Genomic DNA, 144,179 nt, shown 5'->3' on the forward strand with positions numbered 1-144,179 from the left:
GGCAGACCAAGATGTAAGATCCTGGCATGCCACCTCCTGCGGAGTCTGTGTGATCTCTCACATAGGCTGTGGCACAAGCTTCAAGGCAGAGTGCCTGCAGAGAAGGTGTGTGTGCTGTGCTTCCTGCATTGGAGCCCTTACACCTTTGGCATTACCTGTTTATGTTCTAAGGAACACAGTCTGGTTTCTTCTGGAAGGGAAGATAGTATGTTTACGTTTCCAGAGTCTACTGATGAGCCATTGCCATATGCAGGAGTATATAATGCTAATGGAGGAAGACGGGGTAACATTCAAGGGGAAAAGATTTCCAGGTTTAATCTGGCACTTAGTAAATAAAGAAAAAAGGCAAACTCAATTAAGCAATTAAAACAGATTCAGCAAAGATGGGATAAAGATAGAAGAGAGAGATAAATGCCTGTAATGTCTTGAGATTGGTTTTGGGGAAGGTTTGAGAAGGAGTTAGAAATATGGAGGAGAAGAAAAGAAGCTCTTCTGCATAAATGGTAGAAATATAAAAAGACAGTAGACTGTGACTGTTAACCACAACCGCTTGCTCTTAGCTCAAAATTCCATGGACTCATAACCTAAATAAATATTTATATTGAAACTAATGCCAAGCCATGTCAAGCATGACTCACACCTGGGACATCTGTCTGATGAAATTGTACTCTCATGTATCTGATATAATTATTCTAATAATCTGTATCACATGAAAAAATAATACATGCTGTTAAGCAACTTTTTTCTGTATAACGGATGAGTCTCATGCCTAGTAAAGACACATTCAGATGCAATTCCTTTGAGTCTTGGGACTGTTTTTCATTTGCTGACTCCTTACCCACCTATTCCTGAGACCCTGTCCTGTCTGAGCTGGTCCGTTGCAAGACCCTATGAAACTGATGTCACAGATGGTTGGCAGCTGCTATGCAGGTTCTGGGAACTGAACATACGTCCTCTGCAAGAGCAGCAAGTGCTCTGAACTGCTCATCATCCATCTCCACTCCCTTGTTTTTTTGAGGTAGAGTCTTATTATGTAGCCCAAATTGGCTTAGACCTCCAAATGCTGGGATTACAAGTTCGTACCACCACGCACAGCTTATTAGGACACTACTGAAAATGATCAGCTAGAAAGATTTGGTGGCACATTTTTTTAAAATTTATTTATTTATTATGTATACAATATTCTGTCTGTGTGTATGTCTGCAGGCCAGAAGAGGGCACCAGACCTAATTACAGATGGTTGTGAGCCACCATGTGGTTGCCGGGAATTGAACTCAGGACCTTTGGAAGAGCAGGCAATGCTCTTAACCACTGAGCCATCTCTCCAGCCCTTGGTGGCACAATTAAATGATCAAGTTTAAACCTGCACATCTAGTTAGTTTTGTTGACTATAAACATATTTACCATTTCATCTGTATGAATTCTAATTATAAGGACACCCACTGTTTTTTATTTTGTTCAAGAGTCAAACAAAATTTGAGTAGTCAAAATATATTTCAACATAAATACATATGTATATTTGTAAACAAACAATGAAACAGCACCAGGGACATGTATAAAATTTCATCAGTTTTTATGCAAGCTGCTTAAGTAATAAGTCACACTTGATCTATTTTCAATGCACATGACTGAAGAAACTATCCCAACTGTTCATCAGATACCCCGTGGGCTTTTCCTTAGTTATTTCAATACTGTCTACATTTTGAATATCAACTTGAGTTGCAGATTAAGATGAAACACTTCACAGAGAGTTGAAGAAGTGATGTACTCTGTCCTCAAATTGGCATTATGTTTCCTCGGACTCAGGCCGCCTTCGACAAACTATCTTCCATCCCCAGGAGTTAAGCTCTATCAAGATGGCTCATCAGCTAAATCACGCTGGTCAAAATACCTAGTAATAAAAGGAATTCAGTGTATGCATTCATATCAAGTATAGCACTACCTGTAGCAGTAAAAGCTCACAACTCAATAAAGAGATTAAACTAGAGCCTTCTACCCGATGGGAAAACAGCTTACACCATAAAAAAATGGGGTGAGGGGGGATGCAGAGTTCTTCAGCAAAGCTGCCTGGGTTTGGATGCTATCTACCATACTACGCCTGTGATGTTCAGGAAGGGGGAAAGTTACTTTTCATCTTTCTGCCAGTTTCTTCATCTCTAAATCAATGGTGTGGGTTAAATGAGTACCTATTATGAAACACTAAGAAAAAAGCGTGATATAAAGTATTCAGTAAGATTAAATATATTAAACAGCATATTAATAGATCAAGAAACTAGATGAGCTGGGCAGCAGTGGTAGATGCCTTTAATCCCAGCACTTGGGAAGCAGAAGCAGGGGGATGTCTCAGTTTGATGCCAGTCTGTTCTACAGAGTAAATTCTAGGATAGCAGGGACTAGCTAAACAGAGAAAACTTGTCTCAAAAAAACAAAAACAAAAACAAAACAACAAAAAACCCCTAGAAGTTCAGTTCAGTTCAGTATATGTGTATTCTCTAAACCTATCTTGTCTGTGGAAGGGAATGGCATCTGGGTATTTAGTTAAGCATATTTATGAAGCTTTAGAAAGGTGCTAGCAAAAATAGGACAAAGCAAACAAACAATAATAACAAACCACCGATCAATGAGCAAAAACATGTCCAGAAAGAGACCTAAAATCAATGTGTGCCTTTTGTTTAGATTTAGAATATATTTTCAAATAAATTCAGGTGAAACCCTGATACAAGGTATTCAATCAAACAAGGAATGGAGAAGCAGCTTAGCTGGTAGACCCTCGCCTGTCATACAAGGCACTGGGTTATTTCCCCAGTACTGATAAAGGGCTGGAGAGATGGCTCAGCAGTTAAGAGAACAGGAGCTGCTCTTCCAGAGGTCCCGAGTCCAATTCCCAGCAACCACATGGTGGCTCACAACCATGTTTAGTGGGGTCTGATGCCCTCTTCTAGCATAAAGGTTATATGCAGATAGAACACTTGCATACAATAAATAAATAAATCTTAAAAAGAAGATATCTATCTTAAAAAAAAGAAAATGAAATTAAACATACTAGATAAAAATATACAGCAACTGAAAATGAATGTTCTACCTTACATAGATAACAAACAGGAAATCAAATTTCCTAATTTACCTGCTAACTAAGCAGATCAGTAAATTCAAAGCAGGAACTCTTTCGTCATCTTTACTGCCCTGAAAAACAGAAAAAGTACAGTTTTTCCCTCAAATATTTCCTTAATAAATTTCCTTTTAAGATGAAAATGTAAAAATTTTATTAGGTGATAGCCATCACCAAATGGAATAAACTGTCAGGATGCTGGTGTTTGACTCACGCCTTGGACAGCAGAGACTGAGAGGCAGAAGCAGGTGGAGCTGTGAATTCAAGGCCAGCCTTGTCCCCAAAAGGGACAGACAGAAGAAAACTGAATTTACATATTCCCTGAAAACATTTTTTTTTTTAAAGGTAAGGTTGCACTGTATATCCCTAGCTGGCCTGGAACTCCTTATGTAGACTGGACTGCCTATTTAGACAGGGATCTGTCTGTTTGTACTCCTTTCTTACTCTCTCTTAAATTCATGCCCTCTTCTCTTCACACACACACACACACACACACACACACACACACACACACAAGCTGCTTAGTCCATATACTGTTACCTATGCACACAATTTCGGGGCTGGCCAATTGGTGTTGGATAATTAATTTGGGGGCCTCCAGGTATCTGCATTCCTTAGTTACTAACAAGAGGCCCCTTATTTTACTCTGAGGCTTAGGTTCCATGTAGCCCAGTGGGGCCTAAAATTCCTATGTAGTCTCCAGGCTGTCATTGATCCTCCTTCCTCCATCTCCCCAGTGCTGACAAGCTTGGGTTATCACACATGAAATACACAGTGCTATGGCTAGAACCATGTGCACGCTAGATGAACACTGTAATCAACACGCTATAGCCCCAACTACAATTTCGTATTTTATTTTACCAGTTTTTCTAGACACGGTTTCTCTGTGTAATAGTCCTAGAACTCACTTTGTATACCAGGCTGGCCTTGAACTCACAGAGATTCTCCTGCCTCTGCATCTTGATTGCTGGAATTAAAGGCATGTGCTACCACCATGCAGCTTTATTTTATTTAATTATGTTTCTATTTAGTGTGTGTGTATTTCCCAGTATATCAAACTCAGGTCATCAGCCCAAGATCATTATTTAAAGAAAGATGCTGTTCAGAAAGATTAATAATTAATGATGGGGCAGTGGTGGCGCACGCTTTTAGTCCCAGCACTTAGGAAGCTGAGGCAGGCGATCTTTTGTATTTGAGGTCAGCCTGGTCTACAGAATGAGTTCTAGAATAGCCAGGGCTACACGGAGAGACCCTGTTTCAGGTTAAAAAAAAAAAACAAAACGCTGTTTCCGAGGGTTCTAGGTCTATGGGCACCACAGCAGGGGCTGTTATATACACTCTCGTTAGGTGATCCTCCCCACTACAGCACGATGCAGCTGGGAGGTAGAATAGATGGGGCCTCTGAGCTTTCAAAACTGAACTAAAATAAAATAGATTTCTTTTCAGGCTGGGAGAATGCTTGCCCAGCATACTCAGGTCCCTGGGTTGGACTCCCCCGTACTTAGTAAACACCGGCTTCAGGTATTTTGCTACAGCAGTACAAAACAGACTAAGAGGAGGATAGAAGTCACGAGCATCAGAGCCGAAGTTCTGGGACTCGGTCATTTTAGATCTTGTCTGTGTATCTTCCTTTACTGGGGGGATAAATCTTCACTGTACTTTTTTCCCATATTCTTCTTTTTTTTTTTTTTTGGAAACATGTCTTACTATGTAGTCGTGGTTGGCCTGAAGCTCACTTGTAGACTAGGCTGGCTTTACAGAGATCCACCTGCCTCTGCCTTCTGAGTGCTAGGATTAAAGGTGTGTGCCATCATGCTTGCTCCTCTCTCCCTTTTTTTTGAGAGGGTCTTTTGTATAGCCCAGGCTGGACTTTTTTTGAGAGGGTCTTTTGTATAGCCCAGGCTGGACTTAAACTGCATTACTCCCTTTTCTACCTCCTAGGTGACAGGATTACAGTCTTGCCCACCATATTTGGCTTTACATTATTTAATTTAGTATATTTGAGACTTATTTTTGTGGCCACTTTATTCTCACCTAATAACATATCCCACATTTTTTTTTTAAATTTTTCGAGACAGGGTTTCTCTGTAGCTTTGGAGTCTGTCCAGGAACTAGCTCTTGTAGACCAGGCTGGCTTTCAACTCACAGAGATCTGCCCGCCTCTGCATCCCGAGTGCTGGGATTAAAGGCGTGCACCACCACTGCCTGGCTAATCCCACATTTTTCTACTTTACATATCACTGGAATCTTCTCTCCCACCATGTACACAGTAGACAATTAGAATCTGAAATGCACACTCTAACTCACCACAAGGAGCCGAACTTCAGAGCATCTTCTTGCAAGCTGTCGAATCAGTGAATGAGCCTCAGGCAATAAAGGCTTTTCAAGACAAGCCAGCAAAGCATAAAGCCATCTTCCCTAAGTAAAAATTTAAGAAGTAATAAATAGACAAATAATGAAGCACCTATTTAATCTGCTTTTCTAAATGCCAATGCTGTTACCTGCTTTCAAGCTATGAACAAATCAGGGACAAATAAATCAGATGACAGTTCTTCTGTCGTGTAGCCACAGACCTGGACCATTCGCTCCCTTAAGATAGCACCCAGTTCCCAACATCTCATTTCTGACATTTACACTACAGTTTAGGTCCCTCCCCACCTTTTTCTGTGGATACAGAGTCTCATTGTGTAGCCATGGCTGGCCTGAAAATCACAGAAATCTACTTGATTCTGCCTCATGAATGCTGGGATTAAAGGGGTTCTTATATCATGCCTTGTTCTGAGGCTATCAATTATAAGCAAAAACCTTTTTTGTTTTTTGAGACAAAGTTTCATTATGTATCTCTGGCTGGTCTCCAGCTTGCCTCTGCCTCTATAATGCTATGATTAAAGGTGTGTATCACCACATTGGGGTGCAAGCAAAATGCTTAACTTCTAGATTTTGTGGGCCTGTAGTGCTAATCACTTGAGAGGTTAGGACAGGAGGATTGCAAGTTCAAGGCCAGCCTGACCAACAGAAAGAGACTTTGTTTCAAAATGAATCAGTAAAATGAGGGCCGAGGGTCCAGTGCATTGTAAAGCACTTGCCAAGGATGCATAAAGCTGAGGCTCAATCTGCAGTACTACTTAAGACAAAATCTTAATTCAGATGTATATAGTCAGTCAATGCTCTTAAGCTCTGAGCCACCTCTCCAGCCCCCATTTTGTATTTTTGAGATAAGGTCTTATTCTGTAGCCTAGGCTGACCTACAGCTCACTGTGGAGCTGAGGCTGCTCTCAAACTCTTCCATCTGCCTCCCAAGCTACAATTCAGACATAGGTGCCATTGCAATCCCAGTCCCTATGGCTTTCATAATGAGGAAAATAAGGAGCTTATTTATCAACAAGATTTGGATTTGATATTGTAGAATCAATACATATACATACACACACATATGTAAGTATAAATACCCCAATCACACATCATATAAGTAAAAATAATTTTGCCTGCATAGTGAAAAGAAAAAAGGTGCAATACTACCAATTCTGGAGTAAAATCTCTTTCTCCAAACCAATTACTCAGATATTCCAAGACACTAGTGACTGTTGCCTAAAAAAATAAAATTAAATTAAATTAAAAAGAGCGGTGGGGGCAGGGCAGGCAGAGACATGAGCGGTAAAACACTGGCGAGCTCGGCGTGGGCGTCATTACCTGTAGCTGAAAAGCCGCTGGAAGGTTAAAATGGCTTTGCTCTTTAGGCTCCCAAAGAAAACCCTCAGTAACGGGTAAGACTCATGCTAGCACTGGTCTTTTGTTTTGTTTGAGACAGGGTCTCGCTATGTGGCCCTGACGGGCCTGGATTCACAGCGCAGAGCAGGACGGCCTCATACTTGTGGCCATCCTGCTGCCTCTGCCTTCCAAGTGTGAGCACAGCCTGACTTAGTCTTTTAAAGAGAAACAGTCTTACAGTCTCCAGTATTAACTCAGGCTTTACATTTAGTTTGAAACTAATGAAAAATTTCAAATATGCCTACAAAAAGAGCCTTTAGTTTACTTACCAATTCAAACGAAGTTGAAAACCAACTCTAAAGAGAAGCAAACTTAGCTAGAGAAGGCTGTTTTAAAATCACACAGATGAAATCATCAATGCGCGGAGAATATTTTCTTACTTAATTGGGTACTTAAAAAAAAAAAACCAAACAACCCAGCTATGGCTACCATCTTCTTTCCTTTCTGAGACAGGGTTTCTCTCAGTAGTCTTGGCTGTCCTGGAACTCGTTCTGTAGACTAGGATGGCCTTGAAGTCAGAGATCCGCCCTGAGTGCTGAGGTTAAAGGCATGCTTCACTTGCTTTAAAGCTGGCAATAAAAATCTCCTCTCCTAAAGGACTAATGAATGAACTTCTATCTGTTTTTCCCCTTCGGTCTAATAAATTAGCTATTTTAGCCAATAAATTATCTATTTTAACCTTCACGAACCGTGCTGAGACAGGTCCTTTAAAACTAGAACTGTGTCTTGGCCTCAAGTACTGAATTTCAGATGTAGACTTAACACGCATAATTAAATGTACACAAATGAACACGTTAGTACCATATCAGGAACACAAGAGCTATCTGTCACGGGATCCTTTTACTTATTAACATTATTTTCTCACATAGAAATATAATCGGAATCACTGCAGGGCCTAGGACTGTAAATGCTGAGTAATGGATTCAAACCCTTTCATATCACGGCAAGCAAAGGACTGAATGTGCTGTTTGATGATGCTCACCTGGTTCATCCTGCTTACAATACTAAGCAAGGGAGGAAAACCAATCTGAAAGAGAAAAGGAGACTGGGGTTTACTAAATGACAGCACAAGTCGGGCTTCATTTACTTCTGGTCAAACTGGAAAATTTCTTGCCTAAGAAAGGATAGAAAATTCCAAGGGCTGGGGATGTAGTTCTGTGATAGAGTACTTGGTTCGTGTGTGTTGGATGCTAGGCGTAAGTCTCAGTTATGTGAGGGAAAAGAAAAATAAAGAGAGAGACAGAAAGACGAAGGAAAAGTGGCCGGAGAAATGGCTCAGCGTGGGGGGTGTTTGCTGCCCTTGCAGAGGACCAAGTTCAGTTCCCAGCACACACATCAGGTGGCTCACAACCAGTTCCTGGGATCAGATGCCCCTGGCTACCCTCTGTAGGCACCAGGCACACATGCGCACACACACACACACACACACACACACGCACACACGTGCACGCCCACACACACACACACACACACACACACACACACACACACAATTTTACAAGTGAAAAAGAAGAGCTGGAGAGACGGCTCAGAGGCTAAGAGCACGAGCTGTCAGTGGACCCGGGTTTGGTTCTCAGCACTGTAGCTCTAGTTCTAGGAGATCCTTTCTCCTCCTCTGGATTCCTGGGACACCAGGAGGCAGGCAAACACTCGTGTACATGAAATTAAAAGAATCTTAAGAAAACAAGCCATTTTGGTTATTTTACCCTTTAAAAAAGAAAGAAGCCTGGAGGCTAAGGAGATGGCTCAGTTGGTGAAGTGCTTGCCATGTAAGAACGAGCAACTGAGCTTGATTCCAGAACCCGTGTGGCACACAGGTTCTGGTGGTGCACGCCTGCACTCCCAGTGCTGAGGAAACAGAGACAGGTGGATCCCTGGGCTCACTAGCCCATCAGTCTAGATGAAGCGGCAAGCCCTATGCTAGTGAAATTCAGGATGGATAGCGTCTGAAGAAGAGCTGAGGTTGGCCTCTGGCATACACACGCACCTTCACATACATGTGTAACCACACATACACAAACAGAAGAAAATTTCTTCACTATGGACACATTCTGAGCATATAGTTTTCAAAAAAATTAATTTTTCTTTTTTTAAATTTTTTTGAGTCTGGGTCTCACTATGTAGCCCTGCCTTTGGATTGCTGGGATTAAGGGCATGCATCCCCTGCCTGGCTGCTTCTTTGTTTTGAAGACAGTGTCACATTAGTGAGACTAAATTTATCTCAAATGCCAGAGATGTGCCTGGTTCTGTCTCCTGAATGCTGGGACTAAAGACATGCATCACCATACCTGGCTTTTAATTAATTTTTGGTTTGTTTTTTTTGAAACAGGTTCTCTCTATGCAGCCCAAGCTGATCTTAAACTCACCGTATAAACTAGCTGGACTCAGAGATCTTCCTGCCTCAGTCTCAGAGGTACTGAGTGCTAAGATCACAAAAAGCACCAAAATGTATGGCTACAAGCAAGCAAACCACCAACGCACATAAAAAATAGAAAGAACCATTAAAAAAACAAAAAACAAGCTAACTAAATATATATTATATATGTAGTAATGCAGATGTATACAGTGGGTCTAAAAATTAAAAATGGGCTGGGCGGTGGTGGCACACACCTTTAATCCCAGTACTTGGGAGGCACAGGCAGGCAGATCTCTGTGAGTTCGAGGCCTGCCTGGTCTATAGAGTGAGTTCCAGCAAGCCATACAGAGAGTCCCTGTCTTTTATTTTTCTTGTGTTTATGAAGGTGGGCAAACATGTGTTGACTTTCTCCTTCCACCATGTGGGTTCTGGGGACTGAACTCAAGTTGTCAGGCTTGGTGGAAAGTGCTTTCCCCTGGAGCCGTCTGCTGGTCCTTACAATGGGTTTTATGGGAACGTCTTCAAATCTAGAGGCAGGTCAATTATGAAGAACAAGGAGTTAGACACAAAATTTATGACTGTAGCCATGTACATAGTTTAGGGGGTGTGTCATCATGATTATGAGGTCGAGGCCATCCTGGCTACACAGTGACTTCCAAGTCAGCCCTGGGCAAGACTCTATCTCGATATCCTCCACAAAGTTATGAAAAATTTAAAAATACTCTCAATATTTCATCTGTAAAATAAGTTTTTTAAAATATTTATTATGTATACAACATTCTGTCTTTGTGTATGCCTGCAGGCCAGAAGAGGGCACCAGACCCCATTATAGATGGTTGTGAGCCACCATGTGGTTGCTGGGAATTGAACTCAGGACCTTTGGAAGAGGAGGCAATGCTCTTAACCTCTGAGCCATCTCTCCAGCCCTGTAAAATAAGTTTATCAATAACTACGTATTTAGCCCATGCCCAATCATTCAAAACAAAACAAACAAAACCAAAGCAACTATGAGAAGTTCTAGGGTGTGCATTTTTTGAGTGCCTCTTTCTCTACTACCCTTTGTGCTTTGAATTCAGATTAAAATGTCCTTTATTAATTCCTAACTCTGCTTCAAAAAACCAAACCAAACCAAACGAAACCAACTTGCAAACCCTGAATCCAAGGCAGACAGAACAGCATGAATGCATAATCCTAGCTTACTCAAAAACTAAGGCGGGAGGAAGGTAATGTCAAGGCCAGCCCAGCAATGAGACCCTGTCCCAAAATAAAACAAAAACCCCTTCCACCTTCCATAACAGAATCTTTTAACTCACAAAATCATTATATAACTAACACACGAGAGAATACGAGCCCAGTAAATTAGAAAGTGGGCTGATCCTTTCTAAGCCAATGACCTAAGTGGGAGGTTGGTAAGTATTTTCTACACAGAATCAGACAGTATTTCGTCTTCGCCAGTCACATAGCGTTTTAGTCACACTCGGCTTTGTTTGTAACAACCTGTGAAGAGAGCGAGCCACTCTCAGGTCATGAGGCGCACACAAACAGGCTGTGGTAACTCCAGCCTACTAATCAATGTCTGCATTCCTGTCCCTGCTTCTGTTCACCTAGGTCATCACCTACTTGGACATAATCAATCCCAGGGCTTTCATTTGTAGATGGTCCAAGAGCCCCTTCAGCACATAACCTTTCACCCAGACAAAATTTTTTCCAGCCTTCTTCATCTTCAGATTTTGGCTGAAAGAAAAAAAAATTACTCATTTCTATATATTTATTTTTATACTGAACATCATAAAAAGAAGCGAGGCTAAAGATGTCACTGAAAGGAACTTCAAATACAAGGAATAAACAAATAAAAATTTTGGCTTATTTAAAAAAAAAAAAAAAAGGAAACTGAGGGTTCCCTATATCTCGATTACCCCAACTCAAAGACATGGTGCTAGCTATGGACATAACTGTGTACACTCTCCGGACCCGCTGGAACTCACTGCGACAACTGTAGGCGGTGACTGCCATTGGAGATGTGACCAGGTACTACTGTATTGTATGCTGCAATAGTGGACTCTAACTTGACATCCTCTTTTCCAAAAACCCAAACCAATTCTATCATTCCTCCATGTGTGTACATGTCAGAGAGCACCTTGCAATTCTATCACTCCTCCATGCGTGTACATGTCAGAGAGCACCTTGCAATTCTATCATTCATCCATGCGTGCACATGTCAGAGAGCACCTTGAAAGAGTCAGTCCTCTCTTTTCTCTATGTGGGTTCTGAAGATTAAACACCGGGTCATTAATTGCCCTCACAAACTGAGCCATCTCACTGGTCCCTGCCTGGGCTATTTATAAGGGGGGATTTGGATCATAAAGAATACATTTTCGGGGCTGGGGAGATGGCTCAGAAGTTAAGAGCACTAGCTGCTCTTCCAGAGGTCTTTAAAGAGGAGAATATGGATTATTCCACAAAGGCAAATACTGGACAACCCTAAGCTGAGAAACTCACACACCATTGTCACGTTGCTGTCCAGCTGCTGAGATTGCCAGTGACGTCTGTGCTTGTTCACACTCTACAGAAAGGAAAGTCAATCATCTTCAGAGAATGAAAAGCTAAAAAGAAACCAGTTTTTCTACAAAATTTCAACTACCCTAAAATTAAAAAAAAAAATACATAAATGCCAAATATATTCTGATGATTAGAATAATTTGGTAAGTAATTCACAAATACTTGAGTATTTATAATTATTTCAATTACAGTCTAAGGACAGAAATACATCTGAGGAGGTTTAATTTGATTGAAGGGGACACTTGCCTGTCGAACAGTTGAGAAGTGGACCACTTGCTGCTGCTGCCACTGAAGTGTTGGAGAATAACCTTCTGGGGCAGGCTGGCATCCTGAAAGCTGGAAATAGTTCACAGATGTTAGTCTGTTTCAGTGCTGTAACTAGAACCTATGCCTATGCAGAGTAAGATCAAAATCAAGATGAAGAGTAAATACGTTTTAGTGAATGATAAGATTATTTAAGGGAATAAAGGTACATTTTATCAGAGCAGAAAGGCAGGTAGTTCACTTAACATTTATGAACCAGTTAATAAAAGAGATCTTTTGGAGCTGGAGAGATAGCTCAAAGGTTAAGAGCATTGACTGTTCTTCCAAAGGTTCCAGGTTCAATTCCCAGTACCCATATTACAGCTGACAACTGTGTGCAGCTCCAGTTCCAGGGGATCTGATGCCTTCATACAGACACACAAGCAGGCAAAACACCAATGCGTATTAATAAAAATAATGAAATCATTTTTTTAAAAAAGAGATATCCTTTGTCATTTTACTTAGAAAAGTATGGGTTGATATTGGAGGTGAGGTTCTTATGAAATATGAAGGATATGAATCTAAAGGATTATAACTTAATTTTATTTTTCTATAATAGTGAGGAGAAACAAAAAAGAGAGAATAGAGAATGGTCAAAATGTATCCTAAAACTCAAAGAAAGTTGACTTGAAAAGATCTACATTTTTTAAAAACTTTTTTTGTGTGTGGGGGGTTAAGGGTGGGCATGGTGATGGCATCACAACCCCGGGATTTCTCAAACGACGTGGTTAAACACCCTACCTGCCTAACCTTACTCTTTGTTTCCCAAGACAGCACACAGATAACAAAGGATCAGGCATCATCTTCTAATAAAACAGTGCGGTAAATTTGAATAAAGCTAAGTTTACATGAAATCATGTGTCATCAAGTAAAAATTTGTGAAGCTATATAAAACCTTATAGTGCCTGAATTAAAGCATCCACATTATAAACATTAAAGGAATTACCTCAAACACAAAAAATTTATCAAAAATCTTCCAAAAACACCCAAAAACTTGACCTCAGCAACTGCCTACCTCCCCCCTCCATTTTTCCAAGATAAGGTTTCCCTCTGTGGCCTTGGTTGTCCTGGAAATCTCTATGTAGACTGGGCTAACCTTGAACTTCACAGAGGTCTGCCAGCCTGTCTCCCTTGTGCTGAGAGATTTTTAACTAACAAGTTTAATTTATTTTGTGTGCATGTTTTGTCTGCATGCATGTCTGTGTACTATGTGCAGGCCTGGTACCTGAAGGGGCGAAACAAGAGCATCAGATCCCCTGGAACTAGAGCTTAGAGATAGTAGTGAGTAGTCACGTGGGTGCTGGGAATTGAACCTGCATCCTCTGGAAGAACATCCAAGGCTTTTAACCACTGTGCCATCTTTACAGTCCTACAGTCATTTTATTAATAGAGTGTTGTTTATTTTTTTTAATTCACTGACCAGATGGTGTAATTATTTGGTTATTTTCTGTGTCCATTAGGAGACTGTTACTGTACAGGCATAGGGGACTTCCCTCATTCTTTCTTTCTGAGATGAGGGTCTTGTATACTCCAGGCTAGCCTGAAACCCTCTAACAGAAAATTACCTAGACCTCCCAATACTCTTGTCTCTACCTTCAAGTGCTAGAATTACAAGTGTTTACCAACAGGCCTGCTCTGTAAACACCTTTTCTCTATTATCTTCTTCTGTGTTCTTAGCATCCTGCGCAACCTAATTGCTTAATAAAAAGTGTGCAGGATAAACATGAATAAAGACCAGAGTCTGCACGGAAAGGATAGAAAGATGCTACGACATTTGTGTTTCTATTTTGAGAAAATACCAGGTCAAATGGAGAATGTGCACCAAGCACCAGTTTGATAATAACTAGAAAGGTATACCCAGGAAAAATTCCTTCATATTTTACTTATAAAGGTCAGCATTAGTAAGCAATTGAAGTATTTTTTCGGGGTGTGTGTATGTAATCTTTTAAATGACACACACATATTTACACTTTCAGAGGGGTCTCATAATGCAAGCTGGCATCCAAATTAAAATTTGTTAGCCTGCAAGTGGTTTCTAAGTTTGCAAGGAGCAATCTAACCTTACCCTACGCTCCGTAACAAATATTCTTTTTTTTTTTTTTTTTTTTGGTTTTTCGAGACAGGGTTTCTCTGTGGCTTTGGAGCCTGTCCTGGAACTAGCTCTTGTAGACCAGGCTGGTCTCGAACTCAGAGAGATCCGCCTGCCTCTGCCTCCCGAGTGCTGGGATTAAAGGCGTGAGCCACCACCGCCCGGCTCTTTTTTTTTTTCTTTTCTTTTTTTCTTCTTTTTTTGGTTTTGCGAGACAGGGTTTCTTTGTGAAGCCTTAACTGTCCTGGAACTAGCTCTGCATACCAGGCTAGCCTCGAACTCCCAAATGCTGGGATTAAAGATGTGCACCACCACTGTCAGGCCATAACTGATTTTCTTGATAAGACAGAAAAGCTTCAGTCCTTTGTTTGTGTGTGGTTAGCAGAGTCCCAGTTGGTTAGTAAAACTCACAGAAATATTCACACTTTGCTTCCTCTTCAACTTCTTTGGATCAATTTGGGCTACCACAACATCTGGACACTGAGCCGCTTCGATCCTACAAGCAGTACATGTGTGAAACTTATTATTGCGCTTTGCTCGTGTCTCGTGTGTAGTGCAATAGAGGCATGTTACTTCATTATGAAATCGCAAATAAAATTCAAACTCCCAATGAAAGAACAAAACGCCCGACACTGCCTAGATTAAAAGCAAAGATATTTAAGAGCACACCTTTTAACGTGCAATCAAGTTCAAGGCATATTTGCCCACGGTAGGTTGTATATACAGGGATCTTAAACTTCCCAGACCGCCCGAGAGACAGGAACCCAAACAGAGGAGGGACTCTGCGCACACTGCTGGTCAAGCGCGACACCAGGTCTATGCCCACTCGCGCAGGGCAACATCACTCACTGCACCCTTCGCAGGTATTCCTGCGGCGTCCTGGGGGGCACCGAGGGATCGAAACCTTCCGTCAAGTCACAGGGCTCCACAGGTAACAACCGTGGCATCAACTCTTCCACCGCAGACTCGGCCTGAACCCACGCCATGGTAGTCAAACCCGCCAAGCCCTACGGCGCTTGCGCTCAGGCGATGCCCGGCGCTGGAGCTCCGGCTACCTCCGGGGGCGCGGACGGGCCTAGGGGGGCGGAGCCGCGCAAATCTGCTGCTTGCATCAAGTTTATGGCTCCGGCGGTGAAATTTCACCGTGCGCGTATAGTTCCTAACGGAAGTGGTTCCCAATGAATTTCTAGGTCTTTTTTTTTTTTTTTTTTTTTTTTAAACCTAATTCCATTTTCTCTTCTGAAGCTTGGGTAGGGAGCTGGGACCGAGGATGAACTTTTATAGCATTGAATAGTGTCTAAATTAATGCTGTACTGATAATTTTTAGAGTTCTAAAGAATTCAACCACTGGTTGAAGCACATTACAATCCTTTGACAAGGGTGGTGCCTTTCCGGCTTTGCGGGGGAAGAAATTGACACAAAGTGAAAGGAGAGCTTAATTTTTTATTTTATTTTATTTTTTTTTACTTTTTCGGAGAGCACCTTAGTGGTGTGCAGCTCATGCTATTCTCGAACCTATTAAGTAGCTCAAGTTGTCCTACAATCTGTAGTGATTCTCCGGCCTCAGCTTCCTCAGTCCTGGGATTATACGCATGAGCCAAATATCCCACGTGGATAATTTTTCGGGTTTTGAGATTGTGCTTCTTCAAAAGAGTGCCCAGAAGGGTCTACAATTTGCAATGTAAATTGAGCTGGCCTGTCTTTTTACCTTGACTCAGGCACAAGCCGCCACCACCACCTTAGAGAGACACTTATAAAGTGTAAACCGACGTTTGTGGTTTTGCATGTGTGTGGATGTGTGCATGTGATAGCAGGTGCGGAGGGTAGAGTATAACTTTGTGGAGTAGGTTCTCCCCTTCCACCTCTGAGTTCTGGGGCAAGCGAGTTTACTGGCTGAGCCATTTCCTGGATTCTTAACACACTGACGAAAATTAAAAATTAGAAGGAAAAAAAAAACCCGCATAAGTTTTTTTCTATATATTAGAAAGCTGAAAAACAATTACTCAAAGAGTAGACACGAAAGGTCCCTCTGGCGGTTAACAGGAAATATTTTCTCCCGTAACTATATCCCAGTCGTACATTTACTTTTTCCTTATTTATTTATTTTCAGTTTTTCTACACAGGATTTACCTCTAGCAGCTTTGGGGCCAGTCCTGGAACTCGCTCTTATAGACCAGGCTGGCCTCGAACTCACAGAGATCCGCCTGCCTCTGCCTCCCTCTGATGGGATTAAAGGCGTGCGCCACCACCGCCCGGCTCTCAGTCGCGTATTTTAACCTTAATATGAATCCCGACTCCCAAGCTCTGCAGCTTCGCAGCGGTGCCTTTCCGCCACGTCCCACTCCTTAGTACCCGGGTTACAGCCTTTCCGCCGCTCGCCCCGCCCCTTCCTGAACTATCCCCGCCCTCTGCCTGGGCTATCAGGGACGTCTTCGCTCGCCCCACCCTCTTTATTACCTCCTTCCGTCTCTTCCGCCACTCATCCCACCCATTACCACCTGAGCTCCCCGCCCCTTCCGGGACTGTCCCCGCCCCTTGCCTCCTCTCGCCCCACCCCTCCGCTGCCCGCCCCTCCTCGCCTCCTCCCCTTTGACGTGGCAGAGGCGGCACCAGCCATGTTGTCCAGGCCGAGCCCGTCCTGGAGGCCGGGGGCGGGGCGGTGCCGCCCCTGATTGCGGTGCCACGGCTGCTCCCGGGCGGGCGGCGGAGACTGACTTTGCAAGGCGGTGGCTGCGACCGGCTCGGAGCTCGTCAAAGGTTCGGTGGTAAGGACGGGCGTCTCTGCCACCTCTGCTCCGCCCGGGCTGGGAGGCGGGCAGCCGGCCGGGGTCTTAGGACGGTGTTGGCTCTGTGCTCGTTGTCCCTAAGCCTAAGGGCGAGGCGCGCCGGAGGCTGTGTGGCCCAGCTCTGACCCGAGAGCACTGAGCCTGTCACTGCGACCGAGCGCCCTCATCTCCATCTCCAGGACTCCTAGTTCAGGTGGAAGCTGGGAGCGGGGTGCAGAAGGGTGGTCCGAGCAGCTGGCCCTGCACCCACCCGCACCCCCTGGATGACACGCTTTCCCATCCCTGCCCAGGGCTCCTGGGCCGTGGGCCCTCCGGGCTCGTTTCTTGACTTCATCAGGAGTGCCCTAGACTTTGAACCCAGGTGACTACATCACCCGTCATTCGGCCTTGGGCCTTGGAAAGGTTAAGGAGAAAAGAACGGGGGAAAGCTGATGCCTTGGGCCCGTTCCTAATGCTCGCTTTTCGGAGCGGAGCAGTACCGTGCACTCGGGCATCCATTCTGTCGGTGGAGCTTTACTGTTTGTGGAAAAGGAAGAGTAAGAGTCACAGTAAATGCATAGGTAGACGAGAGGGATGTTGGATTCATCTTCTTACCTCACCTTCTGTCCGGTCCTGTCTTAACACACTTCCACCCTAAGCCGCGGGCAGCTAGGTATATTCGCTTAAAGAAATTTAAATATAAATGCATATTAAATCTCTTCTTTCCAGGATCTTCAAAAGTCCACACGGTTAATTGTTTCTTAGATCTATAGTATTATTGCTCAAATTTCTCATCTAACTGATGTGAAAAATTGAAGGCCAGGGAAGTTTATTGCCCAAGAGCATAACATTTGTTACTCGGTTCATTCCATTGAAAATTTTACAACTGGCCTGGGAAGATAGCTCACAAGTTAAGAGCAACCAGTGGTTGCTCTTTCAGAGGACCTGTGCAGACTCAGACACGCACCTACACACACCCACACATACACACCCACACCCACACACCCACACATACACACAGCGGCTCACTACTGTCTTACAACCATCTGTAACTCCATTTGTAGGGCATCCACTGCTCTCTCCTGGCCTTCACAGGCACTGCACACACATGATATACAGACGCACATGCAGGCAAAACATCTATACAAAAAAAAATGAAATAAAATAAATACATTTGTAAAATATTTTATAATTGAAATGTAGAGAGGAACAATGGTAACTAACTAAGGAGCTTAAATTTATTTGCAATTTGTGTGTTTTTCAATTAGGAATGCATAAGGAGGTTAAAATTGGAATAGAGAAAAACAATACTAGGGGAAGCCTTTCAGGATACTATAGGAAAATATTTTCTGTGCTACATTAAAGTGACATGATGCTTTTGTTCTACCAGGAGAAATTATTAAAATAGTTTTCCGTGCTATAAATCTTTGGGAAAATGTGACATTTCTTTAGGATGGTCTTTTGTATCTTTTTTAAAAAGATGAGTTCGTTAAATCTGCATTCTAGGGCCGGGCAGTGGTGGCGCACGCCTTTAATCCCAGCACTTGGGAGGCAGAGGCAGACGGATCTCTGAGTTCGAGGCCAGCCTGGTCTACAAGAGCTAGATCCAGGACAGGCTCTAGAAACTACAGGGAAACCCTGTCTCGAAAAACCAAAAAAAAAAAAAAAACCTGCATTCTAATGATATTTCAGGGTGTGTGTGTGTGTGTGTGTGTGTGTATATAACAGGGTCTCACTCTGGCAGCCTGGAACTGACAGGAGATCCACCTGCCTCTGCCTCCCAAGTGCTAGGATTAAAGTTGTGTGCCAATATACCTGGCTGGATTTATGTTAGGTAATATAAAATAATGCCTGGCTAATGCTAATACTAGGTAATAAAGTGCTTGCCAAATAATGTCATCACATTAAGGAAGTTTGCGAAAGGGCTTTTGTGCTGGGATTTGTGATTTTTTTTTCAGCTTGAGCAGTTACTGCTTTTGAAAGTAAGGAAGTGTTGTGCATGGCCCTGTAACTGGACCAAGTGAGAGCAGGTGCGGCCTGCGCAGAAGATCAGAAACACAGCGGATGTCATTGAGTGAATGTGATTTTAAAGCAAAGAGGCTGGGAGGAAACCACGGAGGAAAGGGGAATTGTGCTCAGATATCACTCAGGTGACATTTGCATATCCTAATAAAATACAAGCCTTCGGAGTTAGAACCCAGTCCATAGGTTGGAGAGATGGCTCAGCCAGTGAGAGCCTTGGCTGTTCTTCCAGAGGGCCAGCATTTAATCCCTACTTCCCCGACGTGGCAGCTCACAACTGTTTATAACTTGAGTTCCAGGGAATCCAACACCCTCACCAAATATAAATGTAGGCAAAACAACAATACACATAAAAAGAGCAGTAAATCATTTAAGAAAGTATTCTGGATGTAACATGCTTAAAAAAACCTGTTGTGGAAACTTAAACCTGGCTCTTTTGTAAACACCTTCTGAGTCTTTGAATCTTTCTCACTGAGAGAGCTAAGCAGTGGTTCTCAGGACCTCCTTTTAAACATTATTGAGGATCCAAAGAAAAACATGCTTACTTTTGTATCTCTTAAAGACTGCTATGTGTAGTCTGCATTCCAACAGAGAGGAGAGGGGAAACATTTTTATTTATGTAACCATTGTCTTACTATGATCTCTTCTCCCCTTTTAGTATTGTTTCTTTGAGACAGGATCTCACTCTGTCAACCTGTAGCGCAGGTTACAGCAATTCTCCTGTCTCAGCTTTCCCTAGTGCTTGGGTTGCATGTTTGTACATCATGCTTCTCTTTGCTGGTTATACCAGATGGGTTTGTTGCTTCTCTTTCCAAGGGGAGAGCCTAGCACATAGGACAGCAGCAGATGGAAAGTCATTCAAGCTTGGTTGTTTCCAGCAACTTCATCCATTAGTGAGGAATGGCTCACAGAATTAATCCTAGGTTTGACAACACCTAAAACCGTTCCAACCTGGTCATATCAGTATTTTTTATTGATGAGAAACTTATTTCTCAGTTTTAGAAGAAATCCCAAATCAAGATGCTATATTGGGTGTCTGGTGAAGGCCTGCTCTCTGGTGCATACGTGGTACTTTGCAGTGTGCTCTCACATAGCAGAAAAGGCAGGATAGTTTTTTGCAGTCTTTTAAAAATAAAGCCAACAACCCATTCATTTAAAATCAGTTTCATTTCCCACCATCCTTCTCGGCAACTTTAACATCCATATTCTTTCTTCTGACAGTGTAGGTCCATGATTTTCAATTCTGTTTTTAAACTTAATTGAAAAATATTTTGTGTTATGTGTATGGGTGCTTTGCCTGTATGAATACCCGTATACCACTTGTGCGCCTGTTGCCTTCAGATGCCAGAAGAGGGTGCCAGATCCCCTGGAACGGGAGCTATAGAATCTGGTTGTAAGCTGCCATGTGGACACTAGGAATTGAACCCAACAGCCAGTGCTCTTGACCACTGACCTATCTCTCCAGCCCTCCTGTTTCTTTAAGTTCGTTCTTTCTTCCTTCTTTCTTTCTTTCTTTCTTTCTTTCTTTCTTTCTTTCTTTCTTTCTTTCTTCTTTCTTTTTTTCTTTTCTCTCTTTCTCTCTCTCTTTCTTTCTTTCTTTCTTTCTCTCTCTCTTTCTCTTTCTCTCTTTCTCTCTCTCTCTCTCTCTCTCTCTCTCTCTCTCTCTCTCTCTCTCTCTCTCTCTCTCTCTCTCTCTCTCTCTCTCTCTCTCTCTCTCTTTCTCTTTATTGTCTATGGGTACTTTGCCTGCCTGAACGTTTATGCATTACTTGTGTGCCTGGTGTCTTTGGGAGCCAGAAGAGAGAATCAGAGCCCCTGGAACTGGAGTTACAGATATTTGTGAGCTGCCATGTGGGTGCTGAAAACTAACTTAGGTTCTCTGCAAAGAGTAGTGAGCTCTTAACTATTGCCAACTTTCCAGCCTTAGTCTTTTAGCCTGATTTCCTTCATTTTTGTTGATTAGTATTTGAAATTCTGTATTTTGTTTAAATTCTTTGGCTTCCATTCATGACAAACCACTCTGCAGTTTAAGAGCCTGAGTCAGGACTAGATTCTAGATGGGAAAGCCAGCACCTTAGCCAGTCACTTAGAAAGTGATAAGCTACCTGGTTGTAGCGACACACACTTAAATCCCAGCGCTTGGGAGGCTGCAGCTGGAGGGTGACCTGGATTATATAGTGAGACCTTTCAAAACAATGAGAGTGACAAACAATAACCAGAAAGCCTAAACCTGGCTGTGATTTCGCAATATTATCTTAAAATTTTATGTCTCTAAATGCCTTCACAAGTTAGGATTCAGTTTTTACGAGGAGCTCTGTGATATGTAAATCCTGGGACACCACGTAACAGGCATTTGTTTGCCTTGCCTCTGGTACTCGCTACCTGGTTTAAGACAAGCTTTCTTGTTAGCAGAAATGCTATTAAATGCTCTCTTCTAGAAAATCAGATGAGAGCTTGTCATTTTCAAATTAAAAACCATATATATTTTAGAATTTTATGATTTTGTATGTTTATTAGAATTATATAACTTACAAAGCTTTTGATGATGGGAATCATAGGGTCTAGGTCCCTATTCCCTTTTTGTCCTTTTCCCTCTATACATATTTATATAAATAATAATGACACTATATATTTGTCATAGTTTCTTATTACTATATATTTGTCATAATTTTTTATTTTTTAAATTTTACTTCTTTCTTTTTTTTGGGGGGGGTGTTTGAGACAGGGTTTCTCTGAAGCTTTTGGGGCCTGTCCTGGAACTAGCTCTTGTAGATCAGGCTGGCCTCGAATTCACAGAGATCCTCCTGCCTCTGCCTCATGTGCGCCACCACCGCCCAGCTTTTTACTTATTTCTTTTGTGTGTGACTAAGTGCATGTGGCTCATTGTGTGCACAGTACACGTTTGTGCATAGCACACATTTGGAAGTCAGAGGACAACTTGGTTCTCCTTGTACCATGTGGGTCCCAGGGATCAAACTCTGGTCATCAGACTTGGCAGCAAGTTCCTTTTCACACTGAGCCCTCTCACCTTGTTAGTAGTTTTAAGAGTGAATTAAGTTAGCTAAAATCCCTTCCTCTTACTAAGCCTCACGAGCAATAGGCTCTGTAGAGCCATTATAGATTATGAGTGGAGTTACTATATTTTCATTTGGTCATAATTTTTAATGTGTTAATATTGCTGGAGGTAGGAAAACATTTTTACTTTGAGTTTCTTATGAGGCTTCTGGATTTTTAAATATCTTTAATTTATGTTTCAGACAGAAATAATCAAGCACTAAAATGACAACCTATTTGGAATTTATCCAACAAAATGAAGAACGAGATGGCGTCCGCTTCAGTTGGAATGTTTGGCCGTCTAGTCGGCTGGAGGCTACGAGAATGGTTGTTCCAGTGGCAGCCCTGTTCACACCGCTAAAGGAGAGACCCGACTTACCGCCCATTCAGTATGAGCCAGTCCTGTGCAGTAGGACCACTTGCCGTGCAGTTTTGAATCCTTTATGGTAATTAAAATACATGGAAGGAAGCACTGTGTTAAAATAGTTCAGAACTGTAATTTGTGCTGGGGGTTAGCTCAGTTGATAGAGTGCTTACCTAGCACACACAAAATCCTGGGTCCAGTCCCCTGCATTGCATAAACCAGCACACACCTGCGATCTCAGCGTTCAGAGAGTGGAGGCAGGGGAATCAGAAGCTCCAGATTATTTTCAGCTACATAGCAAATTCAAAGCCTGGGCTACATAAGATATCTCAACAAAAAGAAAAGAAAAACAAATTATTTCTTAGTTATTTATTTAAAAAATTCCATTTTTTTGTATTTGGAGTTATAGTCAAAGAAATCCCAAGAGTTTAAATTTTAGTATTCTAGTTATAATGAATTAGTAATGTAAAGAGACCAGATACAAATGTCATTATAGAAACTATTATATCCTATTAATGGTGCTGGCTATGTATGAACCCATCTTAGGATTTGAAAAACTCGTAAATGAGTTAGCATGATATTCAAAAGGTGCTATTTATTTCTAAGGCAAAAATCTCAGGAAACATTTTTTAAATTTCTCTTTCTTCTGCCATTTCTCCAATCCAGTTTGCTAGGGAATGCAGTCAGGTCTACCTCCAGAGCACTGTGGAGTCTTTGTCTTTTACTTGGTGTTGCTAGTGCTGGGATTACCAGTCTCCCTGGTTGATGTACCATCTTAGCATCTCTTTTCTTCCTGAGCCTTGAGCATACCAGCTCTACTTACAGCCTGGAACTGTGTCTTCAGATATCGTTCTGCCTCCAGTTTTTCTGTCATTGGCTTCTTTTCCTTCAGGCTGCTCTTCAAGTTTTGAAGGATCTCTTTTTTTGTTGTTGTTGTTGTCTTTGCTGCTGTTGATTTGTGTTTTGTGAGACAGTCTCACAATGGAGCCCCCAGCTGGCCTGGAACTTGTTATGTGGCCAGACTGGCCTCAAACTTGCTGTATGCAGTCCTCCTGCATCTGCCTCCCAAGTGCTGGGATTGCACGTATGTGCTGCCATGCTTACCCAAGAAGGCTGTGCTGTAAAGTAACTTTTCCACACATACTCTCTAGAAATATCTCTTATCTGTATAATTAAATAAATCGTTTTCTTATCTGTATAATTAAATAAATCGTGTGTGTATGTGAGAGAGAGAGAGAGAGAGAGAGAGAGAGAGAGAGAGAGAGAGAGACTATTGCATAGAGGTCAGAGGACTACTTTTAAGACCTGGTTCTCTCCTTGTCCCTTATTTTTTTTAATATTTATTTATTTATTATGTATACAATATTCTCTCTGTGTGTATTCCTGAAGGCCAGAAGAGGGCACCAGACCCCATTACAGGTGGTTGTGAGCCACCTTGTAGTTGCTGGGAATTGAACTCAGGACCTTTGGAAGAGCAGGCAATGCTCTTAACCTCTGAGCCATCTCTCCAGCCCCCGGCTCTGGGTATTGAACTGAGATTGTTAGGCTTTCTTGGCAAGCACTTTGACCCATGAGCCATCTTACTGGCCCATTAGTCTTTATCATTGCTACTTAAGTAGTATTTTAAGATGGGCGTGGTAGCAGAGGCCTGTAATTCTAAAGACTTGAAGAGTTGTGGGTTCTAGGTCAGCCTGGATATTTTAGTAATATCCTATCTCCAAAGCAAGCAAGCAAACAAACATAACCACCCCCAAAACAAACCACACACACAAAAAAAACTGTCCTAGGGTACAGTTTATTTAGTGGTGCTTGCCTAATGTATGAAGCCCTGGGTTCTTACGCCCCCAGTTAAAAGCAAGTCACTTTGATCATCAATTTTAATCCATTCATGTCTTTAAATAAAATTAATTTTATTTAAATTAAGGTCCTTGTAAAATTAACTGAAACATTGCCTAACTAATCTGTCTTTTCTTAAAACAGTCAAGTGGATTATCGAGCAAAACTCTGGGCTTGCAACTTCTGTTACCAAAGGAATCAGGTAAGGACGTCTCTTAGGGATGCTAATGCTGTAGTGCTGTCCATGTAGGGACTGCTTATGTGAAAAAGGATAAAATAGTTGTTTTTCTCGCATTCACTGGTTGTGGGCAGGTGCGCATGTGCAGTGGTGAGCATGTGTAGGTAAGAGGACAGCTTGAGGGATTTGAGTCTTTCCTTATACTCCAGGGGTTCCAGGGATCAAACTCAGGTAGTTAGCATTAGAAGCAAGAGTTCTTAGTCACTAAATCATCTCACTAGCCTGAAAATAACTTTTTAATAATTAAATGAGATCAGCATGGTCTGCATAGTGAGTTCCAGGATGTCCAGGGCTGCATAAAACAAAAACAAACAACAGAAACCCAGACAAAAATTTAAATGATGAAGAAATAATTTTGAGTTTAAAACCTTATTTCTGGCAACAATTTGGTAACTTTTTCTTTGTTTGTTTGCAGTTTCCACCTACATATGCTGGGATATCTGAACTGAATCAGCCTGCTGAGCTTTTACCCCAGTTTTCAAGCATTGAATATGTAGTTCTGGTAAGAACACGAGAGTAGGTAATTAAGAAAGCTATAAGTAGGCAAGGGCTTCTGTCAGAATCATTATGAAAATGGAGATCACATTAAGGGCCTGATAGCAAATTGAATTGAGCATTTCACAGTTAAGAAACATCAAGGTCTATTTGATGAAGGTCATTTCTGACTGAAATTATCAGATGATTAGTCAGAAGTCAGATGCTAGGTGGCATGGTGTCATTTGATCAGTAAAGTGCTAAAAGTCTGCTGATGTGTCCCTGAGTTTATGAATCAACATATCCTGGTTGCTTATGGATTTTATTGTGGAGAGCTGGGCAGGTTTGGTCATGTCTGTAATCCTAGAACTTCGCATGTGGAAGCAGACTGATTGGGTTCAAGGTCATCTTGTTCTATAAGTTCGAGGTCCACCTGAACTTTATGAGATCCTGTCTCAAAGCAACAAAAATCACAAGAGTGTGGAAATTTAAAACTAAATGTATTTTTGAGATAGTGCCTGTCTCCCAAGCACTGGCTGGCCTGTAGCTCCCTCTGTAGAGCAGGCTGCCTCTGTCTGTCTCTCAAGGGCAGGGATTAAAGGTGTGCATCATGTCTAGCCAGTAAAAAGTATCTGAATGTGGTACGGGAACAGAATTGTGATTCATTAGAACTTGTCACTATGTTTGTCAAACTGGGTTAGGTTTTGATTTTCTGAAGAGTCATCCCAGGCTTACGAAATTATTTTCTAAACATTATCTCATCATTATTATTTTAAATAATCATTTATTTTTATCTTATGTGCATTGGTGTTTGCCTGCTTGTATGTCTGTGTAAGGGTGTCAGGTCCCCTAGAACTGGAGTTACAGACAGTTGTGAGCTGACCTGTAGGTGCTGGGAATTGAACCCGGTTCTACTGGAAGAACAATCAATGCTCTCAACCTCTGAGCCATTTCTCCAGCTCCTCATTGTTATTTTTTAGTTTAAAAATTATTTAAATATAACTGTGCTGGGTTGGCTCTGTGGTTAAGAAGACTTGCTGCTCTCACAGAGGACCTGAGCTCAGTGTCCAGCACTGTGTCAGTTTGTTCAAAACTGCCTGTAACTGCAGCTCCAGGGCATCTGATGCTCTGTGCTGGACTCGGGGGACTCCTGCACCCACACATCCACACACCCACACACAGATACATGGTTAAAAGAGAAATAAACCCAAACAAACAAAAATAATTTTAAAAAGTGACTGTACTTTCAGAAATACACTCATGTGAGTAGTATGTTGTTTACTCATAGTAGAAGGATATTTAACTTATTCTGTTTTTATTCAAGTTTTGACCAAAAACTTGGTACATGGTTTATACTTTTAAAGTAATATATATTATCTCTTGTTTTTTATCGAGCACCCCACTTTGTTATTAAACCAAGCTTGTCCTGATTTTGTTGTTCTAAGTGAGATCTCCCTGAGTAGCTGAGACTACAGGTGTGCCCATACCTGGCCTGAACTTTGTAGTTGTTAAATGATTATTTGGAAATACCTTAAATTATTATTAATATTTACGGCATATTCTCATGTATGTCATGCTGGCCTCAAGTTTCCTATGTAGATGAAGATGACCATTAACTCTTGGTGGTCCTGCGCTGGGGTCACGGTGTTGAAAGTAATAAATGCTTATAATAAATTAAACTTGATGTAGTTAAATGACCCCTTGTGCTTGTGTGTGTGTGTGTTGAGACAGGATCTTGTTCTACAGTCCTGGCTGGTCTGGAACTCACAGGGATCTGCCTGCCTCTTACCTCCCAAGTGCCAGGATTAAAGGTGTGTGTTAACACACCCAGCTAAATAGAGCTAAATATATGTATATGCACATATTGTTTTGCAGGGTCTTTTTGTTACCCTCCTTTTTATTTTATTTTTTGGTCTGTTTTGCTATTTTGTGTGTCATCCCCTACCCCCGAGCTGAGGACCAAAAACCCAGGGCCTCCCTGTACTTGCTAGGTAAGTGCTCTACCACTGAGCTAAATCCCCCAACCCTAGGCAGGGTCTTTGTGTGAAACCAGGCTGGCCTTGAATTTATGTTGATCCTCCTGACTTGACTGTCTTCCAAGTTCTGGCTTCAAAGGTGTGCATCTCCATGAATATGCTTCTAAGTTTAATTATTCTTTAAAATTTTTACATTTAAATTTTAAAAATTTTATTACATGTGTGCACAGCACAGGTTTGTGGCTGCTGTAGCGTGTGTTTGGAGGTAGAAGTCAGTGCTCTCCTCTTACTGAGGATTCTGGGGCTGGACTCAGTCCGTCAGGCTTGTGCCACAAGTGCTTTTCCTGCTGTGTCACCTTGTCAGCCCTTTAAACTTCAGTCTTCATTCCGTGCTGTGTCCCGGAGCTCTCTCCTAGACCACATATATAACCTGTCTCTTTTCCATGGTGACTCTATAAGCATTCCATTGTATGCACATTTACTATTTCACTGTTTGCAGTTTTAATTAGTTCTTGATTAACCGTCTTGAATATGTACTAAAATGTTAATACCTTTATAAATCCGTTTCTTACTGCATTTTTTTTTAAGCGTGGTCCCCAGATGCCTTTGATATTTCTCTATGTGGTTGATACTTGCATAGAAGATGAAGATTTACAAGCTCTGAAGGAATCCATGCAGATGTCATTGAGTCTTTTGCCACCTACAGCTTTGGTTGGACTTATTACTTTTGGGAGAATGGTGCAGGTTCATGAACTTGGATGTGAAGGCATTTCAAAAAGCTATGTCTTCAGGGGAACAAAGGATTTGTCTGCCAAACAGCTGCAGGTGAGTGAGAATGGGAGTGCCCACACGACTCTGTGTACTACGTATGTCAATACTTTCTAGATGCATGCATTCTTAAGAAACATGATGAGTTCATTTTATTATAATTGCACTATGACAAGGCTTTAACTTTAGTATTGACTTCAGTTTTGTTTCTTATATAATTTAGCTGTCATAAAAATTGAAGACTTTTTACTTTTCATAGTGTGTCTTTGATATCTCTTCATGCCCACATATATAACCTGTTCCATTTCTGTAAATGGCTTTATTAGAATTTCATTGTGTGCTCTTATTAGGATGTCACTCTGTGCATTGTTTGTTTAGTTAGTGATTGTGTATATGCAGGTGTGTGTGTGTGTGTGTGTGTGTGTGTGTGTAGGTCTTAGGACAACCTAAGGCATTATTATTCATCAGGCACCCTCTATTTTTATATTTTATTTTAGAGACAGCCCCCCTTGGCCTGGAGCTTGATGGTCAGGCGAGGCTGGCTGGCCATTAAGCCCCAGGTATCCAACCCGCAGTCTCTGCCACTCAAGTAGTGGATTACAGGTTTGCACCACTATATCCAGATTCTTTTTGTTTGTTTTGTTTTTTGAGACAGGGTTTCTCTGTAGCATTGGAGCCTGTCCTGAAACTCACTTTGTACACCAGACTGGCCTTAAACTCACAGAGATCTGCCTGCTTCTGCCTCCCAAGTGCTGGGATTAAAGATGTGCCCCACCGCTGCCTGACTCACCCAGATTGTTTAATTCATTCTGCGATTGCCACAGATCTTCATGCTTTTGAGGCAAATCTTTTCCTAAGTCATAAACACTCTTCCTGACTACACTGTCTCGCTCTGTAGACCAGGCTGGCATCAAACTCACAGAGATTCACCTGCCTCTGCCTCCCATGTGCTGGGATTAAAGACGTAAACTACTACTGCCTGGCACATGAGTGCAGGTGCTTGCAGAGGTGGAAAAGGGCATTGGATTCCTTAGAATTGGGGTTGCAGGCTGTTAAAGATTGGTAGGGTGATGTGAGGGCCACGTGATAGAGGTGCTGGATCAAACTTTGATTTTCTGTAGCAGATGCAAGGTTCTTAGCTGCTGAGCCGTGTCTCCAGTCTCTTATGTGCTTCCTCATGCTGCTGCTGCTAAGACTGCTGTATCAGATCGCTTTATTCCTTTCTTCTTCCTAGGATTTTACACTACTTTATTAATCATATTACTTTTCTCTAGATTTTAACGACTATGAGAGCAGAGAGTATTTTTATTTAAACTACTATATTCCTGCTACAGAGTAGGTATTTAAGATAATAGTTGTTGAAAAGGATAAATGCATATATGTTAAGAAGAAAGACATTTAAGTTAATCATTAATGTATTTTGACTGCATTAGGTAAGAAGTACTCCTAAATACCTTGTATTTTCTCTCTCCTGGTGACTTTCTACTGAGGGAGCTCAGTCTCTCCATAGCTAGACCTTATGCTTATTTTGTGTTCCTAATTTGTAGCGTAGCACCGTGAACATTTTAAGAAGTTGACAAATGTTGAAGTAAATAAACTGATCTCATTGAAATCATCTCTTACAGGAAATGCTGGGACTCTCGAAAGTACCTGTAACTCAAGCCACACGTGGTCCTCAGGTCCAGCAGCCACCTCCTTCCAATAGGTAATTAATATGGCAACAGAATTCTGTAATTCAAGCAGGTACTTAAACACATCATGCCCTTGCCTGGGCGGTGGTGGCTCACACCTTTAATACCAGCACTTGGGAGACAGAGGCAAGCAAATCTTTGTGAAGTCAGCCTGATCTACAAAGTGAGTTCCAGGACAGCCAAGATTACACAGAGAAACCCTGTCTTGAAAAACTAAAACAAACAAACAAACATCATGTCCTCAACTTGAACAAAGGCATTAGGTGATACTATAATATTTAGTATTGTAAGGGATATAAATAGATTGCAGTAATATATAATTTTAAAAAACAAACTATAGTTTTTTGAGACACTTTCTTTTTTACTGAAATGGTTCATTTCTTTATCATTATGATGTTAGGAGTTTAGTTTTGATGTTTCTTTTTATTTATTTTTAAGTTCATAAAAGCTTTATGTGGTTTGAAGGCAGCTATATAAAAATAGGGCCTCAAAAACTTCTAATTTTGTCTTTACGGGTAGCTTTTTCTGTAACCTTCTAACCAGAGGTGCTGTTACTAAAATTGATCGATGTGTTGATGTATCTTCTATGTTGTTAACCTTAAAACTTTAAACAAAAATGATAGCAGTTGTATTCCTTAGTTTGTAGCAGTAATCCAACTGGAAGTGAAAACAGACTATAGTATGGGGCCTAGTAATAGCCCTCCCCCACTTTCTCTGGAGACAGTTTCCTATGCAATAATGATGAGTTTGATCTTTTGATCCTCCTGCCTCCACCTTAGTGCTTGGATAACAGGCATATACAACCATGCCTGACTCATGTCTTTCTCCCTCCTCCTCTTGCCTCCTTCTCTTCCTCAGTCTTCTCTTTTTCTCCTACTTCCTTGGATCCAAGGAAGTAGTATTGTGTATTGCGGGGGATCCAACCTAGGATCTCCTACCTGCTAGATAAGCCCTCTACTGACTGAGCTAGCTCCCCAGTAGCACCCGCTTTTGAAGAGACACTCCAGTGCGTTCTGCTGCTCACAGAAAATTGTGAACTGGTCTGCTGTGGAGCACTGGACTGAGCTCCCAAGGCCCAAATGAGGAGCTGAAGTAGGGAGAACATGAGCAAGGAAGTCAGGGCTGAGAGGGGTGCACCTCTCACTGAGACGGTGGGGCTGATCTAATGGGAGCTCACCAAGGCCAGCTCGACTGGGACTGAAAAAGCATGGGATCAAACCGGACTCTGAACGTGGCGGACAATGAGGGCTAACTGAGAAGCCAAGACAGTGGCACTGGGTTTTGATCCTACTGCATGTACTGGCTTTGAGGGAGCCTAGTCTGTTTACCTGTGCACCTTCCTGGACGCGGGGGGGGGGGGGGGGGGGGGGGGGGGGGACGACGGGACGGAGACGGACACCTTGGACTTCCCGCAGGGCAGAGAACGCTGACTGCTTCTTGGACTGGAGAGGGAGGGGGAGGGGCATGGTGGAGGGGAAGGGAAATGGGAGGCAGGGAGGAGGCAGAAATTTTTAATAATAAAAAATTAAAAAAAAAATAAAAAAAATTCTCTGTTTTTAGAAAAAGTTCTTAAGATAACACACTTGTAGCTGGGCGGTGGTGGCACACGCCTTTAATCCCAGCACTCAACAAGCAGAAAAAATATCAAAGAGTCAAGAATCACCATTAGCGAAACATAGCTTTGCAAACCACTCCTAAAAATGTAAAGTTACAGTCAGGCGGTGGTGGCGCACGCCTTTTATCCCAGCATATAAGAGGCAGAGGCAGGCGGATCTCTGTGAGTTCGAGGCCAGCCTGGGCTACAAGAGCTAGTTCCAGGACAGGCTCCAAAGCTACAGAGAAACCCTGTCTCAAAAAAAGGGGGGGGGGCCTGGAGAGATGGCTCAGAGGTTAAGAGCATTGCCTGCTCTTCCAAAGGTCCTGAGTTCAATTCCAGCAACCACATGGTGGCTCACAACCATCTGTAATGAGGTCTGGTGCCCTCTTCTGGCCTGCAGGCATACACACAGATGGAATATTGTATACATAATAATAATAAAAAAAGATATCACACTTGTAAATGGCTTTTGGTTTACTGTTGTTTTGCAGATTTTTACAGCCAGTACAGAAAATAGACATGAATCTCACGGATCTTCTAGGAGAACTTCAGCGAGATCCTTGGCCTGTACCACAAGGAAAGAGACCTTTGCGTTCCTCAGGAGTGGCACTTTCCATAGCTGTAGGGCTGCTTGAGGTAGTGATGATGAAAATGTAGTTTTGAAGTATAAGAGTCTGTGTGTGTGCGTGTGTGCACATGAGTGTGTGTGCACATGTGGAGTAGTAAAGTTGTGAGCTGAGCACCATGGTGGTGGTTGGTGTGAGTGTCCCTTTATTTTTCTCTCTCCTTTTCTTACTTCTTTTCATCTTTTTCTTCTTCCTTGCTCCGCCTTCATCTTTGCCTTCCTTTTTTCCGTCTTGCGATGTAGTCAGTTAGTGCTGCACTTGAATACGGCAGTCCTTCTTCCTTAGACTTCTGAATGTAGGACTGTCGCTGTGCACCATTGCTGTGCACCACCCTGCGCTGTTCTGCTCTTCTCTCATTCAGGAATCACTGTACAGTACTGTTTGTTTAAGCTTCACATCTCAGGCAGATCTGGGGCAGAAGCTAGCTGTGTGTCTATTTACTAAAAGTAGCATTAGTTCTCACAGTTAAGGGCTTGGTTCTATGAACCTGCTGTTTACTTCAAATACCAGTTACAACTACTAGTAGTAGGTTGTTAATTGTACTTCTATCTATGAGTTGGGTTTTCTTCAGGTTTGAGTAATGCTATAGTGTCTGGCTCAGAGAACTTAGAGAAACCTTTTACTTTATGTATCACTTATAGAGTGTTACAAAAGCCACACCCTGATAGAAGAAATGCATACAGTTGAGATATCAGAGAAAGGGCATGTCCCTTCTACATACCACACTCTAGAAAGCAGCATGGGTTCAGCTATCCAGAAGCTCTCCAAATCCAGTCCATATGATTTTTAAAAAGAAATTTATTTTTGCTATTTTAAATTATGTGCATGTGTATGTGTGGGTGCATGTCTGTATATCTGTGTGCATGTGTGTGTACATCTGAGGACAAGTGCCCTCAGAGGTCAGAAGCAGAGCTGCAGTTATGGGTGTTGGTGAGACTTCATTGGGTGTAGCGTCTCTGACATTTCTAGGAGACACAATCTTAAGCAAACTTCCTGTTCCTCAGGCTGGTTAAATCTTCTCCTCCCTCCGCAATGATTCCTGAGCCTCAGGTGCAGGAGTTGTGTTGTGGATGCTTCAGATGGACTGTGCTCTTCCGCTCTGTGTTTTCTCTGGTTGTGGTTTTCTGTAATAGTTTCCGTGTTGCAAAGAGAAGCTTCCTTGATGAGGGTGTGAGGACTACACTTACTGGTTGGACTTGGAGAAGGATTTTTTTTTAATTCATTATTATTATTATTTGTGGAGAAGGGGAGGGAGGGGGAGAGTGAAAGAGGGGGAGAGTTCATGTGTGCCGTGTGTGTTTGTGCGAGTGGGTGTGTGTGTAACAGTCCTTGGAGGACAGAAGAGGATGTCTTATACTCTGGAACTAGAGCTGCAGGCAATTATGAGCTGCTGTGTGTGGGCTGGGAAAGTATTTACTTGAGACAGAAGTGCATGTACCTGCGCTTTGTCATCCTCTGCACTTTCTGACTGAGCTCCTTTTCTCCAACAGTGTACTTTCCCCAACACTGGTGCTCGGATCATGATGTTCATCGGTGGCCCTGCAACCCAGGGGCCTGGGATGGTGGTTGGAGATGAATTAAAGACACCAATAAGATCCTGGCATGACATTGAAAAGGATAATGCCAAATATGTTAAAAAGGGAACTAAGGTAATTTTTAGTTTTTTTTTGTGAATTATTTTCTATTTGTGTAACTTTCTTTTCTTCTCTCTCTCTCTCCTTTTTTTTTTTTTTTTTTTTTTGGAGACAGGGTTTCTCTGTGTAGCTTTGGAGCCTTGCCTAGAAATCACTCTGTAGACCAGGCTGCCCTCAAACTCACAGAGATCCTCCTGCCTCTGCCTCTTAAATGCTGGGATTAAAGGCGTGCACCACCACCGTCTGATTGTAACTTTACATTTTTAGGAGTGGTTTGCAAAGCTATGTTTCGCTAATGGTGATTCTTGACTCTTTGATATTTTTTCTGCTTGTTGATGTCCTTGTTATTATTATTTTTAGTTCAGGCTATTAGTTTAATTTTGCTGTACTGTTTGTTATTTTTTGGTAACCACTTATATTTTTAATAATAATTGATGTAATAATTTTTGACACTGAGCGCTTTTGTCTTCTAATGAGTTTCCCATTTGGGCTCAGAAATGAAATTTTTTTTTTTGTTAAAGCTGCTAAAAATGCTTTAGATTTGCTTATCTTCTTTTCTTTCCCTTTCTTTTCAGATGTGTTTTTTATTTGCCTGTGGATTTAGCTAGGAAAAGGAGCTGTGTAGTTCTTGGTTTTGTGTGTGTTTGTGTTGAAGAAGAGAATGTATGACTCTCTTTAGTTTTGCTTTACTTAGAAGTGACCTGAAAATAGTGGCTTTGAAGTCAAAGATGTTAAAATATCAGGCTTTAGTTATTTATTTGAGACAAATCTTTGTGTATAGTACAGCCCATGATCCTCCTGTTGTAACCTCCCCAGTGCTGGGATTTCAGATGTCTGTCTTATGTCTGGCTGTAAGTCAGACTTCTAGAAGTCATTTTATCATTTTAATGAAACTGTAGAAAATTGAATGAGACTAAATCATATGTAAATTATGACAAATTATTCTTTTACTCTTAAATTATTTTGATCTGTTAATAGGGAAAAGATTTATTGGAAAGTTAGGTTATATATTTGATTTAATCAAAATCTCTTCTAGCATTTTGAAGCGTTGGCTAATCGAGCTGCTACGACTGGGCATGTTATTGATATCTACGCATGTGCATTAGATCAGACGGGTCTTCTGGAGATGAAATGCTGCCCTAACCTTACTGGGTATGTATGTGCATATGTGATAGTGCCTGCTTACAGATGTGGACCAACACTGGGAGCTTGGGAAATGAGAAACCCACTCGTCATCTTGCAGCTTCAGGGCAATATTTGCTGACAGCTTTGCTGTGTCTTCTTTAGATCGTATCTTACTTTTTTTCCCTGAAAAAGCAGGATTATAAAGGCACAAGTTCTTCTGAAAAAGTTTATTCTAAAGTTGCTCTGTTTTAGTAGTGTTTTTGAGACAGCACATTGTAATAGGCTTTTTCTTTTGAGGTACCAACAATCTCCCATGTTGAAGACAGGAGGCTGCTTGTTGGTTCCCAGCTGCTCAGCCCTGAAATAATCACACAGAAACTGTATTAATTAAATCACTGCTTGGCCTATTAGCTCTAACTTCTTATTGGCTAGCTCTTACATATTAATTTAACCCATTTCTACTAATTTGTGTATCGCCACGAGTCTGGTTTACTGGATAAAATTCTGGCATCTGTCTCTGGTGGGGCTACATGGCTTCTCTCTGACTCTACCTCCTTCCAGCATTTAGTTTAGTTTTCCCCACCTACCTAAGTTCTGTCCTATCCACAGGCCAAGGCAGTTTTTTATTCTCCAGCGGTAGTCACAGCATACAGAGGGGACTCCCACTTCACTCCCAAATCATGACAGGGAGACTTCTTATTAGTTTACAAATGCTTGGCCTAGCTTAGGCACATTTCTAGCTAGCTCTTTTAACTTACCCTGTTTCTCTTTATCTACCTCAGAACTTCTTACCTTTTCTTTCTGTATGTCCTACTTTTCCTGCTTCTTCCATGTCTGTCTGTCTGGTGACTGCCTGGCTGGCTGGCCCTGGGCATGTCCCTCTTTTTCTCTCTCATTCTCTTCTTCTTCTCTTTGCCGGAGCCTACATTTCTCCTCCTATTTATTCTCTCTGCCTACCAGTCCCACCTTTCCTTTCTCTTCTTAGCTATTGGCTGTTCAGCTTTTTATGAGACCAATCAGGTACTTTAGGCAGTCAAGATGAAACAGCAATACATCTTTTCATAACTAAACAATTGCAGCATAAACAAATGTAGTATGCCCTTACACAGTTAAAGTAATATTTTTCAGCGTAAACAAATGTAACTCATCTTTGCCTAATTAAAATAATATTTCACAACAGCACAACTTGAAATTTATCCATTTAAAATGTTTGTTGAGGTTTTAGTATGTTCACAAGTATATGACCACTACTGTGATTAAATTTAGAATACGTGTCTGGCCCTGGAGAGACTGCCTGTTACCTGTCACTCTCCATTCCTCTCTCCTGTCTCACCACATCCTCCTGCCTAGGCAATACTACTAGCCTCTTTTGGATGTTTCCTATAAGTGGAACAATAAGTGGTGGTTTACCATTTGCTTCCTTTAAAAAAATTATGTGTATGAATGTCTTGCCTATGTGTGAGTACTGTGTATTTGCCTGGTGCTCAAGGAGGTTAGAACAGAGAGTTGGATCCTTGGAACTGTAGTTACCAATGGTTATGAGCCACCTTGTAAGTGTGGGAGCTGAACTGGGATCCTCTGCAGGAGAAACCAGTGCTCTCGACCACTGAATCATCTCTCCAGCCCACCATGGGCTTCTTTATTATGTACATTTAGTATAGCCAGTATTTCTTTTCATTGATGAAAAAAGTAAAGTAGGGGTTCATCTTCTTCCAGTATTGTCTTAGATATACCTGTGGAAATGCAAACAACTAGGAGCTCAGTAGGGAAAGTTCTAGACGTAAAGGCCCTGCTCATCTGTGCCAGACATTACAGATACAAAGTAATTCAGGGTGGAGATAAATTATCCAGTGTTGTGAAGGTCATTGAGAATCTCACTGAAAACAATGGAAGTTGGCCTAGAGTGAACTAGAAAGACAATAAGAGGAGAGACTTGGAAGTAGCTGATATGGACAAGAGGTTCTCAGGTTTGTACAGATAACTCGGGTTTCTAGTTAAAAACCAGTGCTCTTTAGTATGTGTGAGATGGGGCTTGCTACTGGTGTTAATGTTGCTAGACCAAGGACCACACTGTGAGAAGTAGAAGTAGAGACAACTTTTGTAAATATTTACTGTAAAAAGGAGCAGTCATTAATGCATGATGCATGATCAAGTGTCGTGTAGCATGGATAATCTTAGATGATGTGCATGAAAGGAGCAAATCTGGGCTGGCTGGCTTAGTGGGTAAAGGCTCTGATGGCAAACCTGATGCCCTCAGTTGGGTACTTGGGACCCACATGGTGGAAGGAGAGAAGTGGTGACCTGAAAGTTGTTCTCAGACCTTCACATGCACACTATGTTGTGTGCACACCCATATACACAACGTGATCAATGTAATTAGAATTTTTAATGAAAATAGTGTTAAATACATTTGTTTTGGGGAATGTCTTTACTATTTGTTCATAGTCTAAGTCATTTTTTTTCTAGTAACACATGAGCCCAGTTAATTGTGTTCTGTATGTTTATTTGCCTTTTCTGTGCAGAGGATACATGGTAATGGGTGACTCTTTCAACACTTCCTTATTCAAGCAGACTTTTCAAAGAGTCTTCACCAAAGATATCCATGGACAATTTAAAATGGGCTTTGGTGGCACATTAGAAATAAAGGTAAGAACCCAAACTTGACACGTGTGATGTTTATCAGGTGAGAACCTTGTAGGCTTAATGGTAACTTTAAAATATCAGTCAAATTCAGATGTACTTTAAAAATAATGGTTACTTTGAACCTTGAATTAGAGATTTTGTTTCCCAGTAAAAGGTGTCATTAAGAGTATACAAGACTGGGATCGTTCCTAATAATGGTTAGAGAAGGAGAGTCATGTAAGTAAAGTTTCTTATATTGGATATTTTTGTTTTTTAGAGATAAGGTCTCATCTAGTTTGTCTTCTAACTCCTGATCCTCCTGCCTCAACTTTCCAGGTGTTGCCATGCAGATGTGTTCTACTATGCCTGGCACTAAAACATTACATATATATTTTATACTAAATTTATACGTTAGTTTTTGTTTATTTGTTTGTCTTATTTTTCAAGATGGGTTTTCTCTGTGTAGCCCTGAATGTCCTAGAACTCACTTTGTAGACTAGACTGTCTCAAATGCAGAGATTCTCCTGCCTCTGTCTCTTGAGTGCTAGGATTAAAGGTGTACAACACCATGCCCAGCATATGTTAGTTTTTGTTTTGGTGTGTGTATGGGGTTTTTGTTTTGTTTTGTTTTTTGGCAGAGTTTCTCTGTGTAGCCCCGACTCTCCTGGAACTTTCTCTGTAGACCAGGAGGGCCTTAAACTCAGAGATCTGATTCACCTGTCTCTGCCTCCCAAGTGCTGGGATTAAAGACACATATTATCACTGTCCAGTTGTGTGTTAGTTTTTATAATGGCAGAGGAAAGGAAATTATTCTTTAGTTTTGTGGTTAGTGTTGGCTGAACATGAAATTCCATCATGAATTTCAAATTTTGACTTAAAACACTTGTAAAGCTATGTGTGAATTACATGGATATTATAAAAACACTGATTTTGAATTTTCAAAAAATGTTTCTTATTAACATTATCTTATTGAATGCTTACCATGTAATCAGGATGATAGTAGGATGGTAGAGATATGATTGTATCTGTAAGGTGGAAGTTTTTGATGTAGGAGGCCCTTCTGTATGCTGTGAATAATGTTTTATTGCTGTTGGTTAATAAAGAAGCTGATTTGGCCAATAGCCCAGCAGAATAAAGCCAGGTGGGGAAATCTAAGCACAGATACAGGGAAAAGAAGGTGGAGTCTGGGAGATGCCAGTAAGTGCTGGAGAAGCAAGCCTCATGGTAAAATATAGAATAATAGAAATGGGTTAAGTTGTAACAGCTAGTTAATAATAAGCCTGAGCTAATAGGCCAAACAGTTTGTAGTTAATATTAAGCCTCAGAGTGGTAATTTGGGAATTGGTGGGTGGGAGAGAAACGTCTAGTTACAGGTCTTGTTATTAGGGAAACCTCATCTTGAGCGAGAGAGATTAATGTATATGATCAGATGAACTAGCAGTAGAAAAGAAAGTGGTTGTAGCTTAGGAAGAGAAGCGAGAGTGGTGTATAGTGACGCACGCCTTTAATCCCAGGACTTGGGAGGCACAGGCAGGTGGATCTCTCAGTTTGAGACCAGCCTGGTCTACAAAGGACTGCCAGGGAAAACAGAGAAAGCTGTGTCTCAAAAATTAAAACAAAACAGCAGGGGAGTGTGGCTTTTATTATTTTCTGAAACATGAGAGGAAAAGGAATTTTGTTCAGTAGCCCAATGTGAGGGGAGTTGTGAAGGCGAGCATCAACATGAGATGTTTGAGAAGAATGTCTTGTGAGAGTGGATGGTTTCTGCTGAAATATAGGAACCATAGTATTAATTATGTGAACTGCTTGTAGATTGGAGATGCGTATGTCTGTTGTTTGAGGGCTAATGAGAACCCTTGTTTCACTTGTATAGCCTGGTGGCCCTAGAACTCACTATGTGTGCCAGGTTTTCCTTAAATTCATAGAGATCCATTTGACTCATGTGCTACCATGCCTGGCAAGGCAGATTTTTTTTTTTTCCAGTGCTGGGAATTGAACCTAAGGATTGTTTCAATGCTAAGCTAGCTCTCTGTCACTGAGCTACAGTCCCAGCCTTTCCTAATTTTTTATTTGCAAGACAACATAGTAGCTTAAATTTGATAGAAGGAGAAACTGAAGAGAGACTGGTCTTGGAGCTGGAGAGATGGCTCAGTGGTTAAGAGCACTGGCTGCTTTTCCTGAGGACTCAGATATGATTCTCAGCATCAACTCATAACTGCCTGTAACTCTAGTTTCTAGCCATCCAATGCCTTCTTCTTGTCTCTATGGACACTAGGCATGCTTGTGGTGCACAGACATACATGCAGGTAAAATGTTCCCACACATAAGTTTTCTATGTAACTGTGGCTGTCCTGGAACTTGCTATATAGGCCAAACTAGCCTCAACCTCACATAGATCTGCCTGTCTTTGTCTCCAGGTGCTGGAATTAAAGTTGCGTGCCACCATACCTGGCTTTTCACTGACTTTTGAGATTTAAATATGGAAGAATGTCTTACATTCTTAAACACTTATAAACATCTGAATTTATTAAAAAATTTTTCTATATTTTTTGTGTGTATATGTGCATGTGTGTGCGTGTGTGCGTGTGTGTGTGTGTGTATGCACGTGCGTGTGCATGCGCATGCACATGCTGTGTTGCTTGTATGGAGGTCTGAGGGCAACTTAGAAGAGTTGGTTCTTTCTTTCTACCATGTAGTCCCTGGAATTCAAATTCAGGCGGCCAGGCTTGGTGGCAAGTACCTTTGTCCACTCAAGCCGTCTTTTGAGCCCTGGCTTTACTTTTGAGGGAAACAAATGTACCATGTTCTTATTTACAGACCTCAAGGGAAATAAAGATTTCAGGAGCTATTGGACCCTGTGTGTCTCTTAACTCTAAAGGACCTTGCGTATCTGAAAATGTAAGTAATGTTTGTCTTAAAAAATACAGTCAATTTCTAGGCTAGCACAAAACAGATCCATCATGGAAACCTCTAGTTTTCCTTTAAAATTGTTGTGTGGTTGAGTTTCCGTTGCACTTCCATGTGTAGTTATTTCCCATACACTGCCACCAGTGCTGTACTTTATGTGGCTAAGCTATCCCTTGTCTTAGTGTGCTCTTAAATGAATTCTCATGACTTGGAAATTTTTAGGTTTCTGAAAGCCAGAATTAATTTCAAGTGTTTTTTTTGTCACCAAAATTAGCAACAGAACAACCAAATCAGAGAGATTTAAGTTTCAATTCCTTTTTTCCCCCTCTGTCTGTTGATGCATTCCAAAATTACAGTCATGTCGTTGTAGATAGGATGATAAGACAACACAAAATAGATAATCAGCTTTTGAAAATGACAAAACAAAAAAATAAATTTATATGCCATTTTTATGATAAACATTTGTATCTAAATTTTCTTGACATTTAGAATGCTTATAATCCTGGTGCTAGGACCTAGTCATATATACATATATATAGAATCTCTTTACACAGATAGGAAGGTTGGATAGAAAGATAATGTTACTGATTAATCCTTCATTAAATAGTGTGTGCTTCAGAATGCCTTGTATTCTTTTAATTTACTCAGCAAACATTTTAATGATCTTTTGTCATGTAAAAATTATATTTAATTATGTGTTTGTGATTATGGTGTTTAAATTTTTAAAGCTTTTAACACTTATTTAATAAATCTGAACGCTGTGTGTTTTTCTTACTGGATGGAGGCTTATCTCTGCTTTTCTTCCTCCTAGAAATGATAAATAATGTTCTTTCAAGCACCCTGTGATTTATTTTTGTAGGAGATTGGAACAGGTGGCACTTGTCAGTGGAAGATATGTGGACTCAGTCCCACTACAACCTTAGCCATGTATTTTGAAGTTGTTAACCAGGTATGACTGTCTACATTTTTTTAAAAAAATAGATTTTTGGTATTATGAGACAGAGCATGTAGCTCTTTTCTCTGGAGCTCACTATGTAGAACAGGCTGACCTTGAATTCAAAGAGATCCGCCTGTCTCTGCCTCCCAAGTGCTGGGATTAAAAGTGTATGCCACCATATCTGGCTGCTTTTTAATACTGGAGGGTAAGCAACTACTAAACTAAGACACTGAATCTTTCATATAAATTGAAGGATTTATTTTCTAGTTCTGTGAACCATGTCATTGGTATTTTGATAAATTGGCAATGGATCTGTAGGTTGAATTGGTAGTGTGGACATTTTAAAAATACTGATTTTTCCTGTCCATGAACAAAGATATCTTTCCATTTGTTTATGTTTTTGTTTATTTTTTTAATCTTTGTTTGGATTTATTTGTAGGTATTTTTCACTATTATAAATGGGAATATTTCCTCCCCCTCTCTCCATTGGACTAGGGGTGGGTGGGCATGGGAAACTGAGGGTTCGGGTTGGGGGTGGGCGGAGGGGAAGCATGCTGAGAGATGACTGGAAAGTGGGGTAGAAGCCTGATGCTCTTAACTGCTGAGACATCTCTTTAGCCCTTAGACTTTTCCTTGCCCTAGAATGATTTTTTTTTAGTGCTAGAGAAGATATAGTTTTTGATACTGTGACATCACTATAGTAATTTTAGATTTTATTCTTGCTTCTTTATTTTATACAGCATAATGCTCCAATTCCTCAAGGAGGACGAGGTGCAGTCCAATTTGTGACCCAGTATCAGCACTCAAGTGGGCAGAGGCGTATCCGAGTGACCACAATTGCTAGGAAGTAAGTTTTTTAAATTTAATTTTAATTTTTATTAGAGGACTGTAGGTCATACTCTCAAGCTGGGTTTCTTATTTGGGTAACGTTTATGACTAGAAAATAAACATTTATAATTAAGGGTTTATTTGTGATTTATTTCTTTTATTTTGTAGAATAGTCAGTGATAAGTGCAATAGCAGTTTTTAAACAGTACTCCTCAGACAGCTGGGGCTGTACAGAGAAACCCTGTCTCAAAAACCAAGAACAAAACAAAATGAAATGTACTCCTCAGGGTTGGGAAGATAGCCCAGTTGGTAAAATGCTTGCCTTGCAAGCATGAAGACCTGAGATTGGTCCCCAGAACCCATGGAGAAAAACTGAATGTGGTGGACCCATGTGCTCTGAGAGACAGAGACAGACACGTTGTTGGGACTCTCTCTCCTGCTAGTCTAGTCTGATTGGTGACCTCCAGGCTAGTGAGAAATCCTGTCTCAAAAAACAAGGTGCCTGGCTTCTGAGGACGACTCCTCAGGGAGATACTTCCCTGCTTTCCATATCCAATGCACAAATGTGCAACCACACATGCACACAGAAGTGCTCCTGAGTTACACACTTAAAAGTGTGTTTATTATGACCAGATATGGTGGCACACACTTGTAATCTCAGCCCTTGGGAGGTAGAGGCAGGAGGATCAGGAGATTCAGGTCATTCTGATGGAGTTAAGCCAGCTTGGCATACATGAAACTTTCTCAAAAAACAAACAAACCAAGGGCTGAAGGAACGGCTCAGTAGATAAGAGCACTTGCTGTTGTGGAGAAGACCCAAATTCAGTTCCTAGCACCCATGTCAGGTAGCTAACAACTGCCTGTAACTGGTTTCAGGGGATCTAATGCCTCCTTAACACCTCGCAGGCACCCACCCACACATATACAGACACATTTACATATACTCACTCCTAAATAATAATTAGTAACAACATCAAAGTAGAAATAGATAAGTAAACAAATTTATTTACATTACTCCATGGGGACAATCAAATGTTGTTATTCAGTAGCGACACACACACATACATATATGCTGCCTGTGACATTGAGTGAGCCAGCTGGGGCCAGTGATAGAGAGCTCACTCACCGTGGTGGTGAGGATGCGAGAGAGTTGGCAGGTTGACCAACTCAGCTACCACCCAGGCCCAGATCCAGAGCTATGAGTTGGCCAATCCTGGCATCCACCCCATTTATGAACTGCTGGAGCACAAGAGGGGGCCAGTCCTGCAGATCCAAAACTGCAGGATCTCCCCAACACAGGGCAACAACGGGATAACCAAAAGGAGTCCCAGTGAGGGTCTAGTATTGATAGTGTAGCAGAAGCCAGAGGCCTTGAACCCATGCAATGACTCATTGCAACAAACATTTGCAACTAAAGATGTGTGGACTAAAAGTGTGCTTTGTGACTTCACTGTGACACGTTATAGCTACCATGTCGAAATTTTTTGTTTGTCTTTTAAATTTTATTTTATTTTGGGGGAAGGGTTGCAAGGGCAGAAGGTGGATGCAAACGGATGGGGAAATGAGTGGGATTGGGGTGCATGGTGTGAAATCCACAAAAAAATCAATAAGAAGTTAAAAAAGATAAAGACTGGTAGAAGTTAGTATATGTCTAAACATACGTATATGGTATTCTTTGTCTATAGTGTGTGCTTATGTGCATGTATATGGACTTTAATTTTGTAGAAGAGTTCTTAAGAATGATGTCACCATCAGGATTTTTATATCATACATTCACACATACTATTTCATTAAAAAAATCTTGATTTGTGTAAGTATGTGTGCACATACACAGGTCACTGTTTGCAGGTAGAGGTCAGAGGACAGCTTTAAGGAGTAAGTTTTCTCCTGCCACGCTATGGGATCTGGCACTTGGACTCAGGTTGTAGGTCTTTGTGCTAGTGTGTCTACCCACTGAGCCATCCTCCTGACCCATACATAGTCTATTATCTTTACTATAAAAGTCTTGATGTCCTAAAGAATATGTTTGGAGATGTTCCTTTAGAGTTATTTTAGAAAATATTTTAAGGTTTGGTTTTATTTTTTAGGAAAATCAGTATAATGAACAGCTAGTTGTGATGTTTTAGTAATGCTAATTAACTTGTGTAGTATTATAATCTTGAAATATTGAGGAGGCGTTTTATATTCTCTAAGTGTAGCTCTGTGTGGCAGCCAACTGTGGTCTTATATAATTCATTTATACTTCTGTGCTTTCTTATTTCTTTAGCTGGGCAGATGCTCAAACTCAAATCCAAAACATTGCTGCATCTTTTGACCAGGAAGCAGCTGCCATTCTCATGGCCCGGCTGGCAATATACAGAGCAGAAACAGAGGAAGGGCCAGATGTGCTTAGATGGCTGGACAGACAGCTCATTCGCCTGGTAAGAAGCAGACTTGTACTTTTCTCAGCTAGTCAGCTTTCATCTGCAGTGAATGTCCTTTACAGTGGGTGGGGAGACCTGCAGGACCAACTCTTCAAAGGATGGGACCTCGTGGTAAAGAGCAGCGCTCTACTCACTTCTGTCAAAGTGAATGGCAAGCAAGACTTAGGATTGCAAGTTTTAAAAGAGTTCTTAGCAGGGTTAGGCTTCTTTTCTATCTCATATCTCACCTTCACAAACTGCTGTAATTACCTGTTATATTTTAAAAAGAGAAACACTAATAAAAATCAAAAGGGTCTAGTGAATAACCAAACAAGATAGTTGTACTGGGCACAAAACATCAGTTTTCACACTGTGTCTAGCCAGCTCTTAGCCACACACTAAACATTCTGCAACGCGTACACAGAGTAAGGCAGCTCGGCCAGAGGGCAGGGTGTAGACGGAGTGGAGATTCCTATCAAGAGGAGACTAGTGGAGGTCATTTGGGAGGAAGGCTGGTACAATCAAACTACTGTTCTACTTTTTGTGAAACATTTATTGCTCATTTTTTTGTGCCTTAGCTGTATGGTGTCCAAAACTGAGAATGGTTTTATCCAAATATGTTACATTTGCTTCACCACAGCACAGGAAGGAATTACTTTGGCTCATAGTTTTCGGGTTTTTGATTTATGATCCTTGGCCTGTGGTGTTGTGGCAGAAAGCACTCTTTAAGGCATGCTCCTAGAAATCAAAATACCTTCCATTAGGCCCTTTTCCTCCCCACTGGTGCTGTGACTGGTGGGCCAAGCCTCTAACACATGGGCCTGTAGGGCAGAGAGTTTTTGCTTGACAAAGAGAGGCTGGTAGTTAAAGTTCATTGCCTGTTGTAGTAAGGCAGCTAGATGCCTTTTGCCATATTCTTGTACGTTACTTGCTTCCCTGATACCTGTGCGAGTGACCTTATTTTATCCTAATTTTGCTTTTGTAAATTCTTTTCTTTATTAAACTTATTTTTTCTTTTGGGCACTCTAAGTATGGCAAACTTTGTACTAACACCTTACTTTCGTAGCTGCTGTGGTGTGTTGGTTGTGTATCTTTCTGTCCTTGGCCAGTATTGAAAAAGATATTCTGATAGTCTTAGGAAGCTTTGTTGCCCATCCCATTGGCCTTTTCATAATCTTTATTTGCTACAGAAGTCACTTACTTAAAACAAATATAAACCTTTAGAGTGAGTTATTGCATTTCTGAAATTCAAATGTTTTTTGGTTGTAATTAATCTCTTGATAAGTCAATATGCAATATTTCAACTTTACCCTATGTTGAATATCTGACTCCTAAAAAGTAGCAACTTTTTTATAAATAGAATATTTATGTGCAGAATTTTCTTTATTCTATTAGAAACAAATCGAAAATATTTTATTTTATTTAGTGTCAGAAGTTTGGAGAATATCACAAGGATGATCCAAGTTCCTTCCGATTTTCAGAAACATTTTCCCTTTATCCACAGGTAAGCAGGTCAAAGAACGGCTCTTTTCTCTTGTTACCAATAGCACTGAGTTTCATCTTTTTTCTTATTTTATCTTTTAATAATCATCTATGCATTTATTTTATTAGATTATTCTTTTAGTTTGGTAATTTTTTGGATAACCCAGCAATTAATTTTATGCTCTGTGGTTAATGAAAAGAATATAATATCCCTGTATGAGCCTTATAAATAGTCACTGTTTGTGGTGCCTGAAGGCTTAGCTGAAGGTGCTGTGGGTGCAAGCAAGGCTAATGTCCATTAGCGGGCCATCTGAAGTAAGAGCTTCTAATTACAGCAATGCCAAAAGAGTCATTTTACTAATGATGTAATCTGGGGGATATTCATCATCTGAGAACAGTTTTATAGTGCTGTACCAAGTGAGAGACGTGAGCCTAACTTGCCTTACAGATCCTTTACCATCTCTGTGCTTGTCTGTCGTGTCCCCCCCCCCCCCCCGCCCCCTCCCTGTTTTTGAGACAGGGTCTTGTTTTGTAGCCAGTGTTCATTTTGAACTTGTCATGTTCTTGCCTTAGTCTTCCAAATGCTGGGGTTATATACTTGTATCTTTAGTGCTTCATTGAAATTCATTTTTGCTTATAAAAACTTTGTCCTGGGGGCTGGAGAGATGGCTCAGCGGTTAAGAGCACTGACTGCTCTTCCAGAGGTCCTGAGTTCAATTCCCAGCAACGACATGGTGGCTCACAACCATCTGCAATGAGGTCTGGTGCCCTCTTCAGGCCTGCAGGCATACATGGAGTCAGAACAGTGTATACATAAAAAATAAAAAAAAAAAAAAAACCTTTGTCCTGGAACTTCAGCTTATAATGTTTTCCTTTTTTCCCTCCCTCCCTTCCTTCCTTCCTTCCTTCCTTCCTTCCTTCCTTCCTTCCTTCCTTCCTTCCTTCCTTCCTTCCTTCTTTTCCTTTTCCTTTTTTTTCTTTTTTTTTTGAGACAGGGTTTCTCTGTGTAGCCCTGGCTGTCCTGGAACTCACTCTGTAGACCAGGCTGGCCGCAAACTCAGAGATTCACCTGTGTCTGTCTCCTAAATGCTGGGATTAAAAGTGTGCACCACTACCGCTCAGCCCCACCTCCCCTTTTTTTTGTCTTCGTGAGGCAAGCTCTCCAGCCTAGGCATGCCTTGACCTTCTCGTATAGCTCGTTATTTGGGTGCCAGAGCAGAGCTCCTATCCCAAACTTGCCTAGCAAGCTCTCTTACTACAGAGCTATTTCACCAGCCCAGACATAGCTCATGAATATCAGGATAAGCTTTCTTGGGATATACTTTAGAATATTTTAAAGAAAACATTTAATTTTTTATTTTAAATGCCCATGTATGTGTCTGTATGAGCTTATGTGCACCATGTATGTACAATAGCCTGCACAGGTCAGGGCTTCTGATACTCTGAAATGAAGTTACAGGGAGGTGTGAACCACCCAGTGTGGATTCTGGTAATAGAAAGCCTCTTACCCCTGAATTCATTAGTAAGTACACTTAACCGCTAAGCCATCTCTCTAGTTCTACTTTAGTATATTCTTAACAGAATGTGTTTTTGTGTGTTGCTGATGTGACACAATAATATAAGCAATGTTTTGTTAGAAAACTGCTATCGCCATATTAAAATCAGTTAAAAGCTATCTCACCTGTTTTATCTTGTAGTTTATGTTTCATTTAAGAAGATCTCCTTTCTTGCAAGTTTTTAATAATAGTCCTGATGAGAGTTCGTATTATCGTCACCATTTCATGCGTCAAGATCTGACCCAGTCTCTAATCATGATTCAGCCCATTCTGTATGCCTATTCTTTTAGTGGCCCCCCAGAGGTAAGAGGAAAAAGAGATGATTTGTCCTGTGACTGTGACGTGTGGTATGAGAGAGTGAAAACAACATTGTTTTGAAATGAAGTTGGAATTTGTTAAATTATTATTGTAAGATACTAATTTAAAAATACTTGCGTGTGTTCCCTTTATAGTAGGTGGTGTGGTAGTTATATCATTAAATAATACAAATCTGTTATAGAATATACTCGGGTGGCTGTGTTTAGCTTTTGGTTGACAAAGCTCCCTAGAGCTTATGGTTAGTCTTTGAAGGCTCTGAAATGACCATGGTTCTGGAGGAGATGGCTGGCTTCGTAGCTTGTTGTCTGAGAGGACAAGCTGTCACAGTCGAGTCTCTTGTTTTCATGTGTCTTGTTTTCTTCTGGTCCTTTGAGAACATATGTTACAGTGATCATAAAGGTACAGATTTGGAAGAGTGATAAAGGCACCCTCAGCTATTTTGGGAAACTGTTCCACACACGTTTATCATTATCAAATAAATAGATTTCTTTATGATAACTTGAATTGTTCATTTTACCCTTTAAAACTATATAACTGCCTTTAATTCCAGCACTGAGGCAGAGATCCTCCTGCTTCTGCTTCCCTAGTACAGGTGTGTTCCACCATGCCTGGCTTGTTATTACTTGTTCCACCTGATAGCTGTAGAATCTTAGAAGAGAACTGGAGTTCTCCAGCTTGAGCACCTGTACCTGATCAGCCCTAGCCATTGTGTAACTGCATTTGCCTGATGCTTTTCTTTTAGGTTCTCTTTCTCTCCCAGTTTTTCTTCTTCCTCTATCTGGGCCATTCTAATTAACATAGTAACTTTTCTTTATTTAGATAAAGATTTATTTATCAATAAATGGTTTGGGAACTGAACTCGGGACCTCTGGAAGAGCAGCAAGTGCTGTTAGCTTCTGTGTTCTCTCTCCAGCCCTGTTGTCTGTACTTTCTGACCTCATATTCTCTTCTCAGCTTATGTGCAGCAAACTTGCTGGACAGTGTCCAACGAATTCTCAACAGCACTTCTCTGCAGAGGGCTCTTTCCTTCAAAGACTTTGCTACTATTCCTTCTCAGTCTTCTTTCTACCCACAAAGGACTTTTTAGTCTCGTTTTTCTGGTTTCTCCCCCTTAGACTTCTAAATCCAAGTCTTAAAAAGAGATTAAGAAGTTATTCTTTTTTGTTGTTTTGAGACAGTCTCCTACTCTGTAGCCTAGACTGGCCTGGACTCTTCTCCTGCTCCAGCCTCCCAAGTGCTGAGATGACAGGCGTACGCCTCTCTACTTGACACGGGCTCAGTCTTTGCATTTTCCTTACCTTCAGTTTCTCTAAATGATGCAGTCTAAACCTATAGCTTTGGTTGCTATCTTGGTTTATGTGTTAATCAAACTTGTAACCAATTCAGGATGCTCTATTTCATATTCAGAGCTGTTTTCTCATGTACCCTAAATTTCTTATATCCCAAGCCTTCCTCTTTCCCTCAGTGTTATTGTCATCAGGCTTGGGGACTGTCTTTGATGTCTCCTTAGTTATCTTACTTATTCATTCACTCATTCATTCATTCATTCACTTATTTATTAAGACAGAGTCTCTGTATATAGCTTTGACTAATCTGAAACTTGCTATGTGGACCAGGTTGGCTTGGAACTCACAAAGGTCCTGGCCTCTGCCTCCCAAATGCTGGGATTAAAGTTGTGTACTGCCATGCCTGGCACATTGATTCTTAAAATTGTTACTTCAGTGTTAGAGAGATTTTTTAGAAAATTAGAATCTATTGAAAATTCATAATGTCAGGTAATGTTTGATAAATTTAAAATTTAAATAATATGAAGAAGAAGACGTAGCTACAAAAGCACACTTTGCTGGATAATGCTGTAATAGCTAATACCTTATATGCAAATTTAAAACAAAAATTCAAAGAACTTAGATGATAACCTTCCTATCTATCACTGCTTCCTTTCAGCCAGTTCTTCTGGATAGCAGCAGCATTCTTGCAGATCGTATTCTTCTCATGGACACATTTTTCCAGATTTTGATTTATCATGGTGAGGTAAGACAATGACATTTAAAGTTATGTATGTAGTATCTTTTTTCTCTAGAAAGTTCTTCCTGTCTAATATGTGATTCATATTTAGTCCATGATAAGCCTTGATTTATAATAAGATGCAGGTTGACTGTCTAATCCCAAAATTAAAAATTTAGTGTATTTCAATATCTAAACATTTTGAGTACATTCATAGTTATTTAAATTTTTAAAATAAAATTAGTTTTTGTTTATTTTGTGTAGAGAGGAATGCACGCACATGTGCAGAGGTCAGAGGGTAACTTGTGGGAATCAGTTCTTCCCTCCCTTAGTGGGTCCCTGGCAGCAGTCTAAGTCATCAGGCTTGGAGGCAGTTGCCTTTACCCGCTGAGCCATCTTCCTGGCCCTAATGCTCAAAATTATTTGAAATGCAAGTACTGTCTTTAGACATAAGACGTCTTTAAAACCTAAGTGAATTTTGTGTTTAGACTTGGTTCTCATTCCCCAAAGTATCTTAATATGAATCTGTTCATACCTATAACATATACATATAAATACATAAAAGTACCTGAAATCCATAGCACTTCTCTCGGGGATTTATATACAAAAATATATATAAATGTGCTTCTTCGTGGTATAGGATTTTAGGCATCAATCTAACTTAGCCTGCTTGTGTTTATTTTGTTGTTCTGTTCACACACTAGTGGGCAAATAAATTCATACATAGCACAGTATTATGAAAGTATAAACATGGACATATAACTCTCTTAGTTTCACCTAAAGAATCAGAGGGAAAAGTCAGTTTTGTCAATGGGCAAACTTATCTTTTCATTACTAATGTAATCTAAATGGTTTCTTTTCCTTTTCCTTTCTTTCTTTCTTTTTTGTTTTTTGTTTTGTTTTGTTTTGGTTTTTTTGAGACAGGGTTTCTCTGTAGCTTTGGAGCCTGTCCTGGAACTAGCTCTTGTAGACCAGGTTGGCCACAAACTCACAGAGATCCACCTGCCTCTGCCTTCCGAGTGCTGGGATTAAAGGTGTGTGCCACCACCGCCTGGCTCTAAACGTTTTTCTACATGTTCAGTATAACCTGAAAACTCACAAGGCATAAATGGAAATTTATAACTTTTTGAAGTGACGAGGGGCTGGAAGAAAAGAGTGGATAGCTGTTAAGCTCTAATTTGGGTATTTAGCAGAAGTCTGTTCCTGCATTTATTCATTTAGCCAGTACTTCAGTATATCCCCCATGTATGAAAATATTGCCATGGGCAGTTTGGAAGGCATGTTTATTTTCCCTGGATCCGTGCTTGAGCTTGTAGTGTATATTATAACTTAAATGTATTTATTTTTCTAGTTGTCTTACTTGTAAATTATTTTATATTTATTTATTGGAGAGGTTGACTGGGTGCTGACACACTGATATGATAGCCCAGCCTTTCCTTGGACTCATAATTCTCCATCCTCAACCTCCTATGCTGGGATTACTGTGTTAGCCACCACAGGTGGCCGTCTAATATCCTTTTAAATAACACTATCCAGTATTTTAGAAAAGGATTTATTCACTGGACTTGGTGACATATGTCTTTGATCCAGCGCTTGGAAGTCTGTTCTGTGAGTCTGAGGCCAAACTGCTTTACATAGCAAGTTCCAGCCCAGCCAGGCTGCATGGTGAGACTCTGTCTCAAAAATTTTTTAAATTATTTGTTTTGTATTTTTTAAGACTTATTATTTTTTAAGTGTGAGTGTTTACTTTGGGCCCCATGCACCCCTGAGTGCAGGTGCTAATGGATTTAGAAGAGCTGCAGACAGGCAGTTATGAACTGCCTGATGTTGTACTAGCAACTCAACTTGCGCCCTCGGCAAAGTACTCCAAACCACGGAGCCACTTCTCCAGCCACTACTTTTTGGTTTTCGTTTGTTTTTAATCGATACCAGCTTCTAATGAACCTTATATCTTAGAAAGAATAATAGAGACAGGATTTCTCTTTTTTCTTTTTTAATGGTAATTTTTGCTTTAACTTTGTTATTTGAGGAAGTCTAAAGTACATTAATCTTTGAAATGCAAAATATAAAATTATACAGATTACACATTGACTGACTCAGATAACTTGGATTCTAAACCAGCCTTAAAATTGTAAATTAAATAAAATGCCTGTAGACTCATTTAGTTAATATAAAAGTGGATGGATACATTTGCCCTTCTACAATGCATTGTCTTTATAACATTATTGCTATCATTAGTAAAGTTTAGTTTATGTCTCTTATCAGAATGTAACTTTTTTAAAGGTTGTTACTTTATCTTTTTTTTATTAATTTTTATTGAGCTCTACAGTTTTCTTTGCTTCCCTCCCTGCCTCTCCCCTCCCCTTCAACCCTCTCCCACAGTCCCCATGCTCCCAATTTACACAGAAGATCTTGTCTTCTTCTATTTCCCATGTAGATTAGATCCATGTATGTCTCTCTTAGGGTCCTCCTTGTTGTGTAGGTTCTCTGGGATTATGATTTATAGGCTGGCTTTCTATGCTTTATTTTTAAAAACCGCTTATGAGTGAGTACATATGATAATTGTCTTTCTGAGTCTGGATTACCTCACTCAATATGATGTTTTCTAGCTCTATCCATTTGCCTGCAAATTTCAAGATATTTTTTTTTCTTCTGTGCAGTACTCCATTTTGTAAATGTACCACATTATTCTTATCCATTCTTCGGTCAAGGGGCATTTAGGTTGTTTCCAGGTTCTGGCTATGACAAAAAATGCTGCTATGAACATAGTTGAGCACATGTCCTTGTGGTACGATTGAGAATCCATTGGGTATATACCCAAAAGTGGTATTGCTGGGTCTTGAGGAAGGTTGTTTTCTAATTTTCTGAGAAATCACCACACTGACATCCAAAGGCGTTGTACCAGCTTGCACTTCCACCAGCAATGTTGGAGTGTTCCCTTTACCCACAGCCTCTCCAGCATAAGTTGTCATCAGTGTTTTTGACCTTGGCCATTCTTACAGGTGTAAGATGGAATCTCAGAGTTGTTTTGATTTGTATTTCTCTGATGACTAAGGATGTTGAGAAAAGTCTCTTTCAGCCATTTTAGATTCCTCTGTTGAGAGTTCTCTGTTTAGGTCTGTACTTCATTTTTTTTTTTTTTTATTGGATTATGTGTTCTTTTGGTGACCAAGTTTTTGAGTTCTTTGTATATTTTGGAGATCAGACCTCTGTCTGATGTGGGGTTAGGCCAGCACCATTTATTAAATATGCTTTCTTTTTTCCATTTTATATTTTTTGCTTCTTTGTCAAAAATCATGTGTTTGTAGGTATATGGATTAATATCTGGGTCTTTGATTCGGTTCCATTGATCCTCATACCAGGAATACCAGGCTGTTTTCAGTACTGTAGCTCTGTAGTAGAGTTTGAAGTCAGGGATTGTGATGCCTCCAGAAGTTCTTTTATTGTACAGGATTGTTTTGGATATCATGTTGTTTTTTTTTTTTTTTGCTTTTCCATATGAAGTTGAGTATTTTTCTTTCAAGGTCTGTTAAGAATTTTGCTGGGATTTTATTGGGCATTGCATTGAATCTGTAGATTGTTTTTGGTTATATTGCCATTTTTACTATGTTAATTCTACCTACCCAAGAGCATGGGAGATCTTTCAATTTTCTGATATTTTCTTCAATTTATTTCTTCAGATATTTTAAGTTCTTTTCATACAAGTCTTCCACTTGTTTGGTTAGAGTTACTCTGAGATATTTTATGCTATTTGTGGCTGTTGTGAAGGGTGATATTTCTCTGATTTCTTTCTCAGCCCATTTATCATCTGTGTAAAGGAGGGCTACTTTTTTTAAAAAAAATTTATTATGTATCCAGTATTCTGTCTGCATGTATGCCTGCAGGCCAGAAGAGGGCGCCAGATCTCATCACAGGTGGTGGTGAGTAACCCATGTGGTTGCTGGGAATTGAACTCAGGACCTCCGGAAGAGCAGTCAGTGCTATTAACCGCTGAGCCATCTCTCCAGCCCGCTACTGGTTTTCTGAGTTAATCTTGTATCCTGCTGCATTACTGAAAGTGTTTATGAGTTGTAAAAGTTCCTTGGTAGAATTTTTGGGGTCGCTTATTTAAACTATCAAACTATCATATCATATCATATCATATCAATGTTTGACTTCTTCTTTTCCAATTTGTATCCCCTTGATCTCCTTTTGTTGTCTTATTGCTCTAGCTAGGACCTCAAGAACTATATTGAATAGATATGGAGAAAGTGGACAACCTTTTCTTGTTCCTGATCAGAATGTAACTCTTATTGAGCATGGTGGTGCACGCCTTTCATCTCAGACCTTTAGTAGAGGTAGGGAGATCTCTGTGACTTTGAGGCCAGCCTGGTCTACAGAGCTAGTTCTAGGACTATACTGAGAGGCTCTGTCAACAATAACAACAGCAAATGAAAAACAAAGAATGTAAATACATCGGCAAAGATTTCTTGAAAGTCATTACTTTTGAAGTCTCTAGGAAGTCTCAATAGAAACCCTCTCACAGAAAAGGAAAGATATATTTTAGTGAATATTAATTTGATATGATAGTGTTTTAATGTTTTCCTGACATTTCTATTTCTTTTATTTTAGGTTTAAAAACAGTATAGCTTTACTTTATATTTCTTTTTGTTCCTTCTGTTTTCAGTTCACATGCTCATACTTTGTACTCTGGTTGGTTTGGACTTAGTAGGTTGGCCAGGGTGGCTTCAAGCTTGTGTTGATCCTCTTGCCTCTGCTTCTTCAGTGCTGGAATTACAGGCATGCACCATCATGCCTACTCTGACTTTACTTTCTTTAAACCATTTTTTATAATGGTCTCCTTCCTTCCTTCCCTCATAGTCTGCATTGGTTTTAAACTCTGAGCTTAAGGAAACTCACCTCAGCTTTCTGAGCAGCTGAGGCTACAAGATGTGTTTATTGTTCCTGTTTTTGATTTTTTAAAATTTTTTTATTATTATTATTAAAAATTTCTGCCTCCTCCCCACCTCCAATTTCCCTTCCCCTCCGTTAACTCCCCTCCCCCTCCCTTTCCAGTCCTGGTTTTGTTTTACTCTTAAATTGGGAAAGAACTATGCTAATTTTATATTTAGTTATATTTACTTAAATGTTCTCTACTGAAATAACTTTAGAAACTGAGGTATGTGGAAGTATTTTATCTTATTCTCTTTTCCGAAGATAACCTCCTTTGAAGAAGATTCTACTCAAGAACTAGATTACCAAGAAATTTAAAATAATTCCTTTAATTGTTTTCAAATTAGACCATAGCACAGTGGCGGAAGTCAGGATACCAGGACATGCCAGAATATGAAAACTTCCGGCACCTTCTTCAAGCCCCAGTAGATGACGCACAGGAGATTCTTCACTCCAGATTTCCAATGCCGAGATACATCGACACTGAGCACGGTGGCAGCCAGGTGAGGAGCGTGCTGTGTTGCATGCAGGCTGCAGTGAGATGCTGCTGCTTGTTCTGATTATAACTGAGCAGGCTGCCACAGAAGGCCGAGGGCAAGGGAAGGAGACAGGAAGTGAAGGCAGTTTTTTCAGTGCTTTGAGAACAAAGCAATACAGTTATTGCCTAGTTGTCTAAAACAGCCACATTCTTTAGTTCTGCTTCCACCATAGCTCTTAGAGCAGCCATGGTGTGCCATCCTGACAATGTGCCAGCTGTAGGTTAGCAAGAACATAACAACAGTTTGAAAAATAATTTAGTGTACTTTTCTTAAAGTTGTTTACTGGTAAGGCCTATGAATATGAAGTTTTGGTAATTTGTTTCAGTTTTGTAGAAAGTTACTTATCAGGTTAAAGGAAAGCACTGTGGCATTAAAGAGAACTCTATGAGCTGGTGTAGTGGCACATGTCTTTAATCTCAGCACTCAGGGAGGCAGAGGCAGGCGGATCTCTGTGAGTGACAGGGCAGCCTGATCTACAGAATGAATTCTAGGACAGCCAGGGTGGTTGGTTACACAGAGAAACCCTGTTTGGAAAAACCAAAACCAAAATCAAAAAAAAAAGGGCTTTACAGTTCTTAGAGTTCAGAGCAGCGAATAGATCTATGCACACACATGTGCATGGTCAGGTTAGGGCTGCCTAGCACGCATTCGTGAAATTTTGCCAGTGTTGTTCTGGCCGCAGGCATAACAGCACTCTAATTTTAAGTTATTACACATTTTACCTGCTCCATAAATAAGAGGAGGGCATAGTCTGCTTATTGTCCTGTCCCTAGTATCTAGCACAGTGATATCCAGCAACTTTAGATACAGTGTCACTTAGTTTTACTGTGTTTATAATATGAGCTATCATGCAGTGGGACTTTGCAAGTATTTTCCATGCCTCCTTCATTTGCGCCTCATGCCAATCTGTTGCTTTCTCTACTTTATATGTAATAGAGTTAAGACATATTATTTGTAGCCAAGGAAGCACATTAAATGATGAAGCTAAGATTTTTTTCTTTTCTTTTCTTTCTGTATAGCTCAGGCTGACCTTGAACATTTCTTCTGCCTCAGCCTCCTGGATACTGAGGTTATATTTGTAACCCAGCCAACCCAACCAGTGTTAGTAATTGAATTCTAGGTTTCTTACCTAGGACTAGTGCTGCTTAAGAGCAGGGAAAGATTTTGTATGGTTCTAAATTTCAGGGTTAGATTGCTTTTGTTCTTTGAAAATGAATTAAATTTTTTTTTTTTTTTTTTTTTTTTTTTTTAGTTAAAAACAAATTTATTATTCAAATTCCAAGGGGTGGAAAATTTGAGGTTGCAAATCTTTCTTCATCTATTGGGCACTATTCATAAAAAACATCAATAACTAGTAGCAGGTTAAGTATCACAATTTCAGAATCAAACTAGTTGAGCAATGTCTAGTGCATATGAAGAGCCAATAGGCAAATGTGACAGGTCAGGGATCATTTGTAATTTGCTGGAATGAGAGGACATCCTGCTGTCCACAGCTTAGTTCTCCTCCCTGGCCTGGATGAATTAAAATTTTTGACAAATTCACTCATCAGTATCTTAATATGTATTATGTTCCTTTTTTATTTACTTATTGATTGATTTCATGATGATGAGCTGTAGTAGGGATGAATAAAATTTTACCTAAGTTATTGTCTGTGGCTTAAAAAATTTGAGGTTCACTAAAGTAAAAGAATGTAGATTTTCATGTTTTTTTTTTTTGTTTGCATCATTTTATGAGGTTTCAGACTAGTTGGTAAATCCTGTATTTTCAGACTTATTTTAACATAATTCTTATGTTTACAATTAAAGCGGTTTTTAAACTTATTTTTATTTCATGTGTTTGGGAGTTTCACCCGCATTTACATTTGTAGACTACATTCATATAGTGCCAAAGGCAGTGGGTAGAGGGTATCAGATCCCTTAGGACTGAAATTACAGATGGTTTTGAGTCACATGTGTTTGCTGGGAATCCAACCCAAGTCCCCTGGAAGAGCACCCAGTGTTCTAACCTCTGAGCCATCTCTCTAGTCCTGTATATATAATTCTTACATGCTGAGTTTGGGATTCAGTGGTTTATTATTTTATGACTGTTATAATATGTATTGTTGAAAGAATACATTATTTATATTGTGGCCTGTGCATTTTGAAATGTAATCCTTTTACATGTTAAATTTTACTGAATTACCAATATATTCAGTTAAGTTGATGTTAGATGGTTTGTTGATGTAGCTTTTCTTACTAAGTCTGTTTCTGACCGGCACTTTCATTTATTTATTTATCTAACTATTTATTTATTTATATTTGCTTTTAAGGCACGTTTCCTCCTTTCCAAAGTCAACCCCTCCCAGACTCATAATAACATGTATGCCTGGGGACAGGTAAGTGTGAATGACAGTCTCAGAAATAAGTTCTTTTTTGTCTTCTTAGTTATTTCAGTAAAAGCTACATTTTCCCTGTGTATTTAATGATGATTTCTGTGGGAAAATATAAGAGAAGAATAGAAAATATAATAAGCATTTGGTACTACCTTAGAAAATAAAAAAGTAACCTTGACATGTAAAACTTCCTCAGATTCCAAGTTTAGGACCAATACACTGGAGACAAAAGCAATCACGTCTATAAGACATGCATATGATAATTCAAGTGTAACATGTAACTCTGAGCTACAGAAGACCACAGGATGCCAGGAGAGCCCAAGGATTCTGGTTTAAGAAGGAGAAGCAAACATGCCAGCATTCATAGACTATCCAGTCTGCGTGGGCTTCTGTGCTAGCACTTCAGGGTGTGACGACGGCCTGCCCCACCTTTGAGAGCTCTTGGTCCAGTACTGGAGATGAGCTGCCTCAATGACCAGACAGAATATGCAAAGTGTGACTACAGAGAGCTGGAGGGACAGAAGAGGGTGTATGAGGAGGAAAGAGCTCAGCCAGAAGACCGTGAGTTTAAGGAAGGCTTTTAAGGAAGGCTTTTATCTCCATAGGTGGAGATGGCTGAACAGGGAACTCAGCTAGCAGAAAGTATGGGCTAAGGTGATAGGGTGTATGTAGAGATGAGCTGTAGGTCTTAAAACTGTGGGGTAAATTGAATGCCTGGGTGAAGACTGAGCTGTCTTTACTTGACGGTTACTGAAAGCTTTTGGGCAGAGGAGCAAATTTGAATCTTAGACCTGTGCAGGTATTAACTGAAGTAATGCAAGCGAGGAGGGATGAAGCAAGGTGACACTGAGAGTTGATTCAGGACGTAGTTCCAAAGGAGCTTTCATGGCACTTCAGTGGAATTTGCAGGAATTGCGTTACTCCAGGGTAGGGCAGCTTCGTACACAGTCTGAATCCTGACTGCATCCTGGATGAGATGGAGGGGATAGCTACAGTAAGCGTGAATGTGGTGCACTGTGAAGTTTGCACAGACTGTCAGATAACTAATGCAGTTCCTTGAGTGTGGTTATAGTTTTGGAGTTATGTGATGTTTGTCATTACTTTTAGAAGATACATCTGGATACATTTAGTGGTAAAATGTCTTGATGTCTTCACACTTTCAGAAATGATTCAGTAGGAAAGAAAAGGGAAAATTTAAAAACATAAAGCCAGCATGGCTCAGTGTCAACCAGTGAATTTAGGTTCACATGTGGCTGCTTATTGTACTTTCTTCCTAACTATCTTAAAAATAGTTGATAGGGGAACAATGTAAGTTGGAGGTTTGAGCCCACATCTTTGGGAGAACATGTGCCAGTAAGTAGAAGAATGAAAGGAAAATACTGATTTTTGATATTGATATTGTAGACTGGTGCTCACTGACTAGCTATGGGACACAGGATGGGAGGAATAATAACTAGCTGTTCAGGGAAGACCTCAAGCCGGAAGCCCACAGGCACCATTGCCTGGTGCTAAGAGCCCTCATTGCAGCAGCTGCTCTAACGAGCCCACTCTTATCAGCCCTGCCCACCACAGTCTTTTTCCTTCTAAAACTTAGCAATCACGCGAGCACATCCCTTTGCTTATAGAACTGTGCCAAACTTGTCCTGATGGTTTCTCTGGGTGACTGCATCCGTTCTATGGCTTCAGCTTTCATCTTTAGTTTGGCTTCAAAATGAGCTGTAGACTTGAATTTCCTATGGACATGGTAGGCCTTGACCTTACCTCCTTTTATACACTAGCTTGACCTTCTTGATTTTCTGTTTCCACAGAGCACCTTTCTAGTCTCTTCATGCCCAAGGCTCAAAGCTAGTCATTTACAACATTTCCCTCATCGCTGATTCCTCACGTTCATTTTGTCTGTTTCGTTTACCCTTCCCTCTCATGCAAGGCCAGGCCCTCCTACTCCTGTCACAGACTGCCGGGACTCCTTGCTAAGAGATATCAAGACTTCAGCTACTCCATTTTCACAGTGGTCAGACTAGTCTTTCTGATATAGTGGCCTGGGAGTCAGCTCTAAAATCAACACTCTTGACTAAATTACATATGATATCAGTTACTCTTTATATTGTTACTGTGGGTTCTTCCTGCTCTACCCAAATATCTTTTCTGTGGTTAGCTACCATTTTGACTGGGAGGTGGTGGCACGCGCCTCTAATCTCAGCATTTGGAAGGCAGAGGCAGGTAGATCTCTGTGAGATTGAGGTCAGCCTGGTCTACAGAGCGAGTCCCAGGAGAACTAGTGCTACTGCCTCAAACAAACAAACAAACAAACAAACAAAGCAAGCTACCATTTTGACCTTTTATTCAAATTAGCCAAAGCTCATCTGCTTTGACGTCCTCTCTGTGGTTTTGTTTCCTCGCTCTCTCCCACCTCCAGACTGGTGTCATTTCACTGCGTCCCTGAGACCTCTCCTACGGTTGTGTGACTGATTATTGTATTATCCCTGCTGTGTCAGGAGAGCAGAGACCAGTGTATGGGAGATCTGTGGAGGTGGTTTGGAATTAGGGTTTTTTTTTGTCTTAGGTTTTGTGATGCACATACATCAAATCCAAGATTGAAAAGTCATGAAAGATGGGGAGATATTTTTAGTAAGGAAAGGAACTCAATCTTGGGAGTGTGGGAAGGGCATGACTGTATGAGAGGATTTATGACTAAGTATACATATACATTATCAGTATCGTCTTTCACCCACGTCCATTTTGCTGGAGGGGCAAGAAGCCAAGTGTAATACTAAGAAATAGAGTTTTAGACACAGAATATTTCATCAGCCAGTCTTCTACTGTACTTAATTTTGAGAACTGAGTTTTGGTTTTAGTTTTAGATCCCAGAGTAAGAAAACTTAGATATAGTTAAGAAAGTAAACTAAAAACAAAACTTTGCTATCACTTCCTGTCTGCAGAGTGTAAGATTTATATGTGCTCCATGCAGACAATGATACCTAGTACACATTGACTATTAGTTTTCACTGTTATCAATGGAAAGTAGCTCTTAAAATAACACAGAGCTGGGTGGTGGTGGTGGCGCACATCTTTAATTCCAGCACTGTGGAGGAGGTAGAGACAGACAGATCTCTGTAAGTTTAAGACCAGCCTGTTCTACAGAGTTCCAGGACAGTCAGGGCTAAAGAGAAACCCTGTCTCAAAAAACAACAACAAAAACAAAACCCAAAGACAGAACCAAAAAAAAAATTACATTGGGGCTGGTTAAATGGCTCCACAGGTAGAGGCTCTTGGGACAGTTCCATAACCCAAGTTCAATCCACTGGTTCTACAAAGAGACAAGAGAAAACCAACTCAAGAGTTGTCTTCCGACCTTGGGACACTGTGGTCCTTCCCCCCCCCCCCCCCACTATTTAACAAAAGGAAAAAAACCTATTTTGGACCTGGAGTTTAATTATTACCTCCCAGAAACAGGGTTTTAAAAGTGTAAATTTGAACAACAGGATATCTTTGCTTCTGAAAATAGAAACCCGTTGATGAATAATCAAAATATAGAAACAAGATCCTGGCTTGTGAGTCAGGCCTGTGGGGGAAAAAGACTTTTAATGATGACTTTTAATAATACTAATAAAAAGAACATATGTGTGCATACACCTGCAAAGCTCTAGTGTGAGTGTTCTCCGTGAATGGCCTGCAGAGGGCATCACTGTAACACTTGTGCAGTGCTTCAGGTCCTCAGTGACGGAGAGCTTGAGCCTCGCTGTCTAGTCGCGGATGTATTTTATTTGTTTTTGTTTTTAAATTTTGTAACTGGGATATGTGGGTGTGCGTGTATGCACACATGCCACAGTACATGTAGAGGTTAGAGCCCTCAGTTTTATTCTAATTTGTCTCCCTGTCTTTCTTCCTTTTTCAGTCCCCTATGTCTTCTTCCCTTTTCTTGCCCTAAGTACCCCTTCTGCTTTCATGTCAAATATACCCTATTGCAGTACTCTTCCATTAAAATAACTTCTTCCTCTCTCACTGTCTCCTTCCTAGTCTTAACCTCATAGGCACACAAATACACGCACACACACACACACACACACACACACACACACACACACTCCCTCTCAAGCCTAGGTTATATGTGAGAGAGAAAATGTGTTTGTGTGTGTTTTTGTGTCTGGCTTACTTTTCTTAATAGTAATTTCAAGTTTCATCCATTTTTTTGTGCAAATGTCATGATTTCTTTGCATCTAAATAATATTCCATCGTGCATGCATACCAAATTTTTTATGTATCTGTTCATCTGTTCATAGAAATCTTGGCTAGTTCTGTAGCCTAGGTATTGTGAATAGTTCAGTAATAAATGTGAGTGTGCAAACATCAAGCATCTCTGTGGTGGGACTTAGATCCTTTGAGTACCACTCGGAGCCAGGACAGCGGGATCATATGGCAGCTCCGGTTTTGCTTGTTGCTTGAAGGAATTGCTGACATTTTCATTGGTTCACACATCAATGAAAATATTAAGGCGTGTTTTTGAAGAACATCTGCAGTGTATCTATGGTGGCACACATTTCCACCAGCACTGGTGGCTCTTTCCCTGCATCCCCTGCAGGTCAGGCCATCTGAAAGCCCGAATCCTGCACCGTCATACTTGTCTTTGTGGAAACTAGCCCCATCCTGAGATGGTCCATTTCCTAGTAGAGACTTAAGTTGTGGGAGCAGCCAGTCCTGCTACTCAGGATGTCCTGGGGGTTTAGACGAGTTCCCTCTCAGGAACCGTGGCCTTCCGGTAGCCATTACGTTATTAAAAGTGAGTTCCTTGTCTGTTGTAGAGCTTTATGTGTTCATTCTTTAGTGCCACCGTGTGCTTTAATCACAAATCCTTCTCTTTTCCGTCAGGAGTCTGGAGCACCGATTCTCACCGATGACGTTAGCTTACAAGTGTTTATGGATCATTTGAAGAAACTTGCTGTGTCAAGTGCGGCTTGACATGCCAGACATGGTAGACATTCAAGATGAAATTCTACTCCAGTTTCTTTTGCTTTTTCCATTTATCTGTGGAAACAACAGAAATCTCTCTCTAAATCTGTTTTGTGTCAGTATGATTTGAGGCGACATATGAAAAAATGTTGATGATTGTAGATTAAGCTGAAGTATAATAAGAGCAATGAGAACAAGTTTGTTTTGTTTGGTACAGTATTATAACTGGTTTTATGAATTTGAGGTCGTTCTGATTTAATTATGTTTAAAGAGTTAGCATGGCCTGCCCTGTGGTGCAGACACCACTAATTGTGTGTGCAGACAGGTCCAAAGTGGCACTGAGTCCTCACTGGCCTGTTAGGGAGTATTTAATAGCAGCCAGAAAGGAACAAATTAGTAGTGATGATATATGAACAGTTTGCTTCTTTGTTAAGTAATAGTTCTGATTTTTTTAAGCACACATGTATACCCTATTCTGTATTTTGTTAAGGTAGATTTATTTTTGTGATTTATTTAGGAATTATTTGACTTTATAGTAGTAATTCTTATGAAGGGAATTTAATTTTTTGGTTATTTGCAAAAGTTATTTAGAGCTAAAAAATTTGAGTGAGGTTACAACCTCACTGCTGACATTAAATGTGAAATTCCCACAAAGTACCCAACTCATGTGACTAACTAATTTTTTTTTAAGAAAGCTAAAAAAATAAAGCATGTTGTTAGGGTGATTAAAGAAATTCTTTGCAGTAAAAAGATTATTGTAACTATTAATCACATTTTGTTTTTGTTATATCATTTGGTTGTTTCCCCTTCTTAGATAAGTTTCCCATTGTATCCTTTTGTAACACTATTTTTGGAGTTTTCACTTTTAGTTTCTGTTTCCTTGTGAAATTTATTAATTTGTGGTTCTTACTGAGACAGTATTATATAATGTTTAATTATGTCATGTGGAGATAGTTCTGTTTGATTTATTGATTAATATCATTCAGTTTTACCTTTAAAGTTTACTTGTAGCAGATGTTTACATTGCTAAAGCAGATAAGTGCGACGATGAGTTCTGTGTGCCGTGCTGCAGATGCATGGTATGACGTCACTGAGGACGGTGGTGCTGTCATGGAGGTGCTCTGATGGTGCTGACTGTGATTGTACTTGCATGAACACAATCAGATGATGGCAAAACAGAAACATCTAATTGTTATACTCAACTCTTTAAATAAACTGCTTTGTTCTGTTTTATCTGAATTGAACTGTGCTAGGCCAATATGCCAATAAACTATAACTTTCTCTGTGTTCTTGGTTATTTTAAAATCTAGTAAAGCCCAGAAAGCTTAATGTAAAAATTAGACTTTTTTTTGAAACAGGGCTTCACTATATTATCTCTGGCTGTTCTGTAACACATTATGTAGCCCAGGCTGGCCTCAAACTCATAGAGATCCACCTTCCTCTGCTGTGATTAAAGGTATGCTCCACCATGCCAGGCCTAAGTTTTTTGATTGATTGACACATAATTGTACAAATTTTTAAGTAGAGTGTGATAATTCAATACCTCTGTATAGTCATTATTAGATTATCTTAATTAGCATTTTCATTTCTTCAACATTCCGTTGTGTGGGAAACCTTCAGACTTTTCTAATTCTTATAAAGTATGCAATAAATTGTAAACTGTCATCACTCAATTGTGGTAAAGAACACTGGGACTTTGTTCAGCTATATTTTGGTACCTTCCTCTCTATCCCTTCTTCCTAGTGTCCAGTGACTACTGTGCTACTTTAGTGTGTGTGTGTGTGTGTGTGTGTGTGTGTGAGAGAGAGAGAGAGAGAGAGAAAGAGAGGGACAGAGAGGGAGAGAGAGGGAGAGAGAGGGGGAGAGAGAGAGACATATATGTGAATTCCGGTGCATGAGTGCCACAGCGGTAGAAATCTGAGGACGACCTTTTTTTTTTCTTCCCCAAGACAGGGTTTCTCTGTGTAGCCCTAGCTGTCCTGGAACTTGCTCTGTCCATCAGGCTGGCCTCTTGTAATCTCAGAAATCTGTCTGCTTCTGCCTCCCAAGTGCTGGGATTTAAGGCATGCAGCACCATTTTCTGCCTGAGGACAACTTCTGAGAGTAGTTTTACCTGTGTACTCTGAGGCACAGTCTCTAGTTTCTGCCATGCTGCTGCTCCAGGATAGTTGACTTGTGAGCCTCCAGATGATTGTCCTGTCCCGAGGAGTGCTGGGATAACAGACATGTGTTACTGTATCCAGCTTTTGCCCTGGTTGTGGGGATTGCATACAGGTTGTTGAACTTTGCATCGGGTGCTTTTATTCACTGAGGCATCTTGATGGCCAAATTCTGTTTCTGAAACACAAACTGGACCTCCCTTGGCCCTTACAACAAAGTTCAAACATTTCAGCCTAGTCACCTCATATAATGTACTCCAGAGTCTAGTTCTTCCCCAGAAGACACAGTTGAAGAGTAGTGTGGAGCTGAGTGTCTAATTTGACCTGAGTGTTAACTTCAGATGTGTTATTTGGGATCTATGTAGTAACAAAACCCAATATATATTTTCTTTGTTTACTTTTCCTTTTAGCAGAGATAATTATACACACTTAGGCTCACAATGTGATCCAGTACATATGTTACATACATGTGATATGCAATGGTCAGAGTTATCTGTCTTCTTTTTTCATTTTCTTATGCATTAACTTTGGAACTCCTGCCTTCTGGTTCTGACAAAAGTCATGAATGGTTATTTTAAACCATTGTTGTTCTTGAATCTAAGACTTCCGTTTGTTTGTTGGTGCCTGCAACCACCAACCTCCAGCAACCACTGTTCTCTTCTGTTTTGAGATTAACTTTACATTCTTGTTTTTCGAGACAGGGTTTCTCCATGTAGCTCTAGCTGTCCTGGAACTTGCTCAGTAGACCAGACTGCTTTGAACTCAAGAGATCTAAATGCCTCAGCCCCCTGAGTGCTGGGATTAAAGGCGTGTGCCACCAGGCCTGGCTAACTTAAAAAATTTTCACATATGAAAAAAGCATGTATTTGTTTTTCTAAGTTTGGTTTATTCAATATAATGACCTCTGGTTCTATGCATTTTGCTATAAATAGCAAGATTTCAAACTTCTTAATGATTCATCAATACTCCAATGTGTGTGTGTGTGTGTGTGTGTGTGTGTGTACATTAAAAGTTTGTATTAGGTTAGTATATACAGAATAATGTGTTTCATTATGGCATTTTTACACATATGTGTCATTATACTTTATTCCTATTTGTTCTCCTTCCCCACTGCCCTCTCCCACTCCCCTGCTCCTCTCCTGCTTATACCAGATTTTATCTATGTCTTCATCTGAGTCCTTATCTTGATTATTATAAATTAGTGCTGTAAGTGACATAGGAGTTCAGATAAATCTTTGATAGAATGATTTTATTTCTGTGGGTAAATACCCAGAAGTGATAGCTGAATCCTGTGGTGAGTCCATTTTTAGTGTTTTTTAAAAAATATTTATTTATTATGTATACAATATTCTGTCTGTGTGTATTTCTGCAGGCCAGAAGAGGGCACCAGACCCCATTACAGATGGTTGTGAGCCACCTTGTGGTTGACTGGGAGTTGAACTCAGGACCTTTGGAAGAGCAGGCAATGCTCTTAACCTCTGAGCCATCTCTCCAACCCCCCATTTTTAGTGTTTTTGAGAGTCCCATAACTATTTTCTTTAAGAGGTATTTGAATTTGCATTCCCACTAGACTTTAGGGTTGAAGAATATTTGTTTATACTGTGTGAAGATGTGTCACTGTGATTGGTTTAATAAAGAGCTGAATGGCCAATAGCTCGGCAGGAGAGAATGGGCAGAACTTTGGGGAGAGAGAACTCTAGGAAGAAGGGAGATGGGAGACACCAGTGAGACTCTGAATGTAGATTAATAGAGACAGAGGTAACCAAGCCATGTCACAGAATGTAGATTAACAGAGACAGGTTAATTTAAGTTATAAGCGCTAGTAGAACTCTACTCTAGTACTAGAGGTTTGCAAAAGTTCCGTTTTCTCTGCAGTCTCACTAGCATGTGTTAGCTTTCACTTCTTTGGTAATAGCCGCTTTTTGCATTTCCTGACAATTAGTGATACAGAGTAAACTTTTTTTTTTTTTTTAAAAAAAAATCTACTTGGCTGTGAACCATGTTCTTTGTCGACTTTTGTAAATTAAATGCTGTCGCTTATTACACTTGGTTTTATTTATTTAACTTATGTATATATTGCTTTTTTGAGACAGGGTTTCTCTCTGTAGCCCTGGCTGTCCTAGAACTCACTCTGTAGATCAGGCTGGCCTCCAACTCACAGAGATCCTCCTATCTCTGCCTCCTGAATTGCCCAGTTCTTTATTTTGAGACAGGGTCTTGCTATGTATTTCATGCTGGCCTTAAACTCATGATCCTCCTGCCTCAACCTTCTGAGGTGAGGATTACAGGCATTTGTCACAATATCTGTAAGCATGTAGTTTTTCCGGTCATTTAAAAAATAGTATTTAAAATTCAGATTTATTTTTTCTAATGACCTTGGCACTAAAAAATGTTTTTTTTTTTATGTGTATGAGTGTTGTCTGCATGCATGTTGTGTGCACCACGTTTGTGTCTGGTGCCCTTAGAGATCAGAAGAGGGTGTCAGATTCCTGGAAACTGGAGTGATGGATGCTTGCGGGTTCTGGACTGATCCAGGTCCTCTGAAAGAACAACAAATGCCTTTGACCTGTAAGCCACCTTTCCGGGCCAGTTTTGGAATTGATTTCGTCTTCCATGTCTGCAATATGCCTGTCTGTGTTCTTGTACTTGGCTGTGTTCTGTATCACTCCTATGTCCTTTACATGTTATGTCTTGCCATGCTTTTTTTTTTTTACTATTTTTCCCTAATAGGATATATTAGCAGTCGGCTAGTGTTTGCTCTGTCCTATATAATACTTTATATCCTATATAATACTTTATGCCATTTTGTATCATTAATAAAAACATACCAGCTTGCTTTCTGTTGAACAGATGTTGTCTTTTATTTAATACTTCCAAACATTTCTTATCATTCTGTCTTGGTCATAACAGTTTTAGAGGCAGCAAATAACAGATTAAAAACAGTTTGTTCTGATCATCTTGACTTAACTTTTGTACCTGTTTTAACCACCTAGTTTAAAAAATTCAACCCATTCTTCCTCTTTCTCTGTCTTTACATTTTTGTTTCTAAGTCAGTTCTCCTCCAACGAGTAATAATTTTAATATTGTGACTGTTAATCTGCACTGGCAATTTGATTCAGTGTAGAACCCCAGGAGACATCCTTGGGTGTGTCCACAAGATTGTTTCTAAAGAGGACTGACTAGGAGGCAAAGTCCATCTGAATGGGAGAAGAGAAAGATTTCCATTCCCCTTTCTCTGCTTTCTGATCTGTCCAAATGGGAGCAGCCTTATTCCTGCAGCCACAAAACCTTTTCCACCGTTAGGAACTGTTTCAACAAACCTCAAGCCAAAGAGCCCTTTCTTCAAGGCAGCGTAAAAATAGCTTAATCTCCAGAGATTTAAAAATTAATCTTTGTGAAATCTTCATGAGATGCTCATAGGTTAAATGTTGGGAAACATTTGTGAAGAGGTAAAATTTAACAGAAACAAGGGTACCCAACTCAGTGCTGCTTCAGCTTGAACGTGCATAGAAACACTATGTTTGTTTGTGTGTGTGTATGCACGTGTGTGTGTGTGTGTGTGTGCGTGTGTGTGGTGATAAAATGCTGTCTTCCGTTCTGTAGGAAAGTTTTTGGTTTTAACAGCTCCAAGGAGATACCAGCGCTGCCACTGGGGGTCTAATGTGTCTTCAATGTTTCACGACTTCCACGGGAAGATAGACAGTGGGTAATATGCATTTTGGAACCCTGAGACTCAGGTTTGGGGACCATGGACCTGGAATTGATAGCTCAAGTTATGCAACTAGATGAGATGGCCCCTCTTTAATTATTTATTAGGAACTAACAAGGTATGTAGGGAGCAAATGTCAGACACAGTTTTCTTCCTTGGGCATGGATTATACTGTCATGCATAGGCTCTTATGATGTTTAATTCTAAAACTATTTTTAATGAGAACATTAAGCCTACTGATTTATCAAATATATATTTTTCAGCAAGGAAGTATTTCTATTAAAAAAGCTATCAAGTTGCTGAAATATTAATGCTAGTACGATATCATTTAACTGAAGAGAATGTTTTCATTGAATCCTGGGTTATAATACCCAGAATTATGTTCTGTATTTTAATGGGGATGTTAAGAAAATAAGATCCTGAGTAATAAATTGTGAAACGGTTCAATTAACAGTTGCTCTTAATTAAGAAAGATCTTACATGTAGGGATTTGTAGAAGAATGCCAATGCATATTACTAAATGCTCCTACTTAGGTATGCTTAGTAATTGGTTAGCTAACTATTACAGGGTGCATAGACATGGCTCTACCTGAAACTAAAAAAAAAATAAATTTCACTGTGATCTGACTTTGGATCAGAGACTTCTGCGTTATGTTTGCTGTACAGTGCTTTTCTCATTTAAAGAGGGCATTCTAATTACATTTATTTATTGACTGCTATGCACACTCTTCACACACTCATGGAAATGACTGATGATTAGTTTCCATTTGGTATCTACAGTCCAGCTTGGTTTCAGGGAGCTATTGTTTTATTATTGCAGGTTTTTTGGCAAGACAGAGTTACTGTGCTTGTATAGCGACAGCTACACCTGCTTCTCCCTTGGCACCTTTTGAATCTAAGTTTATATCATTAGCTGTCTGTAACACTGAAGAGTCTTCCTGAGTCTGCTGAAGGAAACTTACTACTGGATTGGAAAATCTCCACCTCTGCAAGCTCTTCCACAAAACAATCAATAGCTTTGTGGAGGGACTCTCTTCCTTCTGTCCTCCCTTCCATCCTTCTTTCTGTCCTTCTCTCTCTTTCTCTCCCTCCCTTTCTCTCTCTCTCTCTCTCTCTCTCTCTCTCTCTCTCTCTCTCTCTCTCTCTCACACACACACACACACACACACATGCACACACCTTCCTTCTTTCCTTCCTTCCTTCCTTCCTTCCTTCCTTCCTTCCTTCCTTCCTTCCTTCCTTCCTTCCTGACAGGGTCTCATTATGTAGTCTTGGCTGTCCTGGAACTCACCACGTGGCCTCAAACTCATAAAAATTCTGCCTCTCTAAATGAATGTGCCACCTTGCCCTGGCTGATGCATTTCTTATGGTTAAATTATTAAAGTGGTGACTGCCAATTGGGCATTTGTTAGAGTATGCAAAGCCAACTTTTGTTAAGAAGGTAATCACAAAATAGATTTGATAATGATGTAGCGAACATTGTAGGTTATGTTCTGATCTATCCCTATACTAAAACCTGTTAATAATTCCCTATCCAGAGTAAAATATCCAAATGCTCAACACAGGAGATTAGACTTGGAGATTAGATCAGTGATCATTTTCACATCCTCTCATTTGCTGCTCTGCTGAACTAAGCAACCAGTGTCAGTCTCTTCCTTAAGCAAAGGTATGTGACCCAATTTTCTCTTCTACCAAGTCCAAAGACTGGCTGCTGATCTATGAAATAGTTTGGTATAGAAACGTTTCCATCCAAGGATAATGGTGTTCAATTTTAGAAAGGATGGATAGGAACATTCAAAGGCACCAGGGATCCTGTGGTGAGAGGAAAGAAGGTAGACAGGAGCCACACACTCCAGAAGCAGTGACTTGGTGCTGGGTCATCGAGGTGAAGGCTTGCTGCTGCAACAGGGTTCCCGGATTGTGCTAAAGCTTGAAGCATGGCCGTGAGTTCCTTTGAGCATTGCTTTTAAATGAGTTCAGCTGTTGAAATAGCTACGCATTCTTTGAGACAAATTAAACCTACCTGTGGAACAAAGGTCCTGGTGACTAATGATTTCCCCTTTGACCTGACTGCGTTGGAATAAATAGGTATCCAATATTTCCCAAGCAGCTCACAAATGAATTCTGTGGCATATTGGGTCAGAGTTCCAGGAGATGCCTTCTAATATTTTTCTTTTCTTATCTTATCTTTTCTTTTCTTTTCTTTTCTTTCCTTTTCTATTTCTCTCTGTTTTTTCTGAGACAGGGTTTTTCTGTGTAACAGCTCTGGCTGTCCTGGAACTTGCTTTGTAAATTAGGCTGGCCTCCAACTCACAAAGAGCCTCCTGCCTCTACCTGCTGAGGCCTGGGATTAAAGACATGTGCCACCACCACCTGGCATCTGTTTTCTTAGAAAAGATAAATTTCACCCAGTTGAGGTGTCTTATTTAATAATATCCAGCAGAATTAATATTTACAACTTTCTAAGTAGATTAGGACTTTAAAAATGCTAATGTTCCTTTATTTGTATGCACAGCTCTGAGTGGAGGTCAGAGGACAACATGTGGGCATCTACCATTCTGTTCCAGGGACTGAGCTCAGGTCGGGGCCAGCACCTTTACCCGCAGAGTCATCTCATCTTCCAACAACAGAAGTCTTCATCAGTAATGGGAAATACATGCGATTCAACACAGACATTTGTAACTAGCACACTGAATAAACAAGGGCTAAATAATCATGGAAGGCCTTTTTTTCTTTCTTTTTGAGACAGAACCTCACTATGTAGCCACGGCTGACCTGGAACTCACTGTACACTAAGCTTGAATTGAATTAAAAGAAATTTGCCTGCTTCTGCCTCCCTGGTGCTGGGATTAAAGGCATGTGATTCACCACACCTGGCCCTGGCAGGTGTGTGTGTGTGTGTGTGTGTGTGTGTGTGTGTGTGCGCGCACGTGCGCGCGCATGATGTTGGGGCTTGGATCCAGGTCATTGGATCCATGCTGAGCACAGAGTACTGCTGGACTATACTACCAGGCCCTATCAAAAACACCTACTGTATTTTTGTCTCCAGCTGTCCCTTTAATCTTGTTTAGTGTGTGAGATATCTTACCTCCAGCCACTCAGTGAACACTATCAGCCTGATGATTTTGGCATCATGTAAAAGCCTCTCTATTACAGATAGCCCCACTTAACAATGGCCTCATTTTGTCTCGTGCTGGGTTAGGAAATCATTTTATCTATGTTTCCCTGTGATGGTTTAGCTCAGCTCACGTGGAATCTACTGTGTTTTCTTGACATTAGTCCAAGCCATTTGCTGCATATTTATGCACCAGAGGAATATAAATGATACATGGTCAATATTCATCCTGATTCCAAGGGATGGTTCTTAATCACTGTCTTGGGAATGGCTCTGTTCTATCTATTCTTCATTTAGTCCCTGGAGATTTCCATTGCGATTCATCCACTCAACTCTTGTCCCATAATGATTTCTCTAGTACATAGAAATTCTTTTTAAAAAATTCTTTAAAAATTTTTCATTCATCATCATAGATTTTGCTTATAAACTTTCCCCCAAATCTTAAAAGCTGATTTTCTCCTAAACACAGATGCATAGAAATTGCATATATTTGTGGAGCATAATCTGATTTCTCATCATATGTACAATGGCAAGAATTGAATGGCAACCATCCTAATGAAAATCTGCTTTGGCTGTGAAGAGAGCGCTTGTCACACAAGTATGAGAACCCATGTAAATGCTGGTTTCCAGCACTCGGGAGGCAGAGTTAGGGAATCTGCTAGACGAGGCGGCCCGGCAATCTAGAGGTTCATCAAGAGGTTCTGCCACCCGGAGATACCCACTGTCGACTGTGAACTTCCACACACTTGTGGACCTGCACACACACGAGCATGCAAAAAAAAATGCACACAGGCATTTATGGTATCACGCAATACACATGTAATGAATAAATAGAGAGTCCATGCTTGCCTCTAAGCTGCTGGCCAGTGCCCCCCTTCTGCTCCTAATGTAAATGGTTACTTGAGATCACAACATCATATGGCCTGGTATATGTTGAGGGTTTCTATCCATTCATTGGCTTTGTTCTGGGCAGTGGCTGGGGATGGGGGTTGTATCCTTTGCAGACTGCAGTTATGGCAAAGAAAGGCATTTAGTCAGGAAAGTCCCTGCTTGCTTGGCATCTATACTCTTGTATGACACTGGTAAATGTCAGCCCAGGGATGCTACCATTCAGTTGTCTTCCCTGTAGCATACGCAGGTGACATAAGCCCTGATAAACTAGAGGAGAAATGATTTATAGAGCAGCGCCCCGTGCTAAAAGTATCAGTTGCGGATGATTCGAGAGAGGTAGAAACAGAAATAACCCACCAGTCATATATCTTCAGGGAGAGAGGCACACGATATTTAATCATCTGTCCTCCCCAAATTTTCTGGGAAGAAAACCATGATCTCATTTCAGATCATCAGCGGAAGATTTTTTTCCATGTGCTAGGTGACTCAGGCGTTAAGAGTTTTGTCCTTTATTTGTGAATCTTGTGATTTGACAAAATTAGCTATGGAGTTTTATCTCTAGCCAAGAATTCTTTATCGCTAAATTTTAGAGCGTTGGAAAGCAAAACTCAAGAGATGCAGTTTATCCCGGGCTTGTGGTTCTGCTGGGACATGTGCCACTGTGTTTCTCTCCGTTGTGTGGTTTACCGACTTGGAGAATTGGTCCCATAGCTCTTGAGTGAACATTTAAATCCACCCAGGTTCCTTATGAATCTTTCATTGAACAACTTATGCAGTTACTAAAGAAATGAAATAAGGAGCGATACACTGAAACAGGACAATACGTCATCATGCCCATTAAGCGCCAAATGCAGTTTGGATGCACTAGCACCTTTGCTCCACCAGGCGGCAGGAGTTACCACCACATAACAGGAAACTCTGGACTCCTTTCTGGTCTCTAAATTTGGAAGTTTTTCTAATACTTTAAGTGACTTTTTTCTTCTACCAACATCCATGCTTTGTCAATAATTGATCTTCGGAAGCTACTATCTGTTTCTGTCTAAAATAATTGGACCCTAAAAGTAAAATACAGTTTGCTGAAAGGGTTCATAATGAGAAAACACTTTAGCTTCCCAGCACAAGTGAAAAGCTTTCAGAGTCTGTGTTCCCATAGGAAAATGGTAAGGCCTTTAATTTTCTTTGTGACTCAGTTCATTTAAAAGTGGTAATTGTGACCCGGAAGCACATGGAAGCCCATGTGGCCATGGAAGTCACAGCACCCTTACATCCCTAGAGGTGACACCAAGTTTGGCCTCCATCCTCATGCACAGTGTTTAATATATTGGCTAAATTTTCATTTTGTCCACAACCTGAGTATAGATTTAAGGTATGAGGCTATTCCTAATTCATCAAGTGTCAGCCCCAACTGGGACGATTTTACAGCTTGAAGCTGCCTCGTGTCCAGTTCCCTTGCTTGCACCAATCACCTGCCATGTGAGCGGAGTTCTTCTGTGCAGATATGCCAGAGTGGTAAGTGTTGTGAAGAGCTATTTCTAATCAGCCGTTTCTGAGTACCGGCTGGATCCAGTTTGCATAACCCAACAGTTTATATAGAGAATTTAAAAATGGATTTATTTTGCTATTAATAATATGTAGGTGTGTATATTGTGCATTCAAGTATCTGCACCCGAGTGCCACTGACCACAGACGTTAGCAACATCAGATCCACCAGAGCTGGAGTGACGGGCAATTGTGAGCCATCCTGTGCGGGGTTCTGGGAACCGAATTCAGGTCGTCTGCAAGAACAGCAAGTGCTCTTAACTGCTGAACTATTCTCTAGCCCCCCAGAACTGTTTCCTAAAGACAAAGTCTCAAATAGCCTGGGATGGCCTCTATTCACTATGTTGCTAAGAATAACTTTGAACTTCTGATTCACCTGCCTCTGCCTCTGAAGTGATGGAATTACAGGTGTGTGTGTGACCATACCCAATACATGCTAGGCAAACACTTAGCCAACTGGTCTACATCTTCCACTCTTAAAATTTTGCTAGAGGTTTGGAGAGATGACTCAACGCTTAAGAATGCTTGCTGCTTTCACAGAAGACCTGGACTCGGTTCCCAGCACCTACCCAGCAGCTAGAAATTGTCTGTGAACCAGTGCAAGGGGATCTGACGCCTTCTTCTGGCAGCTGCAGGCACCAGGCACTCATGTGGTACACATAAATACCATAGGCAGAATATTTATGTGCATAACATAAAAGCTAAATCTTTTAAAAAGTATTATCAGGATTGGAGCATAGCTTTTTAGCCTTTTTTTGTAATTTTTAAAGGAAATATTAAAACCAAAATTGTTCAGCAAATAGTCTGCATTTTGAAAGCCAATGTTTTTGTTTGTTTATTTGTTTCCAGTAATGAAGATCTGACACCTCTATTTGAGGTCCATTTTGTCAGCAGGAAAAGAATGACTGAGTTGTGGGAAGCCATTTCAGCTTCCAACCATTTGAACATTTAAGAAAATCTCCAAGACGAGTGTGCTCCTAAAACAAAAAGAAAATAAACTCTCCATTTATTTGAGAGGTTATTATTATTATTATTTTTTTTGAGAAACCCGGTGCTTTACTATAAAACTTACCCTCCTCTCCTCCCCTCTTCTCTTTCTTCTGTCATCAAAGCTGGGTGAGGCATCCCAGCATGGGGAATAGGTTCCCCAAAGCCAGCTCAGGTGCCGGGGACAGACCCTGATCCCACTGCTAGGAGTCCCACAAACGGACCAACATATAAGACTGTCACACACATGCAGAGGGCCTAGATTGGTCCCATGCAGACTTCTTAGCTGTTGGTCCAGAGTTGGTGAGCTCCCATGAACTCAGGTCAGCTGAGGAGAGCTACACACTTATATGGGTATAAAGGTAGGTATTTAAGAAACAGAAATTATATTAGTTTAGGACACTAAAGGAAGTACATTCTCTTCTCAGGTCTGTAACCTCTCCTGGTGTGGGTGATTGAATAGGTCTACAGTAGCAGGCACGAACCCCTTCTTGTTGAGTGCATCTTAAACCCAACTAGATAGCAGGTAGCTAGCTTCACGATAAAAGTACTCCAATGTCACCATCGACACACTCATTCTTAAAAACATTTGTTTTTTTGCATCTTATTTTTTTATTTTGTGTCTCTATATACAGGAGTGTACATAGGTGTGCCCACCTCCTAGGCAGATATCCTTTGCACTTCCTGTTTGATGCTTTTGGAGAACAACTTTGAATTCCTTAATCTCTTGTCTTACCTCTCCTCAAATCCAAAGCATTTTTCAGGGTGATGTGGATATCCTTCTGTATAGGTGTTGCTTTGATTGGCTTTGGCCTATGGCAGGGCAGAATATAGCCAGGCTGATAGAGATATATGTGGAGAGAGTAGGCAGAGTTAGGGAGATGCCATGTAGCTACTGAAGAAGACAGATGCCGGATCCTTACCAGTAAGCCACAGCCTCATGCTGATACACAGATTAATAGACATGGGTTAATTTAAGAAGTAAGAGTTAATAAGAAGTCTGAGCTAATAGGTCAAGCAATGTAGTAATTAATATAGTTTCTGTGTGATTATTTGGGTCTGGGCAGCTGGGAAACAAACGAGCAGTCTCTACTACATCTGGGGACAAACTTAATGTGTTCAACTATATCCAGGCAGTAGTAGCTAGAATTTTTTCAGAGTAACTGGGGATGTGTATATGGGGTATTGTATCTTTTTTTGTAAAGACTTTTCAAACATTTTAATCCTTTTTTTTAAGGGGGGGGGTTTATCTCTTATTGGCCTGGAATATGCCATGTAGGCTAGGATAACCGATCAATGGATGTCAAAGATACATTGGTCTCCATTCCCCTGGCACTTGAAGTGCAAGCACATTTTACCCTTTCCAATTTTTTCCTTCCCCAATTTTTTCGAGTGTGTGTGTATGTGTGAGTGTGTGTGTGTGTGTGTGTGTGCAGTCTGAGGATTTAGCTCAAGTCCTTGAGCTTCCAAGGCAACCCCTTCATTTATCGAACTATTTTCCCAGTCCTGTGTTTCAATCTTTTATTTAAGAATATTTTCCCACCTGAATGTTTAGTCCTCTGTGTTTATCTTTCTGTTCTTGTTTCCTAATTAGATTCTGCACAAATTTGTCTCTTGCTTTTTAAAAAAGATTTATTTATTTATTATGCATACAACATTCTGCCTCCATGCGTGCCTGCAGGACAGATGAGGGCACCAGATCTCATTACAGATGGTTGTGAGCCACCATGTGGGTGCTGGGAATTGAACTCAGGACCTCTGGAAGAGCAGCCAGTACTTTCAAGCTCTGAGCCATCTCCCGGTCCTTCTCTCTTGTTTTTAAGTTATAGTATTTTTTTATTTCTCTTTCATTTGAGGGAACAATATTTTAAATGAAAATAAAAACGATGCCTTAAGACAAGCATTTTTTTTTCTTCCAAGAAAAGTAATTGCTACTAAAAGCTTATCCCTAGGAAGATGAAGTCATTAGAAGGAGAGATGGCTGGTTAGGACTGGAGAGATGGCCAAGATGACTGGAGTAGCACCCTTGGCCACCAATTTCTCTCCCTGCCATCTTCTCGTGGTGGAGTTCACTTTTGTGAAGCTTTGTAGCATTTGCTTCTACTCAGCAGTTATATTCTGCCAGTTTTTTTTTTTTTTTTTAGGTTTTTACTATTCAGTTCCTTTCTTTGCCTTACATTTACTGCGTTGACACAAGCTGCGGGGTGGGGTGTGAGGGGGGAGGAGTTATCATTAGTCTCACCCAGCGGTGACCCTTGGAAGCTACATTAACTAGCCTAGCAAAATATGCCTATGAATGTAATAGTGGAATGAACGTTATGGTAGTAGCCAACAGCTTTCTGATTAAATTAAGGCCCACTCCACAAGCGGGAACTCATGCTTGGCACTGTAAACCTGACCAAGAAACCTGTGGCTATAGCGGTCACAGGAGGAGACCCTGTTACTACCATTTTGCTATGGGCGTACCATCAAAGTGCCTTCTCAGTATCTATCCTTATCCCTATAGGTAATGCAGTTCCCTCTCTTCATCCAGGAAGCATTTTTCATAGCTGAATATAGTTAATATAGAGATTCATCATGGTGATATTTTGTTTGTGCATTGGTCAAAGCACAGAAATACAGTAACTATGGAACTTTTTGGCCCTCATGGAGCAACAGTATCACCCCTGCCTGCCCCATCCTTCCAATTCTAAAGGCTCCAGGGAACATTCTGGAGGAGAGGCTGGTAAGATTGTAAAAACCAGTGGTCGGAGGGGGCCGCTACACAACAGTGTCTTCAGTACCAGGGCACGTCATGCCTGATCTCACAACAGCTGTGAGGACCTATCTAAGACCTGCACAAAGCCAAGCCAGTCAGCCCATCACCAATCAGGGAGGAGCGCGTGAGGTTCCACCCGTACCCACGGAACTGATGGGGGAGAGAGCAGTGAGTTAGTTTTCTTTAGAGTCAGTTTTCTTTGGCCCATGGTAGGTTGCTAAACCTCTAGTGGATGTCTTTGAACCCATGGCATATAGGCAGTATTAATAGTAGTCAGGGGATTATTAGAATACAAAACGGAAAAAGTCGAGGTTGAGAACGAAATGCGTGTGTGGAAGTCCAGAGGGGGTGGAGGAGATAGTGGGGGGTGGGTATATTCTAAAAGCATTGTGTACATGTTTGAGATTATTAAAAGACATTTGTCATGTTACTGGTTCTTTCCGGAGGCCGTCTTTGGGGGTTCTTTGCCGCTTTAACCTTTTCAGCTTCCCTGCTTCCTTTCAGTGCTTGCTCTCTCGCGTTTCTTTCTCACGCTTACCCCTAATTGTTTTCACACGTGCTCGGCTAATTATTTTTGCTACCTTATTGTTACTATTTAAAGAGTTTGTTTATATTTTCTCATTGATATCGTATTCTTTTCTAAGTCATGTTTTTATTTTTGTTATCTCTAAATAGATCCTAATAATAGTTTTTTTTCCCTCCTAAAACAAAAGGTTAGAAGATTTTTGAGAGGTAGCTTTTTGTTTGTGGGGTGCATAATGTGATTTGGGTCAGGTAATTAACATTAATTGGTTGTATGTGACATTTGTTACAGCATTGGCCTGGCTCACATTTTGCCTGCTTGACTTGTGAGAATGCAGGGAGGCTCTGCCAGTCTCTTACAACTGCTGACTTACTGAAATGTACCCCGGCGTTGAAAATCAAGTCTAGCGAGTACTTCAGAGCAATTCTGGCCAGAATTTACATTTATGACTATCAATGTGGCCCCAAGGAGCATGTTTATTAATACTGCTTTATACATGTTTATTAACAGTGTCCTTGTTTGCCCCGTGTAATGCCTTGGCACTAACCATCTTTCATGTGACGCCTGTAATTCCAGCAGTGCTCCTTCGTCCCTCCCCTCCTGTATTTCCTTTTACTTTCCTTTTATCTCATCCACCCATGTCACTTTATACTCTGTGGATCTCTGTAAAACAGCGGCTCTGCATCCAGCCTGAAGCCCTTCGACTTCTGCACGTTTAGTATCTCATCTTGTTTCGTGTTCTGTTTTCATATTTCTTTGCATTTCCATTGTTTTGAAATACAGATCTTATTTTCTTTTGCTTTCATCTTTCTTTGATCTCTCTCTCTCTCTCTCTCGCTCTCTCTCTCTCTCTCTCTCTCTCTCTCTTTCTCCTGGTTACAAAGTTTTGTTGCTGGTGTTTTCGGATTATTTGACCAGACTCATGTCACTCAACCTGACTCCCAGTTTGCTGTGATCCAGAGAATGACTCTGAATTCCTCATTCTCTTGCTTCAGCCTAGAGAGTGCTGGAATTACAGGCGTGTCCTGCCTAGCTCAAAGCTCACATTTTTAAAATTAAAGCAAGCATGCGAAGCAGTGGGTTTCATTATTGCAGTCCCTCCCCTCTACCCCACATAAATGTCGTTATACTTTGCTCCAATATGTCTCTTTTGCTCTAAGTTTTTGTTTTCCAAAGCATCTCTTCACTTACATCTCTCTAAGTGTTGAGGAGTACAGCCATATCTTTGATTACCTTACTTGAGAGGCCCTGTTTACTTTTCCATTTTTAATTTCTGACCAATTTCTAATTTCTATCCAGTTTTTGTTAGCATAATCTGGGTTTTAATATGCAGATCCCTGTAAAATATGAAAAAGAAGATATCAATAATATTTTGATATTACTTTGTTAAACTGTTTTCCCAATATTTATGCTTGTCTTTTTCTCATGAGTTTGTAGAACCCTGGCAGAAAGTTATTCATCACTTAGTTGTGTGTGATCAATTTGGTCATACACACACACAAACACACACACAATTTACATTTATCTATCTATCTATCTATCTATCTATCTATCTATCTATCTATCTATCTATCTATCTATCTATGTGTGTTCACACACAGGCCACAGTGTACAAAGTGGAGGTCAACTAGCAGGACTTGATTCTACCCTTTTACCATGTGGGTTTTGAGGATCAAGGTATTGAATTCAGGTCATCAGGTTTGGTGTCAAGTGCCCTTGTCACATATTTTTCATAGACACTTTTGTGCAAATATAGAGGCAGCTCTTTTGGAGGATTCTTTTTTTTTTTCTTTTTGGTTTTTCGAGACAGGGTTTCCTGTAGTTTCTAGAGCCTGTCCTGGAACTAGCTCTTGTAGACCAGGCTGGCCTCGAACTCAGAGATCCGCCTGCCTCTGCCTCCCGAGTGCTGGGATTAAAGGCGTGCACCACCACCGCCCGGCTTCTCTTGGAGGATTCTAACCAGAATAAGTTTAATTTTGATGTTAGTAATATTTAGTTAGTAAAGAGAGAAACATGAAGGCAAGTGTATATCTTAAGATACATTTAAGATATAATTATTGACTTACAGTGGTATATTGCTCAGTGATGGAGCTGCGTTCTGTAAAATGCATTGTTGTGTGACTCTGTAGTTGCAGAAACACAAATGTGCTTGCACAAACCTAGATGGTATAGCTTGCTATGTACCTTGGTTAAATAGTATATACCACTTTTTATGTGGTATGATATTGATTGAATATCCTTATTGGTTATATATAAGACTTACAATAGTTGGAAACATTATAGTAAAGATACCTTAGCATCTGTTCAAAGAACCGAACCTAAATCTCCTTTGTTATTTGATAGAGTAGTGGCTCCAGCTTTAGGATGATCATTATGGTTTTGAAGAACTCATGCTTTCAGATATTACATTATTAGACAAGTCAGCACTACAGAGTCTGGCTGATGACATCTAGAGAATTGAAGATGTCAAGACAGACAGTCCATATAATTAAAAGCCACATCATGTTCATATGCCATTAGTAGAACAAATTCTCAGAGATGTAAACACTAATAGTTTACTTGAAGTAGATGTATTTTTTTTTTAAACGGACTAGCATAGTGGCTTTCAAACTTGGCTGTGCATTAGAATGAATTGAGGATCTGATCAGAATGCCTACTTATTTGTAGTCACACCCAACATTATTGATCCGGTTGGGTATGTCAGGAAGTGACTATGTATTCAGCCAACATATCTTTCTTCTAAAAAGGCAGGATCTCATGTAGTCAGAGTTAGCATCCACTGTGTAGCTGAAGATGCTCTGGCATTGAATCTCCAATCTTCCTTCCTCCACCTTCCAAGTTTGGAATTTGAGGTATGCATAACCATTGCCTGGCTTGGCTGTACATGTAAAAGCAGTGCCATTGAACTGAGAGTATTGTGTGTGAAGCCGGGGGGTTGTGGCTACACCCAGTTGCCTGCAAGTGTCCATGAAGGCATGGGAGTTATCTACACAAAGATTTGTTTTGAAAACAAATTTCATACCTTAGCACTTCATTGTTCAATGTACTTGCTGGCACTTGTTTTCTCTTGTACACCAAACCCAAAATTTAGTGGCTTGAAGGAAAAAAAAAACCCTTAATTTTCTTAGAGTTTTTCAGTATTCACACAGTTAGTTTTGTAGCTTTGCCCGAGGCCACTGCTGTCACTCACTTTACTCTTGGCTCATTAGAGATTAGACAAAATTTGGATACCAGGATAGTTGGGACTCCTCCACAGTATGTCAGAAGCCCCATGGGCTCAAATGTGGAAGTTCCAGATTTTCCCAAGACTTGAAACTGGCACAGTATCATGTCCACTGCACTCTGTGACTGCAGCTGGCCCCATAGTGAACTGCCAAGCACAGGGATGAAAGTATAGTGTGCAGATACTTGGAGCTACAGATCACTGGGGCTACTGAGAGAATCTCACAGAGATCTCTGTGGGGGCAGACATGGGCAATGGGGAGACAATACAAGGGAGTGAAATTGATGTCCAATTATTACATCCTAGTTGAAGATACTGAGGATGTACAGGTACGGTTAAGAAAAAGTTCAGGCTACAGACTTTATTCAAGTACAAGTTCAGGCGAATTCAAGTACCAAAGTACAGCTAAGAGAATATTGCTGTAGGCGCTATATTGCTCAAGAAAGGCCAGGGATGTGGGTGAAGGTTGCGTGGCATTGTTTCTCAGAAGATGTGAACAAGCATCCACTCACCTTAGAAAGGCAACCACTGACAAATCAAAGTCAGGTGTCGCTTACTTCTACAGTCCATTGTGGTGAACCAATGAGTTCTATTGGAAGTGGAAATGACTCAAGACAACTTTATCACCAAAAGCCCAGAGCAGCGTGGAAAGCTGGAAAAGCTGGAATCTGGAGTTCATGGCATAACTTGTAGCCAGTTTGACAGTTGGAGGTTTATAAGGTTGCCTTCTTATGGGCAGTTTGACTGGTCTCAGTCTCTTTTAGGCAGTTCCCCTGGTCTGAGCTTCTAATAGGCAGCTCAGCATGTCTACAAGTTTCTCTTAGAAATCCTTACTGCTCATATATGCAGTAAGGGGAGGGAGAGGCCTAATGAGTCTGTTTAGTTTCAGGAACTTCCTAAAGTGATTGAGTTGTTTAGTTCCCTAGTTCAGCAAATTTCCCTGCAAGATGGAATTTTTTTTTTGTTGTTGAGAATATCAGGTATCTTAAGGAGCCTCCCTCTAAGATGGAATGTTTTATTTTAGAGGGAAACTAGTACACAGCCATGAGTGAGCCCAATTCCTGCGAGACTGATAGATGCTGCCAAGAAGGAAGCAGTTAACTGTGCCTCCAAGGTCACCCAGACTGCAATAGCCCCACACCCCCGATGATTGATATTCTCTCCATATAGATGTGATTTAGAGTATTTCTAGGCCACCATCATTCCACAGATGGCTTCTTATTTATTTATTTATTTATTTATTTATTTTATATGGTTTGTTTTTTTATATTTAAAAATTTCCGTCTCCTCCCCTCCTCCTCCCCCTTCCCTCCCAGGCCAAGGAGCCATCGGGGTTCCCTACTCTATGTTAAGACCAAGGTCCTCTCAACTCCTCCCAGGTCCAGGAAGGTGATCAACCAAGCTGAGAAGGCTCCCACAGAGCCCCACTCCATGCAGAAGAATCAAAGCCCAGCGCCATTGTCCTTGGCTTCTCAGTCAGCCTCCACAGTCGGCCACATTCAGAGAGTCCGGTTTGGTCTCATGTTCCATCAGTCCCATTCCAACTGGAGTTGGTGATCTCCCGTTAGTTCTGTCCCACTGTCTCCATGGGTGAACGCATCCCTCACGGTCCAGACTTTCTTTCTCATGTTCTCCCTCCTTCTGCTCCTCATCAGGACCTTGGGAGCTCAGTCCGGTGCTCCAATGTGGGGCTCAGTCATTTTCTTGATCGCAGGGCAAAAATTGGGAACTTGAGGGTGGGGCGAGACGGGGCCAAGGGAAGATGGGGAGACAAAAGCGTGAAGGGGAGAATGGGGGGAGCTCAGAGGAATGGGATGCTTGGGATACAGGAAGGGTGGATATGGGAACAGGGAAGCATATATCTTGATTTAGGGAGCCATCTGAGGGTTGTCAAGAGACTTGACTCTAGAGGGGTTCCCGGGTTTCCAGGGAGACGCCCCCAAGCTAGTTCCTTGGGCAGCTGAGGAGAGGGAGCCTGAAAAGGCCAGTTCCTATAGCCATACTGATGAATTTCTTGCATATCACCATAGAACCTCCACCTGGTTTCTAATTTATTAGGCAGAGGTTAGGGCATCAGGGAAAGAAATGTACGTGGCAAAGGAAAAGAGGAAAAGTATTTGGCAAAGTCAAGACAGGGATGAGACTGTCTGATGTTTCAGGCTTGTCTGCTGTTGGGGGAAACGTCTTCACGTTTTCCACAGGAATGGCGTCTCTTTTTCTTGGATCCTCTAAGTGCTGGTTATAGGTCACTTTGGAGGAGTTCAAATGAGAAAGAAACTGCAGAGTCAAGAATAGAGGAGGAAGCGGGTCTGATGATGGAGACCCAAGCTCTGGGCACACTTGCCCCTACACACCTTCCATTCTGCTGTATGAACAAATGCAGCCCATTTGATAGTTTTCTTGTCAGGGAAAGATGAAGCAATGTGAGTTTAAGTACCGACACGAACACTATACACTGCAGTGTGCAGAACAGCAAGGCAGGGTGCTGACGGAGCCGGGGAGGTTTCTGCTGCAGTGGCTATTTTCGCTGGCCTCTAAGGATGGAGGGAAAAGAAGAGATGGGGACAGAAGGGAGCTGGATAAAAGGCTAAAAAGCAGATGTGAGAAGAAAATTCTCTTCCTTTACTGACATGAAAATTTAATGAGATGCGAGGAGAGGAAGAGTAGCTTTAAACTTTAAAAATTGCATCTGTTTATTTCTTTATTCGTGTGCATCTACATGCATGCATACATGCATGCCCCATGTGTGGAGGTCAGGTGGCAGCTTGCGGGAGCTTGTTCTCTTCCATCAGGTGGATCCTGAGGGCTGAACTCAGGTCATCAGACTGGGTGTCAAGTGCCTTTACTCAGGGAGCCATCTCTCTTGTCCACAAAGGGGCAGCTCGAAGAAACCTGTAAGCAAAGTCTTGTAAAAGTGAAAGTTAGCTAGACTTCTGCTTATCGCAAACCTTCATGTCTTTAAATAATTTCCTTCCTTAGAAAAGGTGGACTGTGTCTCTTAGAACAGTATTTTATTTATTTAATTATTTTTTTTTTCCTGTACTAGGGGTTGAACCCAGAAATTCACACAGGCTAGGCAAACACTCGTTCATGTTCCCAACCCTAGAACAGTATTTGAGAAGATGCAAAAGGATACGAAGGGAAAAAAAGACAACAGTTATTAATTATTCCAAATAGCACTGTGGATGATAACAGAAAGGAAACAACAACAACAAAACAAGCTTTGCTGCATCTGGCTAGATGGGGCGCTTCTGGCTTTAGTCAACTCAGTCATCACAGACAATAAATATCAGATCTGACCTTTAGCATTTGCAAGGGGAATTTGACCTTTACATTTTAAAGGAAATGAGAAACAAAGAGATTACATAATTAAAAATCTGTTTCTGTCTCTTAAAAGCAATTCAATTTAGGTCAGGAGCCAAGCATCTCCCTTTCCCTCTAATTGTTTTACCTTGGCTCCTGGTACCCTGCCCTTGTTTCTCCTGTGAATAGCTTATTAGTGTTGGGCCAGTGTTCCCATTGGGTGCACCATGCTAATGGTGGAAACAATAGAGGAAGCATTATGATCCAAGACATGTTAATATTGAATCTGAAATAGAATAATGGACGAAGCTGTGCGCCTCCTACATGCCTGTTAGCAATAAACTCTCAACTGTGACTCATTTTCGAGTTGACCTTCTTGGCTAACCACCATACAGAAGGACAGGATGAAAATGCTCACCATTCATCAGCTAGGGCTCTGAACCTGTCCCCTTCTATCTGACCCATGTTACCTTTATCGTTTGGGGAAAGCCCAAGTAGAGAGGTTGTATAAAAATATGCATGTGGATATTTGAATATTTCCAGTAAAAAAATCAAGACAAAATCAAGAAATTAACCACAAGTGCAGGGAATTCTGGGGAAATATGACAAAAAATAAATGAGTGAGAACTAAGTACCAAAAGACTAAAATTTTTGTTTTAGGGCAGGGAATACATTTACAAATATAGAGAGGTTATTACAAGGTATTTTTTTGAGGCTGTTATGGATTCGCTTTTCTGACTTCAGACTGAAAAATGGAATTGTGTCAGATCCAAAGCTCCATAGAGTGAAATAAATAATTTCCAATGTGAAGTGATAGCCTACAGAATGGGCTATTCATCAGACATGGGATTAATAGCCACATGCATAAAAAACTAAAAAAATCAAATGCCCCAATGAACAAATAATCCAATTAACAAATGGGCAATTGAACTTTTCAAATGTCTCTGAAATATATGAAAAATAAAGGTCAACATCCTTAGCACTTCTAAGTGACTTTGAGATTGCATCACACTTTGGGTAGAATGGCTGTCATGAGAAAACAAAGCCCATTGAGTGTTGGCAAGAGTGTGGAAGAAAAATCATTCACACTATTAGTGGAACTCTGAGCTGGTGAAGCCATGTGAAAATCAGCTTGGGGGTTCCTCAGACTAAAGATAGACCTAACGATCCAGCTTTACCAGTTCTGAGTATTTGCCAGAAGGAATCTTGCACAGCATATTGGAGAGGCAGCTGCATGTCAGTGCTGAGTGCAGTGTGCATGTCCATGTTGACTGTGGCACTTACTCCTGACAGGCAATTATGGAATAACCTTGGATGTCTCTCAGTAGATGGGTGATTAAAGATAACCCTGTCTCAAAAAAAAAAAAACCCAAAGGGGGGGGAGGGAGACAGAGAAAGAGAGGGGGGAGGGAGACAGAGAGAGAGAGAGAGAGAGAGAGAGAGAGAGAGAGAGAGAGAGAGAGAGAGAAGACACAGAAAGACAGACATCTCATGTTTTCTTTCGTATGCAGAATCTAGATTAAAAGAAAAACATGAGAGGCTGGAGAGATGGCTTAGCAGTTGGGAGATCTTGTTGCTCTTATAGAGGCCTCAGTTCTGTTCCCAGCACCCACATGGTGGCTCACAATCATCTGAAACTCCTATTCAGGATATCAGATGCCCTCTTCTGATCTCTATTCCTAGGCAGGTACATGGTGTACATACAGACATACAGGCAAAACACTCACACAATAAAATAAATAAATCTAAGAAAACTCAAAAAACATGAAGTCAGAAGGGGGTTACAGAGGGTGTAGAAAAAGATAAGGGGGTACAGAATGATTTCATACTTTATATATTTTCACATTTCCCTAGGTTAATAATACACATTAGAATAACAAGGTCTGTGCTTTGTTATTCCATTCTTGTTATTGGGTATGTATGAGGCATGTGTGTGTGGCGTGTGAGTATGCATGTATGCAGGTGTGTACACCCATGCATGCACACAGGGAGCAAAGAAGGACATCAAGTGTCCTGTTCTCTCACACTCCACCTTATTCCCTTAAGACAAGGACAACCTGGAGCTAAGCTGGCAACTAGTAAACTCCAGCCATCGATCTTCCTGTCTTTGGCCCCACACCTCTGGGTTTATAGGCATGTGTAACCACTCATGGATTTTCATGAGAGCTCCAGAGGATTTGAACTCAGGTCCTCATGTACCAAATTTTCATTATCAATTCACCTCTTGATGGTTATATTGTTGGATTCTACTTCCTTGCTCTAGTAAAGAGAGCAGCAGTCAACATGGACATGCAAATGTCTCTATGCAAATGACGAGGTGTGGTGCTCTCTGGGTATCTGGCCAGGAGTAGAATTGCTGGGTCTTAGGAAGTCATATTTTTAATTTTTTGGCGAACCATTAAACTGATTTTCATAATGGCTGTATTGATTAATTTGCACTCCCACCAGTGGTGAACAATGTTTCTGCTTTCCCCATACCCTTCCCAACATGTGTTGTCGGATTTCTTTATGACTGGAGTGGTATGGTGTCTCAACATAGTTTTAATTTGAGGTTACCTGAGAAGTAGGAATTTGAGCATATTTAAAAAGTGGCTATTGGCCATTTGTGTTTCTTCTTCTTCTTCTTTTTTTTTTTTTTTTTTTTTTGGTTGTTTGAGACAGAGTTTCTCTGTGGCTTTGGAGCCTGTCCTGGACCTAGCTCCTGTAGGCCAGGCTGGCCTCGAACTCACAGAGATCCGTCTGCCTCTGCCTCTGCCTCCCGAGTGCTGGGATTAAAGGCGTGCGCCACCACCGCCCAGCTTTTGTGTTTCTTCTTTAGAAAACTATCTGTTCAATTAATTAGCCAACTTGTTGATTGGCAGTTTTACTCCCTTTGCGTTGAATTTCCGAGGTTCTTTTTTATTAACAAATTCTGAATTGTCTGAAATGTAGTTGGCAAGGATTTTTCTTCCATTCTGTGGGCTGTCTGTGTACTCCCCTGATATTTCCCTCTGCTGTGCAGCAATTTTAATTTTGTGTTCTCCCATCTGTTGATCCTGGGGGCTGGTTCCTGTGCTATTGAAGTTCTTTCTATTCGGAAAGCTTTTGCTGACCTCGATGTCTTGAAGTCTCTTTCATATGCTTTTGTCGTGGAGTTTCAGCATTTCATGTTTTAAATTAAGGGCTTTGATGTCTTTTGAATTTATTTCTTCCACAAAGTGAAAGATATGAATCTAATTTTATTCTTCTGTTGGTGAATATCCAGTTTTACCAGTACCGTTTGTTGAATTGGCTATCTTTCTGCTCCCTGTACTTTTATCAAAAATTAGATGGGTGCCTTAGTTAGGTTTCTCTTGTTGTGCTAAAACACCATGACCACAAGCACCTTGGCTAGGAGAGGGTCTATTTCAGCTTATACTTTCTCATTGAGTCCACCACTGCGGGAAGTCAGGGCAGGAATTTACGGCAGGAACTTGGAGGCAGGAGCTGACGCAGAGGCCATGGAGGGATGCTGCTTACTGGCTTGCTTCCCATTTCTTGCTCCGTCTGGATTATGATAGCTTCAAGGTGTACTAGCCCATGGGTGATACCACCCACAGTGAACTGGTCCTACCACCTCAACCACCACTTAAGATCAACTATTAATCAAGAAAATGTACCACAGGCTTGCTCAGAGGCCAGTCTGGTGTGGGTGCTTTCTCAACTGAAGTCCCTCTTCCTAAATGACTCTAACTTATGTCAGGTTGACATAAAACTAGCCAGCACAATGACCATAGCTTTGCCGGTTTATTTCCAGGTCCACTGTTCTGCTCCATCTGGCTAGTTGTCTGTTTTTCTGGCAGCACCAGGTTTTTTTTTTTTTCTTAAATCACTATATCCCCCAAATATAACTTGAATTTGGATGTTGTGATACCTCCAGCTACGTCCTTACTTCCTAGGATTGCTTTGGCTATTCATTTTCTTTCCTGGTTCCAGGACTAGAATAGGATGTTGTAAATTAAACAAAATAAGGGTCACTTACCTGAGTCTGTTGGAAAAGAAAAATACCTCTGAATAGGGTGAGATCAGCTATAATTATGTTATGTGTTAATTTGCATCTCATCTTCCAGGCAGTTCGTGCAGGATAGGAAAAAACAATGAGAATTTCATAATGTTCATAATATTTCTGAAGAATAACTTACATGTGGCAGTCAGATAGAATTCACAGGGTGACGGTGTTAACACACAGGAACCATTTCTGTTGTTGGCTGTGTTATTCCTTACTCTTTTGGCTTTTGGGGGGGTCCAGCTCCCAAATAAACCACTCATAGAGTCTTATTCTTACTTATGAATATCCAGTCTGAGTTTGGCTTGTTTCTAGCTAGCTTTTCTTAACTTAAATTATCCCATCTACCTTTTGTCTTTGAGCTTTTATCTTTCTCTATGCCTGGACACCTTTCTTTTCTTTTTACTCCATGGTTTATTATTTTGCTGGGTAGCTGGCCCTTTAACTCCTCCTCCTTTTCTCACTCCTAGATCTCCCCATCTCTCTGACGGCCAGCCCTTCCTATCCTTTCTCCTGCCTCGCTATTGGTCATTCAGCTTTTTATTAGACCATCAGGTGTTTTAGACAGGCAACACAACACAGCTTCACAGAGTTAAACAAATGCAATATAAAAGAATGCAACACACCATTGCATCATAAAACAAATTGTTCCACAGTATAAACAAATGTAACACACCTTAAAATAATATTCCACAACAGTGTCTGCTTCAGTTTGTGTGCATTCTGCATGCTCTTATGCAAAGCAGACAAGAGGTTTTAGAGACAGGGTCCTTCTTGAATGAAGGGCTAACCCAGGCTCTTTTTTAAAAATCAGATTGCTGGCCTGGATGTGCTGTCCTGAGTGGAACTTGATTTTCCTTTATGTGAGACTGATTCTGATGTTTTGGGGGTAAGGCAGGGATCTATATGCTAGCAAGCACCTCAGGGACTCTCTTAAGACCAAAGGGTTTGGGAGGGAGTGCTCTACTGGAGAGGAAGTTTTGAATCAAATTGATCTGAATGCAGGGAAAGATTTGTAGTTCCCAGCTAGGTAAGCTTGACCTCCCTCCCTCCCTCCCTCCCTTCCTCCCTCCCTCCCTCCCTCCCTCCCTCCCTCCCTTTTCTCCACATTCCACCAAACACAGCGCTAGGAAAGAACCTAGGTTCTCACCCTTCCTAGACAAGCACTGCACCATTGAGCTACATCTATGAACATACATCTTTATGCTCTGCTCCCTTGGCATGTTCTGAACGGGCTACACTTGCAGCTGATATTCGGGAATTCTAGTGAAGCGGCAGGAACTAAGGGGTGACCCCAGCTCTCTTCCTTCCCAGATTGCTTCTTGCCATTAATTCTGATTGTGCTGCCATTGTACCTCTTTCTACCCTCCCCTCACTTCCTGATACTTCTTCACAGCTCCCAGTCGCTGCCTTCTGAACCAAGAGAGAGAAGTTCGCGCAGAAATCCCTGCAATGACTTCATTTTATACATCTCACACACCCACACTTGGATTTCCAGTACTTTCTAAAATGAGTCCCAATCCATAGTTTCTGTCCTCTGTGCCACTCACTCGGGCCGTTCCCTCGGCTCATCTGTTCACTGTTTCCGGATGCTTTGTGACTAATTCCCGGGCTCCTTTAATGCCCCTCTTCCCTCAAGGGCCCCTGGAAAGGCTCCGTTTGAGCACAGCTCTGCTGCCTAATGGCGATTTCCAGAACAAAGCTGACCTTGAGGAGCCACCGCGAGAATGAGAAGAGGTGGCCAGAGCCGACCCCTCTGCTTCAGCTGTCTTTATGAGCGATTGCCGCCCCTGCTGAGTGAGCTTCATGGAGCTGAGACTGAAGGTTAAAAGCCCAGATCGAGCACTGGGACGACACTGCTGATACCCCTTTCCATTTTCCACGCTGGCTGGACAGAGGCTCACTTCCCACCGCGCTGAAGACACTCATGGAATGGGTTTATTATATTCTTCCTAATTTTTGTCTTTAATTAGAAGCAAACAGTGACTTCATTATGACTTGAAGGAGGAAAAAGGCCAAGAGCTGCACTCCTGGCCAGTGCTTTTAAGACTTAGGTAAGGTTTCTTAATCTTTTAAAGTGTCGCTAATTTTTGGTCACCCTCTATAGTAGTCAACAATAAAAACCTTAAGATAAAGGTTTTATGAAAAATCTGCATACAAGATGCGGGGATGGGGGGAGATCCTAACCAGACACGGAGGCCCCCAGCGACCTTTCTGCGCGCTCATCGCTTCATTACAGTTTACGATACGGAGTTTCCTGACGTCTCTCACACATAGACTCTAGGAGAGAAGAAAGAAACATGGGTTGTTCTTTGTGGGATTCCCAGGGTCCAGTGTATAGTTTGTGCATGTCCCTGGGGATACCCCCTTCCTTCCTTTCTCCTTTAATTTTTAAAAAGATGGCAGAAACAGCTAACTTCAGCACATTTCCCCCCATTGGGAATGACGTAGAATTCTTCATTTAGTCTACAATAAATTACTTAATATCTCCCCAGTTGACCTCTCCTCTCCTTCTTCCTGTCCTTTCTCCTCAAGTCAGGCTCCCATGTCACCCAGGTTGGCTATGAACTTTCAATGTGGGAAGGATGATTTTAACTTCTTGCCCTCCTGCCATTGTCTCCCTCGTGTTGGGGCGATGGGCCGTGCATCACTAGTGGAAACCACGCCCCGGGGAGTGTGTGTGTGTGTGTGTGTGTATGTGTGTGCTTGTGTGCAGGCTCTCATGCAGCTCATGCAGGCTACCTTCATACTTACTGTGCCTTTGCACTTCTGATCTCCCCGTCTTTACCATGAAGGTGCTAGGATCACTGTGTGTACCATCATGGCTAGTTGTATGTGCTGTCGGGGGCCCAAACCAGGGTCCTGTGCGCTCTAGGCAGGCGCTCCACCAATGGAGCTGCGTCCCACACACCCCAGCTCCCAGCACTGAAATCTTACTATGTTCACCTGGGAAATCCCACCCCCCCCACTCCTCGCTGCTGAGGATTGAACCCATGCCTTGTACATGCTAGTAAACTCCACGAATCTACATCATCACTCCTTCGCCTTTTAATTTTACCTTAAGGGGATGATTCTGAGGTAGTTTCTGTTTTCAGCTTTAATACTAGCTATTGCACCTAAATTTTTGCGAGCTAATAAAAGACTCATTTTTAAATGGGGGTGGTGGTGATGAAATTAATCTGTTTAAAGTCGAGACATGTTTATCTAATAGCAATATAACAGTGGCAAACAAATATATTTATATGTATTAATAATATCATGAGGTAGGTTCACATTATTTCTAAAGTAAGACCTTCAGGGCTATACTACGTTTTTGTTTTGTTTTTCTTTTTTTTGAAACAATGTTTCTCTGGAAAACAGCTCTGCTGTCCTGGAACTTGCTCTGTAGACCAGCCTGGTCTTGAACTCACAGAGATTCGCCCGTCTCTGCCTCTTGAGTGCTGGGATCAAAGGTGTGCGCCGCCACCGATGGCTGGCCGAACCTCGTTTTTAAAAACTATAATTTCAGCCTTTTTCTGCTTTCTGATGATGTGATGGGAACACAATAAGCTTCTTTCAAGTTCCTGCTGCCATGACTTCCCCAACACAAAGAACTGTACCTCGGAACTCTTTTGTTTCTTTTCCCCAGGGATGGTTTGCAACTGGAGCCCGACCCAGACCTGGACCCAACTTGTAGCCATGTTTATTTACCTATAGTCGCCCTGCAAGGAGACTGTACTGTTCCAGAAAGGCCCGCTGCTATTTCACCAACAGCCACTGGAGGGCTTCAGACACCATTTTGAATTTCTCCTGCCTCTTATGAACTACACTCTACAGGCACCCTGCAAGCTGGGGCAGGATCCCTTCCCGGATGTCACCTTAGTTTGATGCAGCCACACAAAACTGGTTTCCAGCTGGTTTCCAGCACTCCGGAAACATCGTCAGCCAGACCAGGCAAGACCCTTACCTAGAAAATCTCCCTGCAAGTTTCCACGGCTAAACTGTGAGAGTCCAGTCTTCTAGGTCAGACCCTGGCAGAGAGGCCTCCCAGAAGGCTTTAGTTACTGCTCAGTCCCCAGAGCTGCTGGGGAACTGTCAGTACAAACACTTCAAAGTTCACCTCATGTGTTCACGGCCCCTGATATCCGGACCCCAGAGTCATCTGTGAGAGAAGATGGCATTGTTAATCCCACCGATTGCGAATAAGACTTACTACCACAGTTTATAGCCAAATTTGAAACAAGCTTTAATTAAATACTGGTCAGGTGCATGGGTTCTGGCCAGGTTCATTTCCGGGGTTTCCCTGAAAATAATGGCCCTGAATCAAGTTTTGCCACAGTTTAAGTATTTTCCATCAGATCCAATCAGGTACAAGCATACAGACTGATGTATTTCCTACCTGTGAACCTCCCACCCACATGTGATCAAGCACATCCCACGCAGATGGTTCAAACAAACTTGTTTAGGGGAGTGAAAACCCATGGCTTGGTATCTCCTTTAAACAACAGCCTCCAGCATTTCAGGAACTAGAGGCTTGTGGAGCAGAGGCATTTTTGTTTCAGGGATCTCTTAGGCACCGTCATTAAAACTTAAAATGTAACTTTGGCTCTCACATCTTGTCTCCTGATTAGAGGGAAAACAGTCTTCTAGGCTGAATCTAGGCCCTGGAACTCCCAGCAGCCCAGAGCCTGGGCCTGTTCTGGTTAAGGGCACCCCTGAGAAACATGGGATGAAGGTCAAATGGAGACGGAAGAAGACATCTGTTTGCTCTCCTCAATGAGAGAGAGAGAACCTGGCAGGAGCCAGTCCCTTGTGAAGATCTGACTGGATTTCACAGACATCAGCTTCATCTCAACAACTGCGGACTGCCATGGAGTTTTTAAAGTCCCATTTCTGGCTCAGATGAGAATATGGAAAGAATAAATTAGAACTAACACAAATAGGAAAAGACTTACCTAGACGCCAGGCATTGTAAGGGAATTCATTCTAGATTTGCTTTGTAAGACATCTAGTATCACGGCTGAATTTTGTGTTATGAACTGTCAATGTTTTTCTTGTGTTTTCTTATGTTTATAATGTTTGTAAATAAATGGCTGCCTCCCCCAATATATAATTTCAGTAATCACATATTGTAATTACTGCAAATGTAATTGTTCCAGTCAAGCCCAATCTAGTGCTTATTTATGTTTTCATTTTGTCTCAAGATGGATTAGTTTTTAAACACTCCAAAGAATTACAATATATTAAAAAAACCCATATTTTTTTTGTTGCAAAAGCATCAAAAGGACAGAACATATATCTTAGTGAAGAAAATGGATTAACTCAGGCACCTTTGTCAGAGAATATTAGAGACTTTAAAGAGAGCTTTCAAAATAGAATAAAGTCTAATTTATTTTAAAGGTCATAGCAATACTGCTGTTCTTCAAAGAAATTTAGATTTATTTGTGTGTGTGGTGTGTGTGTGTGTATGTATGTGTGTGTGTATGTGTGTGTATGTGTTTTTTACCTAGGGCATCAGATCTCCTGGAGTTACAAACAGTTGGAAACCACCATGTGGGGGCTGGGAACTAAACCCAGGTCCTCTGCAAGAACAGCCATTGCTCTTAACCATGAAGCCCGCTGTCCAGTTCACTATAATTGTTCTTAGCTGCCATCTATACTCTATTTCTCTTAAGTTTATACTGTCAGCCTCACTGAAACATGCCTGTGAGCTGTACTTGCCCTGTGGAAATCTGGGTCTCTTATGCTGACAATCGCCTACATAGTTACCACATAATCAGCAGTTGTCACCGTTTCCCTTGGAAACAAACAAGAGTTAATTTTCTCAATCAGAAGCAGGCTTTATTACAAGACACAATGACATAAGGTAAAAATGCAAAGAATTGTGCAGTTGTGGGGGTTAATTTTTAAAGATTAGTAGCTTGGGCTGAATTATAAATAAATAAAACACTAAAATACTGAGTCCTTACGCGATGGAATTAATTCAGATCGGCAGAGGCTCAGGTGGCTGCACACTGCTGGGAGGCAGGAGGCAAAGATGCTCGTGACTGGCATGCGCCTGGGTCACTCACTTATCACCTCTTTTTTTTAAAAAATCTTTTTTTACTATTATTTTTTTCCATTTATTTCACATCCCGACCGCAGTTTTCCCTCCCCCCTACACACAACTCCTCTTTATCTTGTGCTTCCTCGATTTTCTGTGTTGTCTGACATCTTATAGAACTCTTCACTGAGCTCATTAAATAGGAAGCTTCCAAATTAGCCCCAGGACACTCATGACAACAAAAAATGTTGCTGTGTGCCCCATTAGTATCTATACTGACTTTATCCACACAGGATGAGGTTGTCCGGAGGCTAGAGGAAACTGGCTTTGCTTATTTGCTGCATCGAGTCTGAGTGCGATGTCTAGTGGTGTTCAAGACTGAGGGCCGTGGTGTCCAGTGACGTTCAGGGGCGTGACAGGAAAACAGTCAAGGGGAGTGAGGGAGATGTTGGGAGAGCCTCTGTCCCCTCCTCCTTCCCTCTTTAGTGCATTGGACCTATATAGTGGTGCCTGGGTAGCATCTTATCACCTGGTGGGGGTACTCTTAACGGTTTTCTAAATTTTTCTTTCTTTTCCGCTCTTGGGTCAATCAAATCAAGCATTATGGAACACCCGTTATTAGCTAAATATTGTTCTATGCAATTGGGACGCATCAGAGCATAATAAAGAGCCCTGCCCTCAGCGACCGTACGTACTGTCTCTCGTTTATTACTACCTCGCTTATGTACTACTTGTGACCTTTGGAAAGTCGCTGAACCCCTGTGCACCTGCCATCAGCTGCCCAATGGGGTTGAGGTCAGGATCAGAGTAGACACTGAGCCTGGTGCACCACAGACGAGGAACAAGACTCCCACCCACCATCCAGGCAGCAGAAAGGGCTGCAAGTGGACTCAATTTGTTTCTGTGGATTTATTTACTTAATTATTCATATGCACGTATGTATGTGCGCTATGTGCATGCCTAGTGCCGTCGAAGATGGTGCCACAGAGGGCTTCGGAATCCCTGAACCAGAGTTACAGATGGTTGCAAACTACCATGTGGTTGCTGGGAACTGAACCCTGTTTCTCTGAAGGAGCGGCGAGTGCTCTTAAACACAGAGCAGATCCTCTCCAATGGGGAGAAGGGAGAGGGAGCAGAGTCGCAGCCGGGTGGGATACACACTCTGTTACCGCTGCTGTGGCTGCTTGGTGACACTTCTGTTGGTCAGGTCCTTGGCCTCTTCTGCAGCTGCCAAGTGTCCTTTCCTTTTTTTTTCTTTCTCTTTGGCCTCTTCTGTTGTCTCAACAAGTGTATTAAAACAATCCCTACCTTGTAGCTTTGCCAAGACCGTACTCAAAACCCTTCATTGCCTTGATCACAATTTCTTTTGAAGTGGTCAAGACCAAATTCCTGGACAGCTCTGGAAATGCCAAATAAGCTAGAGGAGACCTAGGCTTCCTGTGGGTTTCGGTCCAGCGGCTGTTTCCAGAGCTCACAGGGAACACATTGTTCCTCTATACCATCCTCTGGTGTGGTTGATGTTCCAGGTGAAGGTGGTCATGTGACTCTGTGGTCCCACAATAGAGTCCTCCAGAATGTATACCAAGCGAGCAACTCTGGCAGGAACAGTTCCTCTGCCCAATGTGCCACCCTGTTTGTCTTGCTCAAGAATCTGGGACAGAAGATTCCAGTCAGGGGTCACCTCTCCGTGCACTGTGTGCTCAGTTAAGCTCTGTTTGCTATCGGGATTCAGGCGTCATTGCCGCATGCAGTGAACACGTAGCTCCACACACTTAGAGCACATTCTGGCCCAGGAAGTACTCCACCATCACTGTGGCCTGGGGATGTCTAGCACCAGCACAGCATCAGGGTGACGAGCCAGGGGGGGAACAGGGTTTGCTGACTGTCTGCCAGGCTCGCACCACAGCCTCTGCTGGTCTAGGCACAAGTTGCCGCCCTGGCCATAGGGACTACAGGGCTGTGAATTTTCTTAACCGTATATTATCTATTCTGTGGCATAGGTAGTTATTTAGAAATAACACTTAGAAAAAAACAGAACTTGTCAGCGTCCAGTCACTCTTCCGCGGGCGTGATACGGATATCATGACTTTCCAAGGCAGCTTACAAAAGAATTAATTTGACTCGCAGTCCCAGAAGAGTCCATCATGGTGGGTGGGGGTGGCAGCAAGTAGCAGACGAGGGTGGGGAGGGGAGGGGAAGGGGGCGGAAAGCAGAGAGGTCATGTCCTCAACCACAAACGGAGCAGAGGAAGAGAGAACTGATAGCAGGAACTGACAGCAGGGAGGGTTATCAACTCTGAAAACCCATTTCCAGTGCTGCACCATCTCAGACAGCATCCCCACCCGGGGACTGAGTGTTCCAGTGTCTGAGCCTACGGGGGACATTTCTCATTCAAATCACCACAGTCAGAATAAAAACGGAGTTGCTGGGTCAACCCTAATTGGAAACTGTTAATGAAGCCCAGAGGTTATGAAGGAAGATTTCCTATGTGTGGGCACTTACAAGAAAAGCCTTCCAGAACCACACACACTTGTGCCAAGGACCCCACAACCTCACACAAAAAGTACTTCTACAAGACATAGACTCAGCAACCTCAATCTCAGACTGAAGTTACTCTTAGTATTAGTTACCTTGGTAAAAGGTCACTGTTTCAAAATATCTGATCTGATCTGGATCCTCTTCATTGTGGTTTTGTTTTTTAAATTCCCCCTTGCTTTGACCTGTTTGGACATACCCATAATTTACTATGGAACATGTATATAATTCACATTGTACTTGTCTGTTTTCACATATAAACATCAGTGTCTCCGTGTGTGTGTGTGTGTGTGTGTGTGTGTGTGCATGTGTGTATATGTGTGTGTGCATGTGCACATGTCTCTGAATGTGAGAGGATAACCTCAGGTGTTGTTCCTCAGGCCCACATTTTTTTTTTTTTTTGGTTTTTCGAGACAGGGTTTCCCTGTAGTTTCTAGAGCCTGTCCTGGAACTAGCTCTTGTAGACCAGGCTGGCCTCGAACTCAGAGATCCGCCTGCCTCTGCCTCCCGAGTGCTGGGATTAAAGGCGTGCGTCACCGCCGCCCGGCTTATTTTTTATTTTAGACACAGGATCTCTTACTGGCCTGGAGTTTGCCAAGCAGGCTAGATTGTCTTTATATCAGCTCCAGCCACCCTGTCTCCGTCTTTCCAGAGCTGGGGTTACAAATGTTCATCATTACGCGTGAGTTCTGGGTCTAGACCCCAGGTCCTCATGCTGGCAAGGCAAACAGTGCAAGCACTTCACCGAACGAGCCCTCCCCCAGCTCCACTGTCACCGCTCGCTACAGTCTTTTCCTGATTGTTTCTCATTTAGATCAGGATTCATGTTCTGTTTGAAATAATCAGCATTTTATTTGTGGCCTGTGTGATTTGTGATTAGGTATCGTACAAATCATTGACTTGTGATTTAAATGAATAGCAGTAGTCTGGGAACTGGAGAAAAGTTCCTTAGCAAGGATTCCAGTATTAAACCCCCCAAATCTAAAAATAGAAAAGAGGCAATCCTTAGGATATGAGTGAGGCCTAACATCTTCTTTGAGTTACATATGAAGCATGTATTCCTTGCCTCACATAGACATTGCTGAAGAGATGTCAAACATTGTTACTTTCAGGTGCCAAGTTCCCTGTGTGTGTGTGTGTGTGTGTGTGTGTGTGTGTGGTGTCAAACTCATGGCAATCCTCCTGTCCCAGCCTCTGGAATGCTGGGATTATGTGTGTAAACTGCCACATCTGTCTTGGTTACATTTAAAATTCTCTTTCAGGTATATAATTATAGCTTCAAATAATTTTCAAATAATTAAAAATTTAAAGCAGTATTTTTTAATTGAAAATAGATTTTTTTCATATAATATATTATATTACGTTTTCCCTTTCCCCAGTTCTTCTTACATCTTGGAGAGATGGCTCAGGGATTAAGAACCCTGGCGGCTCCTCCAAGAATTTATGTTAATTCCCAGCACGCACAGGTACTCAGTCATCTCTAACTACAGTCCCTGTGTGCTGTAGGAAATCCTTCAGCCAGTAGCCTTCAAGTTATCCGCCCACTTGGGCATGGCCTCTTATACTATAAATGCCAATGTAAAGTGCATGCTCCCTCTCTCTTCCAGCTGCTGGATTCGGTTGCTATTCCCTGTTCGAGCAAAGGACTGTGATCTGTGAGTCTACCTCTAAATAAACAACCCTCTATTATACTCAATTCTGGGCTAGTGTGGGATGTCTTTTTAGCGGCTGCCTTCACCTGTGACTCCATGGCCATCTTCTGGTCTTTGTGGGTACTGCATGAACAAGGTGCATAGTCATACATGCAGGTAAAACACCCATACACATAAAACGCAAACATTTAAAATATTGATATTTATTTTATAAGAGGAAAGAATTAAAAATAAATCCCAAATGCTTATATCTATTTTTCGTCAAAGCTAGGTTGATCATCAATTACAGTGGGCATTTGGGATTATTTGTTAAATTTCTCTTTGGGTAATCTGAGTGGGCTCCATTGTTTAGTGTAACAAAGGATTTTATTACTTTATTTTATTTAATTTTGTGCTACTGGGTATCAAACCCAGAGCCCTATGCGTGTTTCTCAAGTGTTTTGCCTTGGAACTAACCAAGCCTTCAGTGAACCATTCTAGAAGATAATTTCCCCTTCATTTTAAAGCTAATTTCTTTAGTTAGCATTTCAAATAACAGGCTCTCTGAGTACATTTTCAAGAGCGTTAACCATCGTATTTTGTATTTTGTAGGAACTCTTAATCTTGCATTATGAGTGGTTGACTTTCTTTTCCCTAGGCCCCTGGGGTCACGGGAAGCATATGCTGTCTTTTGAGTAGAAACACAGTTATTCTTCTCCTGATGTATACGGATTTGTCCAGAAGATGCTGGCATTTGTTATATAACCCAAATGTGGAAAGGATAAACCCTTGGACACAGACACAGAATTGAAAGCAACGTTTCTGAAATTCATTGATCTCAGCTTGTCAGTCTCATTTGAGATGACAAAAGAGATGCTCCAAGGAGAGAACAGATTCAGACTAAGGATTGAATCTGAGGGTGGCCCTGGGCAGGAAAGCCTCAACTTGGCATCATTACATTATCCTCAATATTAGTTGCACACAGATGGGAACACCCACTAGATAACTACGCCAACACACTTATGAGCTCATCTGAATTAATCTTTGTAAGATCATATGAGCCGTGATTATGTAGTTGCTATGACGAACCATCCATGGGAGGACGTATGACTTTATAACAATTAGAACAGGCGGTTGGAATGTCCCTTATCCTACAAGATCATAAAGAAGCCTTGACTCACTCTGCTGTGGTTGAAACTTTGAAACAGAGGATGAATTCTCCATCATGCATTAGCATGGCTCAAATAGCTCAAAATTAAAGTCAGCAACACAATATTGATTACTCAAAAAAAAAAACCACCCCAGCAGACAGGCCCCATGCTGCTGTAAAACAGGTTATGATAGTGCCAAGCCTGTGCTTAGGGAGAGGGCCCTTGGCAGACTAAGGTAGGAAGCCTGTGAAATGGGGGGGGGACTCAGCTCCTTTGCCCCTAAAATAAAGTTTGATGATTTAAAGTCAGGGGAGTCAAGTATCTTTAGTTTAAAACACACTGAAGCTATGGGTGAAAATGGAGGGTGTCTTCATTTTCTTAGACAATGTCTTTGAGCATTTTCTTCCCCCACTAGTACTGTGGGACAATGGTCTTGTACCCTGTAAAGATTTGTCACTTGTATTGGTTTAAAAAAATGCTGATTGGCTAGTAGCCAGGCAGGAAGTGTAGGTGGGGAAACCAGAACAGAAGGATTCTGGGAAGAGGAAAGGCTCAGTCTGCAGTCGTCATCCAGACACAGAGGAAGCAAGACGAAAATGCCTCACTGAAAAAGGTACCAAGTCACATGGCTAATACAGACAAGAATTATGGGTTAATTTAAGATGTAAGAGTTAGTTAATAAGAATCCTGAGCTAATAGGCTAACCAGTTTGTAATTAATGTAGGCCTCTGTGTGTTTCTTTAGGGCTGAATGGCTGCAGGACCGGGTGGGGCAGAAGCCTCTGTCAATACACTAGACTTCTTGTTTTTTCCCACCTGGACCATCCGCACTGAGAGGCTTCACCTGGGTCTGCTACTTTCCTAGGTGTGGATGCTGAGTTCTGACCTTAGCAGGGAATCTGATCAGTAGCAGAATTGCTTCAAGTGATTGTTTTACAGTTTTAAATACTCTGAAATATATCTGCATCTCAATACATCCACAGTATTTATAGAATGATACTTAAAGTTATCTATACTTGTCCTCTTCTTTCCTTTAGCATTTCAGCACTAATGTACAGCAAGCTTGACTCTTACGGTACCAGGGAAGGAAGGACACAACAAATCACAGAAAGAAGGATAGAGTTCATTGTGCTCTAAATAGTTTTTTTTTGGTTTTAATTTATCTCTAAGTAATCAGTTATCTTTTTGTATGTGTGTGGGTGTCCACGTGCCACAGCATGTAGGTCTGAAGTCAGCTTTCAGCAGTTGCTTCTCAACCTTATGGGTCCAGGAAACAACTCAGGACCTCAGGCTTGGTGTCAACCACTTTTACTCCCTGAGCCATCGTCCTGGCCCCAAGTGTTTCCAATCAGAAAACAACAACAGGGGTGGGGGGGGGGTGGTCCTTCAGTTTTTAGAGCGCTTGTCTATCCTGCTTGAAGTCTTGGGTTCAATTCTCAGCATATGTGATGCATGGTGGCAGCAGAAACCCTTATAATTCCAACATTAAAGAGGTAGAGGCAGGAGGATCAGAAGCTCAAGGTCGTCCTCAGCAACATAACAAGTCAGAAGCCAGCTTGGGCCACATGACACCAAATCTTTAAAAAAAATGAAGGAGGATGGATGAGAATGAGGGGGAGAAAGGGAAAAAGAAAAAAATCAAAATAAAGCAAAACAACAACAAAATAAAAGAAGCAGCCAGAAGTCTAGAGGCAAGAGAGAAACTGTTGATTTAATGGCAAGTACTTGATTTTGCTTTTGGCAATGGCACAAACTCCTATCAGAGAACTTTCTCTAATAGACAAAATCCTTCAGAAGTACAAACCGCAGTCGTCATCTGGAGGCATGAGAACGCCAGTCTGAACAGGCTGTGCCTGTGAATTTTACATGGACATTTGAAGGGGAGGAACAGTGCTGACAAGCTCTAATCTCATAGATTTTGAATTTTAATTTTTAGCATACATAATTTACATATAACAATGGGTTCCACAATATTCTTGGGTATGTGTGCAATGCATTTTTATCATGCTCACTGTCTTTACCCTCTCGCTTCCTCCCACGCCCATTAAAAATCTTTCTTTTCCTGTCTCCTCACTCCCACTCTCCTGTGCACACGTGTGTGTGAGCTAATGGGTTTCATTAGGATTGCTTACAAGAGTGTATGTAGGTTGGAGTTTGTTTACAGGAGCACAGATACTTTCCTGTGGCTACGGAGCTAAAGAAAATAAACGTCTCTCCCCTGTTTCTTATACTTTTTAAAATTGTTTTTTATTGAGCTATACATTTTCTCCGCTCCCCTCCCTTCCTCCCCGCTCCCCTTCTACCCTCTTCCCTGATCCCCATGCTCCTAATTTACTCAGGAGATCTTGTCTTTTTCTTCTTTCTATGTAGATCCTTGTATGTCTCTCTTAGGGTCCTCTTTGTCGTCTAGGTTCTCTGAGGTTGTGAACTTTATTTCTTACAAATGTTAACCTGAAAGGGAGTCATAGTTGGGCACTCTAAGATACTAAACGTAGATGGAAATCTCACAGCCTTCCTGAGAACAGAATTTGAAGCAACCACAAAGACTGAAAGGGAGGGAGGGATCTTGGCAAATAGAGCTACAAAAAGGGAGCCCCAAATTCTGTGTATCATCTTCTTGGATTTCTGTTTGAACCCTGAACTAACCATAGGAAACAAGGCTCCAAGCTACTGAGCTAAGACTGAGAGCTTGGAATTGGATGTCAGAAATGGATGCTTGAATTTTACCTGCTTCACCTACAAGCAGGAGTAACAATGTTTGCAGAGCAGGAATCCAGAGTCTCCATAACCTCTGATGTTCTAGATGCAACCAGAAGCTACAGGACAGGATGGTTGGGCGTGGCAGTGATCATCGGTATTTCTAGCACCTGGAGGCAGAGGATCTCAAGTTTGAGATCTGGCTTCAAATACACACTGAGAGCCTATCTCAAACAAACAACAGCCATAACAACAAATCCCTCTGAATAAATAATGACATAAAATTATTGACCATAAAGATATAAGAGGGATATAAGATATATGCTTTCTCCTGTGTCAAGCAGAAAAGGTGACCGGATATTTCACTTAGCAAAGAAAGGTCTCTAAGCAGAAAGTTACTATGTTCAAAGATGCCAAGGAAAATATTTTTCTTTCTATTATTTTCATTTTTTTAAAAAATTATTGTTTGTTAGCAAACAAAGAATAGGTTTCACTGTGACACTACACACACACACACACACACACACACACACACCCCTTCATAATCCAGTGAAGAAATTGAAATTACAAAAATAACAAAATGGGAAACTTTGGAACGGACAAATACATCTGAAAGAATCTATTGAAGAGGTTTAAGAGAAGATTGAAGATGGCAGAAGTAAGATCTGGGGACTCTTAGGTAGGTCAACTGAAATGATCTAATCTAAAAAACAGAGGCGGGGGGAATAGAGAAAAAGGAACACAGCCTCAGTGACCTGTAGGAAGACTACAGTGACCTGTAGGTTACAAATAAATGGGCGAAAAGATACAGCATATAAGGATAAGCATAAGAAGGCTGAATAAACTGTACAATAGCAGATAAAACTCTGAGACAAACATTACCATAAGACACAAAGGGAGCGTCATTTCATTAAATAGGTCAAGCTGGGGGGTGGTGGTGACGTATTCTTGTGTCTCTCAGCAGTCATGAGGCTGAAGCAGAAGGATCTTGAATTTGAGGCCAGACTGAGCTACAGAGGGAGACTTCAAACAAACAACCCCTACCCAAAGCAAACCAAACCACAACTACAACAGAACAAACACACAAACCAAAAACAAAGCACTACCTCTCCACTACTAGAAACCTAAGCAAGCAAACAAACAAGTGAGGCCAGTACATAAAGGGGTCATGGCAATAGCAAATGCGTGCCTGACAGTGGAGTTTTAAAGTACGTGAAGCAAAACGACAGAAGTAAAGATAATAAAAATAATTCATGTTATTTCAGAATTTTCCAGATGCTCAGTGGATTGTTAAGACTGTTTAAATCTTAAAAGTCAGAACCTGATATGCTCAGAGGAGGAAGCTTACAAAATGAACCCAAACATAGAGGAGATTACGTTGTGGCTATCTGTGGGGGAGGTCTGGAGTGTAGATCTTGGGGGGTAGAAGCCGGAAAAGCTTGCCTGATTTGGGACTGCCCTAGAGCCCAGAGAGCTTCCATAACATGGAGCAGGAAGACGAAAAGGATGAACAAGGCAAAGGCAGCCTCACTAGGGCCTCATGGTGAGCTCAGGGCAGCACACAGGAAGTAACTGAGAGTTTCTGAGCTCGCAAGAGCCACACAAGTGCCACATAAGAGCCAAATAAGAGTCACAGAAGAGCCACGTAAGAACCATGTGAGAGTGTCGAGGGCACTAACAGGACACAGGGAGCCTAGGTCTCATGCAAAAAGCTTCGGGCAGGCTACCTCCAAGACCAGTGTGGAGCAGAGACTCAAAGTGAGCACACTGTGTATCAAACACCAGAACACGTCTTCCAAGACTAGGGGGGATGAGCTACTAGTGATTACAGGTAATTACTCGTGGACCATTCAACCTCCTTTAGCTAATCAGGGATTTTATGGAATCCCAAGGGAAAGTACATCATAGTCAGAGGAGAAGGAGAGGTGGCAGTGAGTGGAAGGATCCCAACTGATGGGGTTTATTCAACTAAGAGTTATAAACCAAAACTGAAAGGATTGACATTAAGCAGGGAGACTAAAAGACTGAAACACATCTCATACTTGAACATTAAAATGTTTAAAGAAAGGTGAACACGACGTATTTGTATAACAAATCACCCAGTCTAAGAGATGGACATGCTAGTGTTTCAGATTCCCCCATTTATCAATCATACCCTTTCGGCCCCTTATAGTAACCATCATTTTATTATTTTCTTACTAATTTATACCTTGAAGATATTATTTTGGTGGTAAGTTTTAGCCACCTGCTGTCAGAGTAATCCTAGCATGACGAGCCTTGGTAGGTCCACAATCACCCAGCCACAGCTTTCCAACGTTAATCCCTAGAGATGGCTTTGCTGGGGTGTGGTGCCTCTGAATCTTTGCCTTCACAAAATGAAGGCACAGCTCGTCAAGTGTTCCCACCAGTTTTCACATCTGGCAGCAGTGTATGACTGAATCCATTGTTCCACGTCCTTGGCCACTCATCCTTTTTTTGTGTATTCATCAGACAATGTTTTGCCAGTCCTTCTTAGAGTATTTTTCAGTCTCGATTTTCAGGTGATGAATTGCCTTTCCATTCTCTAATAAAATAATAAATACCAGACACGTTCCAAGTCCCATCACTACCCCCACATGCCTCTGGACTCTGCCTTTTCTATTCTTATGGAAGAACTGTTTGTACTCCTCGCCAAGGTCAGTCATTTCATTGGTGTGGATTCCATCTTGTAATATCAGCTCAAGATTTTTGCTCCATTAATTCTCCTTGCTTCTGCATTACCATTGTCCTCTCTACTGGGTCATTTTTACCAGCATCGGGGCATACATGTGTGCTTTCCAACTTAAAACACAGCTAATACCAGTTCCTAGGAGCACCAACAAACGTTCCATTCCCTGGTTTTCCTTTACACCAGGACTTTCTGAGTTCTTATCTCCCTGTCTCCAATTTGCCTACCATTTTCTCTTGTGTTCAGTTCAGTGTTCTATATCATTATTTCATTAGAATTTCTCTTATTAGAGTGGCCAGGGATGGTTGTATTACTAAACCCAAAAGTTACTTTCCAGTTGTTTTTTAAAACTCATCTATCATCTGAACTTAACTTTATCCCTTTAATGTTATTCTCCACGATGTAATCTGAATTCCCTATTGCTAGTTATTCTTTCTTGGTTGACTTTGCTGGCTGTCCTCATCAATCTGATCTTCCAGTAGTGGGCACTGCAGACCTCAGGCCTTTGTGCTCCCTTTGTTCCTTCTCTGTTGATGAGTTCATCTAGTCTCATGATTTTAAATAGTGTAACAAAGCTGGCAACTCCCCAGTTGTTTTTCTGGAGCATTTCAAGAATGTCCAGATTTGTTTATTCAACTGCTTATTTGACAAATTATTTGGTTGTCTAGTAAATCCCTTACCATGCCTGCAACTAAACAATTTCTTAAGGGTTTCCATAACATTTATTTATTTAGTTTAAATTTAGACAGAGCCCTTATCTTCTTGCCTGTGTGAGGTGCACTACTTTGGCTGTGTGCACCAACATGTATAGCTTATTTTAAGTTCCTCTTCAAAGAGTAACACTGACCCTCTTGTATTTCAGTGAGCAGCCTCTCCATCCTTCCTGGTCCTCTCAGACATTTTAGAATTGTTTTTAACTTCCTTATTCTTTTCAGTCACACCCAAATAATCAACCATATATATTTTGACTGATATATTAGGTTATATAAGAGGAACAACACAAAGATAGGGAGGTTAAGCAACACATAATATATATTTGAGGGGTCCCTCAAACCTGCTACCTTTTTCATGGTCTATATTTAGAGTTTTAGTTACTGTTGTACTGTGAAGAGACACCATGACCATGGCAACTCTCATAAGGGAAGGCATTTAATTGGGGCTTGCTTACAGTTTCAGAGGTTTAGTCCATTGTCGTCATGGTAGGGAGCACAGGAGTATGCAGGTGATGATGGGGCAGTAGCTGACATGTTAGTCGTAGGTAGAAAGAGAGACACTGGACCTGGCTTCAGTTTTTGAAATTGCAAAACCCATCCTCAGTGACATCTTTCTTCCTACAAGATCACACCTCTTAAACCCTCTCAAGTAGCACCGCTCCTCGATGACTAAGCATCCAAATGTAGGAGCCTATGGGGACCATTCTTATTCAAGTCACTACAGAGAGGAAATGTTTACTTTTCTTTCCACTTCTTATGGCCCAGTTCATGTTTTAGAGCCCAACAAAAATATCATAAACTCTGTTGAAAATTCATCAATTCATAAACTATCTTTTACTACTTCTCAGTCTGTTAGAATAGTTTGTCTTAACCTTCAATCCCACAAATAAAAATGGCAACATCAATGCTGCCCAACACCAAAGAGTTTTTATGAGATTAAGTTGAGTTAGTTTTTAAAAAGAGATTATAATGGTGCCTGGCTCATGGTACATTAAAAAAAGTCTCTATTGATAAGCTGATGATGTTACTGCCTCCCTGGGTCAATAATTTATCTGATTTGTTTTTGAGTATGCAGTATGTAACACTGTGCTAAGAATCTTGTGTAAGTTCAGTAAATGTTTATTAATAAATGGGTTCATAGGATTTATATGTAGTTAGGTAGTCACAGATATGTGCTAGAAATATATTCTTTGGAAAAACTGCTAGATTTAAGAGATTCACTACCAATCTCTGGCTCATTCTTTACTGGTTGAATGACCTTCACCAAGCCACTTAGGTTTTTGAATGTTAGTTTCTTCAGCTAAAATTAGATATAATAGTATTCCTGAGTGATATGGTAAGAATCACTCAAGGTGATGTGCATGGGAATTCTTGATAATCTCTAGCTCATGATGCAAATTAAGGTTATTTGGTATTAGCATTTGTGATTGAAGGCTTACCTATTGCAATTCTAAAGCAATGAGGCTTACTATACGTTGTATAAGAATATAAATTTTGCCATTTTTATACTTGGCTTGCCTGTATCTAGGGATCTCTTAACTCCATGTGGGAAGGTGTTGTATGGCATATACTTTGTCTGCACAGGAAGACTGTGGGAACAGTTGCATACTCTGCTCCCAGAAGGGTTATATTTTGGCCTGCCTGCCTGATCACAATTACAGTCTGTTGCTCTTTGCAACACAGCCTCATAGTTTACTTCTGCCTCAAAAAATTAGTTTGTAAAAGATAACGTAGGCTAAAAGCAATCAAACACAATTTTGAAAACAGTTGGTAGAATTAAGATTAAAAAACCCAGTTGTTAGTCTGTTAGTAAATAACTGTTTACAGAACAAGTTGGGAAATGGTTATAAAACCATAACACCAACCCCCCTTGACAATTGTACAACTGTTTGGGGGGTGTTTGTAATCAAGCTGTTTGTGTGACTGGTCAATTTGGAATCTTAGTCAAATAGAACCTACATCTGCCACATTTTCCCCCAGTGTGGGCTGGTCTGCCTAGACTGACACTTTTTAAAGAAGTAAATCTCAGCTCTTTTGTCTAGGGAAATCCTTGAGTTGGGAGAGGCAGTTTAATCAAAATCTCTTCTTGCTGGTGAGGCAGTGTTTCATTCCATTTGTTAAGGGTTTCCTCTGGGTCCGCTCATAAAGATCTGATTTGTATTCTCCTGTAATCTGTTTAAACCCTGCTACTTTGAAATGTAATAAGCCCAGCTTCTGTGTTGCTGTATTGATTATGTTTCAGGTCCGAGGTATTGGTGATATGTTCTGTCATTGGGTGTTTAGCAACATTGATGAAACCGTTCAAGAGCTCATGAGTCACCAGTGGCCATGGCAGACTTCACGGCCGTACTGCACTTTGTACATAATTGCTTTGGTCTCTAGGATATAGCCAGAACCCTTGCACCTTGCAACTCTATTAACTGTTTTATTGCTTGCAAATTTACTTCAAGATTAGCTGTGCTCTGACAGTCTTGAGAACTTCTCAGAGCTGTAGAATAGCTAACATGAGAGTCATTCATTTCGACATTCTCCTCTGAAAGTGTTATATAGGGTGGTTGGTACCAATTCTACATAAGAAAATGATACCTAATATGACTGAATATGCAATTTTAAATTTTAAAAACTGAAAGTACAGTATCATGAACTCTGAATAACTTGGGCTAGTGATCCGGGGAAACAGTATTACATCTAATTTCTCTTTATAAGGGTAAATGACTCCTTAGTTCATTGTGTGTGTACGTGTTTATGTGTATGTCATATTTCCTGGGGAAGGAAAGACCATTGGTCCAACTGTGAATTAAAAAGTCAAGAAAGCTAGGAGGAAGAAAAAAAAATCCTTAGTTTAATGTTCCAAATTGTATCCCAAGATGGATTTCCTACGCCACTGAAACACAGTCTTTCGAAAGCCTTGCTACAGAGGTCTTGGTTTAAGCTAATCAAAAATTTTTTTATTTTAGATTATGTGTATAGGTATGTGAATACAGGTCCCCCTGGATGCAAGAAGACGACACCATAGTCTCCTGGAGCTCAAGACAGCTGGGAGCCATCTAACTTGAATGCTGGGAACTGAACTCTGGTCTTCGGCAGGAGTAGGATGAGCTCTTAACCTCGGGGTCATTTCTCTAGCCTGCTGAAGCTGAGTTCTAAAGAGCGAGTGTGAATTAACCAGGTCTGGGAGACAAGGGATGACAATGCAGAGAGGAATGAGCAGGAAGGGACAGGATGGGCAGTATCGTTTGTGTTTTGGGGAACTGGGCTAAGTATGGCGTGATCAAAAGGAGAGTGGATGATAGTAGACTTGGGCTACAGCTCACAACCTGGCAGAATAGTGATGCTATTCACCTGTCACTGTTGCTGTCATCTTATCATCGTCTTCGCCATCATCATTATCATCACACCATCCCCCTTTGCCCTCATTCCCACTCTCATTGCTGTCTTCATCCTGGCACATGGTATCATGGTTCAGCAGAGGGGAAGTATCGGAAAGGAAAAGGTCGTGTCTACAGATTGGGAGGCTGATTTGATGTAGGGTAGGTTATATTTCCATAGGTGGTTGTTCTTGGGCTTTGTATAGAACTGACACTCAGCTGGGGGGATATGTGCTACAGTTAGCCATCAGGATGGTTAGAATGGAGATAGAACTTCAGCGGATTGGGAGGTGGCTCAGTGGGCAACGTGTCTTCTGTGCATGTGTGATGACCTGAATTAGGATCCCCAGCACCCATGTAAAATTTGGGTGTGGCAGTGGTGACTGTAATCCCAGGGCTGGGTGGGTGCAGAGACAGGTGGGTCCTGGGGTATTGTTGGCTATCCAGCAAACCCAAAACTGAGTTTTAGATTCAGTGAGAGACCCTGCATCAAAACATGAGGTAGAAAGGGAGAGAGGAAGATACCCAACATCGATTTCTGGTTTCCACTTGCGTGTCTTCATACACATGTGCACACATATGCATAGATTACATTCACACACACACACACACACACACACACACACACACACACAAATGAATAAATAGAGACCTCAGATTTCAAGCTTTCATTGTTTTTTTCCAGAGAATATAGGAAAGAGAAACAGTGGGGGAGAAGAGAGAAAAACTATTTGGGGAAGGCTGAAAAATGTTAATTGATGATATGGAAAAGGATAAAGAGAAAGGACAGGCGTTTAAGAAGAATGAGAAAGTTAGTAACGGGGAATGATGCAATATCATTAGCAGGAAAAGGAGAAAATTGGTTTGTTCTCACACACTGAACAGCTACTGTGAATAGTGACAGAGGCAGCAAATATGAAGAAAAAGACCCATCCAGGGATTACAGGCCAGCACATTTGACAGCATCCTGCTTGTCTGTAGGAGTTCACGGTGTATTAGTGGATAGAGATGTACAATAAGGCAATAAGTGCCACAGAGGGAACATTTTTCTGACTGGGATTAAGGAAGACTTTTCTGTTTTTTTTTTTTTTGTGTGTATGTATTTGCATCTGTCACAGCATGAAAATGAGTCACAAGACAACTTATAGGAGTTGTGTTTTTCCTTCCACTATGCTGGTTCCAGGGATCAGTTTTATTAGGCTTGGTGAGACTTTTTTTTTTTTTTTTGAGACATATTTCTCCTTATGTAGCTCAGGCTGCTCTGAGCTCATGATCCTTTCACATTGGCCTCCCAAGTGATGGGCTTACAGGTATGTGCCACAGTGCTCAGTGGAAGGCATCTGCTTTTTAGACTTTAGATTTCCAAAATCTAAAGAGAAGTTTTGTTTGTGTGTATGTGAGAGGGTGCCTATAGAGACCAGAAGAAGATGACAGCTCCCCAGGAGCTGGAGTTATAATGTATGGACTTCCCAATGTGGGTGCTAGAAAGTGACCTGCGGTTTTTGGAAAGAGCAGCAAGTGTTCTGAACAGCCGGGCCATCATTCTAGCTCCCTTTCTCGCTCCTTCCTTCCCTCTCCTTCTTTTCCTTTCTTTTCTTTTCTTTTCTTTTCTTCCCTTCCCACCTTCTTTTCTTCCATTCTTTTCTTGATCTAACCATGTAGCCTTGACTGGCCTGTAGCTTGCTATGCAGACCAGGTTAACTTTAGACTCCCAGAGATGTGCCTGCCTCGGCCTCCCTCCTAAGTGCTGCATTTAAGAGCATGGGTGACACCTGATGGGTTCCTTAATAAGAAGGAAGTACTTGGGTGGGGTCTGGAAGGCTGAGAGGGTTGTCTCAGTGGAGAAGAGAGAAGCACCTTGGGGCCGAGGACACTGTATAAATTTTATGGACTGGTTTGGGCCCCTGTCAAGTTCATATGCTAAAGTTCCAACTCCCAGTGGGATTATATCTGGAGCAGAACTTTTCTGTTAAGCACATATAAATTTTACCTAAGTGGGGCAATGCCATTGTGCCATTGCTATTTAGAAGCAGAAGCTGTAAGCATCATTTTGTATTAAGAGTCAGTGATGCCATCCTTAACAGCTGGGTAAAAGTATTTCATTGTTGCTCATGAGAGAGTGAAGTTATCTATTCCTCTTGATTTTTTTTAAGAGAAAACTTATTAGTGTATTTCAGTTGTACAGTGATAGGTTTTGTGATGAAATTTTAAATTCAGATACAGCATGTGCTTTAAAAATTTTCTGTATTGGGCACTGAACCTAGAACCTCATTGTTAGGCAAGTGTCTACCACTGAGCTGTTTCCCCAGCTCCAAAACATACAAAAGTATTAACTATGTATTAGACAGGAAGCTTTTGATTTTCTTAAAGTGCTGAGGATTGCCGGGCGGTGGTGGCGCACGCCTTTAATCCCAGCACTCGGGAGGCAGAGGCAGGCGGATCTCTGTGAGTTCGAGACCAGCCTGGTCTACAAGAGCTAGCTCCAGGACAGGCTCCAAAGCCGCAGAGAAACCCTGTCTCGAAAAACCAAAAAAAAAAAAAAAAAAAAAAAAAAAAAAAAAAAAAAAAGGTGCTGAGGATTGAACCAAGGGCCTTGGGCTTGCAAGACAAGTGCACAATTACTGATGGGATATCCTTATCCCTTAATATATTATGTGCTTTGACCATGTTGCCCTCTTGGTAGTAGTGGTCTGGGGCTGGACTGTGTGTTCTCAGGGTGCGGCCTCTTATTCAAGAATGAAATAAAAGCCCACACAGATTTCCAAGTGGTGAGGAAACTATTTAAAACACAACAATCGTATAGATTAGAGAAGAATACACTGTAAGATTGACAGTAGACACAGGAATGAGGACACTCAAAGGCCTCAGGTTACTGACTGGATTAGAACTCAGGTCATCAGGCTTGGAGATAAGTACCTTTACCCATTGAGCCATCTTGCCAGGCCTCACCCCTTACACCATTCTTACGGTGATGTGAGGTGGTTAAATATCTGTGCGATAAGATGAAGTGAACAAGGAACCATGGTACATAACATTGACCCATTTACCTTAATGCAAGCATTGTAATACCAGCTGGCCTGATGATCAAAATGGCTACTAAGTGGCTAATGAAGTGTCCCTGGATATGCTAGGCAATGGAAGGACACACTGCAGGAAAGATTGATGGGACAACATGAGATTTCATTATCATGCATTTCTTATAATTTTCACTTTATAATTCAGGTAAGCAAAACCAAAAGCAAAACTGGGACAAGTGAGGACTACTGTAACTACAGAATCTTGCTGAGAGCAGTCAAAGCAGCCAAAAGAGACACATCTGGAAGCAGGCTGGTGGCTGACTAGTGTGTAATAAAAGTACCTAGTCCTGTTGCTACTGCAATTTCCTTACCGTCTTAGTTTTGTGTTACCATTGCTATGATGAAACACCATAACCAGACTTGGGGAAGACAGGGTTTATTTGGCTTACATTTCCCGAGTCACAGTTCAATGAGGGAAATTTCTCATTCAGGGTTTCCATTGCTGTGCAGAGACACCATGACCACTGCCACTGTTATAAAGGAAAAACATTTAATTGGAGTGGCTTACATTTTCAGAGATCTAATCCATTATCATCATGGTGTGATATGGTGGCATGTGCAGGCAGACATTGTACTGGAGGAGTTGAGATTCCTATATAGTGACCTGCATACAACTGGAAATAGTCTGGGACACTGGGCATGACTTGAGCATTATAAACCCGGCCCCTACAGTGACACACTTCCTCCAACAAGGCCATACCTATTCCAACAAAGCCACACCTCCTAATAGTGCCACTCCCTATGTGCTTATGGGAGCCAGTTATATTCAAACTACCACACAGGCCAAGGCAGGAACTCAGACTCGGAGTTAACCTGGAGCAGAAACTGATGCAGAGGTTATAGAGGAGGGCTGCTTACTGGCTTGCTCCTTGTGGTTTGCTCAGCCTGCTTTCTTATAGAACCCAAGACCACCAGCGTAGGTTTGGCCCAACCCACAATGGGTTGGGCTCTCCCCCATTCACTAAGAAAAATGCTCCACAGGCTTGCCCACTGCTTGATCTTATGAAGGCATTCTCTCGGTTGAGGTTCTCTCCTCTAAGATGACTGATTGTGTCAACTTGACATAAAAGTAGCCAGCACACTTATTATTCATGAGAAGTGCTGAATGTGTAGCAACATTAGTTCTTACTATTATTACTATCATTATTATTGTTATCTAAACTGGTTATTTTATAGAATGAGTGGAATAGACACAAGGGTACAGATTTATGCATTAGCCTTCTAAAATATTGAAATGACAATACATTTATTCACATGTACTCGCTAGATAACTTAAAATGCAAATTTATTTGAATTTTTATTTTTAGCTTGCATTTTAAAAAAAACCACCAGAAACTGTCTGAGACAGGTGAGCCCACTTATCTGCACCTGTGCACTGTACTTGGCAGAGAGTATCTGTAGGTTCTTGGGCGAGACAAAGCTTTTATCAGAGTCAAATTGGCATCATTGTGCTTTGGCCTTGGCATTTTACTGAGACATTTACCGCTTGCGTCCTCCTATTCACGGGTTGCCTGAGTGTTACTTCCTGCTCTCTGTTGGCTGGCTCTTGCATGCTCAGATTCCATCTCCCCCCTGTTTTGAAGACTAATTGCAGCCTACTGGGCTTGCTACTCCACAGGATGGCTCTTTCTTGAGTCCAGATCGCTTCCTAGCCTGTATTGTCATTGGATGTCCCACTCTAAGCTTATTCTTGGTCACTCATCCTGATCACATGGTCAGATCCTTTCCGAAAAAAATTTTTGTGGTTAGATGAAGACGTCAGGGAAAGGTGCTCTTTCTAATGTGACCTAGAACACGCCGGGAGAGAATTCGGTGCTTTGCCCCTGTGATTCGTGTGAGGTGAGCAAGCAAGGACTCCTCCAGCAGAAGAGAGAAGCGGATCTGAATTTCTGCCCTCAAGACTGTCCTGACATCACGGAGGTGGGAGGAAGAACACCTCCGAGTGCCCTGGCTAATCTATTCGCTGTCATCCTAAACAGTGGGCGTTAATTATCTCGTAGCCTTTAACCGCAAACTTGTGTAGCAGTGCATTCTTTCCAACTTCCTAGGAGAGTAAGTTTTAGTTGGTGTCACAGCTGAGAGAGTCCTTGATGACATGTTGACAGGTATTGGAAATGGTGGGATTGGAGCACTGACAGGTGACTCATGCATATGGATGTCTTCTGTGATTATACGCAGCAATCTATCTGGGGTTATTTATGGTAGCATTGTCTTGGCGATCAATGAGCAGTAAACAAAGCTCTCAAAGCTGTGGGAGGGTTTTATAGCCATCACCGCCAACTGGTTCTTCCTCGTGGAAAAGCAAGTTTCATGATAAGCTTATTGAACTGAATTATTTATATATATATATATATATATATATATACATATATATATTCTTCAAAAAATATAATTCAAAGGAATGATAATATATGAACATCTGATGAAGTGAAAAAAAAAAGACTGGATTAGGAGTTGAATAGGAACCAGAGTCTTACTCACTGGTTGTATGTATTAGCCAGGCCATTCATTTTGAATCTATTTCCTCAATGATCCCAAGACTATCGGAAGGAAGAAGTGAAATAATACAGAGGAAAGAACAGTGGAGCATGCTCAGGAGAAATGTGCTCTCCAGCACTCTGTAATGGAGGGTACACATCTGTTTGTGTTTATTCTGGGAGCCAAGATCTTTACTTTCTTGTTCAGGGATCTGTGTAAAACAATGGTTTGGGGAGAGTCCTTAGTTTGAGTTGTAGGAAGGAGACAAAGCGTTCATTGAGCATGCTTGAATCCATACCTTTAATGAGCTTCTACACACTTGAGTCTACATCCACTGACAACGGCACGTACAGCACACAGGGAAGTGTGTTCTGGCAACACTGTAGCTCCTTACGCTGGCTCTCCGACAAGACCGACATATAAGCACATTTGAGCAAGCAGATATTCTCAGGAATGGAGCGTTTAGCTCAGTATGGATGTCTCTCCCTAGTTGTCTATCCAGCTGCCGTCGTTTGCACTTGTTTATCTTAGTCACATATGACATTAGGTCCCTGATGATGGAACGGATCAAGGGTCACTTTTCTCATAACTTCATCCGTTTTTCTCCTGCAAGACGCTGCTACTTTAGGGGGTAGAAACTCAAGATCCTGCTAGAGAGGAGCCTGTTGAAATGAGGTGCTTGTCTAAAGAGGACAAAGAATTACTTTGGTTTGGATGAGAAATGTACCTAATAGGCTCAGCTGTTTGAACACTTGGCCCCCTTTTGGTGATTTTGTTTCGGGAGGTTATGGCACTTTGATGAGGTGCAGGCCTTGTTGGAGGAAGCACTTCACTGTGGCACGCTTAGTGGCTTATAGCCTTGTCCCACTTCCGGTTTACTCTGTCACACACGTGTGGATGGGAACGTGATGGGCCAGCTTTCCCGCTGTTTGCTGCAGTACCTCCTCTGCTGTTATGGATTTTCCCTCTGAAACCATTAGCCAAAATTAACTCTTATGTAAGTTGCTTTTGGTCGTGGTATGTTTTTACACCGAAAAATCAAATATACTATAACATTTAAAGAACAATGCAACTTCCAAACACTAATTGTCAATTAGCCATCAATTAAGTAAATCACCTACAGGGGTGTGATTTAGTGGCAAACGGGCATGAAGCCTGGATAACCTGAACTCAAATCTTAGTTCCAACTTAATATCTGAGGGTCATTTGGCAAATTATTTAGCTCTTTGTAAGCTTGGATTTCTTAACTTTCAAAGAAGATGTGAAAATTTCAAATAATGTTTGCGTGAGCATAGGGCTTTTTATGTAGTAATTTCTCAATAGAAGTTAGCCACCATTTTTGTATTATATTAAAAATAGGGAAAGAGCTTTATTTTCTACAAAAGAAAAACATACAAAATGGCAAGTTGTGGCTATGAGAATTGATATAATCTTTCTGGAGAAAAACATTGGCCGTGTTAATCAAAAGCATTAAAATGTACATATGCTTTGATCAAGTATTTCCACATTTAGGAATTACTATAATAAAATAATCAGGGGTTTTAATAAATATGTATGAAGAGAATTTATGCTGACAGTTTCTTATAATTATACAAAGCATAAATGAATATTCAGCAATAGGTAATCAGTTACATCAATTTTGTGAATTTTGAGCCAGGTTTCTATTTTTGAGAACACCATATAGGCATGTGTATATTTTGCTTTGTTGTTGTTTTTGGTTTTTCGAAACAGGGTCTCAATTTGTAGCTCAGGTTGGATTTGAACTCATGGCAATCTTCCTGTGCCGAGTTTTGGAATTACAGGCATGGGCTATCACACTTGTCCAGAATGTTTATTTTTATTAAATTTTATTTTTTATGTGTTTGAGTGGTTTGCCTGCATATATGTCTGTGTACCACAATGTATACATGGTACCTACATAGGTCGGAAGAGGGCACTGGGTTCCCTGGAACTGGAGCTGTAATGGTTATGAAGCCACCATGTGGGTGCTGGGAATCAAACCTGGGTCTCCTCTAAGAACAATAAGTACTCTTTATGGATGGATGAGCCGTCTCTCTAGTCCCCTGCATGTTTTGAATAGAAAAGTACCCATTAAATGTCAAATGGACAAACAGAACATGAACCATTAGAATCAGTATATACCACCAGACAACTAACGCCCCTTATATATTGAATATATTTCAACCAGACTCTCGATTTCCTTTAATGTTCTCTTTTCCTATTGTTCCCCATTGCTGCAGTTGACACTAGTTAGTTTAAATGCCTCTACCTCACAGTATCTGTATTCCTGTATTATGAATTTGCTCATTACCCATTGCTAGTTCCACACTGAGAGTCAGCTTTGCTCTGTTCTATGGTGTTGTTAATACCTAGAGTGATGATCAGCATGTATGAGATAAGCTACAGGTAATTGGTGATTGATTTCAGGAATGACCTCTTCACTAGGAAAGAGCACGTAGAAACACTATCAGCGATTAACTTCTGAGGGCAGAATTATGGTAGCATTTTGAAACTTAAAAAAAGTTTTTTTTTTTCTCTGTAGAAGGCACTGATTAAGAGTAGTATAAAAGGTTAATTTGTAAACTCACTGAATTTTGTCGTTAGGTACATGGTGTTCTCTTTAGTGGTCAGTGTGAATAGGAGAGAAAGAAGCTGGTTAGTCTGCTTCAGGAGAGGGTTACTAACACATTGGGAAGAGAATTCAGTTCATTATAAAAATGGACAGGAAAAAGAATTTGGTTTTAAAGAAATGTCTTGCTATGTATTCTGGCTGGCCATGAACTCATGATCCTCTTGCCTCAGCTTTCCTAGTGTGGGGGTTATGGGTGTGCTGGGATTACAAAGTGTCGTGAGAGAATTATCAAGGTCACTCTAGTCCCTGAGAAATGATTCCTGTGGTGCTAATGTGCTGTGCTTGGAGAATTCTTGTCTTTTAAAGACTGAGAAAAAAATTACAAGTTTAATTTTAAGCAATTTTAGTTTCACTTTCCTTTATTAAAATTGAATTAACTGGGCCAATGAGTGGGTAAAGGTACCACTAAGCCCATTGACCTGAGTTGGATCCCCCAGGACCCGTGTGGTGGAAGGAGAGAACCAACTCCCACAAATTGTCTTCTGTGCCCCACAACTCACACAAATATATACACAAGTACATTTTAAAATTGCATTTATTTTCTTCTAAAAATAAATAATTTTTCATTATTGGAGAAAGACTGTTGACAGAGTTTTATATTGGACCAAACATTTTATTGAGCTGAGTGAAGCCAAATTTATACATTGCAGGTCTTATGTACGACCCATAGGGTATATTATATGCATTTAAATTCCTTATCCATGGGAGATCTTTACATCTTTCTCCAGCAAAAATATCTCCTCCCTCCATTGTCTGTGTTTATGATGTTTTTTAATACCGTGTTACACTTCCTGGCAGACTAACAAAGCACACTTTCATTATTAATTTTGTTCAGGTTACATGTACCTTTCTGTGCTGGGGAAGTGTGACTTGAAAAGCTCTTAAAACACAAAAGAAAGGAGAGGAAAGAAGAATTTATAGGAAAGTGTGAAAAGCAATGCTCAGTTTTCAATCCATTATCATCACACGGTGCACTAAATAGGATACTGTGCTCATGGTGCTGTTTGTTAAACCCAACAGGTACATGCTTTAGTGGAATAAAGAAAGTACAATTCAGGGGCTGGAAAGATGGCTCGGTGGTTAAGAGCACTTGCTGCTTTTTTCAGGACCTGGGTTCAATTCCCAGCTTATTGCCTTCTGTAACTCCAGTTCCAGGGTATGTGGTACCCTCTTCTGGCCTTTGTGGGCACCAGACACCTATGTGGTGCACGTCATGTATATAGGCAAAATACTCATATACGTAAATTAGAAATGAATATTAAAAAGTGTAGAAGTCAACTCGATTCTGGAAATAACCAGGCTAGCTAAAAGATAAAACACTTACATTTTTATTTATTATAAGGGGAAAACTCTCAAAACAGGAGCGAGAAGTCCAAGCTCAGCTATGCTGTGAGGGAACAGAGAGAGAAAGCACCATTTTTTTCTGGATCCCAGAAACCATAGCCTCTTAAAGATAATTGGTTAACAAGGCTTCCCCATCAAAAAAGGTCAATTCATGTTGCTAGTAGGACTGAAGTAATAGCACCCTCAGCATCAAAACCTTGTATTTCCCTAAGCATGTGGAAACATTGTATTTCTAAGCATATGTAAACATTATGTTTCCCTGAGCATGTGTAAATATTATATTTTCTCTGAGCATGTGTAAACGTTGTATTTCTCTGAACATGTGTGCTTATTTTTATAGGAATCAAACTACCTTATGTGGATGTTAATAAGCGCTTCCATTTTGTTTAAGTAGTTTTGAAATATCCATATAATGGGCTTGTTAAGAAGATTGGAGACATGTATTTAATTATTAGCTTTCAGAAACACAGTAGATATCCGTGACAGTTCTTTGACGGTAATTGAGAAACTATTATTACTATTTTTTATTGTTTAAAACAATATGCTTAGTTAAATAGCTATAAAACAGTTTAACAGAATCATCTTTATCATGTGACGGGTCATGGTGTGATTGTTTCTAAGGGAAGAACTACGACAATAATGATGAGGATATTTATTATTAAAACAAAAGTCAAGCAGTGGATTTGGCTTACATCTCCCCACCTTCCTTCCTCCCCCTTCTTTCCTCTTTCACTCTCTCCCTCTTGCCCATCTGTTCTTCTTTCCTCCTTTTCTCCCCTGGTTCCATCAATAGCTGTATGAATCAGGAGAGGAGGAAAAAATGAACTGAATGAATATATATTTATTGGCCAGCTATTACGTGACAGACATTCTAAATCCACAAAAACAGTCAACAAGGGTAATGCGGTGGAAGATCCTTGGCATGTTCCAGGAGCTAAAAGTTGGCCAGTACAATCAGTGGGTTTGGGAGTGCAAGGTGGAAGCAGAAATGAGGCCATTGAAGCATCAGAGAGAGACAGAGGGAGCAGTTGTCAAATCTGCTTAGGTGTCCGAAGTGACAGGACACAGAAGGTACCCACAAAATATTAAGGTTTTGAACATTACTGATATTTCAAAATCTAGTTAAAAATCTGACATACCCCTCAAAAAATTATCCTGTCCACCTATCGTATACAGCTAAGGAAAGACCTCCATTTTTGCTACGCGCCACCTATACTGAGCTTGATGGCCTTTGTAGCAGGTACACATGTGCTGGACTTCACAGCGTGTGATGTTTGTTTTCACATTGTTCTTATCAACCAGTTTGTTAGCTTTCAAACCTCTGCCATATGCTTTCTTCTCCCACCCTTAGAGCTAGTAAGACGGATCCAAGGAACTGCAAGTAGGTGTGGTGCTGACACTTTATTAATTTATTTATCTTTATTAATTCTTTGAGAATTTCCCACAATGTTCTTTGATCATGTTCATCCAAACTCCTGCTGGGAAAATTAAAAAAGAAACCCAGGAAGTTAGTTCTACTACATCCTGGCACTGCTAGATCATTTGCCAGGAAACAAATTTGCCAGGATACAAGAGGAAAAGAACTTGGGCTTCCAGAGTGAATCATCCTATTTTCTCCACAGCTTTCATCCTTTAAGTCTTTATCGGGAAGTGGGATAAGTCACCAGATATCGCTAACACAGTCCAGAGCTCGAGGCAGGTTTCAGGGGAAAGGTTTTTAATAACTTGAGCCGTGCTGTTTTGCTTCATTTATAGATCTCTGTAATTCTTGAAATCTCCTTTGGATATGACTTGAGAAGGTAAGTAGAGTTGTTTCTGGGAGCAACCCTGTGAGCTTTCAGCAGGGCAGTATCCATGGGGATACTACTGTCTCCACTGGATACTCTGTGATACTACTGGACTCTTTCAGCAATATTTTATCTCTCTTTGAATCTCTGTCTCTGTGGTCTGCAATGGTAGTCCTTAAATAATGTGATGGAAAAAAATAGATGTAGCTGGAGATGAGGCCAGAGTGGGATGGGTCTTGACAGATTAGAACTAACTTCAGAAAGAGGAGAAAATTGATTTTGGATTGTGTCAAGTGAACTTGGAAATAGCAGGTGTAGTTTCCATCCCATGGATATATTAATCTTCATATATCATTAAATCCCTTGAGAAAAATGACCACTGCTACAGCTACAGGAATGCTTGTCTCATCAGATTTAGCTAATGTGGTGCTTAATGCAGAGTTTTATTTTTCTGGGTCAATGTGGTATATTAATCTCTCTCTCTCTCTCTCTCTCTCTCTCTAATACCTATCTACTTTTTTTATTATTTTTCGTGTGTGTTTAAGGTATTATGTTAGTTAAAAAAAAAAAGAAGAAAAGAAAAAAATTGTACTCAAGTTGCAAAGCATCCAGAGCAAAACTTGGAGACAGGTGGCTATTATTCCAGGCTGATTGCTGCAGGAATGTGGACACAGGACTGACTATTGTGAAATTAATGAAAAAGACCCACCAACTATTGCCCACCTGATTTGACAATTATTCTCCCATAATGGAGAGAAGCAGAAGTAAAAAGCCAGCAAAGAATACTTCAAGGAACTCGCTGGAAATGGTGAAGTAGAGGGGCTTATAAATAGAATCATAAAGGTTAGATCCACAAAAAGGAATCCCAGTTGCCATTTAGTCCTACCTTTCATTTTCCCTAGAATTACGAATCCCAGTAAAATGTTATTTTAGTGCAAAATCTGCCCAGAACCACCTAAGGGCTTTAATTGGTTAGTTCAGGTGGGGCTAAAAATCAGAGAAGGTTCTGACTTTTTCTTCTCATGATTTTGCCAGATATTCATCGGCTTTTAGCGTGTGCTATTATTTATGCACACTAACTTTAAAGGACCTCCAAGTCTAACCTCCATCTTGTTCCTTACTGTGTCTTCTGAGGTGTAGTCAGAGAAGTTCCCAGTTGAGGTTGGTCTTTGCTTCTCTCAACTTCGCTTTTGTCTTCCCTTGGTTTTCAGGGTATGGCATTCTTAGAGTCTATAAGATCTACTCTGAATGGGGGTCACATTGTTCAACAGGCTGGGGGCCTGGTGGAACAACAATGACAACAAGAGCAACAGAAACAATAACAGCGATGACAATGATGACGGCGTCTGTCGTTGACTGTTTTACTCTATACTCAGTGGGGGCCGCCACCCAGCTCCCAAACAAATCACACATAGTCTTATGAATGCCTGGCCTTAGCTTGAGTTGTTTCTAGCCAGCTTTTCTTAATTTAAATTATCCCATTTATCTTTTGCCTCTAGGTTTTTACCTTTCCTTCTTCTATATACCTTTCTTTACTTTTTACTCTATGGCTTGCTGTGTAGCTGGGTAGCAGGCCCCTGGAGTCCTCCTTTCTTTCCCCTCCTCAGTCCTTGATCTTCCCAGATTTTTGTCAACCCTGCCTATCCTTTCTCCTGTCTTCCTATTGACCGTTCAGCTCCTTATTAGACCAATTGGGTGTTTTAGACAGGCAAAGTAATAGTTTCACAGAGTTAAACAAATGCAATATGAAAGAATGCAATACATCTTCAAACAAATGTTCCATAGTGTAAACAAATGTAACACATCTTAAAATAATATTTCACAACAGACAACAACAATAACAATGGCAACAACAGCAACAACAGCAGCAACAGCAACAATAACAGAAATCATGCTCTTGCAAGCTTTATTTTACTCCAGTGCCACACTTAATGATAGCTGGTGTCATTGATCCCAATCTCTTCCTTCTAAGACCTCTTTTCTGTGTGCACTTGGTTCCTTGATGTTTTTTTCCCTTCCATGGCATCATATATCATGCATTTATTTATACTTTTAAATAGATATCAATAACCCTTCTCTCTTAAATTCTGGAACTGTATGCCTAATTGCCAATAAGCTATTTCCATTTAAGTATCAAATAAGCATTTCATAATCTGCTTGATGAAAACCTAAGTCTTGATTTTATCTGAAAACCTTCTCTTAGCCTTCTTTACTTTAGGAATTGACACCAATTGTATAGTTGCTCAACCAGAATACCTTAGATTCATCCTTACTCATCTTTTAATCTCCGTGATGCTTAATTTTATGCATCTGATTTACTGGGACATAGCGGATGTCTATGATAGTGTTTCCAGATGTGATTGCATTTGGTGTATTCAGCTTTGTAGACAAAGTTAAGCAGATTGTACTTCCCAATATGGGTATACTCCAGCCTACTGAGAATTCCCTGTTTTCTCTCTCCTCTCCTCATCTCCCTCATTCTCTTCTTCCTCTTTATGCTTCTTTGATTGTTTGAGCTAGGGCATTAGTTTTCTTCTGTCCTCCCACTATTCTGGGTTTTATACCTTTAGCTCTTGTCGTTCTCAGGCCGTCAGACTCAGGACTGGCACTACACCATGGCTTTCCTGGGCATGACTGTTAGTCTTGGTTGTCAACTTTACTGAATTAGAGAGACCTAGAAAATTGGTAAAACATGCTTCTGGGTGTAGCTGTTAGGATGTTTCTGCAGATGATTGGCATGTGGGTCGGTGTACAGAGTCAGGAAGAATTATCTCGAATGAAAATTGGGTGGAAATGCTGAGAGTCTGGTGGATCAGAAAAGACTAGTGGGAACCTTGCCTGTGGAAACCTGATTGTCCTAGTGGTACAGTTTCTTCTGCTGCCATCACTGTGGACATTAGACTAGAGCGTCTTCAGTCTTTGAACACCATATGGTATTTCATGGATTACCAGAGCACTGCCAAGCCTCCTGCCTCATACTGGGGTTGTGTAGTTAGATCCACTTGCTCTCGCTTCTAGGACTGAGCAACTGCTGGTTTTGCTACTCCTTCAGCTTGCAGATGATGATCATCATGAGGCTATCTAGTCTCTGACATGTCAGCTGATCTAATAAATCCTCTCTTACTATAATATTTATTTTGTTTCTCTAGAGAACCCCGACCAATGCACTGGGTACCCAGCTTGTAGACATCAGGGTGTAAGACAGTAATTTAGCAACTCATTATTATCCACAGCTCCTGCTTGTTTCTCTTAAGAACCCTCTAATATACTTTTTATCCTCGCATCAACAAATCCTGTAAACCCTGCCTTCAGCAAATGCCTCCCATATGGTCACTTCTTAGCTCCTGCTCCAAAGTGTGGTTCATACCTGACTGTTAGTACTAAGGCCTTTACAACACAAACCTCTTATCATCTCTATCATTGGAGCAGTCTCCTGTGTCTTCATCTGTTTTGGCTCTTTTACACTCTATTCTGGATATGGTACCAAGATTTAGTTTTTAAAAGTATAAATTGATATCATGTGATTTCCTAGCATAAAATCTCCAGTAGCTCTTATTACACTTGGAGAAAGTTCAGCATCTTCAGTATGGTCTAGAAGGCCAGATGCTTGCTCACCCCTTCAACCTAGCTTCCTACATTTGCCTTTCTCCAGGTATACTAGACACATCTCCATTGTGGTTCTTCCCTAGTAATGCCTGGGACCCATACCTTCTCATTCACATGCTGCACACACTGCTCTACCATCAGAGACCTTCCAGAAACCCTCCCTGTCCCATGGGTCAGCAAACATCTATTTATATGTGCCTCTTCCAGAAAGTTTCTCTTTGGAAGTCAGGACAATCTGCTTGCCATTTTGTTGCTCTCAATCCTGCAAGAATGCAGTAGAATTTGCTGAACGAATACTGTTGGGAGCTGTGAACCCCCAGATCCTGAATTTCTTGTAAACAATTTGTTTTCCTCTGCTCCGAGACAGCTTGCAGCCGCTCTGAGCACAAGACCCTCAGGAGTTCCTGATTTCTGGTGGGTTTGGCTGGGGCGTGGATCTCTCTATAAGCGGCTCTGGTACACAGTAAGGGGGGCACTCCTGTTTCAAGGATGACCCATGTCTCTATCTGTGTGTCTTTGTGTGCTTCAATCTCTAGCCCCTTGCCTGGCTCACGAACTGTATGGTAGCACATAGAGTGCAGGTGGGCGTGGTGCGCTACAAATACAGTTGATGATGCATATTTTTAATCTTACTTAATGACATTGGATGGGAAGAGTGAAAGAATGAGAAGGAAAAATAAAACGGGAAAGTAGGAAATGGTTTTAAAGCCGAAGGGCAGAGCTGTTTTTAGTTGGAATAGAATACTTAATCTACATGGTTCAGGCCATAAACTCAAAGGCCCTCAGATTTGTAGGACTTTTGGAAAGGTGAGGCCAACAGTGTGATTGGTGGAGATAATCCGTGGGCAGATTGAGTACTGTATTTTGACCTGATATTTATGTCCATTAACAATCACCACCACAAAAATCACAAACAATACGCCGGCCAGAAAACCATTTCTATATCTGGAGCCTAGATCTGCCCGGTGATAGTATGTAGCTGCGGAGAGCATACCAATTCTATGGAGATGCAGTGTGTTCTTTCTAAAAGTTTGCTGCAAATGTAAACATGTTGAGTTTAAGAAAGGAAATATGCTGGATGAGGAAAGAGTTTGGTCCGCCAGGTTGTGGAAGATTCTCTTCCATTGATCCATCTGTGACTTTCAATCAAGTAATTAGTTGTTGCAGTCTTCAATTCGTTCAGTCCTGGTTGAATATAAAAATGTCACTCCTGGGGTTGTAGGTAGAGGCAGACTTTTGTTTCCCTAGAATAAAGATGCCCCATAATAGTAAACATTGCTGACATGATATGATAAAGTATTTAGACTTCTTAAGAAAAAGGGTCCCTTTACACATCCAATTGTTTCTTCTCTTTTGTTCTGCCTAAAGAAAAACAGACATAGCTTTAGCCAGATCTGTCATTTTAATCTATGTCCTCCCCATCACAAATGCATAATGAGTGTATTGATAAATTACTATTCAAGCCGAGAAGCTGCATGCCGGCTTGCTGCAGGATTCAATTAAGACAGAGAAACACTATTTTGAATAATCAAATGCTGTTTTGAATAAGTAATTCAAATAAACAAATGCAATTAGTAAGAAGTGATGATGATGGATTCAAGATGGAGAAATTCTTATAAATGCATATAATTCTTAATATATATTTATTTATTATAGGGTATGTATAGGAAGTGTGCCATGGTGCATATGGAGGTTAGAGGACACCTTAGTTCTTCCCTTCCACTTTCTTGAGAATTTTGGAGATCAAATTCAAGTTATTAGACTCGTTCTACAAAGCATTTTTACTCACAGATCAATCTCACAGGTCCTCTTACATATATTTTAAGCATCATTTGGAGTTGATAAAATAGGTAGCATGTTGGGGTGTAGATGTATATGTTGGAATTAACAACGATTTCCTAATAACATCAAGAAGTCCTTTTAGTTCTTGGTGATTGCATAGCATTCTTTAGTGATACAGATAAAACAAAAGAAAGGTTCATGGGTTAGCAAGATGGTGCAGTGGGCAAAGGCACTTGGTGACAAGCCTGATTACCTGGGCTTGAACTTTGGGACAGTATGGGAAGGAAGGGATTAACTCCCTCAAAGTGTAAGCAGATGTCTTCTTCCCAATAAATAAATGTAATAATTTATAAAATGCTGTTTTTATAGTGCCATGCTTCCTGTTACTAAAAAAGGCAGTCCTTGCTCAGCAGACGTGTCAAGAGCTTTTACATTAGCCGCTTTCATCCTACACCACATTAAACATCTAGATAAAAAAACAAGCCAGGAAAAATTTTTTATATGGCCAATTAAGGACGCAGACTACACTTCAAATTTGTTTCTAGTCTTTTGACTGTTTTCACTGTCTAGATGACATATTTCCTATGTTGATTATTCTTCTGGTTATCTATGAGTTGTCATGCCTTAAACTCATTCTGAGGTAACCTTTGCTCAGCTTCTATGGACAATACAGTTTTCATTACTGTCTGGGTAGGAGGAATTATGAAGGGAACTATAATTCATTATAAACTAAGGAAAAAGGAAACTGTCTTAGGGTTTTAGTGATGTAATCAGACACCATGGCCATGGCAACTCTTATAAAGGAAAATATTTAATTGGGTCTGGTTTACAGTTTCAGAGGTTTAGTTCATTATCGTCATGCCAGGAAGCATGGCAGCACGCAGGCAGACATGGTGCTGGAGAAGAAGCGGAGAATTCTACATCTGGAGTCCCAGGCAGCAGAAAGTGCACTGGTTCGAGCTTCTTAGATGTCCAAGTCCACCCCCTGGTTGACTTACTTCCTCCAACAAAGCCACACGTACCCCATCAAGGCCACACTTCCTAATATTGCCACTCCCTATGGACCAAGTACTCAAACACAGAAATCTATGGGAGGGCATTCCTATTCTAACCACCACGTGAATTAAGGGGGAAAAATCAGTCTCCAATTGATTATAGGTAGACCCTGGAATTTGGATGTTTCTAGACTTGTGACATGGCCCTAGCGAATTCTTCTCGGTGTAGAATCAGAACTCACATGGTCCCCTTTTAAGGGTCTTTTGGATAGCTTTGTCAGGTATTCGTGTAGCTGTTTCACATTTCAGAAACACCTGAAAGCCTAACAAGCTGCAGAGGCAGGTCTGACATAGTGGTCCTTAACTGCTGTGCGGATGTGGCTTTGATCAGTGTGGTGGGGAGAGGTGTTTAACGTTGGGACTCCAGCGGGAACCTGACTTATCAACCTTTTCAATGAAGGCTGAGAAAATTTGCCTTTCTGGAATGTAAATGGCCCATTCAACTGCTTAGATTTATGGGAAGAATTCTTGTCAGAGGTGTGTGTGTGTGTGTGGTTTAACAAAATAGTTAAAAAATTCATGAAAATTCTGAGATGCTGTACATTACTAGGCTTATTTCTTTGGGCAGTTTATTAAGGAAACTTCCATTTAAAATTATGGTCCATATTTAGTAAAGTATGCAAAACCTGTGGACTTCATCTTGGAAGGTAATTGTATGCTTGGCTTTTTCTTTTCACCTATATTAATTTTTACTAGTTTTCTTTTTTTGGTGGTTCTGGGGGGTAGATATCAGGGTCTCATACATGGATGTAAGCATTCTCTTATTAATACAAAACTATTTATGATTTTATTATATTTTTGATAGTTGTATACGCCAGAATTGTTCTGAGAAATAAAACCAACAGAATGTTATTTTGTCTGTCTGACTCTATGCACCTTCAGGCTCAGACAGTCATGGAAACTTTCAGGTGTAGAGTGAGCAGGGAAGTCAGGCTGGCTAGGGACCAGGATGGAGGTAGTGTGGTGGCGTGGGTCTACCAGCAGAACCTCCTCTGCTCTGGGAAAGCTTTGTCTTTTTCTATTAATGTCTTGAACTGACTGGATGAAGCTCGCTAACATTTCTGCTTTACTCCAGGTCTACTGTTTGGTGGGAATGGGGTGAAGAGTCAGTGGATAAGAACAAGTAGGAGGCCCCAAGTCTGGGGTCCATGTAGCATTCTGGGCATACAGCACATGTTTGCTCTCCTAGTGCTGCAAAGGGCGAGGTGAGGAGGACTGAAATAACTTGTCTCAAGGAACAAGTGGAAAATGATACAGGATGACTCCTAATGTCCTCTTCCGGCCTCTGCGTGTGTACATGGCACACGTACTCCTCAATACACATATGCCACACACTCAGAAACCACAAGAAAACAACACACACCCTTGAAAAAAAGCATTATTTTAAATATTAATTACGCTTTAAGTACCCTCATAGAACCATCTGGAATGATGTTTGGCTGAATAACCAGGAATCACAGCCCATTCCACTGATATGGACAGCTAACCACTGTATCACCGCATGCATTTTTGTATCCCTCTGTCCTAGTTAGCTTTGGCTGTAAAGTTGGCACAGCCTAGAGTCACCTGAGAGTTTCAGTTATGAAGCTGACTAGATCAAATTGGGCTGTGAGCCTGTCTGTGGGGGGATGTCTTAACTGTTAATTGTAGGTGGGTATAGCCTCTTGTAGATGACATCACTCTCTAGGCACATAGGCCTGGGCTGTATAAGAAAGTCAGCTAAGCATGGACCTGGGAAAGAACCAGCAAGGAGTGTTCCTCTATGGTTTCTGTTTAACGTTCCTGCTTGAGTTTCTGCCCTGATTTTCCCTAATGGGGCACTGTGACCTGTAATGAGATAAGTCATTTATTCCTGTAAGTTTCTTTGGACAGAGTATTTCATCACAGAAAGAGATATCAAACTAAACTATCACTTCAGGATTTTCTTGAAATTGAAGCAAGGTATATAAATCATATGGGAAGGGAGATCTAATTCATCTTTGAGTTATCTAACATTTGAAAAAGATATAGCAATGACCTTCTCTGTTAAGGTCCAGCACTATGTCACTGGGACTTGAGAGTCATGCCGAGCCTACAGTCAGATTTTGCAATCCTGGTAATGAGGTTAGGTCTTTTAGTGATCCCCTCTCTCTGAACTTGAACAATCCAAATACTGCTTATTAGGATGAGCAGGCCCTCGTTTTATGCTCCCCAGATGTCCTAGTAAACACTCTTGATTGCCACAGTCAGCAACACACCTCTAAATCTAAGTAAGTAATCCCCTAGAAAGATTCGAGTAGTGTTGGGGGACACATGTCACGGGGATGAAAGAGAAGCACACAGTAGATAGAAACCCAGGGGGTGAAAGTATCCTTATGAAGGTTAGTCAATAATGGTATTCAATAGCAATTAGACCTGAATTCTTAAAAAGTTTATTGTTTGAGAATTTAGTAATGCACATGCTGCGTTTTGATCAAATCCACCACTATTTTGTCCTCCCCAGTTCCGCTTATATACTCCCCCCAGCTTTCTTCCTTCCCAGTTCCATGTGCTCTGTTTTAAACCCACTGAGTCCACTGAGTTCTACCTCTGTGAACATGGTCACAGGGCCATCCCTGGAGAATAGTCTTTTTGGGACAGCATCCCTGAAGAAAACTTTCCCTCCCCAGGTATTCATCAATTGCCAATAGCTCCTCAGTTAGGCGTGGGACTTTGTGAACCACGTTGGGAATTTGTCTGGGTTGAGCTTCTACAGGTTTTGTACAGCTGCTATGAGTTCATGTGTGTTGAAGTCCAGCCATGTCCAGGAAACTCTGTTTTGCAGTAGTCCTCTACTGCATCTGACTCTTACAATCTCCCTGCCTACCTCTTTGTGATGATCCCTGAGCCTTGGGAGCAGTGGGTGTGATGTGGAAGTTCTACCTCAGGCTGAGCACATCACGTCACAGTCTCTAGACTGTGTCTCTGTACCAGACAGGAATTCTAACATCTAACTTAAATTCTTGCTGCTGATATTTAAAAAGGTCTCTTTCTAGCTTGTTTTCTGTCTTGTTATGAGTAGAAAGAGTAAATTTTCAGCCAGTGGTAGGAAGCCTATCTGGTTAAGCGCCTATGATATGGCTAAGAAGCTGTGGCCAGGAGAATAAGGTTTGGAGTAGAAACGTGGCTCCTGGGAGTCTTGGATAGGGGGTCGTTCTTGGAGCAGGGTACGGGTAGGAGGAAAAGGAGATAAATGAGGATGAGAGGTTAGGGGTGGAACATTTCTTTTTTTTTTTTTTTTTTTTTTTTTGGTTTTTCGAGACAGGGTTTCTCTGTAGCTTTAGAGCCTGTCCTGGAACTAGCTCTTGTAGACCAGGCTGGTCTCGAACTCACAGAGATCCGCCTGCCTCTGCCTCCCGAGTGCTGGGATTAAAGGCGTGCGCCACCGCCGCCTGGCGAGGTGGAACATTTCTCAGTGGAATATGCTTGGGTTGGGAAGCTACTCTAAGTGTCTTGTTTATGGCTTTTTCTCATAATTAGTGGCTCAAACCATTATAACAGTAACAACAACAAACAACAACAACAACAACAACAACAACAACAATGAAGTGGTTCTTAATAGAATGGGAAGGTATTCTTGAAAGGTCCACTAGTCAATCTCCTCACTGTACTTTTATTAGCACATGCTTATTAAAAACTTTTACATACTGGGCTTGGAGAGATGGCTCAGCAGTTAAGAGCACTGGCTGCTCTTGCAGAGGATGGGGTTCAGTTCCCAGCACCCACATGGCAGCTTACAACTGCCTGTTACTCCAGGTTCAGGGTATCAGGTGCCCTCCTCTAGCCTCTGCAGGTACCAGACATGGATATATACACACACAGGCGAAACACTTACACATATAAAATAAAATGTAGAAATCTGAAAAACCTGTTAAAAAAAAAAACCCTTAGAAAAGCCATGTACATACTTATCGCGAGAACAGAAGATCGGAAGTACATCCTGTGGAACACAGCACTCTCTGTGGGCAGTGCTGGCTCCCACAGTGCCCACCACCATTTACTAGAGGTTAATGTGAATTCAGATTGATAGGTCACCTTCAGGTATTTACTTTAAGTATATAGTTGTCTTTACTCATAAAGCATCTGTGTCGTATAAAATACTGTCAATCAGAATGCTTTTAGCTACAAGTGAGAGAAACTTTGATTGAGCCCAGCTTAGTTGACGAGGGCATTTGCTAGCTTGGAAAGGGAAGTCTGAAGGCGGAGGGCCCCACGCTGTGATCAGGCTCAGCTGCTTTAATTCCCCCTGTTTCCCTTCATGTATTGACTGGCCTTTAGATAGCGTTCCCTGGGGTGGAGAGATGGACCCCAGTTGCTTGTGGGTCTCATGCTTTCTTGGTCACATTCAATGCTAAGGGAGGAGCTCTCTCAGCCAAAGAATCATTTGGTGGGGGCAGGGTTAACTTTGTGTCCACCTGAGTCGACGAACATTGTGAAGCATTGCTATACTGCAAGACTGAAGCTTGGGTTCTGAGCCAATGCCCGAGGAGGGAGCTGGGTTATCATTATCAATTGCAAGTAATCAGAAGCCACCCCTGGAGCTGGAATATGGCCAGTCTCCACCAAGTCACATTGACCTGGGTGGGAAAAAAAGAAATGCATATTGTGACCAAAGACAGGACAGTTACATAGACAACTGGGCCGAATTGTTCTTGTCAACTTGACACAAGCTAGGTTCACTGAAAATAGAAAACATCAATTGAGAAAACAAACCAGATGAATGCTACAGATTTTGAAACCTCTTTCCTGCCTTTTGTTGCTATCTGCCAGCCTTTGTCATAACCTACTCTGTCTTGATATGATAGCACATTGGTTGCTTGGGTAATAAATTTTGGCTTTCTGAGACAGGATCTCATGTTGCTCAGGCTGTTTTGTAAACTTATTAAAGAGCTGAATCTGGCTTTGAACTCCTGATCCTCCTGACTCAACTATACCCATGCTGGGATTACAGGTGTACTTCAAACGACACCTTGTTTGGTTCTATTGAACCCAGACTTCCACACTTATTAGTGGTATGTAGTTAAATGTGGATACAGCTCGAGTCACACAGGAACCACTTTGCGGAGTTAAAAGACTGGTCTTTCTCTCTTCCACCTACCAGCTCCCAAATAACCACACAGAGACTTCTTGTTAATTATCAATGCTCAGTCTTAGCTTAGGCTTGTTCCTAACTAGTTCTTATAACTTAAATTAACCAATATGTTTTAATCTACCTGTTACCTCATCTTTATTTTGCCCATCCTGCTTCCTCCGTATCTGGCTGGCAACCCTGTGTTTGTTCTTTCCTGAGATCACTCTGTTCCCAGAAGGTCCACCCAACCTTTTTCTCCTAGCTATTAGCCATTCAGCTCTATTAAACCAATCACAATGACACATCCTCACAAAGTGTAAAGTACTATTCGGCAACACCAACCAACTCTGGGTACTTAGTTTGTTACCTTTTAAAGCAGGGTGTGCGCGTTTCTCTGCCTCTTCCTGTACTCTCACCAACAGCTTTGCCATAAAACAACACATTAGGCCATGAGGCCAGAATGTTTATAGATTAAAAGCCTCTATAACTAAGCCAAGCTAAAGCTAGTTGGGTTCGAGATGGTCATGTAAATGACAGACAATTCAAGGGGGAATTATTACCAAGGAAAATCTCCATCCTATAAAATATAATCAGCTCAGATGCCAGATAAAAAGCTCAGAGCAAGATCAGAGAATTTACTTGCGGTTGACCTAAAAATCACATATTCTGAAGGTCATATAGCTGAGCAATACATTATTAGCTTCCCACTAGCTTACTGGAGATAATACCTCTGACTTGTGGGTTAAATTTAAAGGCTGCATTTGCTAAAACCGTTGACTCTTTGCTGGAGCCCACTGCTGTTTGATGAATGACTAAACTAAATTAAAAGGCACGGAATTTTGTCTTCATATTGTGTCTGTCCCTCCTTCTATTTCAACCTTGGAGTCAGACTTTGCTCAACCATGCATGGAGACATGTCTATCATTCGAGAAGTGTTTTATCCGATATTACAATACAGCATGAACTTGGCCCCTTGCTCAATGGAGTGGATCTGTGGTCTATGCCACTCTTGCACTTGCTTTGCGGCACAAGCACCTGTACCTTCTTGGCCTTATTATAAAGGTCAGGCTGAATCCTGAGCTGGGAGTGTCTCACAGGATGATGGATAACCCAGCAACTCCTGGGTTACGTTGAAGTTCACCCAGCCCAAGGCCAGGGAGTTCATGTACAAGAACAGCTTTTGAAACTTCAGCTGTGACTAATGTGTGGTTCTCAAGCGTTAGTGCACCCTCAGAAAAAAAGAAACACCTGCTGTTCTTTTGTTACCTGAACAGCCTGTTCATCTGTGGTCAGTGCTGGCTCCCTTAGCTCAAGTCAGCTGGTTCAAGCTGATGTCCCAGTAGAGGAACTTTGCTTGTCTTAATGTAGACTCATCTCATTTCTTTTGTGTTCCCTCCATGAGACCTTCCTCTTTCCTTATGAAGCTCAGCCATTAGTATGTTGGCTCCTGAGCCAAAGCTGAAAGCCCTCCAGGTTACAGGTGCTTCACAGCGGTATCCAAGGAGATAATTGAAAGTCATAGGTGCAGCAAAAAGATAGAAGTTAATTTTATTTTAGAATCATATTTCTTTTCTGCATCATTCTGCTGGCAGTTAGAGGAGAGCGTAGTGATTCTTATATCAAAGTCTTCCTTGATGATGTGTCTTGGAAACAGGCAGCCGGCTGAGTCAGAAGTGACCCAGGCCTCACAGGACCGGTTAGTTATTTGAAGATGGGGGATTAATGATAGAGAAGGCACTTACAGCGTCTCCTTGGCTTGGGGACCTGTGGAGCTGTGAACAGCCTCAGCCTGGGGGTAGGGAGGCGCTGATAGAGAGGCTGACTCCTCAGTGGGAACAAGGAGAAGAAGGTAGAGTTCGAGCACATGATTTCTCAGAGAGAGGAAGTCCCCATTGGGTCTCAGCTCACAGGGAGCTGGGCATGTAGGAAGAGGGAGATGAACACAGATGGTTAGTCTGTGCTGTCATTGTGTTCTGTTCCTCACTCTTCCCTCTCTGAAGTGGAGGTGAAGGCCACTGTGGGGTGCACCTACAGCTGTCCCTCTTAATCATACTTTGTTCTAAAATGGTTGTTTTTCAAGAGGTAAATGTTTTGAGAAAGATCTCATCTGTGAGAAAAAAGACAAAGGATTCCTGGTTTCTGCCTTTCTTTGTTACCACCCCTCTCTCTCTGGACCCTGACTGCTTACTCAGAGGGAAGGTGGGTGATTTGGCCACCCCATTCCTGAACTGCTGCCAATCCTTGGTGCAAGCACAGCATTGTTGAGAGCTCCCAAGGTACCTCTTGCTCTGTAAGCCCTTAAAATCACTTAGTGATGCTTATCAGCAGCAAATATTAATGACTAGTGATGAAAACCACAGAAAGCTTCCCAGAACTGACAGCATAAAATCAATCTGGTCTGGGATACTTTTTTTTGGCTAGGAAATGTTAAAAATTATAAAAAGTAAAGCAGAACATTTTTCAACTTTTGCTTTATAAGAAAGCTTCTTCTCTATTATTGATACTGAATTTTTGAGACAGAGTGCCATGTGGGCCAGGTTGGCTCCAAACTCGCTTTGTCTTTGAGGATGACTTTGACTTCTGATGCTCCTTTTTCTCTCTCCCAATGCAGGGGTTATGGGTATATAGCACCTTGCCTAATTTTATGACATTAAACCTATGGTTTTGTGCATTCTAGGAAAGCATTCTACCAACTGAGCGCCACCCCAAGACCTCTATACTATTTTAAGGGCTAAGCTGCCATTTTTGCCAGTTTTTCAAAAATAAGTAGTATAGAATATAGTTGGTTGAACTCTAAAAACAAAAATGTATTAGAAACATTTAAAAATATTTTAACAAACTTTCAAATTTAAAATTATGTTTGTAAATATTTTGGAAGGTGGTCTTAATATTACTAAATAGGCCACAAAGAAACAAGAGGCTGGTGTGGAGGGCTAGCTATGTGATCAAGCTATTATCTTTAATATGAAGACCAACTCTGCCATCATCACAGGGTATGAAGTGGGCCTCCAAATGCCACATGGCAGGAAACTCAGAGAAGGAAGGATTGGCTGATATGTTTCCTGGGAGCACAGTAAATACTTAATTTTGGTTGGGTTTTGAGTTCTAGCTGGACTTAGGAAGTTTTGACCAAACGGTTTTGCTCATTAAGATTCAGACTTTAGGAGCTGGAGACCTGGATCCATGGATAATGGAGCTTGCTGTGCAAGTAGAAAGGACTGAGTTCATATCCCAGCATCCATAGGAGAAGCTGGGGTGACTGTGAAGGTGGCTGTATCCCCAGTGCTATGAAGGTGGACGCAGGGGATTGTTGGGGTTTGGTGGCTGCTCGCCTAGCTCCAGGTTCAGTGAGAGACCCTGGCTCAGAGGGAGAAGGGAGAGAATGACCAGCACCCTGTTCTGGCCTGCAACTTCCAGATAAACAAAACAAAACGAAAGATTCAGACTTTAGAGTCCAGGAAGGGGGACCAGCCTGTAAACTCTGTGCCAGGTAAACCTGAGGACCTATGTTCAGTCCCCAGCACTCATGTAAAAGCTGCATATGGTGATGGATGCTTGCAATCCCAGAACCGAGGAGGTGGAGACTGGTGACAGCCTGCCTAGCCCTGTGTGAATCGGGCCAGTGAGAGATTCTGTCTCCCAAAGCAAGCTGCATGGGTTCTAATGATTGATACCTGCGGCTAACCTCTGGCTTACTCACACGCGCGTGCGCACGCTCGCACACACGCACGCACGGTCCTATGCTTTCATGCACAGGACTACAGAACTACAGAGGAGTGTGGTGGTTAATGCCTATAATTCTTAACACTTGGGAAGCTGAGCAGGAGGGTCATGCATGTGAAGCCAGGCTACAGAGTAAGCTCCTGTGTTTAAAAAAATGTAAAAGGGAATAAAACTCTATGCCTGTTAATAGTAAATAACACATCCCTAGGAATTTTTTTGCCAAAATTTAATTCGAAAAGCATTTACTGAATGCTTAATTATGTTCAAAGCGCCTTACAATGGACGCTAATCTAGCCTTCCAGGAGCTGAGCTTTCATACGTATGTAAAATAGCAAAAGCCTTTTTAAAGAATTAGTCTAAAATAGTACTATCATTCTTTATTCAGAGGCTGCGTATGCCTTAAAGGAGGCATTGACTGAATCTTTTCTTGAGAGTTACAAGTCTGTAGGCCCAGAATTGAGTGAGAGAAAGGGCCGAGCGTCTCCATCCATTCAGCATGCAGATTTGACTGTATGCCCTGTTTTAATCCACCACAGTGTTACACTTATCCCTGCCCTGGAGCACAGAGCCCCTGCAGTTCAGTTCCCCAGCAGTGTGCTTGTCTCATTTATGCTGGTGTGCTAGGAATAGGGGGCCAGATACGGAAGCTCAAGGAATTCTCTGGGCTTAACCCTGTGCCCCCTAGATGGTAATCCTTGTCTCTTATTTTTGAAGATATGTTGCCTGAACAGTTCCCAGATTCCTAAAGCTGTTAATATTATGTACTGTATTGCTCTAATCAGTTTATTTGAAAAAAAGAAGACCTATGTGTATATGCTTTTTATGTGTATATATCTGTGTGCATGTATGCCACAAATGTGTGGGTGTCTTTGGAAGTAGGAAGAGGGTGTCTGATCAGTTGGAGCAGCATTTACAGGCAGTTTTGAATCATCTGACATGGGTGTTTGGGACTGAACTCAGGTCCTCTGGAAGAGCAGTAAGTGCTTCTGACCTTGGTTTAGCATTCATGTGACTCATGCTTTGCTGTAGCAATCTACCTCCAGGCCTCTTCTTAGTTTGGAGCTTATTAGTGTTTATTGCTTTCCTTTTATAGTTTTGAGAATTCCTAGTCCCAAACCTGTGCCTTGGACACAGAATGAAGACCCATCATCCTGCAAGATTATTCCCAGACCACCCCATGAGTCAGTCCGAATGGCTGTGGGCATCTCTTGTCTGAGCTGCATGTTGACAATGTGGACTGCAGGGTTGGAACACATGGCCTGTTCTGTGAGGGATACTGTGATATAATTTACCACAGTGTCCTTGCATATCGCCAGCTCCTTCAGTAGGCAGACTGCTTCTCTAAGCGGGTGATACAGTTTGAGAAGGCATGCAATTGGCTTGGAAAGACTCTGCCTTAGGTACTCCAGGGGAGCTAAGGTACACCCACAGGAAGTGTAGCACAAAAAGTGTAGCAAAGCATTCCCTTTCTGTTGTGTGCTGTGCACAAAAGGCCTCAACTGTGCCCTGGGTAGTTCAGCAATTGAACCACAGAGCTCTCTGTCTTTACTGGGTGAAGAAGCTGAACAGCCTGTTGACTGAGGAGCATGGACTCAGGAGCCAAGTGCTCCTGACTGACCTCCAGCTCTGGGAGCTGTGCAGATGGCAGGCAAGCCATCCACGTCCTTGGGGGTGCTCAGCTTCATTTCCCGATAGGTGGAAATGACAATGATCCTAGAGTTGTATAATTTTTATGTGAAAATTAGATGAGCACCTATACTTATATAAATGACAGTCTTCCCACCATCACACACACACACACACACACACACACACACCATGTTTATTTTCTGATATCCAAGCGTCTAGACCAGCTTGTTCTCTTGGCTAGGAACACCATAGCGCCTGCTGAGCGACTGATTGCCTTTTAGGTATCTTGGTTTTGATTGTTTTCACAGTCTGCTATCACAGTATGATCTGTCCATGGGAACTCCACCAAATGAAGGTATCAAGTTATCCACGATTTGCCGTACACAGTGGGGTGAATTGAGCACTTTTCTTTTCCTAGTTTTCTATAACAGAATACTGTGGGTAACAATTTAGCTCACAGTTGTTTAGGGGGATGGAGTGACATTTACAAAGCAAAAGTCGTTCCAGGAATATTGCAAAGAGTCCACATAGCATTCTTGTCAGAATCTGCTACAGAGCCAGCAGGCACAGACAGGGAAGACTAGAGAACCCTTCTTCATGACCCAGGAGGCCTTCTGACCTTCCACTCCAGTCACTGACATCCGGAGCAGAGAGTGTTCTGTGTGCATTTTGTGGGCAAAATACTGAGCTATATTAGAAAAAGGCAGCGGAGTTCCACTAGCCATGCTGGGTCTAAACTAGTATTAGTTCCACAACTTCATAAATCTGGCTATTTTCCTTACTTAGTTAACACAAAATTGAGGCTTAACATATTTATGTTCTTGGGATAACGTACGTAAACATATGCTTCATAAGCTCTTTATTGAGACAAAAGACAGATGCATGATTGCTAGGGCCTGGGAGAAGAGGTGCCCTGGGGAAAGAGTGCCAAGTGGGTCTAATAGTGGTAGCTGTTCACACTGTGGACATGCTAAACCTCACTGAATTGTTTCCTTTAAAATGATTAATTTTATGTAAAAATCACTTCAGTTCATAAAAAGCAACACAAAAACATAACTTTCACGTTTCAAGCTTCAACCTAACCAAAACAGTAGACCCATATACTTTAGGCCACAAGACAGAAAATCCTTTAAAGAAAGGTGGGAAGAAAGGAAGATCTTATCCTTTCACCCCCCCTGTTTCTTTAACTTTATTTTATGTGCATTGGTATGGGGGTGTCAGATCCCCTGTAACTGGAGACACAGACAGGTGTGAGCTGCCACGTGGGTGCTGGGAATTGAATCTGGGTCCTCTGGAAGAGCAGCCATCTCTACAGCTTTCCCCCCTTCATCTTTCTAATTGTAGGTAGATCTATTCCTTTTCCACAAGAAACTGACCTGTTACCTTCTCCTCCCAATGAGACTGCAGGAGTAACAACGGTTGCTAACTGAGGACCATCAATGATCCTGTTCTCTCAACATCATCTGTGAAGTTCTTGTGCTCTGGTTGCTTGAACTTATTAAAAGATATTTTTATCTCCATAATGATAGGTTTGATCACATCACTGCATTCTCTTCAACTTGCTTTTTGGTGGCATGATGTCGGTCAATTTTCTGTTGCCGTGACAAAATGCCTGAGGATAAACACCCAGGGAAGGCCAGAAGGGCTCATTTTGACTCTTTTAGCTCATGGTTAGAGAGGTTCATGGTTGTCCAAATTACTCATTGGTTTGTGGTGGGGCACAAACCTCATGGCGAAAGAGAACCAGTAAGTTCATGGTGGCAAAGAAGGAGGGAGGCATGGAGAATGGAGGTAGAGAGTGAGGGAGAAAAAGGGGAGGAGAGAATGTCTGTCCAACTCTCACGCCCAGTGACCTGCTTGCTCCAAGTAGAGCCCTAGTATCCTATAGAGGCATGAGATTAGGACCCTTAGATACAATCAGCTCTTAAAAGTTTCTAGTGGCTCTATTTGTATTTTTGGTTATTCTTTTTTCTGAAATGTTATGAATATATTCCACTATATTCATCTATGAAAAAGACATTTTAGCAGTCATGCAATTCATGTTTTGCTGTGGTGAGCAGAGGCCTTTCCTGAAGTTGTGATGTGAGGGCTGTGTTTAAATTAAGATGATGACAAAGATTTTCTCATTTTCACTTAGCCCACAGGAAGATCTAATAGTTAAGACAAAGGCATTCAGTAATTAACATTATTCTTTATAAAGTTTTCAGTCCCCATGGCTTAGGATTCCTGGAACTAGAGAATGACACTGTAGAGAATGTTTTTATTTTATGAAATCCCATTTTAATGGACATATAACAATCATACATTTACATGGAATGAAGTATGGTAACTTCATATATGAATTAAATATGTAATGATCAAATAGAGGTATTGATACTTCCATTCCCTTGACTGTTGTTCATTTTGTTGAGGTAGAGAACTTTGAACTCCTTTCTTCTGGTTCTTTATGAAATATATAGCAATCTTTTTATGAATAATACATTAGATGAATAGTTTTGTAACCTAAAAGGCTGATTTGAATCTGTCTTATTACCTATTTTCTTCCAACCCCTGCTAGAAATAGTCTCAGCTTTTCGGGGAGCAACAGATGTTTCCATAAAATCCTGGTCTGCTGCCACAGTCCATCTGAGGGAGGGGCCCAGAACATGAGAGTCTGAACCTCTGATAATTTGTGTCAATCAACTCTGCCCTTCCTGGCTGTGGTTCTTGGCAAGTAGTCATTGCTAGGCTAGAATGAAAATATATTCTATGTCTGTGGATGAGAGTAAATACAATAAGTAATATTGGTGTTAAAATTGGGCCTAATCTTGTCCTGGAAGAATGGAAGAGGAGGTTTTAAAAGATAGGCTGAGGCACGATGGTGCACATCTGTAATCTCAACACTGGAGTTTGAGGTAGAAGGATACCAAGTTTGAGGTCAGTCTAAGTTACAAAGTGAAACTCTGTCTCAACAAAAGAAAACAGAAATCAGAAACAAACAAACAGAAATACAGGTTTTTGAACCTAGGAGCATTGTAGTTATTTGGATTTTTTAAAATATCAGATAGAGCTTGCAGTGGACATTCTGTGACCTTGAGGACGAAAGCCATTCACCAAGAGACCATGCACAGAAGGAACGGGTCATCAGTGGTGCTGTGGGAAAATGCTCTTGTATCCTGTAAAGATTTGTCACTCATATTAGTTTAATAAAATGCCAATTGGCCAGTTCAGGCACCCTCTCCACTACTGTTTAGGTTCTTTGCTGGGATCATCTTGTGGATTCCTGGGAATATCCTTAGTGCCAGGTTTATTACTATCCCCATAATGACTCCCTCAGTCAAGATATCTCTTTCCTTGTTTTTCTTCTCTGTCCTTCCCCATCTTGACCATCCCATTCCCTCATGTTCTCCTCCCCTCCCCATCTTTCCCCCTTCTCCCTTTCCACCTTTCCTCCCCCCCACCCCCACACTCCTAATTTTCTCAGGAAATTTTGTCTATTTTCCCTTACCAGGGGGATCCTTGTATATTTCTCTTAGGATGCTCCTTGTTACCTAGCTTCTCTGGGGTCATGGACTATTCTTACCTTAACAAATGGTGCTGGTCAGGCGGTAAGTCTGCCTGAAGAAGCAAGCAAATAGATCCATACTTAGCATCCTTCACAAAGCACAACTCCAAATGGATCAAAGCCTTCAACATAAAGCCAGGAACACTGAATCTGGTAGAAAAAAGTTGGAATAATCTTGAATGCATTGTCACAGGAAAGGGCCTTCTGGAAAGAACATAAATAGCACAGGCACTAAGATCAACAATTAATAAATGGGACCTCATAAAACAGAAATGCTCCTGTAAGGCAAAGGGCATGATAATTCAGACAAAGCAGCAAGCTACAACGTGGAAAAAGATTTTCCCAACTACATATCCGAGAGTGGGCTAATACCGAAAATATATGAATAACTGAAAACTAAAGAAACCAAAACCAAAACCAAAAATCACCCTCCCCCCCAACGAAACTGAACATCAAGAAAACAAATAACACAATTAAAAATGGGGCACAAATTTAAATGGCGTATTCTTAAAAGAGAAAACACAAATGGCTGAGAAGCACTTGAAGAAATGGTCAACATTCTTAGTCACCAGGGAAAAACAATCAAAAATACTTTGAGATTTAATCTTACACCTGTCAGTATGACCAAGATCAATAAATCAAGGGACAGCTCATGCTGGCGAAGATGTGGAGCACAGAGGGAACACTCGTCCACTGCTGGTGGGAGTGCAAACTTGTACAGTCACTTTGGAAAGCTGTACGGCCTTTCCTCAGGAAGCTGAGAGTGTATCTACCTCAAAATATAGCTATACAACACTTGGGCATATACTCAAAATACTCTCCATCATACTACAGAGACACTTTCAACCATGTTCATTGCTGCTTTATTAATAATAGGCAGAAATTAGAAGCATCCTAGACATCCATCAATGGATGAATGGATGAAGAAACTGTGGTACATTTACACAATGGAATATTACTCAGTTGTTAAAAAAGATCACACCATGAAATTTCACAGGTAAATGGATGGAGCCAGAAAAAAAAAAACATCCTGAGTGAGGTAACCCAGACTGCACAACACAAATATAGTATGCATTAACTTATATATGGTTGCATGCTGTTAATTATTCAACAAGCAGGCTACAATTCATATAACCACAGAGATTAGGTATAGAGTAACTGATTAGGTAGGAGAGAGAGATCTCTCCAGGACAGGGAAACCGAATAGACATTTATGAATGGATGGGGAGGACTGGAATGGGAGGATCAAATGAGGAGGAACAGCTAAAATTAAGGGCCATTTGAGGAGTCATATGGATAACTAATATAGTAGAAGATTCTTATAATACATACATATATGAAGGTGATCTAAATGAGATCACCAAATAACAGGGAAGATAGAGCCCCAACTGGACATTTCTTGTAATTAAGTGAAGCTCCCAGTACTAGAAATTGATTACATATGATTAAGTTGTTGGCCAAAAGGGCTCCATGGGAACCCTCAAAAAACCTAGATTGTTGCCAAGGCTATAGGTTGCTCTCTATAAACTGACAGTAAGGCCCTGTTATTGAAGACAACACTTGCATAACTACTGAACATAAAGCCAAGTTGGTACTTACCTATAACCTTCACCCTAGTGACTAGTTTACCTAATACTAGAAGTTATTCAGCTTTAGAGAAAGGTAAACCCCAACTCAGTTACAAACCCATCTATCTACAATGATGACCTGCATGCAAGATATATTGGTGCAATAGTGGTACAAATCTTGTGGGACCACCCAACCTATATCGGATTGGATTTAAGACTTTCTTCATGGGAAGGGACAGCTCAGCCAAGAAACTGAGACTAGGTAGGCCAGGGACATAGAGGAAGACCAAATACTACTACTGTTCTTCTAACAGGACATAGTGTAGCAACAAAATGACTCACAGTGACATTCTGCTATACTCAGAGATCAGTGTCTTTCTCAGCTATCACTAGAGACATTTCCTCCTATGACAGATGGGAACAAATACAGAGACCACAGCTGGACAATGTGAAGAGTGAGAGACCTTGGAACATTCAGTCCTAAATGGGAAATCTCCATCAATTTGATTCCCTCACAGCTCAGCAAACCCTGCGGAAGAGGAGGCAGAAAAAGTGTAAGAGCCAGAGGGGATGGAGGATATCAAGGAACCAAGGCCTTCTCTAACACACAGCAGGACCTTTGCACCTATGAACTCACAGCACCTGAAGCAGCATGCACAGGCCTGCATGGGCTCAGGCCTGATGGGGTCCCAGTACAGAGAGGAGAATGGGATACAAGCCCATATCCCTAAGTCAGATGCTATCTCCAATTGAAAACCGCTCATAAAGGAAAACTAGTGTTCTCTAGTGGAGTCTCATTGGGGATACAAACCATTCTTAAGTTCATGACCCATGCCCAGTGGTAAATGACCACCATAAAACAAACTTAGTGCTATTTTTGGAGGTTTTATTGTCTCATAATGCTTTGTCTGTACATTTTTTTCTTACCCTACAGGTTTTTTGCTTATATATTATGGTTTCCTATTTTGTGTCTTTATATGTGTGTGTCTCTCTGTTTATATGTTTTCTTTGGTGCTTTTTCTATTCATTTCTTTTGTCCTATACATTTTTTTTTTTTGGTTTTTCGAGACAGGGTTTCTCTGCAGCTTTTTTAGAGCCTGTCCTGGAACTAGCTCTTGTAGACCAGGCTGGCCTCGAACTCACAGAGATCCGCCTGCCTCTGCCTCCCGAGTGCTGGGATTAAAGGCGTGCGCCACCACCGCCCGGCTTGTCCTATACATTTTAAAAAAAATGTTATTTTATTTTTTCTTTTCTCTCTCTCTTTTAGATGGTTGTTTCTTTATAATGAGAAAGACCAAGGTGATTTGGATGAGTGGGAAGGTGGGGAGCATCTGGGAGGAGCTGGGGAGTGGGGAGTCTTAGTTAGAACATCTTGTAAGGAAAAAGGGAAGAATTGGATGGCTAGAGTGGCAGCCCAGCTGTGAAGACAGAATACTGCTTTTGTAGAGAACCCGAGTTTGAGCTCCACATCAAACAACTCATAACTGCCTGAAATTCCAGCACCAAAGGAAGTGACATTCCTTTGTGGCTTCTCGAGGAAACCGCACTAAGATAGGTGCATGTGCCCAGACACCCCCACCCTCACCCACTCAACCACACCCTCACCTCTCA

The 144,179-nt window shown here is 41.2% G+C and overlaps 2 protein-coding genes and 1 pseudogene across 5 annotated transcripts; 1 reads left to right on the forward strand and 2 right to left on the reverse strand.

The window, feature by feature from the left end:
- Nucleotides 1–1,475: 1,475 nt before the first annotated feature.
- Nucleotides 1,476–15,245, reverse strand: Gemin2 (gem nuclear organelle associated protein 2). 4 transcript variants are annotated; one of them, XM_038337428.1, is made up of 10 exons: nucleotides 15,034–15,245; nucleotides 14,596–14,680; nucleotides 12,039–12,128; nucleotides 11,737–11,796; nucleotides 10,854–10,967; nucleotides 7,860–7,904; nucleotides 6,629–6,697; nucleotides 5,417–5,527; nucleotides 3,125–3,183; nucleotides 1,476–1,891 (listed from the first exon to the last, which is right to left on the reverse strand). In XM_038337428.1, exons 1-10 carry the CDS (start codon nucleotides 15,168–15,170, stop codon nucleotides 1,852–1,854), a joined length of 810 nt encoding a protein of 269 aa, XP_038193356.1. In that variant the 5' UTR covers nucleotides 15,171–15,245; the 3' UTR covers nucleotides 1,476–1,851. The 4 variants fall into 4 exon arrangements, with proteins under 4 accessions (XP_038193356.1, XP_038193359.1, XP_038193357.1 ...); XM_038337431.1 differs by lacking the exon at nucleotides 10,854–10,967; XM_038337429.1 differs by lacking the exon at nucleotides 7,860–7,904.
- Nucleotides 15,246–16,817: 1,572 nt separating this feature from the next.
- Sec23a (SEC23 homolog A, COPII coat complex component) lies at nucleotides 16,818–63,487 on the forward strand. The gene is made up of 20 exons (XM_038337151.1): nucleotides 16,818–16,949; nucleotides 22,229–22,471; nucleotides 24,370–24,427; nucleotides 24,879–24,965; nucleotides 27,502–27,738; nucleotides 29,307–29,386; nucleotides 31,461–31,605; nucleotides 33,086–33,244; nucleotides 34,266–34,381; nucleotides 36,877–37,000; nucleotides 39,794–39,874; nucleotides 40,743–40,832; nucleotides 41,561–41,667; nucleotides 43,915–44,068; nucleotides 45,477–45,554; nucleotides 47,230–47,391; nucleotides 49,351–49,437; nucleotides 54,690–54,845; nucleotides 57,191–57,256; nucleotides 62,120–63,487. Exons 2-20 carry the CDS (start codon nucleotides 22,251–22,253, stop codon nucleotides 62,207–62,209), a joined length of 2,298 nt encoding a protein of 765 aa, XP_038193079.1. The 5' UTR covers nucleotides 16,818–16,949; nucleotides 22,229–22,250; the 3' UTR covers nucleotides 62,210–63,487.
- Nucleotides 63,488–95,618: 32,131 nt separating this feature from the next.
- On the reverse strand, nucleotides 95,619–96,261 carry LOC119820003 (annotated as a pseudogene).
- Nucleotides 96,262–144,179: the final 47,918 nt, after the last annotated feature.

The sequence above is a fragment of the Arvicola amphibius genome, chromosome 7 (assembly GCF_903992535.2).
Source record: "Arvicola amphibius chromosome 7, mArvAmp1.2, whole genome shotgun sequence".
In the NCBI taxonomy this organism is placed as follows: domain Eukaryota; kingdom Metazoa; phylum Chordata; class Mammalia; order Rodentia; family Cricetidae; genus Arvicola; species Arvicola amphibius.

Excerpts from the sequence above, each read along its gene's own strand:
- Gemin2 (XM_038337428.1), bottom strand. The coding sequence starts at position 15,170 with ATGGCGTGGGTTCAGGCCGAGTCTGCGGTGGAAGAGTTGATGCCACGG. Across the intron at positions 14,681-15,033 it reads GAATACCTGCGAAGGGTGCA|GATCGAAGCGGCTCAGTGTC; the intron begins GTGAGTGATGTT and ends TACTGCTTGTAG. Across the intron at positions 10,968-11,736 it reads TGGACAGCAACGTGACAATG|CCAAAATCTGAAGATGAAGA; the intron begins GTGTGTGAGTTT and ends TTTTTCTTTCAG.
- Sec23a (XM_038337151.1), top strand. The coding sequence starts at position 22,251 with ATGACAACCTATTTGGAATTTATCCAACAAAATGAAGAACGAGATGGC. Across the intron at positions 24,966-27,501 it reads GCATTGAATATGTAGTTCTG|CGTGGTCCCCAGATGCCTTT; the intron begins GTAAGAACACGA and ends TTTTTTTTTAAG. Across the intron at positions 47,392-49,350 it reads CTTTTAGTGGCCCCCCAGAG|CCAGTTCTTCTGGATAGCAG; the intron begins GTAAGAGGAAAA and ends GCTTCCTTTCAG.